This window comes from Caretta caretta, chromosome 5 (genome assembly GCF_965140235.1).
Source record: "Caretta caretta isolate rCarCar2 chromosome 5, rCarCar1.hap1, whole genome shotgun sequence".
Lineage (NCBI taxonomy): Eukaryota > Metazoa > Chordata > Testudines > Cheloniidae > Caretta > Caretta caretta.
Genome location: NC_134210.1, coordinates 129191150 through 129335328, shown reverse-complemented (window position 1 = coordinate 129335328; position 144179 = coordinate 129191150). Strand labels below are relative to the sequence as shown.

Here is a 144179-nt window from a genome sequence, read left to right as displayed (position 1 = left end):
AAATGATGGCATTATGAAACTCTGCCTTACGTATATTGGAAAAAGCCTGCCCCTCATAGACAAATAACAAAACATCTTTGTGCAAGAAACATGATGCAGAAGATCTCCTTCCAAGCACTGTAACCATCTTAGTTACAGTAGAACATTTCAAAACTGGTGGGTTGGAAATAACCATCTTGCCAACCCCAAGCATTTAAAACAAACCCTTTCTTCCACTCACTCCCCCCCAAAAATCACAAGATTAGCTTAAAAATCATGATATTGTAAAGAACTATAAAATATGGTTGATTTCATAATTGCCTTGTGGTGTCTAAGCTTTTAGGGTGCACTTGGTTCACATTTTCAAGTTTTTCTCTGTAACCAGGAGGGCTAGAAACTTCCCTTTTATTTTTTTAATTGAAAGCTTGAGATTCTCACGTAATCACTAGATTCTGTGATCTTCAGCTAAAACGTCACTATTGTGGGACTTGTGATAAAACTGTGAGAGCTGACCATACTGTGATCACTTCCCATTTGTTTGGCTTTCTGATGCCCTGGGCTGTGTCACTTTCCAGGCTTTACCTTCTGGGGTTTTTGACCCTGGAATGAAACTTTCCAAATTGGGTCTCGCCGTCCCCACACACAACTCTGCAGGATGCTCTGTATTTAGGAATCATGGCGCTTGTTTTTCTTTTAGCTGGCTCAGCGTTAAGCTATCTGTGTTCAATTTATGTCCAGTAGGGGTGATTTGTTATACCAATATTTTAGTTTGTGTGGTCTTGAACAAACTGTGCAGAGAGCAGGAACCCACCCGGCCTGTCATTGTGCTCTTTCAGGTCAGTAGCCCAAATTAAAACATCAGTCATTAGAAGGTCAAGGCCATGTGATCTGTTAAATACCTCAGGAGTAGAACTAAACACACTAAGGATTTGCTTATCTTAATAATGTCCAAATGGGGCCAGTGAAAGTCACCAGTTGAGAGCCTGACTTGTGCAAACTTCCCTTGCCAAACTGTATGTCCTTTGTCTAAACAGACATAGTTTTGCTGCTGGTAGTTTTCCTGCTGCTGGTTCAACAGCCTGCATCAGATACAGTTGATGTTGGGGGCTTTGTTTGAATCACCCCTTTGGCCTCTGTCTGTCCTTCCCCTTCTCCCACCTGCTGCAGAAGTGGCCTTTGGTATGGGGGGTGAGAGAAAGGGGGACGGAGGTGGCATGTTTTACATGGGGGGTAATATAATGTGATATAATGGGGGCACGGGAATAGCAAAGGTCGAAGCAAGTGAAGCAGAAAACCCAACAAAAGAGGGATGCAAAGATAGGAGTAGAGCAGGGCCACAGCAAGTTTATGGACTGGCACCACATTGCATGGGGCAACCGAGGGGGCGTGTGATTCCTGGATGTAGTTTACATATGCCACCTTATCCATACTTCCCGCAAGTCTGCTCTTTATCCGTTGGGAGAAATGGCTGTGTTCTTTGTGCATGGATCATTAGAGTTGATCTAGGCCTTGATTCAGCTAAGCACTTAAGCACATTAAATCATCTACTCATACTCCTTCCAGACATCCTAGGCCTTCAAAGACATATGAGCATTGACAGGAGTATGTTGTCTCCTCTATTGGTAATTCTGTGGCTTTTATAGCAAACATCCTAACATCATGGCTAGACAGATTTTCTGTCCTAAGAGGTGATAGATCTGCATTTACTAGTCAGAAAGTTAAGCAATGCTGGTTTTTAAGACTAGTTGTAATAGTTACTCACGCTTGACTTCTAAATAAGAAATGAACTTGGCTTCTAAATGTCGATCATTACCTTGTGTACAGTATTTATTTCCTTTTTCTTACTCTGTACTGCAATTTATTAGAATCATAGACTCATAAAATATTTGGGTTGGAAGAGACCTCAGGAGGTCATCTAGTCCAATCCCCTGCTCAAAGCAGGACCAACCTGAACTAAATCATCCCAGCCAGGGCTTTGTCAACCCAGGCCTTAAAAACCTCTAAGGTTGGAGATTCCACTGCCTCCCTAGGTAACAAATTCCAGTGCTTCACCACCTGCCTAGTGAAATAGTTTTTCCTGATATCCAACCTAGACCTCCCACACTGCAACTTGAGACCATTACTTCTTGTTCTGTCATCTGCCACCACTGAGAACAGCCGAGCTCTATCCTCTTTGGAACCCCCTTTAGGTAGTTGAAGGCTGCTATCAAATCCCCCCTCACTCTTCTCTTCTGCAGACTAAATAACCCCAGTTCCCTCAGCCTCTCCTCGTAAGTCATGTGCCCCAGCCCCCTGATTATTTTTGTTGCCTTTTTCTGGACTCTCTCCAATTTGTCCACATCCCTTCTGTTTTGGGGAGGACCAAAACTGGACACAATACTCCAGGTGTGGCATGGGACCAAATTCCACTGGTTGAACTCAGGCTCAGCTTGGTGGAATTGGGCCTGTTTACCCCAGGGCTGCTAGTAGGGTTGTTTTGAGTGTTTACATTTGAATCCTCCTTGCACCACTTAAATCACAGGTGTAAATGCTTGTTTTTTAAATGAAACTAGCAATAAATTTGTTGAGCCTTGTTGAGCCTGAAGTTTAAGATTTTATTTTATTACATTTTAAATTAAATCTCAGCCTGCTTCTTGAGAGAAGCTTTAAAGATGGTTTTAGATGCATCTTTTGGAGTCCTGAAAATAGCTATTGTTGGAATGAAATGTGCCAGGCTCTTAAGCCAGGATGTGGAGTTCAGCCTAGGCTCTTTAAAAATAAGTCTTTTGGAAAAGTGAGTTGCGGTTATAAGTCCCTTTTTAAGAAGCTATTTAAAAAATTACACTTCCTGTAGAACCATATAAATTAGAGATATAAAAGAGCTATTATGGCAGGTGTCACCATGTATTCCCAAGTACTTTTTTTTAGTGTACGAGCAAATCTTCAGTCTTCAGAACACATGTTATGCAGTGGGGGTAGTTAGCTTCTGTGTAGAGGCTGTGGTGAAGAAGTGGGAGCTGCATGACCACAGGAGAGTTTGCTCTGTCTTGGGCTCTCTCTGATTGGAGTCAGTTCTTACAGCAGAGTTGCTGCTTGGGAGCCATGGATTGGTGCTGGGCTGAGGTTCCTGAAAGGACAATTGCCCCACATGCTGTCAGTCCTCCTCTGTTTCAGAATGGGCAGATACGTGTCAGTAAAATAGGTCACACTTAGAATATACCCAGACTCCATGTGCTGATTTCCCCTGCACCGGAAAAGCAGCATGCAAGACTGCAGACAGCTGCTACCACTTGGCCAACAGAGCGCTTTTCCACTGGAAAATGCTGAGTTGATGGAGTCAAAATGTTCTGTGGGAGCATGTTGATTCCCTTGAAACTTCCAGTAGAAATCAGGCAGACCAGAGTGCCAGTCTGGGCTCCTCTGGCTGCCCATCTCCCTGAGCAGCTACTTCCCTGGGCTGGAGGTCTGGGGAGTCAAGCAGCTGCCCACTGAGTTGGGCAATTGGGAGCAGCTAAAAAATTCCATTTCCTCCTGTGCAAAAATCAAACTTTTGACTCGTTGTCTTGATTCAGGATGAAAATGTTTATATATCTATAAAATCCTTAACCTCTGAGGATAGGAGAAGACACAATGGCCTTAAATTGCAGCAAGGGTGGTTTAGGTTGGACTTTAGGAAAAAATTCCTAACTGTCAGGGTGGTTAAGCACTAGAATAAATGGCCCAGAGAGGTTGTGGAATCTCCATCATTGAATATTTTTAAGAGCAGGTTAGACAAACACCTGTCACAGATGGTCTAGATAATACTTAGTCCTGCCTCGAGTGCAGGGGACTGGACTAGATGACCTCTCGGGGTCCCTTCCAGTCCTATGATTCTGTACATTAGGGGAGAAATGCCATTTTCCGCCCACTTCTAGTCAGCACAAGGTCAGCATCTGAGGAGAAACAACACATTGGAAAAGCAAGTACCACCTTTGGGCACAAGCTGGAGCCAGCCTATAAAGACTGAGGGCTTCCTAGCAAAGACAAAGACTTTGATTGCACTTAGGATGCTCTGCTTGGATCTTATGGGGGCAAATGGGACTAAAAGTAAGTTGGTGCAAATGCACTGGTACCTATTTTACCAACACCTTTTTCAAGAACTGCTCCATCTCTGGCTTCCTTTCCTCCCATCCTGTTTCTGTTGTGGCTGGGTCATCCTGGCCCACCGGGGAATACTTGGTGATTGTCACGCTTACCACTGCTTCTGCTGGGCAGCTTTCTGCCTCTCACACAAGCTGCAAACCCAATATCCTAGCTTGCAGGCTGCGATACCCCTAACCTAGCCCCTGCATTTGCAATCACCCACATGGCTGAGCTCTGATCTGCCATGCGTCCTGGGCAGTCCTTCTGTTGTCTGTAGCTGTTGTCTATAGGAAGAGACCTAATTGCTCCTTTTTTTTTGAGCCTGAAAGAGAGCTTTGGTGCACCCATTGACTTCAGTGAGGTCTGGGATTGTCTTTGGATCAAAGACTCACTTGATGGCAAGCCATTAGCCCCTTTCATTGTTCTAGTCTATATCCTGCACTGCATTTAATCACCATGGTTATGAACTTTCACACTAGCGATCCAGGTGCATTTTTCAGTGTACATAACATTTTTGGTTTTCAAATTTTGTATCTTAATTTAAACTTGCACTGAAATGAGGTCTCTGAGGTATCATGCTGCATTAATCCCTGTCAGGCTACAGTATCCACTGTATAGGTTACACCCACGGATGAGACTGGGACCCAATGATTCTGCACTCGTCAGCTTCCCACCAGATTGTTACACCTGGTGGGCAGAGTGCTTCCTTTCACTCCCTGCACTTAGCATGAGCTGGACTTTTAGCCCCAGAGATCTGCAACCAGAGGTAAAAGTAAGCTGGTCTGGTCCGGTCCGGCGTACTGACAAGAGCTGATACACCGCCGACCGTACTGGCTTCCCCAGGCTGGCAATTTAAAGGGCCGGTGGCTTTAAAGGCCCTGCCTCTTCCAATTGAGGCCCCGCCCCCTGCTCAGAACTCCAGCATACTGGTAAATCCTTTAAGTTACTTTCACCCCTGTCTGCAAGAGCCCAGGACATCTGCGGAGGCCCCATGCCAGTAACATATTTATGTAGCCTGCAGCTCCTCCCCCATTTGCATGGCAATATGGCAGGTGCTGTCAATGGGGATTCCACGCTGGAAAAAGAGAGTGGCTGAGTTACTCCTGACAGGGTTAATGCACACTGACTCACTGCAGTCTTGTGGGGTTGGAGGGAGGAGAATAAAGCAGGGGACAGATGTGCCTGTGCCCTTCCATGGATCTCAGTTGTTGTGGAGCTCACGCAGTGGGCTTTTCGTATGATCGAGTGATCCAGATAAACAGGTATCTTCCCCCTTCAAAAGGAAATAAAACAACACAAACAGACTTCTCAGAATGTCTGATAAATCCACAAGGGGAACAGAGGAGGAGACTTCCAGGGAAAAAGGTTGTCACAATGTTTTCTTTTTATGCTTCTGTAGGTGTCAGTGGCAGCTCAGAGTAATGTCATCCTGTTTACCCACAGAAGAGGGACCAGGGGCAGCAACCTTCTCCCCTCCTCTGTCTGCTAAGCAGCCTCTCCCTAAGCACCTGTATAAGGAAAGGGGAAGATGAGCTGGACCTGGCAGAATTCCTTCACTCCTAACTATTATCTGACTCCAACCAATGCTTTCATGTCTGAATGTGTCTGCAGTTTTAAGCTACTAAAATGGTTAGTAGCAGAATTCCCTGTCTTCAGAAAGAAACACCAAGTGGTGCTTTGTTCTTGTAATGGTTCCATTATTTTCAAAGTGTTCACTCGCTGTCAACAGAGCTGGTAATATTATTGACAATAAAAATATCTGATTAATAGCTTATTACTCCACTTAGTGATTTGATATTTGCATAGTTTAGCCTTTATAGAATTTGGTCACTGCCATAAATACATCCACTAAACTATTTTATAGTATGTGAGGATTAAATGCAAACATTCCCAATTAACTGTCTGATTCTCCAGGTGGATTTCATAAACCATGGAATGAGCATGGCTTGTTTAACAGCTTCTGATACTACTCAAGATAGTTAAGTCCCAGGCAGAATGCGAAGAGCTACAAAAGGATCTCTCAAAATTGGGTGACTGGGAAACAAAATGGCGGATGAAATTCAATGTTAATTCATGCAAAGTAATGCACATTGGAAAACATAAACCTGACTATACATATAAAATGATGGGGTCTAAATTAGCTGATACCACTGAAGAAAGAGATCTTGGAGTCATTGTGGATAGTTCTCTGAAAACATCCACTCAGTGTGCAGCAGCAGTCAAAAAAGTGAACAGAATGTTGGGCATCATTACGCAAGGAACAGATAATAAGACAGAAGATATCATATTGCGTCTATATAAATCCATGGTACGCCCACATCTTGAATACTGCGTGCAGATGTGGTTGCCCCATCTCAAAAAATATAAAATGGAATTGGAAAAGGTTCCGAAAAGGGCAACAAAAAATATTAGAGGTATGAAACGGCTTCTGTATGAGAAGAGTTTAATAAGACTGGGACTGTTCAGCTTGGAAAAGAGATGACTAAGAGGGGATATGATTGAGGTCCATAAAATCATGACTGGTGTGGAGAAAGTAAATAAGGAAGTGTTATTTACTCCTTCTCATGACACAAGAACTAGGGGTCACCAAATGAAATCAGTAGGTAGCAGGTATAAAACAAAGAGAAGGAAGTATTTCTTTATACAACGCACAGTGAGTCTGTGGAACTCTTTGCCAGAGGATGGTGTGAAGGCCAAGACTACAACAGAGTTAAAAAAAGAACTAGATAAGTTCATGGAGGATAGGTCCATCACTAGCTATTAGCCAGGATGGGCAGGGATGGTGTCCCTAGCCTCTGTTTGCCAGAAGCTGGGAATAGGTGACAGGGGATGGATCACTTGATGATTCCCTGTTCTGTTCATTCCCTCTGGGGCACCTGGCATTGGCCACTGTTGGAAGACAGGATACTGGGCTAGATGGACTTTTGGTCTGACCCGATATGGCTGCTTTTATGTTCTTATGTGTAGTTAGCTAGTCTACAAATGTTCAGTGCCACTAGATCTCACTAAAGAGAAGCATATTTAGAATGGAATTTGTTCATTTTGGCATTCAAATATATGGGTGTGGATTAACCATTAGAGATTCCTCTTCAGGTATCGCTTTAATTCTACTTTGCAGTATTAAATGGCAAAGAATCTTCTTTGCAACAGATTTGGGCTGTATTGTATATTTTTTTTCAGGGTACCAGTTGTAAAAGATGCTCATTTCAGAATCTGCCATGGGTGAACAGCAGAGAGGCTAACAGAGGGAGTTTGCCTGGGAGTTCGTCTGGGGAGAGCTCACTGAGGCTTACATCTTGCAGGCTTCTCTGAGTAGTTACTACAACTCCTGAGGAAGCTCGTAGAAGGAAGGTAATATGGATGGTGAGCTTTCAGCTGTTGTGACCTGCACAGGATGTGCCATGTTTGTCTTTCTTCCACAGGACAGAAGTGACTCTGTCTGTACAAAGTGTAAGCTGGTCTCCATATTGGAAGAGAAGGTTCAAGGTCTGGAGGAACAAGTATCGACCCTGTGTTGCATAAGAGAAACTGAAGATTTCCTGGACAGACATCAGGATATACTTCTACCGAAATAATGTTCTGAAGATTCAGAGCAGGCCGCGCAGCGGGGACAGAAGGACGATGAAGAAATTTGGCAGCATGTGACCTCCAGAGGAAGAAAGGGGAGCGTCCATGTAACAGAAATGCAGATCCAGGTAATCTACTGTTTTCATGTTCTCTCCACAGGTACTAATGCGGAGAGTGGACAAGATGATACATCTGAGGGAAGGGAAAAGAAGGAGACTCTGCTGATTGGAAGGCATGAGATGCACTTTCCTAGGGATGGGGGTTCCACGACCACCGCGACCAAGGGTGATGTTGTGGTGGGAGTCTGCTATAGACCACCGGACCAGGGGGATGAGGTGGACGAGGCTTTCTTCCAGCAACTAACGGAAGTTACTAGATCGCAGGCCCTGGTTCTCATGGGAGACTTCATTCACCCTGCTATCTGCTGGGAGAGCAATACAGCGGTGCACAGACAATCCAGGAAGTTTTTGGAAAGGGTAGGGGACAATTTCCTGGTGCAAGTGCTGGAGGAACCAACTAGGGGCAGAGCTCTTCTTGACCTGCTGCTCACAAACCGGGAAGAATTAGTAGGGGAAGCTAAAGTGGATGGGAACCTGGGAGGCAGTGACCATGAGATGATCGAGTTCAGGATCTTGACACAAGGAAGAAAGGAGAGCAGCAGAATACGGACCCCTGACTTCAGAAAAGCAGACTTTGACTCCCTCAAGGAACTGATGGGCAGGATCCCCTGGGAGAATAACATGAGGGGGAAAGGAGTCCAGGAGAGCTGGCTGTATTTTAAAGAATCCTTATGGAGGTTACAGGGACAAACCATCCCGATGAGTAGAAAGAATAGTAAGTATGGCAGGCGACCAGCTTGGCTTAACAGTGAAATCCTTGCTGCTCTTGAACACAAAAAAGAAGCTTACAAGAAGTGGAAGATTGGACAAATGACCAGGGAAGAGTGTAAAAATATTGCTTGGGCATGCAGGAGTGAAATCAGGAAGGCCAAATCACACCTGGAGTTGCAGCAAGCAGGAGATGTTAAGAGTAACAAGAAGGGCTTCTTCAGGTATGTTAGCAACAAGAAGAAAGTCAAGGAAAGTGTGGGCCCCTTACTGAATGGGGGAGGCTACCTAGTGACAGAGGAGGTGGAAAAAGCTAATGTACTCAATGCTTTTTTTGCCTCTGTCTTCACGAACAAGGTCAGCTCCCAGACTACTGCACTGGGCAGCGCAGCATGGGGAGGAGGTGACCAGCCCCTGTGGAGAAAGAAGTCGTTTGGGACTATTTAAAAAGCTAGACCAGCACAAGTCCATGGGGCCGGATGCACTGCATCTGAGAGTGCTAAAGGAGTTGGCGGATGTGATTGAAAACTCATGGCGATCGGGGGAAGTCCCGGACGACTGGAAAAAGGCTAATGTAGTGCCCATCTTTAAAAAAGGGAAGAAGGAGGATCTTGGGAACGACAGGCCAGTCAGCCTCACCTCAGTCCCTGGAAAAATCATGGAGCAGTTCCTCAAGGAATCAATTCTGAAGCACTTAGAGGAGAGGAAAGTGATCAGGAACAGTCAGCATGGATTCACCAAGGGCAAGTCATGCCTGACTAATCTAATTGCCTTCTAGGATGAGATACCTGGCTCTGTGGATGAGGGGAAAACGGTGGACGTGTTGTTCCTTGACTTTAGCAAAGCTTTTGACACAGTCTCCCACAGTATTCTTGCAAGCAAGTTAAAGAAGTATGGGCTGGATGAATGGACTATAAGGTGGATAGAAAGCTGGCTAGATTGTCGGGCTCAACGGGTAGTGATCAATGGCTCCATGTCTAGTTGGCAGCTGGTATCAAGCCGAGTGCCCGAAGGGTCGGTCCTGGGGCCAGTTTTGTTCAATATCTTCATTAATGATCTGGAGGATGGCGTGGATTGCATCCTCAGCAAGTTTGTAGATGACATTAAACTGGGAGGAGAGGTAGATACGCTGGAGGGTAGGGATAGGATACAGAGGGCCCTAGACAAATTGGAGGATTGGGCCAAAAGAAATCTGATGAGGTTCAACAAGGACAAGTGCAGAGTCCTGCACTTTGGACGGAAGAATCCCATTCACTGCTACAGACTAGGGGCCGAATGGCTAGGCAGCAGTTCTGCAGAAAAGGACCTAGGGGTTACAGTGGACAAGAAGCTGGATATGAGTCAACAGTGTGCCATTGTTGCCAAGAAGGCCAATGACATTTTGGGATGTATAAGTAGGGGCATTGCCAGCAGATTGAGGGATGTGATCGTTCCCCTCTATTTGACATTGATGAGGCCTCATCTGGAGTACTGTGTCCAGTTTTGGGCCCCACGCTACAAGAAGGATGTGGAAAAATTGGAAAGCATCCAGCGGAGGGCAACAAAAATGGTTAGGGGACTGGAACACATGACTTATGAGGAGAGGCTGAGGGAACTGGGATTGTTTATTCTGCGGAAGAGAAGAATGAGGGGGGATTTGATAGCTGCTTTCAACTACCTGAAAGGGGGTTCCAAAGAGGATAGATCTAGACTGTTCTCAATGGTAGCAGATGACAGAACAAGGAGTAATGGTCTCAAGATTCAGTGGGGGAGGTCTAGGTTGGATATTAGGAAAAACTTCTTCACTAGGAGGGTGGTGAAACACTGGAATGTGTTACTAGGGAGGTGGTGGAATCTCCTTCCTTTGAAGTTTTTAAGGTCAGGCTTGACAAAGTCCTGGCTGGGATGATTTAGTTGGGGATTGGTCCTGCTTTGGGCAGGGGGTTGGAGTGGATGACCTCCTGAGGTCCCTTCCAACCCTGATATTCTATGATTAGCTAGCTAAGAATTTAGAATTCTTGGGTGAGCTAATCATGTGAATCAAAGATTAAGATAAAACCTCCAGCCCACAACTGCATGGGAGTAATTTGAGTAAACTGTTCGATCAGTAAGTTGTGTATTTTTAGAGGTAGAGTCTTGACAATCTTTCAAGATAATATCTTAAGTATGGATTTAAATGTTTAATTTAGGCACTCAAGCTCGAGTATTTTGCTATAATGGCTGAACCTACTCCCATCAAATCAACGGCAAAAAGCTCTCATTGAACTCAATGGGTGCTCAGCTGAGCCCAAACTATACCCCCAAATCCTTTAGCTTAGCTTAACTTCAACCTACTTTCTTCCAATATAGTCAGTACGTGAGTTCTTCAGGGGGTGTAACTATGTGGGAAGTCTGAATTGGTGATAACAAGACCTTTTTTGAGTTACAGGGAGACATAGAAATAGAAGACAAAAATCAATGGTTCAAAGCAGGGTACTTTTCAATGACCTCTAACAAAAGTCTTTTCAATTTTCTTCAAGCCTCACAAACCTTTTGCTTGGCTTCCAGAGAAATGTGACAAAGTTCCACTCAAAGCAAGCTTATAAGCAATGCTTTTGGGGGCTGCTAAACCAGGGTTTCAGCATGAAAGCAGATTGTTACTTTAATTATGGAGAGGACATTGCCTTTCCAAAATGTTTAAAAATAATTAAAGGCCAGCATGTTTCGAGTGACTAATTTTGAATTCCCAGCTTGACACCTTTACAGGTGTCCTGACTTTCTGAAGGTGCGTGTTCAGGTGGTCTCTTCAGGGCTCTCAAGTGAGGCACCCAACTTGCTAGTCACTTTTGAAAATCTCAGGCTCCGTTGTTAGGAAGGATAAAGTATGCCTCTGTCACAATTGGATGCCTCAGTGGACTGAGATTCATTATGCAGAAGTGCCTTTTCTGCAAGGAAGTGATGTGCACATTTAATTTTCAGATGTGTGGCTGGCTCTCATACTGTGTGGGTGATTTGGCTGACTCACTGATCCTTAGGAGAAACTGTTAATCATTGGGTGACTAGTTTGCACGCCAGAAAGCGATGCATCAGACTAGCTCCCTTTTGGGAGTGTCTTCTTAAAATAAGGTGTATATTGTTTAATAGAAACCCATGTGCTAATTGTTATGTACTGTTCTAGTTAGAGATAGGTTGCTCATCTACCTTACATTTCATGCTAATGGCAGGTGCTGTGCACTGCCTAATCTCTGTTAGAGGAGGATTTCTGGAAAGGCAGTTCTGAGCTTCCAGACTGATAGTCCTCTACTGCCTCCATTACGGGGGAGCTGCACAACTCCAATGCAATTTGTTTTATTATTTGTTTCCATTCAAACACTACATTGCTCTGTGTTTCTGCAAATGTTTCTTCTAGGCCCAGGCTTGCAGCTAGCCCATGGGGGAGGCTGGAGGGAACTGATGGGAGGCAGTTAAAAAAAAAATTTGGGGGAGTTTCTTGGAATTCTCTCCCAAAAATAAATTAAAAGTAATATAACATCTTTGCAAGACAATTCAACCTAATCTGGGGTCTGTGACAGGGTCGGGCCAGATGGCTATAGGAGAGTAATAGAAGGCAGATATATTAGCCCCAGGTTAAGTAGGTCCCTTTTCCCTGGGTAAGGTAACAGGGAAGGTTCCAGAACAATCAGGAACCTTCTGGAGACAATTAAGACAGACAGGCTGATTAGAACACCTGCAGCCAATCAAGAAGCTGCTAGAATCAATTAAGGCAGGCTAATCAGGGCACCAGGGTTTAAAAAGGAGCTCACTTCAGTTTGTGGTGTGCGTGTGAGGAGCTGGGAGCAAGAGGAACTAGGAGCTGAGAGTGAGAATGCATGCTGTTGGAGGACTGAGGAGTACAAGCATTATCAGACACCAGGAGGAAGGTCCTATGGTGTGGATAAAGAAGGTGTTGGGAGGAGGCCATGGGGAAGTAGCCCAGGGAGTTGTAGCTGTCGCACAGCTGTTCCAGGAGGCACTCTAGACAGCTGCATTCCACAGGGCCCTGGGCTGGAACCCGGAGTAGAGGGCAGGCCCGGGTTCCCCCCAAATCCTCCCAACTCCTGGTCAGACACAGGAGGAGTCGACCTGGACTGTGAATACAGAAAAACGGCCAAACTGAGGGCTGTTGTGAAGCTCCAAGGCAAGCAAATCCGCCAATAAGCGCAAGACCCACCAAGGTAGAGCAGGAACTTTGTCACAGGTCACAAACAGAAATGCCTTAATCAGATAGTTATTGTATGATGTGGCTACAGGGCAGGAGGAGGGTTGTTTGGATGTCTAAATGGGCATTTCCATACCTAAATGTATCTGGATTTCTATTAAATGAAACCTTAACTCAGAATTGTCTGGGTCTGTCATGCTTGACTTTGGGATAATTACACCACTCCGGCAACGTATGTAATCCCAAATTATTAATAGGTATTCTCAACTCCACCTTCATGTAGTTTTTACTGTGACTGTCAAGGGATAAACCAATGTAATATAAAGTAATATATATTTATATTTACAGCATAAAATATCAAGTGATAAGCCAACATTGCAAAGTTGCAAAAATAATAAAAACCAACAAGCTAGATGACGCTTTGTCTTTGCACAGAAACTTCACCATGAGATCCTCTACACTCCACAGATCCTACCAACTGGAAAGAGAAATTAGAAGGCCCACTGTAAACTCAGGGTCTGGTCTGCAGTACAAATACAGCCGTGTCAGCAGATCTGCTCACCACATGATCATCTCTGGCAAAGATAGAACCTTGTGGTGTAGATGGGAACCAACTATTAACCTTGTCCCTCAGCTATGTGAAAGCTCTCTAGTGGGGCTTTCAATATGAGTATGTTTGTAACGTGTATGGACCCAAATGATAGATGAAGAAACAATTTACATACACAGGCAGTGAATTTTCTATAAAGTAAACAAACAAAACCCAACTTCAATTGCTTTAGCTTTTCCTTCCCTTTCCATCTGTTACAGTTTTCCTTCCAGCACACGTTGGGATTAACCCATTTCCTTTGTCTTTCCCAGAATGTTTTCAGTTCAGTGTTTATTAGTTGTTCACTCTTTCTCTCTCTCAGTTCTCTTCCTTGCCCATTCTGGTCTCCTGTTTGGGCTTCCCCCACCCTCTCCTCTTCCTCCGGTCTCCTCCTTTCTCCCTTGTCTTCACCTTTCCTCTATGGCTTATCATCCACCCCTCCTTTCATTATGTTCGCTCACTCGCTCCCCACAATCCACTGTGACAGGGTTGGGCCAGATGGCTACAGGAGAGTAATAGAAGGCAGATATATTAGCCCCAGGTTAAGTAGGTCCCTTTTCCCTGGGTAAGGTAACAGGGAAGGTTCCAGAACAATCAGGAACCTTCTGGAGACAATTAAGACAGACAGGCTGATTAGAACACCTGCAGCCAATCAAGAAGCTGCTAGAATCAATTAAGGCAGGCTAATCAGGGCACCAGGGTTTTAAAAGGAGCTCACTTCAGTTTGTCATGTGCGTGTGAGGAGCTGGGAGTAAGAAGCACTAGGAGCTGAGAGTGAGAATGCATGCTGTTGGAGGACTGAGGAGTACAAGCATTATCAGACACCAGGAGGAAGGTCCTATGGTGTGGATAAAGAAGGTGTTGGGAGGAGGCCATGGGGAAGTAGCCCAGGGAGTTGTAGCTGTTGCACAGCTGTTCCAGGAGGCACTCTAGACAGCTGCATTCCACAGGGCCCTGGGCTGGAACCCGGAGTAGAGGGCAGGCCCGGGTTCCCCCCAAACCTCCCAACTCCTGGTCAGACACAGGAGGAGTTGACCTGGACTGTGGGTTCATGAAAACGGCCAAACTGAGGGCTGTTGTGAAGCTCCAAGGTGAGCAAATCTGCCAATAAGCGCAAGACCCACCAAGGTAGAGGAGGAACTTTGTCACACCACCCATTCATTCCTCATTGATCTCAAAGCCCCCCTCTCCTTCAGCCCACCCTCCACCAAATTCCAGCAGCAGCCCCTGCTCAGTCACTCTTTACTAGGTACCCGCTATCCAGCCTTCCCTTCCATTCCATTAGCCTCCCTTGTTTTCTCCTGCTCAGTTTCTCTCCTGTCTGCATTTGTCCATCTCTTCCCCTTCTTCGCACCCCAGTCTCCAACTTGCTCCTTGTGCCGGTAGCAGCCAGTCACTTCCTCATTCTGCTCCATGACCCCGAGCAATTCTGCTTCCATCACTTCCTAACTTCCTGTCACACCCATCCAGCTGCCCCCAGGAACCCTCCTCTGCCCCTGCCTCTGCCTACCCTGCTGCGGCACTCCCAGGGAGTAGCTGTCTCTCCCTCTCCTATACCCCGAAAAACCACCCCTCTGCCTCCTGCTCAGAATTAAGTCCTGGCCCCTGCTTTCCCTCCATAAACCCTCAGTACCCAGCCAGTGCCTCTGCGCCTCTCTGCACCAGCCCCTATCTGCTTCTCCTTTCTTCCCACTAGGAACCATGCTCTGCTCCCCCTTTGAACCCAGCCCCAACTTAGCGGAGCTGGGTGGATGGCTGTCTCCTGAGGCACTGATAGTTGGGAGCAGCTAGCCAGCATGGGGAGAGGCACAGAAGCGGCTGCTGCCGGCTACAGGCAGGAAGAGCCAGATGATCACAGCCCTGTCTGGCAGGCAGGGGCGGGGACTGCAGGACTCTGCAGAAGAATCTTACTGCTGGGAGCTCTCTGGCCAGACAGTGTCATGGAGATGGTGTTACCCTGTGGTGACACATCAGCTTATAGCTATGAAGGGGCTTGTCTGCATTGGAAAAACCTCTACATCTGTGTGACCACTGCCTCCTCCCTAGGGAGCAGGCATCGCAGTCCCTCTTTCCCTCCATTGAGCTGGTCGAAGTGGGGAGCCTAGGGCCACCTTAATCTGCTCAAGCTAAGAGGTGTTCCAACACACCAACACTGGGGAAAAGGTCACAGATGGTATTGGTAAACCCACAAAAAGCTTTGTCAAAGGTGAGTGAACAAGGGAATGTCTCTTTAAACGGCTCTTTAGGGAACTTCAAACAAGTGATTTTGGTCTGGCAAAACTTTGGAGCCAGGGCATTACATTGCATAAAGTGATCTTCATGATCCAGAATGACTTAAGGGATAACAAAATGTTCCTTAGACTGTCTCCCAGCTGAGGATAGATATTCTAAATCACACAGTTCCTAATTCAAGCCACAAAGGACTTTAAATTGTAGTTAATGTGAGAGGACCTCTCTAATTTAAGAGTAAAAACCAAGTTCATTTTGATTTGGGTCTCTGGTTTATTTGGATGATAGGTACTATGGAGAGGGGTGGTCTAGTCCTGCTGGAGAGAGAAACCAAGCAAGGAAATGGCTGTATTCCTATGGCAAATAGGTGAGATCCTGCCACAAACCCCTAGTGTCTTTCAGCCAGTGGTCTCAAAGTACTTGATATGTACACTGATATAGTACTTGATATACACAGGCTGATTCTCTGAGAACATCATGCTGGCTGGATTCCTGCTCCCAGGTCTTGGGTTGCAGCATGAGACCAGTAAGAACTGCCCCAACTCTCAGATTTTGTTGGCCCTTTGAGCCACTAGCTGCACAGCTTCTTTTTGCCAGGGCCTCAGCACCCACCTCTTGAACATTCTGTGAGTTACTTTCTGTCCACACTCAGCTAAGGGGCTCCCCACTGGAACTGAATCCTTTTAGCTTGGTCCCAGCCACTGCTGCCCCATGGACTTCAGCTTTGGTTTGGATGGTATTTGTGTGGCCTCTAACTGGTTTGTCCTGTTCCCCTTTAGTTCCCCATGGCATCTCCTCACTCTCTAGTTTCCGCTGACACTTAGCTGTAAAAATTGGGTTACTTGAGTTGCATCAGAAGCAGCATGTTTCTGGGCTGCAGCAGTTTATCTGGGTTGATTGTGGCTCTCTGTGGCCAGATTTTCCTGGCAGGGTGATACTTTGAACATCCTGCATATTGATGGCCCTTGGCTCTTGACCATCAGCTTTGGATCTTCTGAGCGCATGGAGATTGTTTCTGTGTTTGTCTTCTCCTAGACTGGCCTGAAATCGTGTTCATGAATTCAGTCCTTTGGGATTGTTAGGGTCTTTCCCTGTCCTGAAGGCATTAACCCAAGCTGTCCAGAGAGAGCAGAGCACCTGAGATCTCCTAAGGCCTCTGAATGTGACTCTGTTTAGTCAAAAGCTTTCTCTGCTTGAAGTCCTTTAAAGTCCAATCACTGGTCTTCGCCTGGCAGAGATATTGACCCAGGAAAGCATAGAGGTTTGGGATACTGGCAAGAACTGTCATTTGAACCTGAAATCCATGCATCAAAGCAGATCTGATCTTAGATGCGCAGGACATGTGGAGACAATGGAGCTTAAAGAAAGTGGTATCTCTTGAAGTAATACAGTTTACTAAGGAATGTGGTATGGTGTCTTGTAATGGACCTGACCCTAATGAACCCTGTTATACTGCACTCTACTTTCAGCTTTCTCTGTAAGGTGGGACCTAATTAGTATCCTTGGTGTTCCCTATCTAGAGTGGGATAAGTCATCTTAAAGAGTGAGTTGCATGTTAGGGCTATGGTACCCTGACAAGGGTTGATAGGCATATCCCTCCAGATAGGAAAAAGCATCACAGCCTATGGCATGGAGACGAGTTAGGAGCTTGTGTCTAAAGCTTCAGTCGGGATGTACAGTGTTGTTAGCACTCAGTGTACAAGAGGAGACTGCGGTCAGCACACGTTATGCCAGCACAGTGTCCGCAAGGGAATATTGTGCCTCTCTAGAATGCATTGAAAAAACTAAACAAGAACTTTTGGCAGAGTTCCTCAAAAAGTCATAAGGAAAATAAATAATGAATACAATAAACAGGGTAACACACAAGCTTGGTTGTGAAATAACTGGTTATTAATACAAGAGTCATATGACCAAATCTAGCCTTAGAATCAGCAAATGCAACTCAGTTGAAGTCAGTAGAGCTTTACACCAGGCTGTTTCTGGCCAGTAGTAAATTGCTGTTTCTTAGGGCAGAGAGGTTGATGCCTGGACTCTCCAGGGATTGGTCTTGGGACCAGAGCTGCAGATCCATAGAAACCATTGAGGGAGGAAGTGGACAGGGAGCTGATGAAATCTTCAGAGTCCTAAATCCATTGTTCTGGGTAGTAAAATATGTGGAAGACTGAAGGAGGATAGCTGCCGGCTGATCATGCTGTGTAATAAACATGACTGATGAAATTTCTGTAGGTATAAGTTAGTACACAATGGCAAAATACACTGCTGGCATAAGTGGGTATAAATCCATTAGCTTCAGTGGAGTTCAACGCACGTAGTCAATTTGGCTCCTCAGACTCTCAGGCCAAGCTCCGAACTGTTAGGAAGAAGATTCAGGAGCAACAGTGGTGGGTAGCTGAACAGACGTCAGCCCAGTGGGAGAGATCAGTTTGTACAGTCACATCGGATACTTTGGTGCATTAAAAAGAACTTGAAAATGTTATGCTATATTTGACCAGGAGTTGCATGTCCAGCCTTGAGAGTCATCTTAGAAACATAACTTAGATGCAAAAGTTCTAGAAAAGGACAATGAAGATGGTTAGAAATAAGGTGGTACTTGGAGTGTTTTCCACACATTGAGGAGTGCTATGATCTTGCAGTTAAAAATCTTTCCCCCTGTTAAATATATGCAAAGTCTGATACATCAGTTGATGAATCATTCGTGATTGTGACAGTGCAGATTCTCTAGCTGAATTATACCAGGCAGGAAGTTATCTCCCTTCTTAGGTCTAACACAATATCTAGAGCAAATAAGAAAGCAGGACTGGTGGGTAGAAGGGCCAATAGGTTCAGATGACTAATATTGGAAGCTAAGGATGGCTATTCTCTAAGTAGGGGGACTAAAGTCTCTGTGAAAGGAGTGTTCCACACCCAGGATATATTTACAGAAGTTAATTAAGTGTCATTTCCCAGTAGGGATTCTACCACTAGCATAGATTCTAGCAGGATTCAGGAGTTTTTACTACACCAGTGAATCATAAACTCCTGGATGGCTCCTTGCTGAATTAACCGATCCACTATACCAGCTAACAGTGGCTAATAAGCCAACCCAGTAATTTTGATCTCTCACTAGTGGGGATATTTCCAGGAATATGATTATTTCACATGTTGTCATACTTGCTAAAATAATGTTCATATTGCATTTTTTCCAGTGATCTGAACTAGGTTCATCTCATTAAATGCAGCTTAATGGATTTTGTTACAAAGTGTAAAGAAACCAATGGGTTATTTGAATTTGGCAATAGAGAGAAAACAGAAGGTTTTTTGATGGGGAATGTAGCTATATCTGAGGAAAATGAAAGTGGGGAATGAAGAGCTCAGCTGGGTTGTTAGGACTGAAGGTACAGCTAAATACCAGTCTTTTAGGTTTAAATTGCCTGAGGTATTGTGTTTGTTATCCTTTAAGAAAATAAAAAACACTGCAGATCAGAGCAGTGCTAAAGTTGTTCAGTTAGAGGCTGAGACACCAGACCTTGTCAGCTGTGTAGCAGGGGCAATGAGGGGAAAAATAGAAACATCTGGCTAGTCAAAGAGACTGCTTCTTGGAGCAGCTGGTCCTGGTACCCACAAGAGGAGAGGTAGTTCTTGATTTAGTCCTAAGTAACGCACAGGATTTGGTACAACAAGTGACAATAGCTGAACTGCTCAGTAATAGCAGCCATAAATTTGACATCCTTGGCGGGTGGTGGGAATGCCAAAGAAGCCCACCACAGTAGCATTTAATCTAGGAAAGGGCAACTACATAAAAATGAGGAAGCTAGTTCAATGAAAATTAAAAGGTACAGTCACAAAAGTGAATTGCCCAAAAGCTGCATGGAAACTTATTAAAACCACTATAATAGAGGCTCAAATTAAATGTATACCCAAATTAAAAAACACGGTGAGGACAAAAAAGTGCCACCGTAGCTAAACAAGAAAGTAAAAGAAGCAATTAGAAGCAAAAAGGCATCCTTTAAAAAGTTGGACATTAAATCCCACTGAGGAAAATAAAAAGGAGCATAGACTCTGGCAAGTCAAGTGTAAACCTATAATTAGGGAGTCCAAAAAAGAATGTGAAGAACAACTGGCAAAAAGCTCAAATTAACAACAAAAACTTATTAAAGTACATCAGAAGCAGGAAGCCTGCCAAACAATCAGTTGAGTCACTGGATCATCGAGGTGCTAAAAGAGCACTCAAGGACGATAAGGCCATTGCTGAGAAACTAAATGAATTCTTTGCACTGATCTTCACTTTAAGGGATGTAAGGGAGATCCCCACACCTAAGCCATTCTTTTTAAGGAACCAATCTGAGGAACTGTCCCAGATTGAGGTGTCAATAGTTGAGGTTTTGGAAAACATTGAAAAATTAAACAGTAATAAGTCATCAGGCCAGATGATATTCACCCAAGAATTCTGAAGGAACTAAGATATGAAACTACAGAACTACTAACGGTGGTATGTAATGTATCACTTAAATTAGGTTCTGTACCAGATGACTGGAAGATAGCTAATGTGACATTTTTTTAAAAAAGGGCTCCAGAGGTGATCCTGCCAATTACAGGTTGGTAAGCCTAACTTCAGCACCAGGCAAATTGGTTGAAACTATAGTAAAAAACAGAATTATCAGACACATAGATGAACACACTTTGTTGGAGATAGGAGTCAAAACAGCTTTTGTAAAGGGAAATTATGCCTCACCAATCTATTAGAATTCTTTGAGAGGGTCAATAAACAGGTAGACAAGGGTGATCCAGTGGATATAGTGTACTTGGACTTTCAGAAAGTCTTTGACAAGGTCCCTCACCAAAGGCACTTAAGCAAAGTAAGCAGTCATGGGATAAGAAGGAAGATCCTCTCATGGATCAGTAACAGGTTAAAAGACAGGAAACAAAGGGTAGCAATAAATGGTCAGTTTTCAGAATGGAGAGAGGTAAGTAGTGGTGTCCCACTGGGATGAGTGCTGTTTAACGTATTCATAAATGATCTGGAAAAAGGGGTAAAGAGTGAGGTGGCAAAATTTGCAGACAATACAAAATTACTCAAGATAGTTAAGTACAAAGCAGATTGTGAAGAGTTACAAAGGGATCTCACAAAACTGAGTGACTGGGCAACAAAATGGCACATGAAAATCAGTGTTGATAAATGCAAAGTAATGCACATTGGAAAACATAATCCCAACTATACATCAAAATGATGGGTCTAAATTAGCTGTTATCACTCAAGAAAGAGATCTTGGCGTTATTGTGGATGTTCTCTGAGAACATTTGCTCAATGTGCAGAAGCAGTCAAAAAAGTGAACAATGTTAGGAACCATTAGGAAAGGGATAGATAATAAGGCAGTAAATATCATAATGCCACTACATAAATCTATTGTACAGCATCACCTTGAAAATTGCATGCAGTTCTAGTTGCCCCATCTCAAAAAAGATATATTAGAATTGGAAAAGGTACAGAGAAGGGTAACAAAAATGATTAAAGATATGTAAGAGTTTCCACATGAGGAGAGATTAAAAACACTGGGACTCTTCAGCTTGGAAAAGAGATGACCAAGAGGGGATATGATAGAGGTCTATAAAATCATGAATGGTGTGGAGAAAATGAATAAGGAAACGTTATTTACTCCTCCACATAACACAAGAACCAGGTGTCACCCAATGAAATTAATATGCAGCAGGTTTAAAAGGAACAAAAGGAAGTACTTTCTTCACACAACACACAGTCAATTTTTGCCATGCCAGTGGATGTTCTGAAGGCCAGAAGTATAACTGGATTCAAAAAAGAATTTGCAAATGTCCATCAATGGTTAATCACCAGGGATGCGACCCCATGGTCTGGGTGTCCCTAACCGCTGACTGCCAGAAGCTGAGAGTGGATGATGGGGGATGGATCACTTGATAATTTCCATGTTCTGTTCATTCCCTCTGAAACACTTGGCATTGGCCACTGCCAGAAGACAGGATACTGGACTAAATGGACCATTGGTCTGATCTAGCATGGCCATTGTGATGTGCTGGTGATCCTGTGGATGCTATAGGAAGTTTAAGACTTAGTGGATGAAGCTGGTATTGTAGTAAAGCTTGTTCTAACTGTATGCTATGTGTCTAGGCATGGAGAAGACACACAGAGAATCCAGAATGAACAAACAGAAATTGATTGGGCTTTGGGTGAAAAGGACTGGGTCCTTCACTTCCACTCTCTCACTGCTTTGAGAAGCAGCACCACCTACCAGTTGAATGGCATAATTTTGGTGTGCTGGTCCAGCTGTGCTGGAGCCTCTTGTCAACATCCCACTCTTGCTCTGCCTTGCACAGTGGAGAGGAAAAGATTTCATTTTGTCCAGAACCACCTTTTGCTTTCTTAGCTCAGATTTTGCCAATCTAGACAGGCCTTCAAATTCATGGGATGTTAAAATAGCCAAGAAGGTGGAGAAGACTGTGAATTCATGTTCATTGTTTGATTTATTTATTGGTGAGGCACTGCACTTTAGCCTCGCTGTTGCTGTCATACCAGACTGTCTGCCAGATCTTTAACTGACGAGGAACCAGAGTAGCAGAACAGGAGTCATGAAAAGGCATCATGCTTCATTGTTGGGCACAAATTCTGCCCTCCTGAGAGCCAAGCTTGTACATTGGGGAACTTGTTGGGAGCTGGAACTGAATCCTCTCCTGCCCAAATAGCCAGCTTCTAGGATGCCATGTCACCTTAAAGATGTATTTGAGAGCATTATTCTCCAAGAAGGATGTTGATAAATCGGACAGGGTTCAGAGAAGAGTCTTGAGAATGATTAAAGGGTTAGAAAACCTGCCTTCTAGTGATAGACTCAAGGTGCTCAATCTATGTAGTTTCACAAAGAGAAGGTTAAGGGGTGACTTGATTACAAACATATGTAAGTACCAATATGGGGAACAAATATTTGATAATGGGCTCTTCAGTCTGGGAGAGAAAGGTATAACACCATCTAATGGCTGGAAGTTGAAGCTAGACAAATTCAGACTGGAAATAGAACATATGTTTTTATCAGTGAGGGTAATTAACCACTGGAACAATTTACCACGGGTGGTGGTGGATTCTCCATCACTGACAATTTATCAACACTGGATGTTTTTCTAAAAGACATGTTCTAGGAAGTATTTTGGGAAAGTTCTATGGTCTGTGCTATGCAGGAGATTAGACTAGATGATCACAGTGGTCCTTGCTGGCTTCAGAATCTATGACTTTAAAGGTTCATGAGACCATCTGTTTCCTGTTTTACAGAATTTTGAGCAAGTTGTCATTCTGGTCTGACACATCCATTTAGATACAACAAATCCTGTTGGGGGTTAGACTAGATGACCCTTGCAGTCCCTTCTAACCCTATGGTTCTATGATTAAGCTCAAGGACCCCATCAACAAGACCGTGGGTTTCTTTTATCAGAGTTTTGATGCAAGCTTGGCTATCAGGAAGCATTCAAGGGGGTCTCATACGTCAATGTCCTCTTTCAAATGTTCCCTTTAGAGCTATAGTGAGAATTAAGGATTTCCATGGAGACAGATTCCTGTGCTACATCTTCTCTGTATCAATACTTATGAACATTGCTTTGTTTCTCTGAAATATTTAACTCTTAAGTAGGTTCTTCTAAAAGCCATTATATTGGTGTGCCCAGTGTATAAACTATTGTCTCTGGCTCATTAAACCTTCATTACTGGTGTTTCCAAAGATAAGGTTGCCCTGTGTGTTATCCCTTCCTCCATTCATATGTGCTTCTCCAGTTCCCATGAGGAAATTGTGCTCTGTTTCAATTTCCCTTAAACTTCAGTGAGGCTGAGATGCTAATATTACTAGCCCAAATGTTTAAAAATCCATGAGTCCAGCCCAAAAAATTATGAGATCGGCTTAAAACTGAGTAAATCTTACATAATTTGGAGTTATTTAATATCCATTTTTGAAACTTTGAGTGCACTCAAGTCATGTTTTCAAGCTTTTTCTCTAGCTCTCAAAGTTGCACCAACTTTTTAACTTCAAGCTGAGACACTTGCCTAAGTGTTTATCTCCAGGAACTGGGGCTTTAAGGAAGTACAACACAAAATATCGTGAGACTCATGATGAAATTGCAGGAGTTGGCAATACTGAATGCTGTCATAGTCCAGATGTCAAAGGTCAATTGTTAAGGCTTACTCTTCTAGAATAGTATTTTTCACCTCATGAGCTGAACGGTAATGCTCCCTTAGAGCAGATCAGTAAAGGTGTGGTTTTGTCTTCCATGCATTCTTTTATTAGCCATTCTGGACACTTATGCTTGTACAAATGGAGCCTTTTGCTGAGCCATTCTGGCTTCTGTACTTGAGAAGTAATCCCTTCTTGTTACTTTTGTGGGACTGCAGCTTAGATCTCTGCAAGTTAGGGTGACTTTGTCTACTTCAAGCTTTGGTTGCTTGTAAATGATATCTCCAAAAATAATTCTTGGACCATCCTGTACTTTAGCTGGTATCTCTAAAATGTTGTATAGTTTGCTGTGTTTTGACATGGCCCAGAAATGTATTGCTTGGATATATTGTCATATTTCTCTGCAACCAAAAAGCGAAAACTATTTCCCCCCTCAGTTTTAGCTAGGATTTTTGCTCTTTAATCTTTATTCAGCCTGGAGTATTTCCAGTACTGAGCACTGACACTGATTCCCCTTGTAATCTTCTGCAAGTTTCTTAACCTCAGCTTCATTTATAATTGTAACACTTTGATTTCACAGGGACGTTGAGGATTAAAGTTTGTCAAACATATCAAGGAGAAATTCTTTAACTGCTAATTCTTGTTGTTCCATCCAGATCTCTTTCTCTCTTCTTGTTGCTTTCCCCTTAGTGCAATACTGTTGATGATTGAGATGCTAACAGGAAGTTCCAGCTCAGCATTTGTTCCAAATGCTACAGTTCCTATGACTGCTTGTACCTGTTCAATCACAATGTAAGTAGAACTGTATTTAGTTACAGGCTGACCTTGCCTGTCAGAAATGTTATTTACAGGTTAAATCACTGTTCAATGGGTAGCAGCAGCAGCAGAACTAATGTTAGGGCAAAGAGGTTACAGTGAGAAAAAACTATGGCCTCAGCTCTCACTGAAGGGTCAGGACAGTCACTTCACACGTTTGCTCTCAAGGGTATTTTTAAAGTAAATTAATTCCTTGAGCAGACATGGTCTTGTCATCTCTCTCTGATGTAGACATCCCAAGGAAGCAGACTCTTACAAAATATTTGTAACTAGAGATGGAGCTGCAGAGTTCAGACCTTATCTTTCCCCAGCTCTTGGGTGGGATGTAGGCCCTTCAGTAATACAAAACGTCATATAAACTTTTAAAAGAACTGATAGAAGGTAATGGAACCTTAATATCCTGGAGCCTTTGACATACGTACTGGGGAGGTGCTGATGGATTTGTCTTGCAGCCTTTACTTGATTAGTTAAGTGTCTCTGTAACCCACACACCTCCTGGGTGTGGTGTTCTGTCCCATCTTGGGGCACCGATACCACTTAAAGAGAGAGATTAATGAGTCTGCTCTACAGCCTTAGCTAATAGCCATATGGCTTTTAGGTCATGCAGAGGCTCACACACTAAGCTCCAGAGCTGACAGGTTTGATCCCGCCCACCGCCGACTGGGGTCAGTTGGTGTTGCATCTCCTCTTGTGACACTTGCACATTTGTTAGCTCCGCCATGCTTGCCCAGAGACCTTTCCCCACCAAAAAGATAATTTGGCCTAAGAGAAGACACACTGGGCTGGAAAAACCCAGGAGACTATGGGTTCTAGTTTCACTTCTGTTAAGTGCTGTTAATATTTCTGTGCAGTTCACTACCTTTTTTACTCATCAGTGTCTCATATCCCAACCCCAGGAGGCAGGCAACCATCAGTTTTCATGTTTTAAATAAGGTAACAGAAGAACTGCATAAGGTCATTTGAGGCAAAACTGGGAATAGGACCCAGGTCTCTTCCAGACAAGTCTCCTCCACTTGGTCATACTGCCTTTGAAGCTAAATGTGCCAAATCATAGAATATCAGGGTTGGAAGGGACCTCAGGAGGTCATCCACTCCAACCCCCTGCTCAAAGCAGGACCAATCCCCAACTAAATCATCCCAGCCAGGGCTTTGTCAAGCCTGACCTTAAAAACTTCAAAGGAAGGAGATTCCACCACCTCCCTAGGTAACGCATTCCAGTGTTTCACCACCCTCCTAGTGAAAAAGTTTTTCTTAATATCCAACCTAAACCTCCCCCACTGCAACTTGAGACCATTACTCCTTGTTCTGTCATCTGCTACAACTGAGAACAGTCTTAGATCCATCCTCTTTGGAACCCCCTTTCAGGTAGTTGAAAGCAGCTATCAAATCCCCCCTCATTCTTCTCTTCCACAGACTAAACAATCTCAGTTCCCTCAGCCTCTCCTCATAAGTCATGTGTTCCAGTCCCCTAATCATTTTTGTTGCCCTCCGCTGGACGCTTTCCAATTTTTCCACATCCTTCTTGTAGTGTGGGGCCCAAAACTGGACACAGTACTCCAGATGAGGCCTCACCAATGTCAAATAGAGGGGAATGATCACATCCCTTGATCTGCTGGCAATGCCCCTACTTATACATCCCAAAATGCCATTGGCCTTCTTGGCAACAATGGCACACTGTTGACTCATATCCAGCTTCTATAGGTTTGGCTTACTGTATGTACCCACTGATCTAGCCACTAGATATCACTTTGCTCTTAGAACCAGGAATAGACCTCAGGAGTAGATACATAAATGCTTAAGACAATAGTGGAATATTGGGTAACAAATGGGCAAAGTGCTATGTCCCCTCTAGGGACTGTACCACACAGGACAGCCTACCTGTGCTACCAGTTGCTCTTCTAGTTGAAGTGGAAGCCACCTATCCTTTGGCTCTGAAAGTCCTGGGTTAAAATACTGCTGAACAACTATGTGGGAAAATAGTGTGTGAGCATGTAACTAAAGAGTACCATGAACATATGGGAAGATACAGGTTTGCACTGGTAATTTTAATTTCGGAAAGTCTTAATTTTGGAGTACTTGTCTTTGCAATCTTAACGTTCTTTTACATGGTTTTTGTGTATGTATGTGTCCTCCCCCACCCCAAATGTGATCATGGAATAGTTCTAATGGGAAACAGTATTATATTGCAGAAACAATCTGTGGAGAAGAGAATTTGGCTGTTGTGTTAATATTGTATTAGAACTGCATTTAATAAATTTATATTTCAAGAAAACAAGCCTAATTTTTGACGGTGTGTTATTAGCATTTTTGTGAGGGATTGGATGCCTCAGGGCACTACTAATGAGCTACAGAGCCTTTCATCTATAGGTCACCAGTTTGACCCCAGTCCAGCTCAGTAGAGTTTATAATTTTCCGTCTAAGGGATGATGATTAGTATCCCCTATTTGGGATGAGTTTGGTCCTCAGTTACAGATCCCACATCACAAACTCACCATGATGCTTGCATGAATTGACAGACTTGATAGAGAGACAAGGTGGAGGAGGAAGAGACATGCTTTTGAGCTACACAGAGCTCTTCTTCAGATCTGAATGACCTGATAGAATGTAATAACTGCATAGAGTTGAACTACCCCCTCCTTTTACTCCTAGAGGAAGCTCCTCCCCCAGATCAGTATTCACACAGAATATGAGGGTTGGAAGGGACCTCAGAAGGTCATCTAGTCCAACCCCCTTCTCAAAGTAGGACCAATTGCCAATTTTTGGCCCAGATCTCTAAATGGCCCCCTCAAGGATTGAATTCACAACTCTGGGTTTAGCAAAGTGCTCGAACCACTGAGCTATCCTTCTTCTTATTGCCTCTTGCTCTAATGGCAATGCAGGAAGCTTGTCCACTAAATGCAGAGGACTTCAGGTACGCTTGTCAAGTCAATGCTTTTCACCAGCACTAAATCCACCTACTTTCATAAACTGCAGTGTATGGTCTATCTGCAAATTAGCTCATTAGGTAATTTGCATATAATTCAGTTTTGCCAGCTCTTGTGAGTCTCTCAGTAACTAGTGTATTTCTTAAACCTCAGCTCATGGAGGTATATGATTGAATGTATCAGCTTTCTTCTTTTTCTTTTTTTATTTAAAAAGTTAGGTTTCTAGCCCTCAAAGTTGTAGGAAAAAACCCTTAAAAAGATGTGTAACCTGAGACTCAAACTGGAAAGCAAGTAAATAGCACCCCAAAATTGTCTTTAAATGGTCAGGATTTTTAAGCGAATTGAGTGTTTTGGCAATGCTCTGTGGGGGTTTCAGTAGATGTTTTTCTGGTGCCTTTAGCAGCGCGTGGGGGATTGGTGCTGTGTGTTTTGGAGTGGGCACCAGCAGATATTTCTGGAGCCTTTTGCTTGTGGTGGTGTTCATGCATGCCTGGGTGTTATGGTGAGCTGGCAGTAGGGGGTGTTTAGCCTTGTCTGTGACGAGATTGTTGGGGTGTGTTGTCAAGGAGTCTTTAGTGCTAGGGTGGAGGGTTGGGGGTATCTGACTGTCTCATATGGGGGTGTGTGTGTAAGTGGTTTGTCTCAGAGCTTTTTGTATTGCATTGAGGGTGTTGGTGAGAGTTCGGGGGTATCTGGCTGTGTGTGTGTGTGTGTGGGGCTGGGGGGAGTCTGGCCTGGTGGGATGTGGGTGTGCAGCCCTGTGTGAGGGTGTGTGTGGGGGAGCGGTTATTCTAGAGCCTTTAGTGGAGGTTAGGGGGTTGTCTGGCAGTGGGAATTGGGTTGTCCAACCTTGTGTGAGGGGGTGTTTGTATGTGGGGGGAGGGGTTGTCCTAGAGCCTTTAGTGGAGGGTTGGGGGGGGTTGGCAGTGGGGATGGGGGTGTCCAGCCCTGTGTGATGTATGTGTGTGTGTGGGAAGGGGATTAGTGGAGAGTTGGGGAGAGGGTGTCTGGCAGAAGGTATTAGGGTCTCCAGCCCTGTGTGATGCGGGTGTGTGTGTGGGGTGGAAAGGGGTTTAGTGGAGAGTTGGGGAGAGGGTGTCTGGCAGTGAGGATGAGGGTGTGGGGGGAAAGGGGTTTAGTGGAGAGTTGGGGGAGGGGTCTGGCAGTGAGGATGGGGGTGTCCAGCCCTGTGTGATGAAGGTGGATGTGGGGGAAGGGGTTTAGTGGAGAGTTGGGGGAGGGGTCTGGCAGTGAGGATGGGGGTGTCCAGCCCTGTGTGATGAGGGTGTGTGTGTGTGGGGAAAAGGGGTTTAGTGGAGAGTTGGGGGAGGGGTCTGGCAGTGAGGATGGGGGTGTCCAGCTCTGTGTGATGGGGTGTGTGTGTGGGTAGGGGTTAGTGGAGGGTTGGGGGTGTCTGGCGGCGGGGGGCGCAGGCTGCTACTAGGTGCTTCTTAAGCCCGCACCCCCTGTCGGTGGGCGGGGCGTTCCCAGCCCCCCCGCACTAGTGGAGGCACGGGGCAGGTTCCCATGGGGATTCCCTGAGGGGGGAGGTAGGGCTCCCCGCACGGGAGGAGGGGGCACACGGCTGCTCTAATGCTCCCCGCGCGCGCACGTCACCTCCCCTCCCGCGGTCGGCGACACGAGCGCAGCCCCCTTCCCTCCGCGCGTGTGGGAGGCGGGCGCGGGCAGTGCGCATGCTCCCGGTGCGCGGCGCCCCCGCTCGGCCGCCCTCGGCGCCGCTCGGCTATTTCCGCCTCTTTGTTTTAAACTCCGGCCGGAATTTTTTCCTTCTTTTGGGGGGAGAGTCGGAGGGAGTGGAGGCCCCCCCCGCGGGCGGACACGGCGCCCCGGCCCCTGCGCCGCCAGGTCAGTGCCGGGCCCCCTTCCCCCCGCGGCGGCCCTGCGGGGCTGCCCCCGCTCCAGCGGGCCGCGCCATGGCAAGCTGCCGAGGAGCAGCCCCGAGACCCCCGGCGCGGGGCGGGGGAGGGTCCGGCGCCCGCTCCCCCGGGAGTCGCCGCCGCCGCCGCCGCCTCCCCCGTCTCCCCCAGCCTTTCGCCAGGGAGGGGGCGCCGGGAGGGGATCAGGGCCGGCCCCTCCGTCCCCCTAGCCTGGGGAGGGGGCGCTTTAACTTTCTGCGTCGGCGGCAGCAGCGGGGTTTGTCAAGGACGTCTGCACCCCTCCCCCCCGGCTGTGTCTGTCTGTTTGTCCGCTTCCCTGTCCCCCCCCGTGTGTGTCCATTCGTCCGTCCCCGCTGTGCCTGTCTGTCCGTCCCTTCCTCTGTCTGTCCGCTTCTACCAGCCCGCCCCCTCCCCCCCTTGGGCTGCGGTGTGGGTGTCTGTCTGTGCTTCTATCCCCCCCCCCCCCGCTGTCTGTCCGTCCGTCCCTCTCCTGGCTTTGTATGGCAAGGGCTCTCCTCTCTGCAGCCCCCTTCTCCCAGGGTGCAGAGCCGCCTGGCATGTGGGGGAGCCCGCTCGGCCTGCCCTGGTAGTGCCTGGCCCCAGCTCCGTGTGTCCCACAAGCTTGGCAGAGACGCCCCTGCTGTGCAGTATCTCAGATGTGTCTGGGTCTGGTGTGGGGTGGGGGCTGGCGGAGTCTCCTTCTGAACCCCCCCCCATCAAGGGTTGGTTTACGTTGCTAAGAAACCCCCCATCTTTTGAAAAATGTCTGTCCCTGCGTCCATCGAGAGAAGTAGGGTTAAACTGCGTGAGAAGTGACCTGAGCTATGGATAGCTATGGCTCTTAGTGGCATGAGGTGTGTGTAGCAATCTGGAATAGCTTATAGGTTTTAGGCTTGTGAAAAGCATCACCCGAAGGTGGTACCAATTGGTAAAATAATGGATCGGTTTTTTGCCAAAATTTTCTCACGGTCCTGATGTTACACAGTGAAGTTTGGTTGTTTTCAGCTGTGATGTTGTGTCTTCTCAGCAAGGTGCAATTTAATAGGAGCACTGCAGTGTCTTTTAGTCCACAAGTGATTAGTGTCACCTCAAACTGGCCTGTGAAGAAATGTAGTGTATCATGAACTTGATGCTATCGTGGTTAAAGGTCTTGGTACTTCCACCATATTACTATTTGAATGCCCTTTTACTAGTGCAAGTGGAACTCACTCTGAAAAAATTAAATACTTCTAATTTAACATAACTTTAATCCAGAGTTAGTGTAACTGTTTTTCTACACTCAGGGCCCTGGTTATCAATGTATCAAATCCAGTCTTTATAGAGTTTGCTTAATTATCACATTGTGCTCTGGAATTTTCCTTTTGAAAACTTTGATGTTCTCCAGGTTTATTACTGCTAAACTGTCCTACTTGTTGTTAGAAAAACAAATATCCTTTTAGAAAAATGCTTCACATCTATAGGCATGTAAACCTCAAGATGTAATGTATACTACAACTTACTTACATTGTTTGTTTTACACTGTAAAACAATCTAAAGTTTCAGATTATTAATTGGAATTCTGTGTAGTTCGAGGACTTAAGTACAACTTTTCTTAGTGCTAAGTGTTGTGTATGTTCCATATTGATGAGTATTGGGTCTTTTAACAATGAGAACTTCTCATTCCCTCAGTGACTGATTTAAATAAAAAGCTGTTTTAGCTAGTGATGTGCCTTGTAAAGGTTTGTTTGTAATTCATAAGATTTATTTGATAGGTTAGAAGTTTCCTTTCTAGTAATGGATGACTTTTATGCTTCATAGAAAGGCCTTGTTTAAATTTCTTAGCTGCCCACTAAAACATATTAATTAAAAGTGTATGTAAGGGAATACATTCTGTGTGGAACTGGAAGAAGTCAGTGATCATTTACTACAGTAGGATGGGGGACACCAATCTTTTTAAAGAGTGCCCTTCAGAAGCTACAGCAGAAAAGACTTATTGATTTAAATTTGGGTGCTGGTATAAAGATTGCATTTTTTTTCAAAGCCCTTATCAGACCAAAAATCTGTCATATTTTTTATTCATATGGACTGATCTAGCCAAATCTTATCATGTGAGTCTTGGTTGAATACTTGTTAAATTTTGTGTTGTCTTGAAGTTGATTGAGATTCGATAGCAATGCTAGCACAGTATAAATGCCTATCTAGATAAAACTAAACACCATTGTATGAAGGTTTTTTACTACTAGATAAACTCTGAACCAGAACCTCAAGGTACAGTACTATAATCATTAGTTCTGATCAACTTAATCCTGCATTTTCGTAGACTCATCCGACTAAGGCTATGTCTACACTACTGCGGTACGTCGACCTATGTTATGCAACTCCATCTATGTGAATAACATATCTGGAGTCGACATACCTTAGGTTGAGTTACCGGGGGGGTCTGTGGGAGAAAATCTCCCGTTGATTTACCTTACTCTGCTCTCTAGTCCACCACTGTACTCCACCCCCGATGAGAAATCTGCAGTCGATTTGGCGGGTCTTTACTAGACCCTCTAAATAGACCGCTGGTGGATTGATCTCAAAGCATCGATCCCCGCTGTTGTGTAGACCTGCCCAAACTGTGTCCACTAGATGTGAAACAGACTTATATTGTAAACAGGTAACCTTACTAAATATTACTTCTCCACTAACATACTTGAGTATTACATTTCTGCTTTAATGGACTTCAATATTGTGTTCCCAAATGGCTCCTTAAGCTAGGTGGTCTTTAGTTAACTGGAAAAAATGAACAAAATTGGTGGTCACTAAGAGCTGAAAAACTAGAATCTTTTTGAAAATTGGACTCTACAGTAAACCACCCATGGAATACATTAAAATAAATGTTTGCATGGAAACTCCAACTGGCTTATTGATGTTAGGAAGAAGTCACCTGTTGAATTGATGTGAACCTGTGTTTTGAAAACCATTCAAGTCTATAATCATCTGCTTCCCATCAACTGCATCTTTGAAGCTATAATATCTTAAAAACATGAAGTGGAGCAAGATGTCTTGCAGGAATTTGAGCACCAGCATTTTCTGGTGTTCTTTCATATTGGGCAGGGGGCCCAGTTGGTACATAGTTTGAAACATAAATGCTTTTAAGTATTTCTTAATAATTTGGAGCACATTGTGCTTGGTGATATAAGACTAACTTTAGCTCTTCCACCTCCGGGTGCTCTTGAATGTTTACTACTTTTTGACATCACTAAAAAAATGGTTGAATGTCATCTAGGACTATGCAGTAGTGTTGGTATAAGTACACTGTCAATTTTGTCTTGTGCTAGTTTGCTCTAGCTTGGCTGTCCTTCAGTCTGATCAAAATAAGTTCAGATCTGGGCAGATGCTGTCAATGTCCAGAATCTGCTAGTTATGTGTTGCATTTTTATTAACAAAAGTTCTGTCTAAACTAAATTCATAGTAAAACTAAAGGCAAATGTTAAGCAATTAAATAAGGGTCAGGCTGATTGGTTTAAAGACTCTCTACTTGCTGCATTCATGTAGACTAGAGAGGATAAAAGAAAGTTGCTTTGCACCAAAAGCAATCCCAGCCGTTGTGAAATGCCACTGGCTTTTTGTTAAAGATGATGCCACTAGTCTGGTAGAAGAGATCCATACACTACACTCTTGTACTGCAGTGAAACAGTACAAATATTCAGCAGTTTAGGAACATTGCCATACTTAGATTCTCTCAAGAAAATATAATTCATATATTTCCTAATTAATATTCTACCTGTGTGTGTCAAGTTCACAGCATATATAGTAACAAGGGGGAAAACAAACTGGAGAAAAGTTTAACAAAACCCCTCATCTCAGAGGTTTAGAATTCTTCCAGGTATGTTACAGGGCTAAGTTTGTGGGGAGGAGGGAGTGGAACAGAACCAAACAATGGCTTGATAATTCAGACACTTTTTTTACTCTTAGAAAGGCTGTTGTTTGGTTGAGAGTGAGAGTTCTCTAACCTTTCTGAAGCAACTACAGAGACAGAACTATGTACTGTGCAAAATAGTGAAAATTCTCTTCAGAGGAAAATCAGAAAATTGTCAGTTCCTGAAGTGACTTGTCAGCCCTTGCCAGACAAAATAGGTTACTGTATTTGCTTTTTGAAAAAGGCCACCTCCTACTATAACCAAATCAGTTGTAGTGTTGCCGTGTATACCTGAACTAGTGCTAATGGTGCTTTTCCCCAGAGGTGCTTCTGATCAGGAACTGTGCTGATGTATGCAAACTCTGGAAATGTATCTACCTATGTATGTACTGCAATTAACTTGATTATGAAAAATGTTAAATCATATAGTAAGACCCCTTGTACTGTCAGTACAGTGCATTTGTATTGTTTTGATGAGGGTATGAAGCATTTGACAATGGAATGCAGCCTTCCCATTTGTTTTCTGAGAGTTTTATTAATGAAGATATTCTCAAATACATAATTTTTAAACATTTATAGAAGATTAATTTGAAAAGTGGATTTGCCGCAAGAGAATAGTTTACTTTAAGGAAACCCCAAGTAGCAGTTCCACATCTTTGTACTTTTCATCATTATAGTCTGTGTGTGTTTTAAAAGCCCTCTCAGCTGAAAGTTCCTTCCATATTTCTTTCAACTACCTCAAAATCATTATTTTTCATCTCGCTCTAGAGTGACAGGAAGTGAATTTATGATATCCCCATGGACATGCATTTGAGCCGCTTTTGACAGATAACTTTATGATCCTTTCATATTCTAACCTTGTGACTGACAGTAACTTAAAATGTCCCAAAGTTTTAAGATTAAAACTTGTAATTCAGTGGCAATAACTTCCAGTAGTATCAAATGAACTTGGGGATAATTGTCTACACTTCACAAATAGCATAGCTTTGTTTTGGCTTCTGTTAAGATGGGAAACATTTATTCCTTAATACACACCTGATGCTGATATGCAGTAGCTGATTAATTATGAAAACAAGTTTTTTCAGCTAGCTAAAAGTGAATATCATTGAATTGCTGGCTTGCAAATGATTATCTTGTCGACAAACCTCTCAATTTAACCTACACATGAATAATTTTTCACCCCTTATTCTTATATCCAGATAGTCAATGTGTGACACTTCTTCTGTATCTTCAATAGAACATATATCCATTGAAGTAGTAGTGGATGTATTATAAATCTTAGGTGAATTATGACTGTAATTCAAAATGAAAAAAGACCTAGCCCAATAGACTCTCTCTGAGAGATTCTCTAACAGCGTGCACTCAAAAACATAATCTACCCATGTACAAATATAAACCTCAACCTATTTAGAACAATATGTAAACCCAGCCGGTGTCCCCAGATTGCACAGCTTTCGTATGAAATGTACATTCTTGTACAATGCTGTTTTCATTTTGTCAACTGAAGGAACAACTTGAAGTTAGCTAGTTCTCTTGTACTTTCAAGTATTTTATCTAGAAAGCTATGGTTCACTTCTGCTGATAGTGTTTTCTAATATGTGGGAGTCATTTATTGGTTTAAGTACATAGATTGTCATAATTGAAGCTATTAGTAAATTGATTACTAAGTTGAAGTGCATTGTATTGCCAAAATAATTCTATATGTGTTAATGTATTAGACAAGGCATTTTTTGTGGTGTAATCTGTGTGGATTTGATTTAAATCAAATTGATTTAAATCACTAGTCAGGAAGACTTGATTTAATCATAGATTTCTACATAAAAGTGCATTCTTGTTGGTTGTTATAACCTTAAAACATATTCTTCACAACTCAGAAATAGATGTAGGTTTCATTTTTAGAAGGTACACACTATATATTTTTAAAGTGATTTATTTTGAAAACTTTTCAGATTAGTTTTACAGCTATATCAGAAAATGAATGATTGTTTGATTACATCATTTACCAAGGGTAATTGAAGCAGATATTTATGAAGTAATTGGGAGGTGAACTCTCTCCAATATTTGGAGGATTTTCTTGCCGTGCTGTACTAGGAGGAGAACATCACCAGACAGACATTTAAATTGTTTTAGTTAACTAAAACAACAATGTTATGTATTCTGGATCTTTTTCTTCAACAGCAAACGTATAATTTTTTTAACAAAACAGGCATACGAATTTTTGAATTTAGTTAAACATTCAAGTTTTTTAAAATCAGGTTTGTTTGTGTTTAAAATTGATTTTAACTAAAATAGTTAAATGAAATCTTAAAAAAAAAAAATTAAATTGACTATATCAGCCAGGTCAACATGAGAAACTTAAAATATTGGCTCCTGCAACTAACTCAGTTGTCTTCACCTTCATTTTCCTTTTTGTTCATAATCTGGAAAAGAAAAACAAGCTTTCCTGCTTTTTCAGGTCCCAAACAATTTCTCAATTTGGAATGAATTAGTCCAAAGGAAGAAAATGTTCTTTCTACACCGGTGGAAGAAGCTACTGTTAAAAGTGAGTTTATCACTTCAATAGTCTCTGAATCCAAGTGCTTAAGTGACTTCCACCAGTTCACTGGTGTGACTTTCTTTAAAACATCATCAGCAAACCTATATTTCTTGAACGGTTCACCCTTAGCTCTGAAGTTTATTATAGTTGGCATTATGAAGGGATGATTGCTGGATGTCCATGTCCTAGCCAACTCCTCTTCAGCAGTTAAGGTTTGACCCTGGTACCAAGTATTGAGAATATTTGCAAGAAAATGAGCTGGAGATAGTGCTTGTCCCATTCGGTTTTTTTAATGCTTGTAATTTAACTCTGTCATTGCATATTTCTCTTTTTAAGATCTCACTCAGTTCCTTCAAAATTTCAACAGTGTCAGCAATAAAACAGCTATTTCCGTGCTTTTTGTTCAAGGCTACAGAAATAGGCTTCAGGGTACTCAGCATGTGTTCTACATTTCTCTTAAGCCCAATGTTGAGATCTTTGGCTATGACAGTGCCATCTATTTTTTCACGATTTTGTTCACAAACTGTCATGAGATTAGGCCAGTTCTTGATATAGTGCTCAAAACTGTCCACTACTGAGTTCATTGCACGTCTTGTGGGAGAGTTGGCTTGGTTCCTCCCACTTTTTTCAGAGCAGCTGCTGCAAAGTGGTTGTTACGGGAAGTACTTTGCAGTTTCAACAACATTAGCCTTTATTTCTGGAACACTGAAGTCTGTGGCTAGGAGGTGCATCAAATGAGCACTGCGACCATATATTATTAGCTTGGGACTCTCTTCACTCTCCTAAATAATTTCTTCTCTGATACATTTGCAGAATTGTCTGTGACCAAGCGGCGTACTAGACATTTGAATTTTTTTTCAGTTTGTTATAGCTTTTACTGCTGCTACTTGTAAATATTCTGCTGTGTGTGCATTTCCTGATGTATCAGTTGTTTCTGTAAGGAAGACATTCCCTTCTTCTGTTGTCACACAAGCACATACAACAGGATCATTGTGGACATTGCTCCACCCATCAAGACTCAGGTTAACAATTTCATCCTCTAGACCTTTTGCACACTGCTCAGTTTCTCTTTCATACACTTTATCCAGCAATTTGCCTGCAATATCTGCTCTGTTGGGTGGACTGTATCCTGGTCTTAATGACTGAACCATGTTAATGAAGTGTGGGTTCTCAATCATACAAAAAGGAGAGTTTATTGCATAAACAAACCGGGCAATTTTTTCATCAATTAACTCTTTTTGTAATCTGCTGGGTTCTTATCACAAACTTATCTATGGTTGTTTTTGGATGATGGAGTTTTTTTTTCGTCTTTGCTACAGGTGATATATTGTGGCTATGTGACATACATGATGTGACTGAAACATTATCCCTGTCAGATAACTCTGAAACTATAGAAAATGATGGTGATCTTGAAGGTGGATAGTCTTCAGAATCCTGTATGTTGAGGATCGATTCTCCTAAACAAAATAAGTCAATGCAGTTATTTAATTATTATTACCATACTGCTCATTTAGTATTACTTATTGCATTCACTAACACTCAGTACTACTTCAAAGGTGAAATTGTGCAAGGAAGATCTGCCTATTTCAGCTGTTTGTTTTTTTTATCACAACTGCATCTAAAATTGATAGTACCATAGAGTAACAACTATATTTTTTGCTCAAACATGAGAATTCAAGAATAGTTCAGAAGGAAGACAGGCAGTCCTTAAGAAAGAAGTATGAAATAAAAAAAAAGTTTACAAACCTGAAGATTCTGCATGTTCAGACTTGTTCCTTTCATCATCTTCAATGCAGCTTCCTCTTGAGAAGGAACATGTCTCATGAATTGGAATTAATTTGCAGATTGGATACAATTAATTTAGGCGTGAATAGAGAGTGGGAATGGTTGAGTTATTATAAAAAGTAACCTATTTCCCCTTGTTTCTTCTCCCGCCCCCCCCCACCCCCCCGTTCCTCAGACGTTCTTGTTAAACCCTGGATTTGTGCTGGAAATGGCCCACCTTGATTATCATACACATTGTAAGGAGAGTGATCACTTTAGATAAGCTATTACCAGCAGGAGAGTGGGGTGGGGGGAGAGAAAACCTTTTGTAGTGATAAACACCCATTTTTTCATGGTTTGTGTGTATAAAAACATCTTCTGTATTTTCCACAGTCTGCATCCGATGAAGTGAACTGTAGCTCACAAAAGCTTATGCTCAGATAAATTGGTTAGTCTCTAAGGTGCCACAAGTACTCCTTTTCTTTTTGCGAATACAGACTAACACGGCTGTTAACCTTTTGTAGTGATAGGTTTCAGAGTAACAGTAAGAAACTACAGCATTTGCTCAAGAAACTCCCTGAAAAAGCACAAGATCAAATCCGCACAGACACACCCCTGAAACCCTGACCCGAGATATTCTGTCTACTACCCAAGATCCATAAACCTGGAAATCCTGGGCGCCCCATCATCTCAGGCATTGGCACCCTGACAGCAGGATTGTCTGGCTATGTAGACTCCCTCCTCAGGCCCTAGGCTACCAGCACTCCCAGCTACCTTCAAGACACCACTGACTTCCTGAGGAAACTACAATCCATCGGTGATCTTCCTGATAACACCATCCTGGCCACTATGGATGTAGAAGCCCTCTACACCAACATTCCACACAAAGATGGACTACAAGCCGTCAAGAACACTATCCCCGATAATGTCACGGCTAACCTAGTGGCTGAACTTTGTGACTTTGTCCTTACCCATAACTATTTTACATTTGGGGACAATGTATACCTTCAGATCAGCAGCACTGCTATGGGTACCCTCATGGCCCCACAGTATGCCAACATTTTTATGGCTGACTTAGAACAACACTTCCTCAGCTCTCGTCCCCTAACGCCCCTACTCTACTTGCGCTATATTGATGACATCTTCATCATCTGGACCCATGGAAAAGAAGCCCTTGAGGAATTCCACCATGATTTCAACAATTTCCATCCCACAATCAACCTCAGCCTGGTCCAGCCCACACAAGAGATCCACTTCTTGGACACTACAGTGCTAATAAACGATGATCACATAAACACCACCCTATACCGGAAACCTACTGACCGCTATTCCTACCTACATGCCTCCAGCTTTCATCCAGACCACACAACATGATCCATTGTCTACAGCCAAGTTCTGCGATACAGCCGCATTTGCTCCAACCCCTCAGACAGAGACAAACACCTACAAGATCTCTATCAAGCATTCTTACAACTATAATACCCACCTGCGGAAGTGAAGAAACAGATTGATAGAGCCAGAAGAGTTCCCAGAAGTTACCTACTACAGGACAGGCCTAACAAAGAAAATAACAGAATGCCACTAGCTGTCACCTTCAGCCCCCAACTAAAACCCCTTCGACCCATTATCAAGGATCTACAACCTATCCTGAAGGATGACCCAACACTCTCACAAATCTTGGGAGACAGGCCAGTCCTTGCTTACAGACAGCCCCCCAACCTGAAGCGAATACTCACCAGCAACCACATACCACACAACAGAACCACTAACCCAGGAACCTATCCTTGCAACAAAGCCCGTTGCCAACTGTGCCCACATATCTATTCAGGGGACACCATCATAGGGCCTAATCACATCAGCTACACTATCAGAGGCTCGTTCACCTGCACATCTACCAATGTGATATATGCCATCATGTGCCAGCAATGCCTCTCTGCCATGTACATTGGTCAAACTGGACAGTCTCTACGTAAAAGAATAAATGGACACAAATCCGATGTCAAGAATGATAACATTCATAAACCAGTCGGAGAACACTTCAATCTCTCTGGTCACGCGATTACAGACATGAAAGTTGCGATATTACAACAGAAAAACTTCAAAACCAGACTCCAACGAGAGACTGCTGAATTGGAATTAATTTGCAAATTGGATACAATTAACTTAGGTTACCTTGCATAATGACTTAGCCACTCCCAGTCTCTACTCAAGCCTATTTCCCCTTGTTTTTTCCTACCTTTCCCCCCCCCCCCCCATTCCTCAGACGTTCTTGTTAAACCCTGGATTTGTGCTGGAAGTGGCCCACCTTCCTTATCGTGCACATTGTAAGGAGAGTGATCACTTTAGATAAGCTATTACCAGCAGGAGAGTGGGGTGGGGAGAGAGAAAACCTTTTGTAGTGATAAACACCCATTTTTTCATGGTTTGTGTGTATAAAAACATCTTCTGTATTTTCCACAGTATGCATCCGATGAAGTGAGCTGTAGCTCACGAAAGCTTATGCTCAAATAAATTGGTTAGTCTCTAAGGTGCCACAAGTACTCCTTTTCTTTTTGCGAATACAGACTAACACGGCTGTTACTCTGAAAGTTCCCATGATGTTGTTTCATTAGGGCAACCAGGCCTTGCATTCCTTTGTTGCACTGTTTGCATTTTGCACGCATGCCTGTCTTACCCACAGGTAGAGGAACTTCATTAAAATATTCCCAAACGGGGCCTCTTTTACAGCCTGCTGCCCTTATAGGTTTTTCCTTCCAGTGAGAGAATGGTATGGTAGATCTCTGATCAATGAAGGCTACACTCAGAAAGACCTCAAGACTTCTGGAATATGCTGCTCAAACAGTTTCACTTTTGTTTCTACTACCTGTACCTCCCTTCTCACATTTATTTATCTCCAGACTTCTTCTCCTTGTCCAGATCTATTTCACTCCCAACAATCTTCTATTCATTGAACTTTTTGAAACTTTGCACCTTTAGAGAGAGAGGTAAGGGGTTGACTCTGTGTACACACATTTGCAGAGGGACAATAGGGTTGAGGTCTGTTATTTCTCACCTCTATCTATCCTATCTATCTATCTATCTATCTATTAACATTTGTGCTGTTAACAAGCATATTATCTCTGGAGACACAAATCCATCGTTTGAGAACTGCAAAACTAAGCATCTCTGATAGTATCTTTTAGACTGAGCACTGAGTCCCATTGGGTAGATAGAAAGATTAACCTAAATAATCTATACTGAAGCCCTTGGAACCCCATAAGATTGGGTCCCTAATCCATGAACTATTGAAATTCATTTACAAAACTGTTCTTAAACATTACATGAATATATTGTCTCATACTATAGAATTAGAATTTGTAATCCCTATTCCATGATGAGAGAGGTTTTTTTCCTCAAAAAGCATTTTATCCAAAAAAATCCAATTTAAATAAAAAACATCTGAGTTTTTTTTTATTTATTTTTTTAAATCATTGATCTTTATCCACCCTGGGTGTTATATACTAAGTTTGTGTTCTACCAGTTAACAGTGGCTATGAATAGGCTAGATTTGTTGGAGTGGGGTGGTGTAAATGATGGCATGCTTCCTTCCTTCTGAATGACTTGTCCAAACCCCAGAATATCTCGGGCCATTTGAAGTGAGGCTTCTAATGATAGAGTTTAATGCCAGAAGGTGCCATTAGATCATCTAGTCTGACCTTCTGTATAGCACAGGCCATTAAATTTAATGCAGCTGCCCCTGTCTTGAGACGCATAACTTGTGTTCCAGAACTTTTGATTTGAAGACATCGCTTCCCTTGATAGTTTGTGCCAATGATTAATCATGTACTCCGTTGAAAATTTGTGCCTAATTTCTAATTTGACTTTGTTTGGCTTTCACTTCTGGCCATTTGTTGGTATGCCTTTCTCTGCTAGATTAAAGACCTGTTAGTAACTGGTATTTTCTTCTTGTGAAGGTACTTCTACACCATAATCTATCTTTTTGATAAAATAAACAGATTGAGCTGTTTAAATCTCACTGTAAGGCACTTACACTAGCTTGTGCATTTTTGTGGCTCTTTCCTGCAACCTCTCCAGCTTTTCAGCATCCTTTTAAAAATACGGACACCAGAACTGGATACAGTGTTTCATTACTGGTTTCACAAATGCTGTAAACGGAGGTAAAACCACCTTCCTAAGCCTGCTCATAACTCCTGCTCCTGTTTAGATATTCAAAGATTACATTAGCCCTTTTTGCTAAAGCATTGCACTTGGATGTTGTGATGAGTTACTTGTCCGCTGTGAACCCTGAATTGTTTCCATATGCACAGTGTTTCACAAGCCCTTGCTATATAATCCTCCTTCAGGAAAAATAAATAAAATGTGCACCCATGCCATTTGTTAAAAGCCTACCCATCTTACAAAATACTTCCACATGTCCCAGTTGGTGGTTTGCTTTCCCCAAGCGTTGTGTCCCACAGTTGGAGTAAGGCTGCCTCTGAAAGGACAACCTGGTGGTGATAAAGTTGGCAAAGTATATTTTAACTCTCAAAATCAAATCCAATAGGTGCTCTAACTTGCTGTATTGTAATGAATTGAGAATACAGGAACTCCTTGCTTAAAGTTGTCCCGGTTAACGTTGATTCGTTGTTACGTTGCTGATCAATTAGGGAACACACTTGTTTAAAGTTGAGCAATGCTCCACTCTTACGTTGTTTTGGATGCCTGCTTTCTCCACAGCAGGCAGCCTCCCTATGCTCTCCCCCCCAGCAGCTGTGGATCAGCACCTTTCCCCTCCTGCCCCCCCACCCCCGCCTCCTGCTTCTGGCAATCGGGGGTAGGAGCGTGGAAGTAGTCTGCAAAGCAAAGGGGGATGGGGGGGGGAGGAGAAGAGGCAGGTCAAGGGTGGGGACTTGGGGGAAGGGCTGGAGTGGGCGGGCTGAGGGTTGAGCCCCTGGTGCTTGCAGAGTAGGGGAAGCTGCCACTGCTGCTGCACAACATGCTTCTCCTAGGCTACGGCACCGTCAGCCTCCTTGTCTGCCTCATTGTCTCCAGTGACTTAATAGGATTTAACGATGTTGTCCCCGCTGTGAAGATGTTGTCCCCGGCTTGGCCACGAAAGCAGGTTTTGATGAGGTGGAAGAAGCCGATGTTACACAACTTCTTGCAATCACATGGAGTAGAGCTAACCAATGAAGATCTGATGCAACTAGAGGTGACGAGAGCAATGGAAGAAGAGGGCCAAGAAGTAGAAGAAGAACCAACCCATCAAAATTTGACTGCCAAACGTCTTTCTGAAGCTTTCCAAACGATTGAAGCTGGCTTGCAAATCCTGAGTGATGACGATCCTGACTGGGAACGCAGCTCCAAAGTGATTAGGGGAGTTGGTCATCTAATGACTTGCTATAAAGAAATTTACCAAGGAAAAAAAAAAGAAGTAAAACAACAATCTCTAGATGTGTTTTTTCGAGCTCAGAAAGTTCAGCAAGAGGAGCAGCTGGACAATCCACCCTCTTCCACTTTCTGACTCCACCACCTCAACCAAGCTTCATACTCAGCAGTGATTGTAGTATTAAATTGCTTGTTTAAAATGTGTATAATGCCTTTTGTCTGGCAACATTTTTTTCCTGGAACCTAACCCCCCCATTTACATTAATTCTTATGGGGAAATTGGATTCGCTTAACATCCTTTCACTTAAAGTCGCATTTTTCAGGAACATAACTACAACGTTAAGTGAGGAGTTTCTGTAATTAATCTCAGTAGGCTAGGATCTGTTGAATGTGAGACACTTCTCCTAAACTGCTCTATAGTAGTTTTCACAGAAAGCGATGGCCAGTCCACAGTCTGGAATAGTCTTCAGTCTGATGACATCCCAGCTAAAGTTGTCAATTTCATGAAGGCCAGGAACAGAGATGCAAAGTACTCTGTAAGGATGAACCACCAGACAACAGAGTGGTTCAATGTGGACACTGGCGTGAAACATGACTGCATTTTACTTCTGTTATTTGGCATTTCCATATACTGTATAATGAAGTGAATTGAGTGGAACAGGTGCAGAGAAGGGCTCCTATGATGATCAGAGGAATGGAGAATCTACCTTATGAGTGGAGACTTAAGGAGCTTGGCTTGTTTAGCCTAACCAAATGAAGGCTGAGGGGAGGTATGATTGCTCTCTGTAATTACATCAGAGTGATAAACATGAGGGAGGGAGAGGGAAGATGTAAGCTAGGGACTATGCTAACAAGTCCAAATGGATATAAACTGGCCCTCACAAGTTTAGGCTTGAAATTAGATGTTTCTAACCAACAGAGGAGGGAAGTTCTGGAACATCCTCCCAAGGGGAGCAGTGGGGGCAAAAAACCTAACTTGTTTCAAGACTGAGCTTGATAAGATTATGGAGAAGATGGTATAATGAAGTTGCCAACAATGGCATATGGCCGATCTGCGACTGCTAGTAGCAAATATCTCCAATGGCCAGAGATGGGACACTAGATGAGGAGGGCTCTATCTACAGTGAATTGTTTTCAAGGTGTCTGGATGATAGGTCTTGCTCGCGTGCACAGACTCTAACTGATCACTATATTTGCGGTCGGGAAGGAATTTTTCTACAGGTCAGATTGGCAGAGATCCTCTGGCGTTTTCGCCTTCTTCTGCACTTGTTGGCTTAATTAGAATAAATGGTGAAGTCTCTGTAACTCAGTCTTTATATCATGATTTGAGGACTTGAGTAACTCAGCCAAAGTTTGAGCATAAGCTTTCGTGAGGTACAGCTCACATCCGATGAAGTGAGCTGTAGCTCACGAAAGCTTATGCTCAAATAAATTGGTTAGTCTCTAAGGTGCCACAAGTACTCCTTTTCTTTTTGTGAATACAGACTAACACGGCTGTTACTCTGAAATCAGCCAAAGTTGTGGGTCTAGTATAGGAGCAGGTGGGTGAGGTTCTGTGGCCTTCAGTGTGCAGAAGGTTGGACTAGGTGATCATGATGGTGCCTTCTGGCCTTAAAGTCTGAGTCAATGGGCTTGTCTACAGTTGCAGTGCTGCAACAGCATAGTTGCAGCACTTAGTGAAGATGCTGCTTACGCCGATGGGAGAGCTTCTCATGTTGGCATAGGTACTCCACCTCCCCAAGAGGCACTGCCTACACTTGGGGTTAGGTTGGTATAATTATGTTGCAGAGGGGTATGGATTTACTGATTATAAGTTGGTAGTGTAGTCCTAGCCTACGTGTATTAGCAGCACAAACACTGGTATGTCATGGGCAGATGGTAAATGCCCAGAAGACCTAGACTTTGCTGATGATTTTGTGTTCCTGAGTGACACCCCCGAAAAGTTACAGCCAAAGACAGACAAGCTGGCAAAAACTGCAGGTCAACCAGGTTCAATATTTGTTATGCTAAAACAAACATCCTTGAAACCCAGGCATCAAGCAGTAACCTCACATTAGAAGGCAAAAATATCAGGAAAGTAGAACAGTTCTTGTACCTAAGGAGCAACATACTAGTCAACAGATCTTAAGAAGAAAGTGACATCGAAGATAGGAAAGGCATCCACAGCATTTACTAAACTTAATATATGGGAAGGGGGGAGAGCATCAGAACAAAACTGAGAATTTGCAATTCAAACGTAATCTCAGTGCTGACATATGGCTGCAAAAGCTGGAGATCTGCCAAAGTGATAGAAAACTAGAAGCTTTGAAAATAAGTTCCTACGTTGGTTGGAAAGACTTCATTACCTGTGGAGAGATCAGAGAAATCACCAACCAGCCCGCTTGTTTCTACCAGAATCAGAAGGAAGTGCTGGATGTATCTGGGACATGTACTCCGGATGCCAGCATACAGACTCTCACCTGAAGCTGTCAGGTGGAAACCAACTGCTGTGAAAAAACAAGGGCACCCAAGAGAAACCGTTAAGAACTACTCCTAGCAGGGAGGACAGAACAATCTATCTTAACGGAATAGAGCAGATGGAAGCAGCAGCAAATGACAGAGAAGAATGGAAAGAAACTCATTTGTGTCCTGTGTGCCAACATTAGTTTGGGAAGGATGTAATAGAAAGTAAAACAATGGATATACCTTTCTCTGACTTAGAGGTGACTGGTGCCAACTGGCTCTGCTGTTTGACCCAACCTATGACTCTGATATTAGACTGCCAAGATAAGAACTATAAATTCACAAAAGCTCAGCTTTCTTTAAAAATGAGTTTAAAATTTAGAAGTCTTTGTCCAAAGCACATATCAAGCTATTTACATTTTTGTAGGGTTTTCAAACTTTGGGTTAGGGTGGCTACCAAAATTTGAGTGTTTCAGATAATCTGAGTGTGAAGCATTTCCCTCTTTTTCCCTCCTTTTCTCTCCCTCCCAAAGATCTATAAATTTAGTGAACTGTCATTGTGTCTGGAATTTGTGTCACTCCTGGTTACTGATGTAACCCACCTGTATAATGTCTGGGAAGTCCTTTTCTTAACTGAAGTTGTGGATGATAGCATCGTTGTGTACCCTGTCAAAAAGTTTGGATTTAACCATCATTGTACAAGAGCAGCCTAACTGAAAAATGCTTTATAATCAAACTTAGTTTTGTATTTATATTGCTGTATGCTTATAGGGCCCACCTCACAAATCCTCATCCTTCAGGCCACTAACTACCTGGAGTTGGGAAGAAATTTCTACTCTGGGTGGGTTATTGCTTAATTGTCCCTTTATGAGATGATTTACAGCTTCATTGAAGCATCTTATGTTGGCCATCATCAGACAAGGATACAGGACTGTGGCTCACTGGTCTAGACCAACATGGGAGTCTTCCTATGGCAGTACACACTATGCAGTGGTCAACTGGAAAGACTTTTAGCCAGCCAAAGTGAGTGAATTTTCATGTATCTACACTCCTGTGTGCTACTAAGGTTAGTTTACCACTTGATTTCAAGAAGACTCATGAAGGCCAGGAAAGTTATGCTGGTGTATTTTTAAATGAAAGGCTTGCATTTTGAAGCTTTCATTGACTAAATATGTTTGACTATCACTGTGATATACACAAAATTTAAAAAGTAGCCTACTGGTCGTAATCCGTTACTAATGTAGTAACTTTTTAGCCACTAAATCTTAATTGTTGCTACATTTAAGAATAATGATTTCTATAATCTGGAATGTATTTGCTATAGGGAACTAAAAATGTTACTCAAATCTCTTAAAGGGAGCATTTGTAAATGCTATCTCATGAATTGTTTACTTGAGACTTTTCAGAAAATTAGACTATACTTGGAGTAAATGCTGTAAGCATGTAGAGGATAATACTGTGTTACCAATATTCAAACTGGGTATTCATTTATCCCAGTAAAATCAGCAACTCTTAATGAGACACCATATTGTGTTTGGAGTTACTCTATACTTATGACCCCCAAAATGTAATGTCTGAGAGCCTTGCAGTGTGTTTATCCTCGCAACATTCCGGTGAGGTTGGGTAGTACCATTCCCATTTTGCAGATGGAGAACTGAGGCACATAGCTTAAGTGATTTACCCAAGATTGTTGAGGGACTTGAAGTAGGTCTCCTAAATCCTAGGCTACTGCCTTAACCACTGCATAATTCTTCCTCTCATATCACGCAAACATAAAACCAGATTAAATTTAAGTGTAAATTTAAATACAGCCCTAACTATGGAGCCACTATGATGCTTCCATAATATGAGCGAATTTGAACTGAATACATTACAGTGACCAAAAAGGCATCATGCAAATATGTTTATACTCTTTAAAGTGTGGATATGCAATCTTTTTAAAGTGGTTAAGAGGAAAGTTTCAGAGTAACAGCCGTGTTAGTCTGTATTCGCAAAAAGAAAAGGAGTACTTGTGGCACCTTAGAGACTAACCAATTTATTTGAGCATAAGCTTTCCGATTCATCAGATGAAGTGAGCTGTAGCTCACGAAAGCTTATGCTCAAATAAATTGGTTAGTCTCTAAGGTGCCACAAGTACTCCTTTTCTTTTTAAGAGGAAAGTGTTTTTCCATTTTAGCCTTAATCAGTTGGCCTTGGCATGTTCTGTGACCCTTTAATTCTATAAATGTTCTGTAAATGTTCTGTGACCCTTTAATTGGAGCAAAATAAGTGAGGGTGAGCTGCTCTGTGAGTTCTCTCACAACTGTCTTAATCACTCAAAGCTCCCCATATTAACGAACCACTTCCCTAGCTAATCACCAGTATGGCCATTAACAAATATTAAAGATTTTTTTTGAAAAGGAAATAATTGTCAAAAACATTCCCTGGATTTTCTCTAAACCTAAAAGCAAAAAGAGACCAAATGTTTCTGAAAAGAGTTTCTTAGATCAGGTTTCAGAGTAACAGCCGTGTTAGTCTGTATTCGCAAAAAGAAAAGGAGTACTTGTGGCACCTTAGAGACTAACCAATTTATTTGAGCATGAGCTGAGCTGTAGCTCACGAAAGCTCATGCTCAAATAAATTGGTTAGTCTCTAAGGTGCCACAAGTACTCCTTTTCTTTCTTAGATCAGTGGCTCTCAGCCTCTCCAGACTTCTGTACCCCTTTCAGGAAGGAGTGTGATTTGTCTTGCATACCGCCAAGTTTCAGCTCAGTTTAAAAACTACTTGTTTACAAAATCAGACATAAAAATACACAAGTGTCACAGCACGCTGTCACTTAATTGCTTACTTTCTCATTTTTACCATATACTTATAAATCAATTGGAATATAAATGTCGTACTTACATTTCAGTGTATAGTATATAGAGCAGTATAAACAAGTCATTGTCTGTATGAAATTTTAGTTTGTACTGACTTCGCTAGTGCTTTCTGTGTAGCCTGTTGTAAAACTAGGCAAATATCTAGGTAAGTTGATGTACCCTGGGAAGAACTCTGAGTACCCCCAGGGGTACACATGCCCCTTGCTGAGAATCACTCTTAGATTATCTGGGTGTATTGTGTGCAGAGCTGTTCATGTGGCTTCCCAAGTGGGATCCTCTCTCCTATCAGCAATCCAAACTTTTCGCTTTTAACACTTCAGCTTATAACAAAATGGTCCAAAAGGTTATCAAACAAAGAGTAAGGAAAAAATCTGGCTGTAGTGGCAGTGTTGGATAACTATAAATTTCTGATTGTCACAATGTGCAAGTCCTATTTTAAGAGATACTTTCAACCTAAAACAAATAATAAAAAAATCCCTCATACAGATCTATCTTATAGATTCATAGAAGGTTAGGATTGGAAGGGACCTTAGGAGGTCATCTAGTCCAACCCCCTGCTTGAAGCAGGACCAATCCCCAATTTTTGCCCCAGATCCCTAAATGGCCCCCTCAAGGATTGAACTCACAACCCTGGGTTTAGCAGGCCAATGGTCAAACCACTGAGCTATCCCTCCCCCCCACTGAGCTATCCCTCCAAAAGTTGCTTATATTTTAATAGGTTTTTTCTGTCTGGTTTATATTTCTATTTGATCTCTCAGTTAAATCATAATCCTCCTCCTTCTGACATTTGTTACCATAGAAATTTTGTTATTCAGTGTTGTTATTTCACTGTAGATTCAAATAGAAAAAGGGAAAATGTTTGTATTAAAACAATTTAAACAGCAAAGATAGTAAAAATAAAATGAAGCGTGGATAGATGTAGGTTTAAATCTGATAACATTTATAATTTTTTCCCCTCAATATTAAAATATTTTTGAATTGATTTGAAAGGTTTGTTTGTTTTTATTTTTAAATGATTGATAGTGTCTGGGCAAAGCAGGAAAAAGTTACTAGGCTCCAGCTAGCCAGTGGGAATAACATCCTAGTCAGAGGCCAGTAGAGTTCTGAGAAGCCACAGCTTTTCCCAAAAAGGGTGGGTGGAAAAAGGAGGAGTTGGGCAGTGTTGGGCAGTGTGCACCAAAATGTAGGGGGTACTTCATTGGTGCAAGAACAACAACTTTTTGGACCAGAAACTCGTGACCTGTTGGGACTGGTGCATCTCTGCTACTCTAGCATTCTTTTTTTGGAAATCTTTCTTTGAACAACCCCCAGTGCCTACTTTAGGTGCTTGCAGCTTCTTCACATAGCAGCTAAGCAAGACTGGAATGAATATTGTTAGTTTCACAGTTTGCCCACAGCATTCTGAATAGCAGCTGAGAATATGACTGGTGTTTTTGTTAACTTTTTGCTCTGCCTCTGTTTAGGGCAGAGGTGGGCAAACTATGGCCCGCAGGACCCTCCTGCCTGGCCCCTGAGCTCCTGTCCCAGGAGGCTTGCCCCCAGCTCCTGCCCCGCTGTTCCCCCTCAGCATGCTGTACCACTGGCACAATGCTCTGGGTGGCGTGGGGGGCGGGGGCGAGCTCCTAGGGCAGCGCAGCTGCAGAGCCTGGCCTGACCCGGTGCTCTGTGCTGCGCGGTGCATGGCTGGTTCCAGCCAGGTGGCGCAGCTGTAGCACCTCCAGCCACTGTTGCTCCAGGCAGCGCGGTAAGGGGACAGGGAGCGGGAGGGTTGCATAGAAGGCAGGGGTGTTTGGAGTGGTGGTCAAGGGGTGGGGATGTGGATAAGGGTCGGGGCGGTCAGAGAGTGGGGAACAGAAGGGTTGAATGGGGGCAGTCAGGAAGGAGCGGGGGTTGGATCGGGCGGCAGAGGGCAGTCAGGGACAGGGGTCCCGGGGGGCAGTCAGGGAGAAGGGATGGTTGGATGGGGCAGGGGTCCCTGGGGGCAGTCAGGAATGAGGGGAGGGGTTGGATGGAGCAGTCGGGGCAGGGGTTTCAGGGGGGCAGTCGGGACAGGGAGGGTGGGGTGGATGGGGCAGGGGTCCCAGGGAACAGGGGGGTTTGGATGGGGCAGGAGTCGGGGGTGGGGAGGGTGGGAGCAGGCCACGCCCCCCTTCCCTATCCGGCCCTCCATACAATTTCCAAAACCCGATGTGGCCCTCAGGCCAAAAAGTTTGTCCGCCCCTGGCTTAGGGAAAGCAGTAGATGCACTGGAGCTGTTTGTCTCCAGACTGAGGAAGGTGACATCAGCGCCTAGATATGGTGGTGAGCAGTGCTATATTGGTATGAAAGCAAATTAAAAACAGACAATTAACATACGGATAGGTTTCAGAGTAGCAGCCGTGTTAGTCTGTATTCACAAAAAGAAAAGGAGTACTTGTGGCACCTTAGAGACTAACCAATTTATTTGAGCATAAGCTTTCGTGAGCTACAGCTCACTTCATCGGATGCATTTTCCACTGAATGCATCCGATGAAGTGAGCTGTAGCTCACGAAAGCTTATGCTCAAATAAATTGGTTAGTCTCTAAGGTGCCACAAGTACTCCTTTTCTTTTAACGTATGGATAGTTACCTTTGCAGCTAGAAACTATTTAAGTTCTGCAGGAGCAGTTTAGGCCCACCTCACTTACAAGGAAAACATGTGTTTTACCACTTGTGCCTGGTCAAGTGGATTTCTCAACATAAAGCACGCAATACGCTGCTTCTTTTTAATAATTTAAGGGGAACATGTTGATAAAAGATGTCTTCCTGCCCCTAAAACCAGCAATGCAACTTGCAGCTCTGGAGCATCTGTGATCTTTTCTGGTCACCTTGGAGGATCATCAACTGTAACAGATTGTAGAACTCTAGGTTTATAGTAGTTGCACTTTCTGACTTTATGAGAGAAAACATTTGCTTCATTAAATAACGTCATATTTTTTATAAGCTCCAAGGATAGACATAAATTATACTTAGTCTAAATAAGTTATTAAATGGGCTGTTCTATATAACAATTGGTCTTCTGTATGTATAGCCATAGAATGAAAGGAAAACCTATCTCAGCTTGAAAAGGCTAGACTGATGCAGTAAAGTGAGATCCCACTAGATGAATAATATAACTTGGCTATACGTAGGTAAGTAAACTGTTTCTGCGAGTTAGGATTATTCTGTCTGTTTAAGCTGAGCATAATGATAGATATTTCAAATTTTGCTTTATGGCACAAATTGATCAGCCAGAGTGGTACTTGATGACTTACAGCCAGGATCCAAATTCTACCATTGGAGTACCACTGAAGGGACTGCATTAGTTTTTTGGCATCTTTACATTTAAAAATCACCATCTCCCCTCTCATGTCTACCACCTTCATTTTTCATCCAGTGTTTGAAACTGGATAGTTTCAAGTAGTAGTAGTACTCAAAACTGAGTAGTTTTGAGGTGGGGAAGGAATGAAGGACAGTAGGGAGGCTTCAGGGTTAATTTCCCTAAGAATGCTTTTAGAAAGTACCTGTCATCAAATAATAGGATACTATACTACAAAGGCAAACAATTGGATTTTAGAGGGGTCTTGTTGCTAAGAATATGTTAACTATATGGTATGGAGTGTCAGTTTCTTTGCAGAGGGATGAACTACATCCGACATTTAGTTCAAATACTAGGTCTGTATACAGTATACGCAGAACCTTGCTAACTGGCACACTGAAAATGGTGGCTTTTATCTACTTATCAACAAGGCTGTTATAGTAGTGTCAAAAGTTCTCAAATTGATTTCATATCTCCAATTGTATTACATATATAAGAAAGGAACACAACCAAGCTGAACTATTTATCAAATATACTTTTAGATAGATCACTTTGCTCTTTTCTTTACTTGCTAGCTTCAATAGGCTTCTCAATCACTCTTGTGAATTAGTGAGGTTCTGTGCTGTACATGCAATTACCTTATGTCTCCATGTAATGTTTATGTGACACTGGCAAATTAATACATTAAAATATTTCTATTTGTATATGAAGGGGCTGTACAAGCCTAATTGCACCATTGCTTATCTAACTTCATTCTTTCTTTCCCATGTATTTTAAAGTTGTCTTTAGAGTCTGTGTTTTGTCCCTTCAAACAGTTACTCACATTATTCACTTTCGCTCTTCACTTCATCATCATCTTCCCCATCTGTTCAATTTTTATCGGATGGAACAAAGGGTCAGCAACATGTTAGCAGTCAGCTCTCTGCAGATCTCGAATTGGGAACCTCTACTCCATCTGTTTTCTTTCCTGTATCTACTCCATCCTCATTCTTCCCCAATGATGCTTCCTCAGGTTGGGTAAAAACTAGCGTCTTCTGTGCTTTTTTTCTAGGGATTTTCTTGGTGGTTTTGAATATCATTATGGAGGAATTACAGGAAAACAACATTTATTGAAGTTTGAGAATGGGCATATTAGACAAAACATTTCCATTAATTGACTGAAGCTAAACTATCCTAAAAGTTAAAAGGGAAGGGATGACAACGTTCAGGTTCTTGTTAGGCCTATTAGAAAACAGTAAATGTTGTCTGAAACCGGGAGTAGTTGAGTGTTGCTAATTAGAAGTGGGCTAGAGGGTGGAATCTACTGTCATTGGCTCTTTAAGAGGGCAGTGGGCTGATTTTGTGAATAGTAGGATGGGCTGGCTTGGTTGCTAGAATCTCTTAACTTTCTAGAATACTAGTGAGCATGGCATGTGGTTATATGGTTGTATGTAAAACTGGCACAGCTTTTAGTCTCGTGTTCACTTCATGAGGTGCTCATTTCTCATCCTAACTAGAAAAGGAGTACTTGTGGCACCTTAGAGACTAACCAATTTATTTGAGCATAAGCTTTCGTGAGCTACAGCTCACTTCATCGGATGCATACTATGGAAAGTACAGAAGATCTTTTTATACACACAAAGCAAGAAAAAATGGGTGTTTATCACTACAAAAGGTTTTCTCTCCCCCCACCCCACTCTCCTGCTGGTAATAGCTTATCTAAAGTGATCACTCTCCTTACAATGTGTATGATAATCAAGTTGGACCATTTCCAGCACAAATCCAGGTTTTCTCCTCCCCCACAAACCCACTCTCCCTCGCCCCCCCCAGACGTTCTTGTTAAACCCTGGATTTGTGCTGGAAATGGCCCACCTTGATTATCATCACTCATACACATTGTAAGGAGAGTGATCACTTTAGATAAGCTATTACCAACAGGAGAGTGGGGTGGGGGGAGAGAAAACCTTTTGTAGTGATAAACACCCATTTTTTCATGCTTTGTGTGTATGAAAAGATCTTCTGTACTTTCCACAGTATGCATCCGATGAAGTGAGCTGTAGCTCACGAAAGCTTATGCTCAAATAAATTGGTTAGTCTCTAAGGTGCCACAAGTACTCCTTTTCTTTTTGCGAATACAGACTAACATGGCTGTTACTCTGAAACCTGTCATTCTAACTAGTAAATGTGAAAGCTGCTGATCAATAGTGAAATTAGTGTTGGATACATTCACACATAGATAACTGGTAATCAGTTTCCTTCCCTGAAGGTGAATGAAGTGATTGGCAACAAGCAATTAAAAATTATTTTTGGAACTTCAGTCCATTGGAAGTAAAATATAAAGATTTCACCATTGCAAGCATTGATCAGTCAGTTTAGCGGCATCTGCACTGGGGTTCAGTCAGCATAGCTATGGCACTTGGGGTGTTGATTTTTTCACATAGACTAGCCCAAAATGTGCACCTCGTGTGTGTCAGGGAATGGAATGTGGTTGTGGTCGTGTGGGGAAAAAGGAGCACATAGAATATCAGGGTTGGAAGGGACCTCAGAAGGTCATCTAGTCCAACCCCCTGCTCAAAGCAGGACCAATCCCCAATTTTTGCCCCAAATCCCTAAATGGCCCCCTCAAGGATTGAACTCACAACCCTGGGTTTAGCAGGCCAATGCTCAAACCACTGAGCTATCCCTCCCCCGTTCTGATTGTGCTTTGTGTTGGTAGCTCTTTCCTTTCTGTGGAAGGCTGACAGGTGTATTGGTATCTTTGCAGTGTTCCTTAGCTCTGAAGAGGAGAGAGAATCAACCTGTGATGTTGTCCTGCCATGAAAAAGGCGTTCCTTGTAAATAGACACAATGGTTGTGGGGGTTTTACAATTATTCTACATCTGGGGCAGGGCAGTGAAAATGGTGTTTTGACTCCCAGGAGTTGTAACCTACAGTCTATACAAGTTTCAGAGGAACAGCCGTGTTAGTCTGTATTCGCAAAAAGAAAAGGAGTACTTGTGGCACCTTAGAGACTAACCAATTTATTTGAGCATGAGCTTTCGTGAGCCACAGCTCACTTCATCAGATGTCACGAAAGCTCATGCTCAAATAAATTGGTTAGTCTCTAAGGTGCCACAAGTACTCCTTTTCTTTTAGTCTATACAAGGAGAGTTTTAAAATTTTGCAGTGCTTGGTATCTGCGTGGTATCGTTGACCACAAGAAATCAGAGGCTACAAATGGCCTTGGGGCTCACAATAAGTGTTAATGTCTGCAAGAATAAGAGAGGGCATACTGTACTTGTCATTAAACAATCTGTAGGTCTAAAATGAATGATCGTTTCCTGCTTGTCCATGTAAAGCAGTTGTTGCTTAAATAATAGTGGAAGGCCTGCAGTGCACTTTGGCTTACAGAGTTGGGCGGCATAATTAAGGTTAAGAATTTTCATGGTAAAATTTGAAAAATTTCATGACATTGTTGTGATCAAAATAATATTTCATTTTTTGTGACAGTGCTTTGAATTTATAATGCATTCCCCTCTATTCGACATTGGTGAGGCCTCATCTGGAGTACTGTGTCCAGTTTTGGGCCCCACACTACAAGAAGGATGTGGAAAAATTGGAAAACGTCCAGCAGAGGGCAACAACAGTGATTAGGGGACTGGAACACATGACTTATGAGGAGAGGCTGAGGGAACTGGGATTGTTTTTGTCTATGGAAGAGAAGAATGAGGGGGGATTTGATAGCTGCTTTCAACTACCTGAAAGCGGGTTCCAAAGAGGATGAATCTAGACTGTTCTCAGTGGTAGCAGATGACAGAACAAGGAGTAATGGTCTCAAGTTGCAGTGGGGGAGGTTTAGGTTAGATAATAGGAAAAACTTTTTCACTAGGAGAGTGGTGAAACACTGGAATGCGTTACCTACGGAGGTGGTGGAATCTCTTTCCTTAGAAGTTTTTAAGGTCAGGCTTGACAAAGCCCTGGCTGGGATGATTTAGTTCAGGACTGGTCCTGCTTTGAGCAGGGGGTTGGACTAGATGACCTCCTGAGGTCCCTTCCAACCCTGATATTCTAGGATTCTATTATTAGAATTGTAATTGAAATCTGACTGCAGTATTGCAGGTTATTCCCTCAAAGCAGATTATGTACACTGAACTGATACTTCAAATGTTGTCTTTTGGTGCCATTTACTTTTGTAGTTAATATTGCACTAATAAAAATGATACCAACAGGATCTTGTAAGAGGGACAAGGCAAATTGCCACGTTTATTGTAAATACAACAAAATATTCCTATATGCATTTTCTATATAGATCCATTCACACACACAGACATTCACACACAGGTTCTACAAAAAGGTTGTTATAGTTACCAGTCTAGTCGTTGCTCGTGCCAAGTCACTGGCCAGGTGGCCTGGACACGAGAGTGGAGCCGAGTTGTTGTCAGATGCGCATCCGATGCTCCTGGAGGGTGGTCGAAGAACCAGACTCAAAGAACACAGTCCCTGGACCCAAGTTTTATAGGTCTCTGGTTCAATACAAGTCTATGGAAGTTGCTTCATCATGCTGAATTTACAATTGAGATTACCATCAATCAGCAGGTGGTACATCCATGACGGCTCCATGATGGCTAGGTGTTATCTTCTTGTTCTTCCTTGATGGGTTTTGGGTGGATTTCGGTTTGCACTCCGTGGGTCATCCGGTTATCTCCACTTTGTATATTCTTCGGCCCATCGATACCAAGGTTGAAATTCTTAGGATTAGGCTGGCACCATTTACTAACCAATTATTTTCCTGCTTCAGGCTCTCAATTCCATGCACTCATCATTCATTCTTTTACTTAACAACACAATTTATGACTCTTGATTTGTTTAACAAGTTTTATCCCACTATCTATTTTTCCCTCTTTGGATACCAAGATTTACATAGGCATGACAAGGGGCCCCGCTGGGGAAGAGCATCAGAGTGTTGTTTTAAAGAACAGCATTGTTTTCTCAAAATTCTTACCACTTTCCAGCACAGACTCTGTCCCTTACCAGCCTGAAATAATTAGTACTTTGGCCTTGCATTTGTTACAGAGTGAAATTCAACAGCATGGAACTGATGTTCATACCTTTTTACAATACCTATATACTCTTTTGTCTGTCTTTATTTCTACTACTACATAATTAGAATTCTATCATACTCCTATAACTGTGAGGGCGACGACCCAACAGTTAATGAATGAGTATATTAATGAGAAATCTTAAATAACTGCAGTAATGCACATCTAACGCCTACAAAAGTGAAGGTGAAGTAATATTTATTGTCTAGAAACTGATTATTAGATTCCCAGGTAAGATTACTGTGTGAGCTGTAGCTCACGAAAGCTCATGCTCAAATAAATTGGTTAGTCTCTAAGGTGCCACTAGTACTCCTTTTCTTTTTGCGAATACAGACTAACACGGCTGTTCCTCTGAAACCTGTCCCAAGTAAACTCAAAGGGCTTTACTTAGGTCCATTTTTTTTTTATTGGTCAGTGGGATCTGTGTGCATAGTACCTCTGAAAATAAGGCTTTTTTTTAATTTGAGTGTTTAACTGTAGGTACTCGGTACTGAAAACTTCATCTTTAGTCTATGCTGGCTGTTTTTCTAGTGAGTGAAGATTTGGAGGTGAATTTTTTTTAGTAGCTTTACAAAACTCAAGTTATTTCAAATTATCTCTTTTTAAGGGAGTAGAATGTTTTCCCCCCTGCCTTGATACAGAGGACAGACAAATGTGTGTAGACTACTAAACACATGAATTCTGTAAGGCTGTAACAGATCTGGGAAGCGGGGGATGGGAGGAGGGAAGAAACAAGTGTTTTTCAAACCTGTTCCACTGGTAAGGCATTGCCAGATTTAACAGGTGAAGTTCAACAGATATGGGCTGTTTTGACTTCAGTGAGAAGTAAAATCCATTGGTTTGATTTTACCCAGTTGCACTTACTGGGGCTTTTGGTGTATTTGGGAACTTTAGGGAAATATTGGTAGATTGAATCTATGACCTTCATAGCTAAAATGAGATCAATCCATTGGTGATGTGAACTGTTAATACATCTGTTCATAAAGGCAATGTACAGTCATGTTTTAATTGTGTTTAAGCTATTGCTGAAATAAACATTTTGGGAATTTAATAACCTCGCTAATTACTATGGTCTCTAAGCTCCCTGTAGATTTTACATAAAGCTATTGAGAAGGTGGTATTGGGCCAACTCAGCAATTCAAAGATTTGTCAGATTTTTCTTAATCTTTGTCAGTTTGTGTTCAGACTTTGATATGGAATACAGCCTAATATCGTTGTTGATTGAACTTCTAGTGAAGTAGAAGCTTCAAAGAGTCCTGTAGCACCTTATAGACTAACAGACGTATTGGAGCATAAGCTTATGCTCCAATACGTCTGTTAGTCTATAAGGTGCTACAGGACTCTTTGACGCTTTTACAGATCCAGACTAACACAGCTACCCCTCTGATAGTGAAGTAGAGGGGTTCATGCTGATTGTACTGTGCCTGCCAGCAATTCTCTATACCAGGGTTGGCAGCCTTTCAGAAGTGGTGTGCCGAGTCTTTATTTGTTCACTTTAATTTTAGGTTTCGCCTGCCAGTAATACATTTTAACATTTTTTAGAAGGTCTCTCTCTATAAGTCTATATATTATATAACTAAAATATTGTCATATGTGAAGTAAACAAGGTTTTCAAAATGTTTAAGAAGCTTCATTTAAAATTAAATTTAAAATGCTGATCTTATGCTGCCGGCCTGCTCAGCCTGTTGCGAGCCTGGGGGTCCGTTCACTTAGGCCGGCAGGAGGCTGAGCGGGGCCTGTGGCCAGGACCCCGGCTGGCAAGGGGCCAGCAGCCAGAATCCCCGACCGGCAGTGGGCTGAGCGGGGCCGGCAGCCCGCTGCCAGTCTGGGGTTCCATCCACCGGCTCCTGCCAGCCAGGGTCCTGGCTGCTGGCCCCGCTCAGCCCGCTCTGGGATCCCGGCCCTGCCCACATAGAGCGGATACCTAGCTTCTCCCTGGTTCTAGCCCATTCTCTTCCTCTCTGCACTGAGCTGAGGGTGGGAGTGCACTGAGCACAGAGCTGGGGGTGAAGGATCAGGCTGGGGGTTGGGGTGTAGGGTCTGGCCAGGAGCTAGAATGAGGGAGGGGGCTCAGGGTTGGGGCAGGAGTTTTGGGTGTGGAGTGCTTACCAAGGCAGCTCCCATTTGGTGCGAGGGAAGTGTGGGGGGTGCAGGAGCTCCTGTTTGGTGCTCAGGGTGGGAATGTGGGGGGCTGCAAGAGTCAGGGCATAGGGTGTGGGGGGACTGAGTATGTGTGAGGGGGTGCAGGAGTCAGGGCTGGGGGCGTGTGAGGGGTGCAGAGTATGTGTGGGGAGGAGGGTATGTGTGGGAGGAGCTGGGTATGTGTGGGGGGTGCTGGGGTTGTGGGAGGAGGCTGGGGTGTGTGAGGGGTGCAGGGGTCAGGGCTGGGTGTGTGTGAGGGGTGCTCGAGTCAGGGCTGGGGTCGTGGGGGTCAGGGCAGGAGGCTGGGGTGTGTGGGGGTGCAGGGGTCAGGGCAGAGGGCTAGGGGTGTGTGTGGGGGGGGGATGTAGGGGTCAGGGCAGGGGGTTGGGGGCATGGGCTAGGGTCCTGGGGGTGCTCCCAGCCCCCTGTCCAGAGCGGCTCATGGCAGGGGGCTGGAGGGGGATATGCCCTGATTCCACCCCCTGCCCCCGCCCCTTCTCCGCCTCCCGCCCCCGCCCCTTCTCTGCCTCCTCCCCAGAGCAGCAAGTGCGCTGCAGCTCTGCTTCTCCCCCTCTCTCGCAAGTGTCATCAGCTGATCCACGGCAGGGAGGGAGAGGAGGAGTGGCCGGGACCCAGCACTCTTGGGGAAAAGTCGGGGTCGGGGGGACCTTTCCTGCCCTGCAACAGTAGCTGGCAGGACCAAGCTTCTTCACCCTGCCCCCGCAGGGGAGTAGGGGGTGGAGAAGAGCAGGCTGGGGGGGGGCAGAGGGCTGAGCGGGGCTGGCGGCTGGGACCCGGTAGGCAACAGCGTGCCATTAAAAATCGGCTCGTGTGCCGTCTTTGGCACGCATGCCATAGGTTGCCGACCCCTGCTCTATACCCTTAACCACAAGGTCCTCTTAATTTGCTTGTTGGGTGCTGCTCTGTTCTCTCCTACACGACCCAACTGGGTTTGCTGCTTATCTCCCAAAAGTTTTGAGGGTAGTGTTTGGATTCCACAGCATCCTCTTTTGCTCAATGTATGTGTGAGAGAAATATGATTTTCTGGGCTGCAGTGTCCTCAGTATGCTGATACTTAGCTGTAGATACCCTTGATTTGTATTCTGGTAATGCCTAGAAGCCTGAATCTGGACCCCATTGTGCTAAGCTTTGTATAAAAACATAGAATCTTTCAAACCAAGATTCTACAGGCTTTATTAGTCCTCTAGCATCTGAGCTCTGGATCGAAGTGAACTGAAGCAGGGCATGAAGGGATTTTCTAGTTTGTTGGCCCGTCTTCACCTTCTGCCAAAATGGTTTACAACCTTAGAGTTCAGATATCTGTCTCTGTTCCTAGGTTTTATGGATTGTAGTGCCTTATGATCTACGGCTGGTTGGAAAGCTGTGACATTTCTCTCGAAAGCAGACTTTGCAGTGGTTCTCCCTGACCTGGACATCTCAGAGATAAACTAGTAAAAGAAGAAAAGGAGTATTTGTAGCACCTTAGAGACTAACCAATTTATTTGAGCATGAGCTTTTGTGAGCTACAGCTCACTTCATCAGATGTATACCGTGGAAACTGCAGCAGACTTTATATACACACAGAGATCATGAAACAATACCTCCTCCCACCCCACTGTCCTGCTGGTAATAGCTTATCTAAAGTGATCATCAGGTGGGCCATTTCCAGCACAAATCCAGGTTTTCTCACCCTCCACCCCCCCACACAAATTCACTCTCCTGCTGGTGCTAGCCCATCCAAAGTGACAACTCTTTACATAATCAAGTCGGGCTATTTCCTGCATAAATCCAGGTTTTCTCACATCCCCCCCACCCCCATACACACACAAACTCACTCTCCTGCTGGTAATAGCTCATCTAAACTGACCACTCTCCAAGTTTAAATCCAAGTTAAACCAGAACATCTGGGGGGGGGGGGGGGTAGGAAAAAACAAGAGGAAACAGGCTACCTTGCATAATGACTTAGCCACTCCCAGTCTCTATTTAAGCCTAAATTAATAGTATCCAATTTGCAAATGAATTCCAATTCAGCAGTTTCTCGCTGGAGTCTGGATTTGAAGTTTTTTTGTTTTAAGATAGCGACCTTCATGTCTGTGATTGCGTGACCAGAGAGATTGAAGTGTTCTCCGACTGGTTTATGAATGTTATAATTCTTGACATCTGATTTGTGTCCATTTATTCTTTTACGTAGAGACTGTCCAGTTTGACCAATGTACATGGCAGAGGGGCATTGCTGGCACATGATGGCATATATCACATTGGTGGATGTGCAGGTGAACGAGCCTCTGATAGTGTGGCTGTTGTTATTAGGCCCTGTGATGGTGTCCCCTGAATAGATATGTGGGCACAATTGGCAACGGGCTTTGTTGCAAGGATAAGTTCCTGGGTTAGTGGTTCTGTTGTGTGGTATGTGGTTGTTGGTGAGTATTTGCTTCAGGTTGCGGGGCTGTCTGTAGGCAAGGACTGGCCTGTCTCCCAAGACTTGTGAGAGTGTTGGGTCATCCTTTAGGATAGGTTGTAGATCCTTAATAATGCGTTGGAGGGGTTTTAGTTTGGGGCTGAAGGTGACGGCTAGTGGCGTTCTGTTATTTTCTTTGTTAGGCCTGTCCTGTTCCGACCTATTCATATGAATATGAACAAGAGGCTGCTCGGCAGCTCTCCAACACGAGTTTCTACAAGCCATTACCCTATGATCCCACTGAGAGTTACCAAAAGCAACTACAGCATTTGCTCAAGAAACTTCCTGAAAAAGCACAAGATCAAATCCGCACAGACACACCCCTGGAACCCCGACCTGGGATATTCTATCTACTACCCAAGATCCATAAACCTGGAAATCCTGGGCGCCCTGACAGCAGGATTGTCTGGCTATGTAGACTCCCTCCTCAGACCCTACGCTACCAGCACTCCCAGCTACCTTCGAGACACCACTGACTTCCTGAGGAAACTTCAATCCATCGGTGATCTTCCTGATAACACCATCCTGGCTACTATGGATGTAGAAGCCCTCTACACCAACATTCCACACAAAGATGGACTACAAGCCGTCAAGAACACTATCCCCGATAATGTCACGGCTAACCTGGTGGCTGAACTTTGTGACTTTGTCCTTACCCATAACTATTTTACATTTGGGGACAATGTATACCTTCAGATCAGCGGCACTGCTATGGGTACCCGCATGGCCCCACAGTATGCCAACATTTTTATGGCTGATTTAGAACAACGCTTCCTCAGCTCTCGTCCCCTAAAGCCCCTACTCTACTTGCGCTATATTGATGACATCTTCATCATCTGGACCCATGGAAAAGAAGCCCTTGAGGAATTCCACCATGATTTCAACAATTTCCATCCCACCACCAACCTCAGCCTGGTCCAGTCCACACAAGAGATCCACTTCCTGGACACTACAGTGCTAATAAACAATGGCCACATAAACACCACCCTATACCGGAAACCTACTGACCGCTATTCCTACCTGCATGCCTCCAGCTTTCACCCTGACCACACCACACGATCCATCGTCTACAGCCAAGCTCTGCGATACAACTGCATTTGCTCCAACCCCTCAGACAGAGACAAACACCTACAAGATCTCTGTCAAGCTTTCTTACAACTACAATACCCACCTGCAGAAGTAAAGAAACAGATTGATAGAGTCAGAAGAGTTCCCAGAAGTTACCTACTACAGGACAGGCCTAACAAAGAAAATAACAGAACGCCACTAGCGGTCACCTTCAGCCCCCAACTAAAACCCCTTCAACGCATTATTAAGGATCTACAACCTATCCTAAAGGATGACCCAACACTCTCACAAGTCTTGGGAGACAGGCCAGTCCTTGCCTACAGACAGCCCCGCAACCTGAAGCAAATACTCACCAACAACCACATACCACACAACAGAACCACTAACCCAGGAACTTATCCTTGCAACAAAGCCCGTTGCCAATTGTGCCCACATATCTATTCAGGGGACACCATCACAGGGCCTAATAACATCAGCCACACTATCAGAGGCTCGTTCACCTGCACATCCACCAATGTGATATATGCCATCATGTGCCAGCAATGCCCCTCTGCCATGTACATTGGTCAAACTGGACAGTCTCTACGTAAAAGAATAAATGGACACAAATCAGATGTCAAGAATTATAACATTCATAAACCAGTCGGAGAACACTTCAATCTCTCTGGTCACGCAATCACAGACATGAAGGTCGCTATCTTAAAACAAAAAAACTTCAAATCCAGACTCCAGCGAGAAACTGCTGAATTGGAATTCATTTGCAAATTGGATACTATTAATTTAGGCTTAAATAGAGACTGGGAGTGGCTAAGTCATTATGCAAGGTAGCCTGTTTCCTCTTGTTTTTTCCTACCCCCCCCCCCCCCCAGATGTTCTGGTTTAACTTGGATTTAAACTTGGAGAGTGGTCAGTTTAGATGAGCTATTACCAGCAGGAGAGTGAGTTTGTGTGTGTATGGGGGTGGGGGGGATGTGAGAAAACCTGGATTTATGCAGGAAATAGCCCGACTTGATTATGTAAAGAGTTGTCACTTTGGATGGGCTAGCACCAGCAGGAGAGTGAATTTGTGTGGGGGGGTGGAGGGTGAGAAAACCTGGATTTGTGCTGGAAATGGCCCACCTGATGATCACTTTAGATAAGCTATTACCAGCAGGACAGTGGGGTGGGAGGAGGTATTGTTTCATGATCTCTGTGTGTATATAAAGTCTGCTGCAGTTTCCACGGTATACATCCGATGAAGTGAGCTGTAGCTCACGAAAGCTCATGCTCAAATAAATTGGTTAGTCTCTAAGGTGCTACAAGTACTCCTTTTCTTTTTGCGAATACAGACTAACACGGCTGTTACTCTGAAACCTAGTAAAAGAAGCTATGCTTAGGGTCATGCTTGAAGTGAAACTAGAATGTGTAAGCCATATTTTCAAGAGGGTCTGAAACTGTCTTGAAAATTTACAACTTGTCCTTGTTCACACATTTCTGTGTGGATTGCCCACCTTTGTATGTGACAGTTAAGTCACCAGGGAGCTACCAAAACGTGTCTGCCAAGGAGGGTTTGTTGCCTATTAGTTTGTGTGGAGTTTGGATTCTCAAATATTTGGGCTGTATAGCTAATGTACAGTATCGTTGCCCACCACCTATGTAGGGCAAGCAGCTCTGAGTGCAACATCTGTGCTCAAGTCTTTGTATTAGCTACCCATTTAATTTTCTTTTGACACCCTTTGTAGGCCAGAATGTTTGATGGTGCAAGAGACTGTGACTGTAGATTCTTCATCCCCAGGAGGCAACTGTTGGCTGCTTCCTGATTGGTCAACCCATTGAAAGGCTGTGCTCTCGGTTTTCCCTCTTGATGTGAGATCAGTAATGAGAGGCAGAGGGAGACCTTGATTTTTTTTTTTTTTTGGTGTTTTGAAGAGCAGGGAGAAGAAAAGATTTCAGAAAACAAGGCTATTAAGTTTTTTTTAACCCACTTTACCAAAATTTTACACTACTTATTACTATTTTCTACAGAAATTAACTTGAGAAATCCACTGCACTAAATATATAGTGCTATAGAACATTATACCAAATGTCATTAACTAGAAGTAGTTACGTTATTTCCCTGACATATCACTAGAAGTGTACTATGCTTGGGACTTGTCTACACTAGGCAGTTTACTTTCCTTGAGTTAATTGATTGCCAAAGTCATCTAGTGTAAGTATAACCTGTGACTTTTCATTAGGAAAAAGATGGATCAATCTCATGGTAATGAATACCTGGTAAAATCCTAGTGTGGACAAGGCAGCTTGTAATTTTTACATATATTAGCAGACCTAGATAAATACAAGCGGCATCCTACAGTTTTTGACCTGCTAATGTGTGAAAACTACAAGTTGCACTGTTTATACTAGGATGCTAATATGAGGTAAACCACCAATTATGTGAATTAAAACAACTTACTTAATGCAGTGGGTGTAAATGTGGTTTATAGTTTAGGCCATGTCTGCACCATGGAACTACAGCAGCATAGCTATGGTGCCATAACTATGCCAGTATAAGCTCATAGTGTAGAAGCAGCTACCCTTTAAATTGTAAAGGGTTTTTCAGTCACTGTAGGAACACCACCTCTGCGAGCAATAGTAGCTAGGTCCAGCAAAATCTCCCAGGGGAGATGGAGTTTATATTGACAAGAGGGTAGCTCTCTGAATAAAATCAGCTATTCCTGCAAAATAACTCTTTGCCTGCATCTGCACTAGATCTTTTACTTGCATGGCTAGGCTGGTCACAAATGTGGGTGTGCTCCTCCCCTGTTCCATGCTAACATACATGGGTTATGCTGACAAAATTTGTGTAGACCGGGCCTAGCTGGTGGTTCTGCTTTAACTATATCTGTTTTGAAACAAGGCAAGCCCAACAGATTAGTGAAAGTTACATTTCATACTAGACTGCTCAGTGCTGTGTGTGCTCTTATGTGTTCTGATTTGACTAATAATGATAAGAACACTTTCTTGCTATATGTGGAATAAATAGTAACTTCAGATGGTAACCTGTTGTACACTTATCTGAAGGTAAAACCCATATGTTTTCAACTGAAGGTGTTTAAATTGATTTGAAATGTCTTATGTTCACATCGACATTCATGATTTCTTGGAAACTGTTACTGTGAAACTTTTTCTTAGTTTACAAAGGGGAATTCTCTTAACACTAATGTTATGACAGTGACAAAGTAAATTAAGAATATAAACTTCTACTCTATCTAGATTAACCTGTAGCTATGTCATAGTTTCTAAGCATATGGTATCTCTGCAGACTTGGTAATGTTTAATAAATAGCTTGATTTCTGAATTTATGGGCAGTGTTTAAATGCTTTCATGTAATAAAGTTTAGAAGTCAAATTTAATTGGAAATTAGAGACTATGCATAGGCTGAAAGATGTCTGTTACTCACTGAATTTTATAGTCTCCTTTGCTAGGAATGCAAAATCCTTCTGTATCAGCAAAGTAGAAAGTCCTCATATGAAGAATTGTTACTCTGGATACATTTTCAAACTTCTTACTGGGTAGCCAAGTAAAGCAAGTGATTAGTTTTCTGCTGATGAATCTAAGCTGTTTGCAATGTTTGTTCAATCTTTTAAGGTGGAGAAGAGAGGTGGTAGATGGCAACTGGAGGCAGCTTTGGAGTGTGGGACATTCTTCTGCTTCCAGTGGCTGACAGGTCTGGTTCCGCCCCTGAGCTGCAAACAGGCTGAAGTACTCATTGTAACGCATCTCTGGATCTAATTACATGAAGACAGGAAACTTACAGGTCAACAGATCAATTTGCCTATTGTCTCTGAAAAGCTGAATTTCTGTTGGACAAAGAGAAAGTTTTGTATCTTGGGTGCAATACCACATTTAAATGCACATTCTGTAATTCTGTTTTGGCTATATCTGCAGCAGTACCAGAAGCCCCAGTTGAGAAGAAAGTCCCATTGTTAAAAGCTGTGCATTCATATAGTAAGAGAATTTCTGCATCAGTGCTTACAATCTAACAATTAATCTGTTTTGGCTCTTCAGCTACATAGTTCTTTAAAGTTTAGGAAAGTTAAAGGCTAATCTTTCAAAATTTGTTTCATGGCCCCAAGTTGAACGCATGTATGAAACTGTAGAAGACTTAAATATGGAGAATGCTTAAAGAATAACTGAAAATCAATTATTGGGGGCCTGTTAATACTTTCATGATTAAAGATAATCTTGGGTTTTAAAAAAAGTTGTGTAAGTAAACAAAGCAGAACAGCAGGTTCTAACCTTTCTTTTTTGTTGGAGTTTGACAATGTCGTTGGAGGACCAGGATAGTTAAATCACAGAAACCTGAACTGCAGCTTTCCAAGCCCCCAGATATAAGATGTTAAATGAGGTCAACAAACTGTACAATCTATATTCTCATGGCTGCTTCAGTTTATCTCTGAAAGACCAAAATACTGGGGAGAGTAGGTGGCAAGATGAGAGCATAGTACTTCTGTATGTTGTTGCAGGCACCATCCTGTGGGTTTCAAGAGCTGCTGACCAGAGGAGTTTATGGAAGGCTCATTTTGCATTGAACTCTGTAAGGCTCTTGGATGACTTCACTTCATGCAAGTCTGAATGACGGTATCCCTTGACTCAAATGTCTAAATATTAAGCCTAGGAAGGGATTGGGGGGGATTTTCTTGCAGTTACAAGGATTTTTATGGAGCATTTCAGCAGAATGACCTTTTTCACCTTCTGATTTGCCAATTAATAGGAGACAGTTGTCCCTGGGTCAGAAAGATCAAGGAATGTGAAGATGTTGATCATTGTTTGAGACTTTTGGTGACACACAAATATACAGATATTCAGATTTTCCGTTGAACCCTGAATTTTAGTTAGTTGAATGACTGTAATGCTCTAATTCAGGCTTTGTTTAATAAAACTTTTAACATCCCAGTAAAAATGAGAAGTTACAAATAAAATAGGTGCAATCAATTAAATTCCAGCACCGCTCTGCTTTTAGCAGCTAGTAGTGGTTGGTGTCTCACCACAGCATTGCCTTCTGTTGACATCTTGATGATTTTGAAGGGACTTTGTCCTTCATGACATAATAGTATAAGGGTTCTTTAAACAATTCTTTAATAACTAGAAGTTAAGAATCTTCATCTCCTTTTAATACATGTTTTTACACAAGAGTGTGATCTAAATTGAATCCAAGTGCCTTTTTAATGACTGGTAATTTGTGGCTTTTAATTCCCAACAAAAAAATCCATTGTAACATTTTCTCCTAGTATATTACAAATTCTTTCTGTAACTTTTGCTAGTATACCTAATTTGGGATAGCCCATGAAAATGAATAGCTTTTCTCCCCAAAAGCCTGATGCCTCCAGCAGTGATTTTGATCACTTATTAATGAGCTAGACTGAATTCAGAGAAGAATACAATGGGATTGGTTTAAAAAAAAAAAAAAAAAAAAGGTTGCACCTGTAACAGTTCTTTATTTGGATAGGATTACTACAGGTTTAGAAAGGTTTGAGGCATTAAATTATGGGTCTAAATTAGCTGTTAGCACTCAAGAAAAGATCTTGAAGTCATCATGAATAGTTATCTGAAAACATCTGCTCAATGTGAAGCAGCAGTCACAAAAGCTAACAATGTTAGGAACCTTAGGAAAAGGGATAGGTAATAAGACCGTAAATATCATAATGCCACTATATACATCTGCTCACACCTTGGATACCGCATGCAGTTCTGGTCTCCCATCTCAGAAAATAAATTAGAAATGGAAAAGGTACAGAGAAAGGCAACAAAAATGATTAGGGGTATGGAACAGCTTCCATATGAAGAGAGATTAAAAAACGTGGCACTGTTGAGTTTAGAAAAGACACAACTAAGGGGCTGTGACAGAGTGTATCAGGCCCTTTGGGGTCCCCTGCAGGAAGCCTTGCTATCGTACCATGCAGAGCTTATTGTATTAGTGTCATGTATGATGGGACTATGATTCCATCCTCATGAGCCCTGTGAACAGTAAAACTGTTCTAATTCTGGTCTTTGTTCTCAAAATGTATCGTTATTTTCTTTAGAGTATAAATTTTTGAAGGTGTTACTGTTCTACAAAGCTTGTAAGAGGGGTGTTGATTGCACTTCCTGATTTACTGAATAACTTGTCTGGGGATACCTTTTTGTATGTAAAGGGTAATGGTGCGCTGCAAACTATTCTTAATAATTTGGAGGAGGCTGGGCCTATGAACACTGATAGAATTGCTAAAAATAAAACAGATGAAAAGAAGAATGGAGAAGTGATAAATAAGCAGATCATGACTCTGTAGTGGTGTCATAAATATAAAGGGAAGGCTAACCACCTTTAAATCCCTCCTGGCCAGGGGAAAAACCCTTTTACCGGTAAAGGGTTAAGAAGCTAAGATAACCTCACTGGCACCTGACCAAAATGACTAATGAGGAGACAAGATACTTTCAAAGCTGGAGGGGGGAGAAACAAAGGTTCTCTCTGTCTGCGTGATGTTTCTTGCCGGGACTAGAGCAGGATTGCAGGTCAGAACTCCTGTAAAGCGTTAGTAAGCAATCTAGTTAGATGCGCATTAGATTCTGTTTTGTTTAAAAGGCTCATAAAATAAGTTGTGCTGAATGGAATGTATATTCCTGTTTTTGTGTCTTTTTGTAACTTAAGGGATTTTGCCTAGAGGGATTCTCTGTTTTGAATCTGATTACCCTGTAAGGTATTTACCAGCCTGATTTTACAGAGGTGATTCTTTTACTTTAATTAATATTCTTCTTTTAAGAACCTGATTGCTTTTTTCATTGTTCTTAAGATCCAAGGGTTTGGGTCTGTGTTCACCTATGCAAATTGGTGAGGATTTTTATCAAGCCTTCCCCAGGAAAGGGAGTGTAGTGCTTGGGGGGATATTTTTTTGGCGGGGCGGGGGGGGAAAGACTTTTCCAAGTGGGCACTTCCCCTGTCCTTTGTGTAACACTTTGGTGGTGGCAGCTTTTAACCTAAGCTGGTAAGAATAAGCTTAGGGGGTCTTTCATGCAGGTCCCCACATCTGTACCCTAGAGCTCAGAGTGGGGAAGCAACCTTGACAAGTGGTAAGACTGAGTAACTTGTCTTTCAGTGAAGGAGTTATGTACTAATAAGCAACTTGTAAAAGCAAGTGTGTTTGACTCCACTTTATACTGACAGTATAAATTTATTTACAAAGAGCTAGCTATGCTCTGACCAGTTAAACTGTGAAAAGCTGCTGACATCACTTGTGGAAAGTAACATAACTTCAAAAGTGGTTTCTAACTCTGCTTTGGAAAGTTGGGGGTATTTGAGTTAACTTGACATAGCCAGTTTGCATGTGTGGTAGAATTGACATTGCACTTTGGACAGCAAATATTATAGTCGTGTGTGTCAAGTTATAACCCACAAACATAAATATATGGTTCTTGAAAATCACAAGCCACAAGTTTATAACACATTGGCAAGCTTAAATATATTTCTAAGATTTAAGTGTGCATTTTGTGAAAATGTATAAAAACTACATTGGCTCTGTATCCACAAAAGCCAATTGTTGTGATTCAGTCTGAAGGTGACAAAGGCATGAATAACTCTGGTGAGGTCCTCATTAGAATGAGGAGGTGGTCACCTTGCTGAGCTCAGTGCGAAATCACGTAAGGCAGCTTCTCCTATTTGGATATCAGAGTAGCAGAAAACAAGATTTTAGGTTGCCAACCTCACTAATAAATGACAATCGTACTACCTTGGTGAAGGGAGCTGAAATAACTTCTGTTTGACTTTCTGCTTGTTCCACCTAATTTCAGAATCAAATGGGCAGAAATGAAGTATGGTCATTCCAAAAGATTATGAAACTTTTAAACCATCAGACTGTGAAGTCACACTTCACTTAAGTTTTGTAGAGTTTTTTATTTTTATTTTTTTTAAAAGATACTCTTAACATCCTTCTTCCTGAGGAGCCAGATGACTCTAGTACTATGAACACAACTATACATGCAGAGGGAGGACGAACTTAGTAATAGTATAGACTTTAAATAGCTTTAGAAGACACCTCCCCCTGCCCCTAAAATACTCCTTTCCCTGCCTCCCATCCAAGATTGAATGGTCCTAAGGTCTGATGTCTAGTGCTGTATTTAACTGGAAAGCTATGAAGCTCAGGTCTCCAGTGATGAATGTTTCTAGATGTTGAGGTAATAGATCTTAAATTGGTCAGTAATGCAGGATTGAATAATGTAAATCTTGGACATCAGACCTGTGATCTCTGAAGGCTGAGATTTTCAAAGGAGCCTAAGGGATTTAATACCAAGATCCCATTTACATTTGATAATGGGTGCCAAACTCCCTTAGGTTTCTTTGAAAAGCCTATCTGTGATTTTTAAGGCTGTCCCCCCCCCCCCCCCCCATATTTGTGAAAGAAATCTCTTTTATCGCAGACTCTTCAAAGAAAAAGGACTATTGGCAAATTCCTCCTAAATTTGGAGTTAGAAGTAGTCCTGCTTTGAGTGGTTTAGTGGGCATTGTGCAGATGAGAAGGTCAAAGGTACGCAATAGTATGCCTTCATATGTCAATCTACAGTTGATTGCATGAGAAGGAAAGATGGTCTTGAACTAAAGATATGGAACAGGGAGTCAGGAGACATGGCTCTTGCTCCTGGATTTGCCTCAGGTTTTGTGTGTAGCCTTGAGCAATTTGCTCTGCATCACCTTTAAAATAGGGGTAATACTAGCCTATCTCATGGGTGATGTAACAGGTTTCTTTTTAAGGTGCTATGAGAGCCTCAGATGGAAGGTCTTATCACAAATTTCATGATTCTGCAGCTTACTCCATGGTTGTCACAAATTCAGATATAAGCAGCCTAATATTTCCTTTCTTGTAAATGTTCATTATTACCCTAGGCTGTAACTTCAATACTGCACTAGATCAAATGAAAAAATGTATTAGTTGTACCTAAGCACACGTGTAAATGGGTCGAGTTCTTAGTGTTTTATGATTCCCATTTACTCTTTCGGCCTTCCTCTGTCACTGATAAACCAAACACTTTTTTACTTCATCATTGGGAAAAGCTGTTACTTGACAATAACTTTGATTCACTTGTTACCAAGATCTTTTATTTCCAGAAAACCTAGGTTAAAGTTTTTAAGCTTGCAAAGTCAAGCTCAAAAAAGTTAAATGTTTGAAATAATTTTGATTATACATAATTTGGCTTCCTGCTTATGCATTATAGGCTTCAGCTACATGATTGCAGTATTGCCAATCCCAAGTGTTGGAAAAAATCATGATTGGGTGAAAAAAGTTTTGGGCTTTTATTTACGTTTGGGTTTTGAGTTTTTAAGGTACAATTGGGTCATGTGTTCAAGCTTTTCTCTGCAAACCTGAGAGCTAGAAACTTTAAATGAGAGCTGAAAACCTACATGTAGTTGCAGGATTCCAGGATCTGGGGCTTTAAGAAACACCAAATATCATGCAACTTGTCATAAAACGAATTGGTAGCGCTGTGGTTATACACTGTTTTTTTCATGGGATTCCCTCAGCACACTTCTAGATATGGAGGGCTTTCATATACTGGGAACTGAGGCCCTCAGACCAAAACTTGCAAGTCTCTGCTAATCTTGTGTGCCTACTGATTGGTTGCCAAACTTGAGGCCTCAGAGATCAATTTTTCAAAGTTCTTAATGTGACCAATAGGGCAATTTCCTGCAATTTCCTTGAAAGACCATATAGTATTAAGTTTATGTATTATTGTGTGCCAGGATTGCATGTAATATCAATAGTGGGGAGATGTAACAGATGGAAGACCTGAGAGTTCAAAAGACTGTATTGAAAATGTCTCAGATGAATATGGAATTTTTGGACAATAAGTGGGTTCCCTGGGGAATCTTTAGGGAGAGAATAATGGAAATTATCCAATTCCAGTTATGAAAAACCCCCAGCTTTTACTATCTATGCCCTGAGACGAGGGTCTTTGTCTGCGGATTATCTGTTACAGAAGGCCAAGTTCGAAGGCCCAAGCTTTATAAAGAAACAGCTGATTTGCCCAGCCTTTGTTCTTGTTCTGGATCTAAATTGAATATGAACTCGTAACCTTGGGGAAGACTCATCTGTGGGTTTTGAAGGACTAAAACCTACCTGAGCCCTAGGCTGGGGTTGGGGGTCACTTCTGGTAAGATTTTTAGTATGTGTGTAGGAACTCTTACTGGTGGTTTTTTGTTTTTGTTTTTCTCATGCTTTTATCTTCAGAATAAATGTGCTTACTTGGAAGGAATTGTGTCGTAATTTATAACTGTAGGCAATACAGTGGTTATAGCCTTATGAGAGAAAGCAAAGCGCAGGTGCTGGCCTGTTTTAGGCAGTCTGCCTTGCTGGGGATATCACAGTGTAAGGCAGGGAGTTGTGCAGTCTGAAAATCCCTGGTCAGGAGGGTGAGAGACACTAGTCTGCACCCACGAGAAGTGGCTGGTGGGAGCTGGAAGCCTTAAGTGAGTGCCCTTGCTGGAACATGCCAGGGGAAAACAGGTTCATTTGCCCTGAAACTATGACACTTAACATATATTTTCATAGTACTTTACTGATGGGAAACTGAAACAAAGGTAAAGTGCATTGCCCAGCATCATGTAAAAGGGCTATGAGAGAAACAGAGGTAGGACCTAGTTGTTCTGAGTGATATTCTATTTCTGGGGGAATTCTGTGTCTCTGCACATACGCAGAATTCATGTTCCCTGCAGATTTCTTTGCTTCCCTGTAGAAAAATGACTTCTGATGGGAAAGCAAAGAGAAGCTGCGGGAGAGGTCATGTGCCCCTCCCTGGCAGCACAGGCAGGTTGGCTCGGGTGCTGGAGCAGCCGGCAGAGGCGTAAATCACTGCCTGGGGGTGTGTATGTGGGGGGGGAGTCGTGAGAGAGAGAGAGACTCTGTCCCTCTCACTCGCTATTGCAGCACAGTCAACATGGAGGGGCAGGGCTTCCGGGTGTTTCTGAGGAGGTAGGCATGGGGCAGGCCCTGTCCCTTCTGTTCTGGCTGCTTAGTGAATTGTTCCCATTGTCTTTGTGAATTCCCACAGGAGTATAAAACAGGTATAAAAATTTTAGGGCTCCTTCACATTGGCAGAGGGGTGTAAAGGACAGTATGGCCTTATAAATGCTTACAGTGGTTTCGTGATTAGAACTGGTCTACATTTTTGGACTGAAAAAATTTCCTATCAAAATGTGCTCCGTGAACTGTTTGCTACTGATCTTTCTGGAGATGGTCAGTAGCCAGTATAAATTGTGAGTTTGATTCTCCAGCCCTCACTTGCTCTTCAGTTACCTATGATGTAGCACTGAGCGTATGGCTGCATACATTTGTTGACTAATAACCTAGAAATAAAGGGTCAAACCTAGTACATTACTGTTTGGGAATTTCCTCCATTGCTTCCTATTCTCCATCCATTGTATTGTAGTTTAAATAAGTTACCAAAATAATTGAAACCAGAGTGATTATATTGTGTTGTTTTGATAAAATATGCAGAATTTTGTAGAATTTTAAAATATTTTGCACAGAAACTTGATTTTTTTTTGGTGCAGAATTCCCTGAGGTGTAGGTATTCAACTGCTTTAACCCTATGACCATCCTTTCTCTTTTTGCAGTCCTCTGTCTCATTCGATATACTAGTTTCAACTTCTACAACAGATGAGACAGAAGTTCAACAGACAACAGCCTGCTTCCCTACACAACACTGATTTATTCCCTGAGCAGCATCCATCCTGTCCACTGAATGAAGCAAGGGTCCTGTGGAAAAAATAGTATGTGCTCTGTAATTACAGACTCTCATAATTCATAGCAAGTGGTGGGGGGCTGGTGGTTAGTGAATTGAAGTTAAACAAGTAAGCTTTATTCTAGTTGTCCTAATGTATTTGATTTTTCAATCCTTAACTTTTTTTACACTTTCTATATGTAATTTACTTGGTTTTTTTTAAAGGTAAAATAAAGAGAATTATGTGCAAATACCCCTCCAGAATCAGCAGCGTTGGAACTCTGGGCTTCCAACATTGCAGCACAGATTACTAGCACCTGTGCTAAGATATTAATTACAAATGCTGACAGAAGGAATAACCTGTTACCATTTGTGCATCACCCACTAAGAGATGCTGTTGCATAATACGCCATAACAGTAGGTTTTATATGCCTGAATAGCCCCATTTTAAACAGCATAGCAGATAATTAAAGTTGGGGCAACTTTTTTCCATTGGGACATTGGGTATGTCTATTCAGCATTCCAGAGCGAGCGGGAGTGAGCCTCCTCGCTCAGGTTGGCAGACTCGGACTAGAGGGGCTTGTGCTAGTTCTCTGAAAATAGCTCTATAGACGAGCTCTGAAGTTGTGCTCCAGATGTTGAAGCCCACCCTACTCTGGGGATTGCAGAGCCTGAGCTGCAACTTCAAAGTGCTGACTCTATAGTTCTTTTTAGAGCACTAGAGTGAGCCGTGCTACACAGTCTGTCAATGTGGGCTGGGAGGCTTGCTCCTGCTCGCTCCAAAACGCTGAGTAGACATACCCATTGTATCTGAAGTGACTGGGACTTAGGTCTGTCATATTAGAGAGTTGTTCTATTCCCAGTTGTATAACCTCTCAGTGGGATAGGAGGCTTTGTTCAGTTAGTAGTGAGGTAGGTAGGACAATCACAAGTTGGTAAACATTAAATTCGAACACATGATTTCTGGGTTCCCAGTCTATTGTACCTTAGCCTAGTACAAAGCCTATTTTGATAAATCAGTTGCACATTTTTTTTCTTATTTGGAGCCGTGGTTTGGCTGGAATAAGACACGGTGCTGGCAGAATTATAGAGGTTTTTGGCAGCAAACTGGGAGCAAGCTGTACAGGTCAAATCATTGGTGGAAAATTACCATCTTAATTTAGCTCCAAAACTTGCCCAAAGCTGGATTGGTTTTATGCTGCCAGCAAGTTTCAAGCTATTGCTGCAGTGCATGGAGGAAATAGAAGTCTCTCCCCCGCCTGCAAATTGGTTGGAGGAATTATTAAAAGTGTTACGAGCTGTAACTCACGAAAGCGTATGCTCAAATAAATTTGTTAGTCTCTAAGATGGCACAAGTACTCCTTTTCTTTTTGTGAATACAGACTAACACGGCTGCTACTCTGAAATCACCATAGTTGCTGCTGCTTTAAAATACATATATGTATGTTAAAGATGCAGTTGCCTAATAGAGTGCCTTATTGTGAGGATTTAGAGGAACAGCTGTGTTAGTCTGTATTCGCAAAAAGAAAAGGAGTACTTGTGGCACCTTAGAGACTAACCAATTTATTTGAGCATGAGCTTTCGTGAGCTACAGCTCACTTCATCAGATGTATACCGTGGAAACTGCAGCAGACTTTATATACACACAGAGAATATGAAACAATACCTCCTCCCACCCCACTGTCCTGCTGGTAATAGCTTATCTAAAGTGATCAACAGGTGGGCCATTTCTAGCACAAAGCCAGGTTTTCTCACCCTCCACCCCCCCACACAAATTCACTCTCCTGCTGGTGCTAGCCCATCCAAAGTGACAACTCTTTACATAATCAAGTCGGGCTATTTCCTGCATAGATCCAGGTTTTCTTTATTGTGAGGAGTTGTGCTCAGTTTAATACAGTGTCTGTAACTCTAGCATTAAGGCTATATCCTCAGTGGGGAAAAAAGGGTGTGTTTTATAAATGGTGATAGTTAACACACCATATTTTGCTGTGAAGACATCGGAAGTACTTAGGTCAAGTGTCTGGCCAAGAATTTGAATTTTGTCTTATTTCTCAACCTACAAATAAATTCTTTGTAGGTGATACACTACAAAACTTGTCAAGTCCATTCATGTTCTGTCGCGATCGTTTCTTCTTTGTTCATCACCATGTCATTTTTATTTCTTTGTCACGTTGAATGTCACTAAATCTAATTATGACTTTCTTTAAACAGTGTTACCAGCCAGGATCATAGGAGTAAACTAAAATATCCCTTAACCTAAGAATCATAAAAGTCTATTCAAAGTAGATGTAAATGCATCCTGCACTAGATCTGGCCCCTTGAGCTTGCTAAGCCACAGTATTGAGTAAAACCTGGTGTTGACTTAGTAGTAGATAGAAATTTAATAAAATCTATGTATCTGATCACACAGTGAGTCTCACAGGAGATTTACAGAGAAGTGATATGCTCCTACCATCTGTTTGTTCTTTGTTTTGTCTTACCTGACTGCTGATGTTACTACTAAGGTCTGTCAGGTTTTTTTTTTTTTTTTTTTTTAAAACCTGTGTTTAAGGGTTTAATACCTTAACCATTTCAAATAGCCTGTGGCTGAAGATTAGGCCTGTTTATACGTATTTTGTTTTACTTAACAAAAGTTACATTGGTTCAACTGTTTGAAGAATCCGATAAAAATTTACCTCCCTGAGGGTTTCTGATGTTTGACTGTTTATGTTCTGTTGCCAATTCAGAGAGTAGCATGAAGTGCGCTAGATAAACTTACAGAGGATAGGTCCATCAGTGGCTATTAGCCAGGATGGGCAGGGATGGAAAACCATGCTCTGAAGTGTCCCTAGCCTCTGTTTGCCAGAAGCTGGGAATGGGCAACAAGGGATGGATCACTTGATGATTACTATTCTGTTCATTCCCTCTGGGGCACCTGGCACTGGTCAGTGTCAGAAGACAGGATACTGGGCTAGATGGACCTTTGGTCTGACCCAGTATGGCCAGTATTATGTAAGTTGGATGTTTTAACTTGCATAAAATAGTAAATATTGCCCATATTTCAAACTGGGCTTGTCTGAAACATGGCATGGAAGCAGTTACTCAGGAAGCCATATTAAGACTTAGTTACATGGCAGTGACTACTTATCAACCATTTTACTACAAAATTATTGAAGTCAACAGGAGCTGTTGAGTTCTCAGCACCCATAACAAATCAGGCCACTTAAGAGCTGTCTAATGGGCCTTTGCTTGGGATATTCAAAGGAGCTTAGGTACCCAACTGCCTGAGGCCCCTTAAAAATACTAGCCTAGGAGCCTAACTTTACCAGTTTTCTAAAATCTTGGCCATCGTGTAACAGTACTGTTGAGATATTAGTGAAAAGTTTTTACCTACTATCTTAATGATTTTATTCTGCTGTCCATCAAACAAGAAATGTGTGTAAGTTAATGATGGTGTCTCTCTTAAAAAAGAAAACCCTGCAGTATTGAGTGAAGAACTGAGAGAGTCCCAAGAGTGAAGAACACTCTAAGGTCTGAAGCTTTGAATACAAATTTATTTTCCAGATGCTTTCATATTCACACCTTCTGCTTGCCTCTTAAGTTTACGTTAAGAGTTGTGCTGCTGTGCAAGTTATTTCTGGTCTCATTAGGAAATTGACAAAGTACGTTTATGTCAATAGAGTGCACCTAAGCTGTGAACTTCATCTAATATACAATACTAGGAAGAAATCAGTAGTCTACCTCAGGCACTTAAGTCCTCCCTAAAGTAATTGTGAAAAGCATCTTTGTTACAGTTTTAAACATGCTTCTTCAGGCAACAAGTGTGGTCTGCTTTTGCACCAGATTAAAAATTAATTGTGTTTTATGGGAGAATATTCTTCGTTTCCACCACACTTGAAAAATACTTGTCTCTCTTTGTGCATGTGAAGGCACGTTAATTAAACTTAGAGGGGTCCTGGGACTTCATGTTCTGGCCTTTCTATGATGTGGTAAGAGGTGTATGTTGATGTTAACGGTTATATGTGGAGATTTAAACGTTTTGTATGTCATATCCTGTCCTCTTTTCCCTTTTAGTGAAGAGAACTTGAGACCGATTTTTGGAATACTGTTTGTAAATTTTTTCAGATGAGGAGACCCAGCGCTTAAATTGGATGGAAACTCAAATACTGGAGAAACTAGGGTAGGTTTATTCATCCTTTTAGGGTATAGCTTGTTGGACTTGATTCACATTACTGTACAGATGACTGGCAATCCCTGAGACATTTCAGGGGAATCAGTTTAGCTCAGTGTTAATGAACAGTTATTTCTGCTTAATTGGAATAGTATTAGCTAAGGGTAAGTTTAGACAGCAATAAAAGATCCGCGACAGCTGATCTGGGTCAGCTGACTCACGCTGGAGCTGCGGGGCTATGAAATTGCAGTGCAGACTTCAGGGTCAGGCTGGACCCCAGGCTCTGAGACCCTCCCCTCCTTGCAAGGTTTCGGAGCCTGGGGTCTAGCCTGATCTCAAACTTCTACACTGTAGTTTTATAACAGCCCTAGCCCTGTGAATCCGAGTCAGCTCTGAGACATGGTGGCATGGTTTTTTTTAAATCGCAATGTAGTCATACTCTAAAGTTCTAAATAGGGATTTGTTTAGTCAATATGAAGTGTTTAAATGATTACCCAGTCTAAACTGCAGGTTTCTGATCGCTTAAGGTTCAGTTGTGGCTGTAAGTGCAGACCATTAACTCCAATCACCAAGTTTAAATCCGTGGCTGACTTCCCTTAAGCTTTCCAGAAAAATCCTGTATTAAAGGAACTCTTCATGCTTATTATCAGGTGTATTCATTAGGTTTTCCTGAAGGTTTTTGTTTTTTGCAGGGAGCAATTAGGTTTTCTGATGGAATGAATTAAAATGGATTTGTCTTGTGTTTTTATTAATTTAGTATATTTTAAGGATTTTCAGTTTTATAAAAATGGCATCTTCTCTTAATTGGGAAAAGATATGTAATAGGATGTCTTAATTAAGAGGATTTTATGGAATGAGCATTTATTTTAAATCTTGGTGGAGCACCTTGATCCTGTTCACAAACCCCAAACTATCTTAATCCTGTTCACTTAAGTCTATTGTGTGAGAACCGCCAGACCATTTACTTTGTGCTACAAACGTCATACTTATTGGAAGAAAGCTCTTTAAAATAAGGCTAGTGTGTATTTCCTCATTTCTGCTGTCCTCTGACTTGTAGGTGAATTATGTACCCACTTGCCTGTACTCTACACTAACACCCTTCCTGTATCGTAGGGTATGAGGCTCAAGGTGGTAGAGAGTAAATACTTGTATTCTGATGGTGCCTGAAGTCCCAGGGACCTATTTTGCTGGGGAAACACAGCGAATAAGACAGTCCCTGCCCCAAAGACTGCCCTGAAACACTTGAGAAGAATGTAGCTTTCTAGAGAGAGAGCGAGCGAGTGAGCCCTACTGAATGTTTTAGGGCTGCATTCAATGACCTATATCCTGGTGTTCTTTCAGTCTTGGCCAGAGAAGACAGGTGGATTTGCTTTGAAATGGTTTGTGTTAAAGTAAGGTATCTACTCTTTTAACCTCAGATCACTTAGTAGTCACCTGAGGAACATTCCTTATATGATCAGCTTTTCAGCTTAATTATTTAGCTAATAATTTATCAGTGCTCAGGAGAGAAGTAGGTACTCTGACCAACAAAACAGATGGTGGACTGTTACTGTGGCATAGAAATGAGAGCAGCTCAGATTTTTAAATCTTGAAAATCATTACAATACTGATCTTCCCAAGAACCGGTGAGAACTGAACTGCTAATGATCTCGTTTCTGTGTCCGAGATCACAACCAATTAATCAACTGGAATGCAATGGGCTTGGAATTGAAATGGATTCCTTACAACTTTGTTTTGTACAGAAAGTCTTTGTAGCTCTGATTACTGAGGATTTTGATTGGGTCATAATTGTTTCAAGTACTGTCAAAATACAGCACAGCGTACGTCTTTTAAAAAGTGTATGTTGCTATTGTGTTCGGCACCTCTCAGGTTCAGGTGCCTGGTATGAAGCTGGTTTTGACTGCATTAGAAGAGCATGCATGTGGGCTTGCATGACTGGGCTTTTAGTCTCTTCTTTCCCCAGATCTGCAGAAAATGAATCTATTAGCAGCTTATATGCTTGCTTTATAAAGTTGGTGGTTTGGTGCCCTCCACTGGAGCTATTATTTTTCTGTTGAGTTGTTAAGAGTACTACTTAAATTTTTGAGAATTTAAAAAATAAGGCTAGCATAATATATATTTCTGTACATATATATGAAGCTTGTACACCATACCCAACAACTTTATGCAGAATTACATGAGTCACATTTCAGAGGGGTAGCCGTCTTAGTCTGTATCAGCAAAAACAACAAGGAGTCCTTGTGGCATCTTAGTGTAAGTCTACACTACGAAATTAGGTCGAATTTATAGAATTTGGTTTTGTAGAAAGCGTTTTTATACATTCGATTATGTGTGTCCCAACACAAATGCTCTAAGTGCATTTAGTCGGCGGAGTGCGTACACAGTACCTAGGTAACGGTTGACTATCCCACAGTTCCTGCAGTCGTCTCTGCCCATTTGAATTCTGGGTAGAAATCCTAATGCCTGATGGGGTAAAAACATTGTCGCAGGTGGTTCTGGGTACATATCGTCAGGCACGCCCTTCCCTCCCTCCTTCCGTGAAAGCAACGGCAGACAATCGTTTCATGCCTTTTTTCCTGGGTTACCCGTGCAGATGCTGTACGCTGCTCAGCTCACCGTCACCGTATGGCTCCTGGGTGCTGGCAGACACGGTACTGCATTGCAACACAGCAGCAGCTCATTGCCTTTTGGCAGTGGACAGTGCAGTATGACTGGTAGCCATTGTCGCCATACTCCAGGGTGCTCTTTTAGCCGACCTCGGTGTAGTCGGTCAGCAACGCCTGGGAAAACATGGGAGTGACTCAGCCAGGTCTTTTCCCTTTTAAGTTTCGTCTCATGGTGATTCAGTCCTGCCAGCAGTCATACTGCACCGTCTTCTGCCGAGAACCCAGGAGATGATGATGGCCAGCAGTCGTACTGCACCATCTGCTGCCAACAAGATCTATACAGTTAGATGAAGTGGATCAAAATAAGAAATAGACCAGATTTGTTTTGTATTCATGTTCTCCTTCCTCCCTCCCTCCCTCTGTGAAATCAACGACCTGCTAAACCCAGGATTTTGAGTTCTATCCTTGAGGGGGCCATTCTGTTTCTCCTTGATGCAAAGCCACCCCATTTGTTGATTTTTAGTTCCCTGTAAGCCAACCCTGTAAGCCATGTTGTCAGTTGCCCCTCCCTCCGTCAGAGCAACAGCAGACAATCATTTCGCGCCTTTTTTCAGTGCAGATGTCATAGCACTGGGAACATGGATCCCGCTCAGATCACCTAGGCAATTATGAGCACTATAAACACCGTGCGCGTTATCCAGCAGGATATGCAGAACCATAACCTGCAAGAAAAGCAAAACCAGGCGAGGAGGAGGCAACTGCAGTGCAGTGACGAGAGTGATGGGAACATGGACATAGACTTCTCACAAAGTACGGGCCCCTGCAGTGTTCACATCATGGTGTCAGTTGGGCAGGTTCATGGCATGGAATGCTGATTCTGGGCCCGGGAAACAAGCACAGAGTGGTGGGACCGCATAGTGTTGCAGGTCTGGGACGATTCCCAGTGGCTGCGAAACTTTTGCATGCGTAAGGGCACTTTCATGGAACTTTGTGACTTGTTTTCCCCTGCCCTGAGGTGCAAGAATACCAAGATGAGAGCAGCCCTCACAGTTGAGAAGCGAGTGGCAATAGCCCTCTGGAAGCTTGCAACGCCGGACAGCTACTGGTCAGTCGGGAATCAATTTGGAGCAGGCAAATCTACTGTGGGGGCTGCTGTGATCCAAGTAGCCAACGCAATCACTGAGCTGCTGATATCAAGGGTAGTGACTCTGGGAAATGTGCAGGTCATAGTGGATGGCTTTGCTGCAATGGGATTCCCTAACTGTGGTGGGGTGATAAACGGAACCCATATCCCTATCTTGGCACCTGAGTACCAAGGCAGCAAGTACATAAACTGAAAGGGGTACTTTTCAATGGTGCTGCAAGCACTGGTGGATCACAAGGGACGTTTCACCAACATCAATGTGGGATGACCAGGAAAGGTACGTGACGCTCGCATCTTCAGGAACTCTGGTCTGTTTCAACAGCTGCAGCAAGGGACTTACTTTCCAGACCAGAAAATAACCTTTGGGGATGTTGAAATGCCTATAGTTATGCTTGGGGACCCAGCCTACCCCTTAATGCCATGGATCATGAAGCCATACACAGACACCCTGGACAGTAGTCAGGAGCTGTTCAACTACAGGCTGAGCAAGTGCAGAATGGTGGTAGAGTGTGTATTTGGGTGTTTAAAAGTGCGCTGGCGCAGTTTACTGACTTGCTTAGACCTCAACGAAACCAATATTCCCATTGTTATTACTGCTTGCTGTGTTCTCCACAATCTCTGTGAGAGTAAGGAGGAGACGTTTATGGCTGGGTGGGAGGTTGAGGCAAATCACCTGACCGCTGATTACGCACAGCCAGACACCAGGGCGGTTAGACACCAGGGAAGAGTACAGGAGGGTGTGGTGCACATCAGAGAAGCTTTGAAAACCAGTTTCAGGAATGGCCAGGCTATGGTGTGAAAGTTCTGTTTTTCTCCTTGATGGAACCCCCCTGGTTTCACTCTACTTTCTTGTAAGCTAAGTACCTTCCCCTCCCCACTTCGATCACCGCTTGCAGAGGCAATAAAGTCATTGTTGCTTCACATTCATGCATTCTTTATTTATTCATTACACAAATAGGGGGATAACTGCCAAGGTAGCCTGGGAGGGATGTTGAGGAGCGAAGCACCGGGTGGGGTGGTGGAGGAGGGAAGGACAAGGCCACACAGCACTTTAAAACTTATTGAATGCCAGCCTTCTGTTGCTTGGCCAATCCTCTGGGGTGGAGTGGCTGGGTGACCGGAGGCCCCCTCACTGCATTCTTGGGCATCTGGGTGAGGAGGCTATGGAACTTGGGGAGGAGGGCAGTTGGTTACACAGGGGCTGTAGAGGCGGTCTGTGCTCCTGCTGCCTTTCCTGCTGCTCAACTATATGCTGGAGCATATTAATTCGATCCTCCAGCAGCCTGAGCATTGACTCCTGCTTTCTTTCAGCAAGCTGACGCCACCTACCATCTTCAGCCTGCCACCTCTCTTTGCGGTCATATTGTGTTTTCCTGCACTCTGAGATTGTCTGCCTCCACGTATTTTGCTGTGCTCTGTCAGTGTGGGAGGACAGTATGAGGTCAGAGAACATTTCATCAAGAGTGCTTTTTTTTTCGCTTTCTAATCTTTGCTAGCCTCTGGGAAGGAGAAACATATGCAGCTGGTGGAGGAGGAAAAAGGGAGAGTGGTAGTTAAAGACACATTTTATAGAACAATGTGTACACTTTTTCACGGTAAACCTTGCTGTTAACATTCCATAGCACATGTGCTTTCATTACAAGGTCGCATTTTGCCTCTTTTTGAGGGTATGTCAGTTTGGTGTGAGAGATCAGTCACGCAGAGCCGGGCAGCAGAATTTGGGTTGCAGGGAGTCATGGTAAGCCAGTCTTTTGAATAATAGAATCATAGAATATCAGGGTTGGAAGGGACCTCAGGAGGTCATCTAGTCCAACCCCCTGCTCAAAGCAGGACCAATCCCCAATTAAATCATCCCAGCGAGGGCTTTGTCAAGCCTGACCTTAAAAAAATCTAAGGAAGGAGATTCTACCACCTCCCTAGGTAACACATTCCAGTGTTTCACCACCCTCCTAGTGAAAAAGTTTTTCCTAATATCCAACCTAAGCCTCCCCCACTGCAACTTGAGACCATTACTCCTTATCCTGTCCTCTTCTACCACTGAGAATAGTCTAGAACCATCCTCTTTGGAACCCCCTTTCAGGTAGTTGAAAGCAGCTATCAAATCCCCCCTCATTCTTCTCTTCCACAGACTATACAATCCCAGTTCCCTCAGCCTCTCCTCATAAGTCATGTGTTCCAGACCCCTAATCATTTCTGTTGCCTTTCGCTGGACTCTCTCCAATTTATCCACATCCTTCTTGTAGTGCGGGGCCCAAAGCTGGACACAGTACTCCAGATGAGGCCTCACCAATGTCGAATAGAGGGGAACGATCACGTCCCTCGATCTGCTGGCTATGTCCCTACTTATACATCCCAAAATGCCATTGGCCTTCTTGGCAACAAGGGCACACTGTTGACTCGTATCCAGCTTCTCGTCCACTGTCACCCCTTGGTCCTTTTCCTCAGAACTGCTGCCTAGCCATTCGGTCCCTAGTCTGTAGCGTGCATTGGGTTCTTCCGTCCTAAGTGCAGGACTCTGCACTTATCCTTGTTGAATGTCATCAGATTTCTTTTGGCCCAATCCTCTAATTTGTCTAGGTCCCTCTGTATCCTATCCCTGCCCTCCAGCGTATCTACTACTTCTCCTGGTTTAGTATCATCTGCAAATTTGCTGAGGGTGCAATCCACACCATCCTCCAGATCATTTATGAAGATATTGAACAAAACCGGCCCCAGGACCAACCCTTGGGGCACTCCACTTAATACCGGCTGCCAACTAGACATGGAGCCATTGATCACTACCCGTTGAGCCCGACAATCTAGCCAACTTTCTATCCACCTTATAGTGCATTCATCCAGCCCATACTTCTTTAACTTGCTGACAAGAATACTGTGGGAGACCGTGTCAAAAGCTTTGCTAAAGTCAAGAAACAATACATCCACTGCTTTTCTTTCATCCACAGAACCAGTAATCTCATCATAGAAGGCGATTAGATTAGTCAGGCATGACCTTCCCTTGGTGAATCCATGCTGACTGTTCCTGATCACTTTCCTCTCATGTAAGTGCTTCAGGATTGATTCCTTGAGGACCTGCTCCATGATTTTTCCGGGGACTGAGGTGAGGCTGACCGGCCTGTAGTTCCCAGGATCATCCTCCTTCCCTTTTTTAAAGATTGGCACTACTTTAGCCTTTTTCCAGTCATCCGGGACTTCCCCCGTTCGCCATGAGTTTTCAAAGATAATGGCCAATGGCTCTGCAATCACAGCCGCCAATTCCTTTGGCACTCTCGGATGCAATGCGTCCGGCCCCATGGACTTGTGCATGTCCAGCTTTTCTAAATAGTCCCTAACTACCTCTTTCTCCACAGAGGGCTGGCCACGTACTCCCCATGCTGTGATGCCCAGCGCAGCAGTCTGGGAGCTGACCTTCTTCGTGAAGACAGAGGCAAAAAAAGCATTGAGTACATTTAGCTTTTTTCACCTCCTCTGTCACTAGGTTGCCTCCCTCATTCAGTAAGGGGCCCACACTTTCCTTGGCTTTCTCCTTATTGCCAACATACCTGAAGAAACCCTTCTTGTTACTCTTAATATCTCTTGCTAGCTGCGGCTCCAGGTGTGATTTGGCCTTCCTGATTTCATTCCTACATGCCCGAGCAATATTTTTATACTCTTCCCTGGTCATTTGTCCAATCTTCCACTTCTTGTAAGCTTCTTTTTTATGTTTAAGATCAGCAAGGATTTCACTGTTAAGCCAAGTTGGTCGCCTGCCATATTTACTTTCTTTCGACACATTGGGATGGTTTGTCCCTGTAACCTCAATAGGGATTCCTTGAAATACAGCCATATCTCCTGGACTCCTTTCCCCTTTTGGCTTCTTTAACCTTCATAACATGTAGGAATGGTTTCAAACAGCAGTGCCCTCATTTCCCATACGAAGTAGCCATTGGGTTGACCATTAAAAATGGGTTGGCAGTTTAAAAGAAGGGGCTGTGGTTTCCGGGTTCATATGCAGTAGAAACCCAACTAACCCCCCCCCCCCCCCCAATTCTCTGGGATGATGGCTTCACCCCTCCCCCCACCGCGTGGCTAACAGTGGGGAAGATTTTTGTTCAGCCACAGGCAAACAATCCAGCAGGAACAGGCACCTATGAATGTCTGCTTACTAAAACCACCCTATTTCAACCAGGTGACCATGAATGATATCACTCTCCTGAGGGAAACACAGAGAGATAAAGAATGGACGTTGTTTGAATGCCAGCAAACACCGGGACCATACCCTGCAATGCATTGTTCTGCAATGATTCCCAACTATGTGCTACTGGCCTGGCGTGGTAAAGTGTCCTACCATGGAGGACGGAATAAGGCTGCCCTCCCCAGAAACCTTTTGCAAAGGCTTTGGGAGTACATCCAGGAGAGCTTTATGGAGATGTCCCTGGAGGATTTCCTCTCCATCCCCAGACACGTTAACAGACTTTTCCAGTAGCTGTACTGGCCATGAATGCCAGGGCAAATTAATCATTAAAAACGCTTGCTTTTAAACCATGTACAATGTTTACAAAGGTACACTCACCAGAGGTCCCTTCTCCGCCTTCAGGGTCTGGGAGCCCGCCTTGGGTGGGTTCGGGGGATACTGGCTCCAGGTCCAGGGTGAGAAACCGATCCTGGCTGTTGGGGAAACCGGTTTCTCCGCTTCCTTCCTGTGAGCTATCTACAACCACCACCTCCTCCTCCTCCTCATCTTCCTCACCCCCAAAATCCTCTTCCGTGTTGCCTGCCACTCCTTGGATGGAGACAAAGCACAGGGTTGGGGTAGTGGTGGCTGCACCCCATAGAATGGCATGCAGCTCATCATAGAAGCGGCATGTCTGGGACTCTGAACCGGAGCGGCTGTTTTCCTCTCTGGTTTTCTGGTAGGCTTGCCTGAGCTCCTTAATTTTCACGCGGCACTGCTGCGGGTCCCTGTTATAGCCTCTGTGCTTCATGCCATTGGAGATTTTTTGAAATATTTTGGCATTTCTTCTTTTCAAACGGAGTTCTGCCAGCATGGATTCGTCTCCCCATACAGCGATCGGATCCAGTACCTCCCCTTCGGTCCATGCTGGAGCTCTTCGGCGATTCTGGGACTGCATGGTCTTTTGTGATGATGAGCTCTGCATGGTGACCTGTACAGGTGAGCTCGCCACGCTGGCCAAACAGGAAATGAGATTCAAAAGTTCGCGGGCCTTTTCCTGTCTACCTGGCCAGTGCATCTGAGTTGAGAGCGCTGTCCAGAGTGGTCACAACTGAGCACTCTGGGATAGCTCCTGGAGGCCAATGCCGTTGAATTGTGTCCACAGTACCCCAAATTTGACCCGGCGATGCCGATTTCAGCGCTAATCCCCTCGTCAGGGGTGGAGTAAAGAAATCTATTTTAAGAGCCCTTTAAGTAAAAAAAAAAAAAAGGGCTTCATCGTGTGGACGGGTGCAGGGTCAAATCAAGATAACGCTGCTAAATTCAACCTAAACTTGAAGTGTAGACCAGGCCTTAGAGACTAACTAATTTATTTAGGCATAAGCTTTTGTGGGCTAAAAACCACTTCATCAGATGCATTGAGTGAAAAATACAGTAGGCAGGTATATATATTACAGCACATGAAAAGATAGGAGTTACCTTACCAAGTCGGGGGTCAGTGCTAACGAGGCCAATTCAAAGAGGGTGGGTGCAGCCTATTCCCAACAGATGACAAGAAGGGGTGTATATCAACAGAGGAAAAATTACTTTTTGTAGTGACCCAGCAACTCCCAGACTTTATTGAGGCCTAATTTCATGTTGTCAAGTTTGCAAATTAGTTCCAGTTCTGCAGTTTCTCGTTGAAGTCTGTTTTTGAAGTTTTTTTGTTGAAGAATGGCCACTTTTAAGTCTCTTACTGAGTGTCCAGGGAGATTGAAGAGCTGGTAGGAGAGCACTTCGATCTCCCTGGACACTCAATAACAGACTTAAGCATGTCCTCCTGGTTAGCAAAAAGAAGCACCACATTTAGTGTAAAGGGTATAATTAGTTACAAATCACATGTTTTAATGGTTACCAACCAATGAAATCAACCTTTAAGAAAATAACTAACTAAAAAGTATAAATACAAACATCATTAAAATTGATTATTTAAATTAAGGTTTCCTGCCTGGTGATTTAACTCTTGATTTAAAATAAGTGATTTAAATCACTTTGATTAAAATTGGTTCACCCTGCTGTATAGAAAGTGATGATCAACAAAATAGGGGATATCATCCCCAGGTGTATTGGAGGTCAACTAGTGATATACTTGGATGGAAAGGTTTTGCATGGTGCCAAGTATTAGCATTTATCTGGTTGCAATGTAATTCATTAAACTGATCCTTGATTTTTGGCCTGTAGCAGCTGGGCGTGAGACTGCCCTTTGAAATTCCTTCAGTGGTTCGCAGAGTGAGGAAGTGGGGCAGGGCTTGACCTGATGATGCACAACCTGTTTTGTTCATCCTTTACAATCTAGGTTTAAATCTTCTTTTTTTTAACCATAGATGACAGTGTCCAAAGGAAGAAAATTATGCAAAATAGATATAAATACTATGAAAATGTCATCAGAACATCAAGGAGTATGCATGTGTGCTATGTGGGGCTTTTTAAAGTGTGTTGGTAAAAAAGGACATCCATTTTGATTTAAACTTTGATATCAAGACTGTGGAAAATAGTGGTAGTATTGTGGTGGCTGAACTTGATCAATCATGATATCGTTGTCTTGTTCACTTGTATACTGCAGTCCTGGTGCTTGAAATAAGGTTAAGGTTCTGGGTTTTAATACTTCATGTCTATGACCGCATGGCAATGCAATACTACCATCCAATTACATCATGCTTTAAGTCTTGATTATGATCTCTTCAGCAGTGATCTTACACTTCAGTTAAACTGAAATGTATGTTTATAGTGAGAAAGGATTCAGGATAGCCTCTTCTTACTGGAATCAGAATTTTGAAGGTATCTCCTGTCTAGCTAGCATGAGCTGGTAATTGTTGAACCAGATGAAAAGAGCTGTGAAATCTGAAGAGAGCTAGTTTTTGAACTGAAAACTGTTGGTAGTCAATAGGAGTAATAAAGCTGGTCACCAGGGCAGGCAATGTCTGTTTCTAAACCTTGCCCTAGGTTTGGCCACTTCGGTTCATCTGATCGGTGCATCCAAGCAGAAACAGGATGTCGGATAGAGCTACAGGTCAGGTGTGTGTTAGGCAGGATTTATTCTCTTGATTCGAACCCTCCACACATTACAAGATGTCTGGTTGACTCATGGGAATGTGTAATGTGATGATTGTTCTTGAAGGTGGCATTTTCACTTTCTTTTAATGCCAACCGTTATGAAATAGAGCATACATATTCTATTCTATAAAAGTTTTGACACTGTAATCTCTCATCACTGTAATATCTGAGCACCTTCCAGTAGTTCACTGAGCACCGTGATGAACATCAGTTACGTGGGGTTCCCCCTTTTCCCTTACCCTCTCTCCAAGAGGAGAATTTGTGTGTGCACTGTAGTTTTGTTGGCATTGGTTTATAAAAAAAACTGTATACTGCACTGTATTTATATTGGTAAAAGCAAGGTCAGAGTATGCTTTGCATGTGGAAAGTGAGGTGATGACTTTTGTGGTGGTTCATAGTTCCTGAGGGAATTCAGCCCAATCCTGTGCTAGCCCCTGAGAAAGCTGTGACTATTAATATGGATATTGTTTGACTTAAATTTTTAGGACCAAGTCGCTGTGTTCGTATTTTAAGTTATTGTACATGTTCAAAAACACACTTGCCTGTTCACCAGCAGCCAGTCTTAATAGTGATCAATTTCACTCTTCTCTCTCCATGGCCCTGTCTACACGAGAAAAGTTTTGCTGGTATAGCACTACCAGCAAAACTGTACTGGCAAACCTTCCTAGTGTAGCTGCAGTTTATAATGGCATAAAACTGCTTCTGCTGTCGTAGCTTACAACAGTTCAAAGAGAAACATAAGACATTCCAGCAAAAGTACTTTATACCAGCATAAAAGTACATCTGTACTAGGGCTTATACTAGCGTAGCTGTGTTGGTAAAAATATTGCACCCCTAACAGACATAGCTATGCCAGTATAAGTTTTAAGGTAGACCAGGCACATCACTGATGAGTCATGCCCAGAGCATGAAGGTCCTATGCCACCAGGCCCTGTTAAATGCTTTGATCGTGAAGATTAGTCCCAGTCATAGGGTATTCTAGTCTCTTGTATGGCTTTGAGCATAGTGAGGACACGTGATCCTTCAGGATGTCTCTGGACACTACTATTGCCTAAATATTTAACAATAATAATAATGGAATACCCATATGCTGCTACTAGTGAAAGAGCAGGCAGAAATAGTGAGAAATAGAGAGAGAAATGCATTTACGCTGATGAGCAGCTATCAGCTTTCCCCAGTGTGTGTATATGCACTCTTGCACTTTCACATCACAGTCCAACCTGAGCCATATCAGATACATGTGTATTGGAAAGTCCAAAGGCATGCTTATGATCAATCCTGACTTTGCCTCAATAGCAGAGAATTGGAATGTGCCACCCATCCAAACACACACAACAAAAACAAAACCCAAAAACACAATAGAGGAAAGTCACACACCCTCCTCCCATGGGTCACGTGAGTGGGGAGTACCACAGGGGTGCTCTACATCCCCTCCAGGCAGCCAGGAAGCGGTAAGGGAGAGAAGGTTAGTGATCCTTTACAGACACCTGGATTGACTTTTGCTTATTAGGCTTGGGTTGTAAAGAGATAAGCGATGTATTCTTAAAACACACATAACACTTCGAAAATGCTCTATTTGTAAAATTGACTCTATTTTTATAGTTACAATATTGTAATGTTATTGCCAGCATTAATGTTGGTGGTTTTGGTTTTTTTGCTGGGGTGTCAAATGATACCTTTTAGAATCCTACTCTTATATACATGAGTGTCCAGGAACTTCCTCAGTTTAAAACCCAGAGTTATCGATTTCAGCACAGAGACATTTCATGTCATTTACTCCAAAGAATCTAAGCTGCTTTTAATACAGCAGTGGTGAATTCATTTCTGAATGCAGTCAGCAGAAATGTTCCCACACAGGTTGCCGGTAGATTTTTCTGTTGCATGTTATCCCAATTCTGGTCTAATGCAAGGGTGGTTGTGAATTGTACCTTGCTGTGTTAGGATGTATAATTAATTTTGCTGGGTCTAAACTAATTAAGGTATTGGGATATGATTGGTTAGCTAATCATGTTACAATATGTTAGGATTGGTTAGGTAAATTTCAGTAAAATGATTGGTTAAGGTATAGCTGAGAATATTACTATATAAATTAGGGGCAAACAGGAAGTAAATTGGGATTTGGGAAAAAAGAACTTGGATTTAAGCTTGCTGAAAATTCACTCCAATAAACATCGAATTATTTGCACCTTCGGACTTCGGGTATTGTTGCTCTCTGTTCATGCGAGAAGGACCAGGGAAGTGGGAGGGTGAAGAAATAAGTCCTTTAACATACTGTTCGCTATTTCTTCAATTCCTAAAGGCTGGTCTACGCTAAAAAATTAGATCGACCCAGCTTGGTCACTCAGGGTGTGAAAAATCCACACCCCTGAGCAACATAGCTTAGCCAACCCAAGTCTATGTGTAGACAGCACTAGCTCAACAGAAGAATTCTTCTGTTAATCTAACTCTGTGCTTCTCAGGGAGGTGGATTTACTAGAGCAATGGGAGAACCCCTCCTATTGCTATAGTAAGTGTCCACACTGAAGTGCTACAGCAGCATGCCGTAGCATTTTAAGTGTAGACATACCCTAAGGAAAGAGACTGAAGAGGGAGTTCTAATTGTTTTCTTTATAATACCTGAGTATTTCCTGTGTAAAGTTACTGTAATAAAAAACTTGCTTCTTGCTTTTGTCAAACTAAAACCATTAACATGCGATGACTTTATCCCCAAAAATAATGGAGACGATTTCCTTTTATGACCCTTAAGTTGTAAAAGTGTTCGTGTGTGTGTGTATAAATGGAATAGGAAGTTTTTCATTTTGGAAATATTTGTGCAAACTAATAGAAATAGATAGCAGATAAGGCTATATCTACACCAGCACTTTTGTCAGTCGGGTGTGAAAAAACACACCCCTGACCAACATAAGTTTCACTGACAGTGAACAGGTGTGGACAGCGTTATGTTGGCGGGAGATGCTCTCCCGCCGACATAGTTACCAGCCGTCTTTGGGGGTGGCTTCCTTATGCCAACAGGAGAGCTCTTGTCCCATCGGCATACAGCAGCTATACGGGAGACCTTACAGCGGCGCAGCTGCAGTAGTACAGCTGAGCTGCTGTAAGATCTGTAGTGTAGACAGAGCCTAAGCTTTTAAAAATAAACTTGAAAATTGAAATACTGAAATTCACTTTGGAGGTTGTTAAACTGTCTCTCGTCCAAAATCTTTTGACCTCAGATGGGAAATGATTGGTCTATTAAATTAAGCATGTAATTTTTGGTCCCGCTGAGTTTTTTGTCATTGTTTTATTTGTGCAGATGAATGGATATTGGTCTTCCTTGCCACTGTATGGTGACAGAAACACTTGAGTTTTAAGTAATTTCCCATGATATGATGAGCCATGTTAAGGAACATCATATGAGAGCTTCCCGGAATTCCTTTTTCTACTACTATGTCAGGGTTTTTCCTTCCTTTTCTCTACAAAAAGTAACACATTTTGCTGCTGACTGTTACTAGCTAATTTAGATTAGTATTAGGTAAATTGGTCAGCTAAATCTTATTAGTGGTGGTTGGATTTCTGGCCGCTTTAGTGTTTAACTTTCAGATTATTTTTCTGTCTTTTCAGGTCTCTGGATGGCAGACTCTGAAAAGAAATGCAGTTTTAAGAGGTATGCCTCATATAGCCAAAAATATTCCTGACTAGCATGTACGCTATTGGGGACAAGGCCATTCTTTCAAGGGATGTCCATTTGCTTGTCCTGTACTCAAGTCCCAGAAAATATGAAGAGGCTCCAAACTGAACTTCCACTAGACCAAAATGGGTTCTCAAAATCTGTGGGCAGTACTTCTATAGTCCACACTAAAAAGTAAAATTCTATTTTCAGCGCCGGAGTTTCTTCGCATATCTGAACAGAAGGCTTTCAATTTCACCAGAAAGAATGTCTCATCACTGTTGCCACTTAAAATCTTCAGTTTTCTATAAGAGGTTCAGAATAAACTGCTTAACCTTCTGTTTGATGATCTTGACCTCTTTATTGTTGACAGAACAATACTCTGGGAAACCACAAGGTGACTAGGACTGTGACTTAACACCCAGCCAATCCCTCCCAGTCAAAGATTTTTCTTCCTTTAAGATGGGACTGTACTCCAAATACCCTTGTTAGTCACCCCCACTGGCTTACTCGGGGTATCAGATGCAAAAAGCACTGTAAAACAGTCCCAGTGATCCAGCAATAAAATCATATCTTCACCAGTACTCTTTTCAACTGCCTTGGTTCCAGCCACAGCTTCTATCAAAGCAATAACTTAGGTATGTTGAGAAGGAGCTTGGTATTGCTCTTTGATTCCTGTTTGGCCTCCATGTTGCATCTCTTAGGGGACTGCTTTCCTTTCCCTCCCAAGATTTGGTACATTTATCACTTCTAAATTTAGTTTTACAGATGCTAGAGATGGCAATCCTCTACAATTTAAATCTATGCTGCTACCTCACCCTACTGTTTTCCTATCCATTTCAAGGATGACTCTCAAACAGGAAAAGTGTTCTTTCTACAATTCGAAGCAATAGAACCAGGTTTTGGAGAACTTCACAAGAATAGGGGTTTTTTTCCCCTTATGCACAAAAAGAAAACAGAGTCAACCAATTTCAGTGCAGTGAGAGCTCAGCAACTTTTTCAAAGTAACAGCTATAATCTTTCCCTTTTTTTGTCAGGATTAGTTCAGAACTCTCAAACTTCGGGAGGTTTCACATTTCTCCACCGTGGCCACAAGTATTACCTTTAGTTCAGACTGAACAATGACCATTCCCAGTATAAACTGCTTCTGTTTGGGTTAGCAGTGACTCTCCATCTGTTAACTAAGAGTCTGGCATCACTTGCTATTAAGTTCCATTGTCAAGGTCTTCAAGAACCTCCCAATTGAAAGGCTGGCTCACCAGAGCTCAGTTTTGCCAAGGGCTGACCTATGTTTCAGGCGTCCTGTTCCCTCTTTGAACAACTTGGACTCAGATTAATTTCAGGTCTGTCCTAGAGTTTACAAAGGTTTTATGATTATCAGAGTTAGAAAGAGTTACTGTAAAGTCCAGAGTGTCTTATTTTTATCGTCCATGAACCTAGATTACAATACTAACATATGTTAACTCTCATGACCTTGGGCACTTGCGCCTTTGCTAGGTTAAGAATACAAGTTTTCAAGTCCAACCCTCAGTAGTCACTAGATCATAAAAATCTTTGGCAAAATGTTACATATTGTTTGGTCTGTCTGGGAATCTCTGCTGTTTTGGACTATTGCTAAAACACCTTAAATGGGGGGTAGAGACGCAGGGTAAGTTTCTCCCATACAGATCCCTACAATGACAATTAAAATATCTCAGATGCAGTCTAGTTTGCTTGCAGTTCAGCTCCAGACCCTGAAAGCCTGAATTTACATCCTCATTTTACTTCAAGTTCTTGCCAAAGCTAGTGTTTGACTTCCATTTGAATCATATGCTGCCAGTCTTCTAACACAACAGTGTACCTAGTGTGGCCACGCTACATTAATTGATCATAGAGAGTTGTTAATTTATACTTTGATTTGGCAAAGGAACTTAGATTCTCCTAGGTATTCACTGCAGTTGGAGAGAAGTCCAAATGGTAAGAAAATTCAGTTCAAATATTGCCTAAATAGGCTAATATGATGCCTTAGTATTTGATTTGCTGCTGCTAGGTAGGTGTGAATTATTTTTATTGTGCTTTGTATTCATAATTTTAAATAATTGGCAGGGTGCTTAGTCTCTGTTTGGATACTTTTTATTTATTAAAAACAGAATATATATAACTGCATTTAAACTTCAGTCCAGGTAAGGCTCCAGGTGGTACTTGTGAGCACTATAATAACTTGTCTTAGAATGTTACAATACTCAGAAATTGTGAGATGGCTGTATGATGTTGAATGTATACGTATTATTCAGCACTCCTTTTTCAGTGCCAAAGCTAGATTGGATTGCTTGCATTGGCTGAGCAATCCTCTACCAGCTCCTTAGCCTCCCTCCTTTGAAAATTGTTGCTGCTTGCTGATCGCCCACAACTAAGATGCTGTGGAGGTAGGAAGATTGGGTTTGTGGAAACCGTATGTTATAAAAACCCCAGGTCTATCTGAACAGACTGACTGGGTCATTAAAAAGACTGGCAGGCAGACCCATATCAGTGGAAAATCTGAGGAGACAATGGAAAACCCTAGAAACAATGACCCAGAAGCTGAGCAGAGTCACCAGCTTGAGAGCAAAAGACTAAGGTTTCAGGTGGGGGTGAATTTCTGGAAGAAGCAGGCTGCTGTCTACTGGGACTGAATAAGAAAATCAGAGAGACAGAGCCTGAAAATGGAGTTCACTACTGCTTGGCTGGTGAATTGATCTGGCTTGACTATGCATTAACCTTTATTTCTCTGTGCTAACCTAAGGATTTCCAGTGCTGTGTTCCAGTTGACTAACAAATCCTACGCTGTTTTGAAAACACTGCTTGGATGCCACTATGGATACTTGCAGAGGTGAAGGGGTTCCTCCAAGAGACAGTTTATAAACTGGGGACTTATCATGGAGCCTGTTGAACTGTGAGCAGCACCATTGGGGACTTGCCCTTTGATGAAACCAATATCTTTAATGAGAAAGCAGTCTTTGCACTCATTAAATGACTCCAGGACAGCCCTCTGGTCTCTGGGCATTTATATCCTGTCCCTGAAGAGGAAGGTAACACAAACAGGCATACATAAGCCAAGGCCTCTTCCCCAGCCTTTCTATCACCAGCAACCATACGATTCACCACGCAACCATCGAAGGGTGCAGGTCAAGGTATGCAGTTACATCCACCTCAATGACAGTCACCCAATCTCATTCACTTCTAAAGATCCCTTTTGACAGGACTCTTGAGAGATGCAACCTGACAGTGACGCCATCGCCACCTGTTTCCAAACTCCCCTTTTGGCATCCACCTGCCTTACTTTGCCCACAACTGTAATGCTGTAACAAAGGACACGTGGGTACCAAATATCATCCACTTAGAAACTCAGAACTGTAGCCATTCTCTACCTCCTCCAAAACCTGCTCCAGGCCCATCTTCAGGGACCACTCTCCCAAGGAGATCCTCCAGCAGGAGGTGGAGACTCTCCTTGAGTGAGGAGCTGTACAGTAAGTGCCACCTCAGTATCAAGGGAGAGGGTTCTACTCAACTATTTCATAGTTCTCAAGAAAAAATTCCACATGGTTATGTTGGTATCAATAATTCCATGCACCTGCCCTCAATACTATTCCTAATACATAATCAACTTGGGTAACTGATTGCTACAAGATAATTCCTTTTGTTCTTTTAAAAATTTGTTGTCTTTATATTATATGAACCTTTGTATATTAATTAATTAATTAATCCTATATTATTTGTTTTTATATTATTGAACCTTCTCTTGCATTCTGAAGCACTTAGAGGAGAGGAAAGTGATCAGGAACAGTCAGCATGGATTCACCAAGGGCAAGTCATGCCTGACTAGTCTAATTGCCTTCTATGATGAGATAACTGGCTCTGTGGATGAGGGGAAAGCGGTGGACGTGTTGTTCCTTGACTTTAGCAAATCTTTTGACACGGTCTCCCACAGTATTTTTGCCAGCAAGTTAAAGTAGTATGGGCTGGATGAATGGACTATAAGGTGGATAGAAAGTTGGCTAGATTGTCGGGCTCAATGGGTAGTGATCAATGGTTCCATGTCTAGTTGGCAGCCGGTATCAAGTGGAGTGCCCCAAGGGTCGGTCCTTGGGTCGGTTTTGTTCAATATCTTCATAAATGATCTGGAGGATGGCGTGGATTGCACCCTTGGCAAGATTGCAGATGACACTAAACTGGGAGGAGAGGTAGATATGCTGGAGGGTAGGGATAGGATACAGAGGGCCCTAGACAAATTAGAGGATTGGGCCAAAAGAAATCTGATGAGGTTCACCAAGGACAAGTGCAGAGTCCTGCACTTAGGATGGAAGAATCCCATGCACCGCTACAGACTAGGGACCAAATGGCTCAGCAGCAGTTCTGCGGAAAAGGACCTAGGGGTTACAGTGGACGAGAAGCTGGATATGAGTCAACAGTGTGCCATTGTTGCCAAGAAGGCCAATGGCATTTTGGGATGTATACGTAGGGGCATTCCCAGCAGATTTAGAGACGTGATTGTTCCCCTCAGTTCGACATTGGTGAGGCCTCATCTGGAGTACTGTGTCCAGTTTTGGGCCCCACACTACAAGAAGGATGTGGAAAAATTGGAAAGAGTCCAGCGGAGAGCAACAAAAATGATTAGGGGACTGGAACATACGACTTATGAGGAGAGGCTGAGGGAACTGGGATTGTTTATTCTGCGGAAGAGAAGAATGAGGGGGGATTTGATAGCTGCTTTCAACTACCTGAAAGGGGGTTCCAAAGAGGATGGATCTAGACTGTTCTCAGTGGTAGCTGATGACAGAACAAGGAGTAATGGTCTCAAGTTGCAGTTGGGGAGGTTTAGGTTGGCTATTGGGAAAAACTTTTTCACTAGGAGGGTGGTGAAACACTGGAATGCGTTACCTAGGGAGGTGATGGAATCTCCTTCCTTAGAAGTTTTTAAGGTCAGGCTTGACAAAGCCCTGGCTGGGATGATTTAGTTGGGGATTGGTCCTGCTTTGAGCAGTGGGTTGGACTAGATGACCTCCTGAGGTCCCTTCCAACCCTGATATTCTATGATTCTATGAGGGAGGATGAATAAGATTCAAATTACTTTTTGTATATCAGTAATTGCTGTACCTCTTCATGTCTTCCTTATTCATTTCCCCTCTAAATGAAACCGTGTCGGGCCTTTCTAGTGCAAATCTTGTAGAAGTCACTCTTTAACTGGCTCAGAACCCCTCTGTCTGCTGTATAGTTTTTGAGACAGTGTGACGATAATTGAAAACAGCATTTGAGATGTTAAATCAATGATACGGTATTCTTTCTGTATACTAACACTTCATTCCTTTATTTGACTGCCAATGTGGAGCCATCCACAGTAAGGGCCAGGTCTTAAAGACCAGATTTTTAAAGTATTTAGGCATTGTTCAGCTCAACATTACAAGGCTTAAGTCTTCTCTTCAAAAGTGACTTAAGCATTTAGGAATTTAATTCTCACTGAAACTTAATGGGACATAAAGCTTGGTCTACACTACAAAGTTAGGCTGATGTGTCTCTCTACATGTATGGTCTAACACTCAATTTGTCTCTGGCCCATGTAAGTGCCTTTTCACAAAGACACAGTAAAACCACCTCCCTGAAGGGCACAGAGGCGCGAGTCGGCATACTGAGGTCTACGTAGTGTGAGTGTAGACACTGCATGACCTCTGGCAACCCCAACAGCCCTCCAGGCTATCCCACAGTGCCCCATTCTCTGTAACAGTGTACAGGAACTCCTCACTTAAAGTTGTCCCGGTTAATGTTAGGTTGCTGATCAATTAGGGAACATGCTCGTTTAAAGTTGTGCAGTGCTCCCTTCTAACATCATTTGGCAGCCACCTGCTTTGTCCACAGCTTGCAGGAAGAGCAGCCCGTTGCAGCTAGCTGGTGGATGGTTGGAACCAGGGTGGACCAGCAGCTCCCTGCTCCCCTAAATTCCCTGTGCAGCAGCTGCTCAGCAGGCTATCAATTGCCGTCTGTTCAGCTGTCCCTCTTCCCACTGCCATGTACTGCTCCTGCCCTCTGTCTTGGAGCTGCTCCCTGAGACTTACTGCTTACTGTGTGAGGGAGGGGAAGAAAAGGGGGGCTAATTTCAGGGTGTCCCCCTGCTCCTGCACCCCGCTTACGCCATCTTCCATAGAGCAGGGGACACACATGGAGGGAGGGAGGTGCGGTCTGGTCTCAGCTTGCTGATCTAATTAGCAAGGCAGTGTACTTCTGACCCCACTCTTCATACTTAAAGGGGAAATGCGCATCTCTGTCTCTCAAACACACACAGGGTGTGTCTTTCTGTCTCTGTTTGCTCTCCCTCCTTTCTTGCTGCCTTGTAGAGTGGGAGAGTTAACCCTTGAGGGCTCAGCCAATTGCTAGTTCATCATTTAGCAGTAAGGTATTCCCTGGAAATATCCCACCCCCTGACTCCTCCACCTCAGCCAAGCTTCACAATCATCATCGTGTACCAGTATTAAATTATTTGTTTAAAACTTGTGTGTGTGTATAAAATATAGTCTTTTGTCTGGTGAAAAAAATTTCCCTGTAACCTAACCCCCTCATTTACGTTAAGACTTATGGGGAAATTGGATTCGCTTAACATGGTTTTGCTTAAAGTCGCATTTTTCAGGAATATAACTGCAATGTTAAGTGAGGAGTTCCTGTACACTGTTGCGTGCTTGATTTTAATAATTTGATTGTTAAACAACAGGTTTAAATGGTATTTGTCAAGGCTAATTCCCCACCCTGGCACTTTGAGTGCAGAAGGTGGGGGCCCGCAAGGATTCTAAAAAATAATACTGGCCACTCCAGGCTTGTATTAAACTCCCAAGGTTACAGCTTTTCTCTGACCTTGGATTGGTAGATGTTGCCAGCACCCAAGTGCAGAACCCCTTTGAGAGCCCAGGAAGGTGCACTTGGGAATTCCTTCCTGTGGGGTACTCTCAAGCCCTCTCACCCCCCCATCCAGGGAAGAGCTGAGAAAAAGGGGAGGGGGGGAGGGAAGGCTAAGGCTGTTGCCACCGGCTAATTAAACAACATGTGCATAAACCTCTTAAGACACACACATCCAATTCTGTTCTTAAAAAAGGTAAATCTTATTAATAAAAAGAAAGAAAGAAAATACATCTGGGAACTCAGGCTACGGCTAGATTTTAAAAGAGCAACTACAAGGATTAAGCACCAAGCATAGCTTTCTTGAGGTCCAGTTTAAAGGTTGCAAGCAAAACAAAAGCACTTGGGGTTAGCACAGAGGAATCCACAAGCCATAATGAAATAAAAGGGATAAACCTAATCGCGTCTTCCTAGACATTTCCTGATCTAGTTACATATCTGGGGTTTTAAATGAGTAGTTTCTAGGTATGATACTGATGATTTTTTCATACCTGGCCCAAGCTTCTTACAGCATAGCTGTTGCCCTGTCTGCCTCTCCCCGGGAGAACGACAACAGACAGACAAAAGGGGAGTCTTCCTTCAATTTTAAAAAGTTCTGGCCTTCCCATTGGCTCTTTTGGCCAGGTGCCCATTCATTTCCTTTTACCTATGTGTAGCAGTGAGACTTTTTAACCCTTTACAGGTAGAGCAATTACAGAACAGCTACGAAGAGGGATTTTATAGCTGTTGGCTAGCTGGGTGTCCATAAAAGGGAGCTACTTTTCTCCCCCCTTCCCACCCACCCCACCCCCGCATTGATCACAGTATTATTTAGTCAAAGATTATCAATCCGAGATTAGTACAACATTATACAGAAATAATAGATACATTATTGTGGGGTGTGAGGGAAGGAGCTGGCCTCTGTGTCTCTCACCTCTGTAACTGGTGGGATGCTGACAGTTTTGCACTCCCCACCTAATTTCCAAACCCCCCCCCTCTCTCTCTTTTTTTTTTTTTTTTAAAATAGGGTCTGAGACACAGAAACCCCTTTTTTGGAGGGGAAAAATGCTTTCCCACAATTAATTTCCACTGTATCCTATTTTGATGTTTTCTTTTTACCTGATTACTTCTGGAATTTCCTTTATCTTTGGGTTACATGATTTGATAAAATAAAGGGAATTTATAATCCAGTCATAATTACTGACAGCTGTGACAACCATTAATTCTTACTGAGTTAACCTAAACATCTTTCATTTGATCCTTATTTTATCCATAACAGAAAATATCTGCAATAAAAAGATCCTACTTAATCAAAGAGCATAACTAAATCTTAGGCACCCCTTATCAATCACTCAGTGTTGTTTTTACAGTAGCACCTCAGAGTTACGAACACTTTGGGAATGGAGGTTGTTTGTAACTCTGAACAAAACGTTATCGGTGTTCTTTCAAAAGTTTACAACTGAACATTGACTTAATTCAGCTTTGAAACTTTATTGTGGAGAAGAAAAATGCTTTTGACCATCGTAATTTAAATGAAATAAGCACAAAGAGTTTCCTTACCTTGTGAAATCTTTTTTTTAACCTTGTCAAATCTTTCCCTTTATTTTTTTAGTAGTTTACATTAAACAAAGTACTGTACTGTATTTGCCTTTTTTTTGTTTGTTGGTCTCCTTTTGCTTGATTGTATACTTCTGGTTCTAAATGAGGTGTGTGGTTGACTGGTCAGTTTGTAACTCTGGTGTTCGTAACTCTGAGGTTCTATGGTATTATATTTCTGTAGTTTGGGGGGGGTCTTTCCCTACACATCTATTTTTCCCACAGACTTGGCGATGCCAGTCATCATAAAGTACAGCCCAATATTTGGTCACATGAAATTCCTGAATACAGGTTCCTCCCAGATTAAACAGCAAAACCTTGGCCTTAAAATTCAAACACGCTCTTTGGTAATATCATGAAGAATAGTTAATATGCAAATGAATATAATCTATAAAAAGGAAAAGAGGACTAAAAGGGTTAATATTTACTAACTGGTATGAACGCTCTGGTCACAATTTTAAACTCCATTGCACAGGGGCATAGAGACTGGAAGCCACCCCCCTTTAAAAGCCCCTGAAGAGGCATTTTAAAAATATTCCAGTTGGCCAACTTGGTGAGCACACTTAGCAATTGTGTGCAATTGCCCAACTCATGTGGGCTGCATGCACCAGATGCACCCCTGCCTGGAGTAAACATGAAGTTTTGGCTCTCCTGGGCTTGTGGGGAGAAGAGGCAGTGCAAATACAGCTGTAGAAATGTGGACACCTATGAGCAGAGATTGCAGAGATGATGCAGGCAAGTGGTGTAGGAAGCAGCAGCAGTACTGGGTGAAAGTGAATGAACTTTTCCAGGGATACCCCAGGCCTGAGAGTGCAAGTATAGGTCTGGTGTTGCGCTGCAGACCTGCCGCCTCTACAAGGAATTGGATACCATATTTGGTGGAGACCCCACCAGCACTGCATAAATGACTGTGGATACCTCAGAGGAGTCCAAGACACAGACCCCTGACTTGAACAGTGAGGAGGAGGGGGAGATGTGTGGGGGGCTCCAGCCATGCCATGAGCCAGGATCTGTTTTGAGACTAAACAGGCAAGAAGCATTACAGGCCATGACAGCTTCGGGATGCCAGTAGCAGCTGTGCCTTTGTGATGCTCAGGAGTGAGATATCAGGTGAAATCACCACCACCTGTGGAAAATAGTGCCAATACTCAATGCCATTGTCCTATATTCCTACCCATGGAATAAGGACTGAAATGTTATAGCTTCATGCAAGAGAAAATATTTTCCCACTCTTGCTCTTCGTGGGCCATGCTCACTGTGGCTGGGGCAGGAGATTGATGCTGTGCCGATGCATTTTGAAGCTGAAGTGTCAATAAGAATTTCTTATTAAAAAGTATTTATGGGAATAAGGGAAGGGAGTTTGGAAAATTCTTTCCCTTTCCATTGTGACTGGCACCACTGGATTTAGTCTGTCTGTTTTTATCAGCAGCTTCTGGCATGGTGGACTTGAGGGATGTCCCTTCCACACACTCAGAACGGCTGACCCTGATGAAAAGAAGAGGACTAAGGAGGACATGTGCTGTGAGATCTTTCAAGCCAGTGCTGCATCAGACTGAACAAAGGGCTTGAAGGGCCAATATGACTGACAGCATGGAGAAAGGCAGAGAGGATAGGAAAAGACCCAGGAGTCCTAGCAGGACAAAAAGAGGGAAAAGCACCTGGACATAATGGGTTTTCTCAGGCTGCATACCCAAATGCTGCAGACCCTGGTTGACCTACAAGTCCAAAAATGCTGGACTCTACCCTTTGCAGTCCTTGGAGAACTCCTTGGTCGCTACTCCCTCTCCCCCCAGATATCATGTGTCATCACAGATGGTATCCTTACTCCTATCACTCCACGTCAGGGGACAGTAAGGAAAACCACGCTTTCACATACACTAATCTGTGGCTGACACAGCTCAATATATCTGTAGCCATAACAGACTACATTTGTGCATTCAAATAGACAAAATTATTTGTTCTTCTAATTTTAAATTTTTATCTCTTTGTTTTATGTTAGAAATTTGTTTAACATTGTGTGTGTGTGTGGGGTGGGGACGAGGTTGGTTTATGTTTTTGGCACATTGGTTTTCTACACTACCCTATCTCCTCCTTCAGTAAAGTTCTATTTTGGGGTAATTTTTTTATCTATATTAGTTCACAACAAAGATTGCAGAATGCCAAGTCAGTCAAAGCATACAGTACTTATAAATACACAGCAAAGAATTCATAGCTTCAGGAAAAACCCTGTCATCTATATGAATGTACAACAAGCACTACACAATTGAAACAGCGTCCCAAGCTCCAGGCACAAAAAACACTCCACTGAATTTTCCAGCTTCAAAATGATTTCCTGCTGACCGGTAGCAGTCCCATGTTGCAAGTTTCCAGAGTGAGATTGCTACCTGCTTGTCCACTGTCAATGCAGCTCTCATTCTGGTGTCCATGTGCTGGAGGGCTGAGGCAAGCTCTGCACACAGATCCTGGAATGTGGCCTTTTGCATCCTAAAGTGCTGCAGCCGCTGCTGCTTGTTGTCCCATACCGGTGGTACAGTCGGTGCTTGTTTCTCAGGCCCAGAAGCAGTGCTGCACAGTCTGCAACTGCTTTTTGAATGCCACCAGCAATCCTGAATTTTCTTTCTCTGTGTCTCTCAGCAAGCTGTCCTTGGAGAGATCCTCCTGTCCCTCATTGCTGCAGTACTACTTGCAGGTCTGCAAATACAGAAGAATCGTTTATTGGGTATATGCAGTGTTCATGAGAAGAGTGCAGAGCTCTGCAAACTCCATGCATGTCACAGATAGCAAGCACCAAAAAGTGACTCGTGGGTTTGTTGGATTTTTAAAAAGTGGTGTCAAAATTACGGGATATGGATGCCATTGTGGGATGGAGAAAGTTGCATGCTGGGAATTCGACCCCTAGCTCCAAGAGATCCCTGGGCAAGCCATTTCTATCCCACAATATGTTGCAAAAATTTCCCAAAAGGTATTGTGCTGGACAGTGACAGGTGGCACAGTGAGAGTGGCAGATCATAGAATCATAGAATAACAGAGTTGGAAGGGACCTCTGGAGGCCATCTAGTCCAACCCCCTGCCCAGAGCAGGACCAATCCCAACTAAATCATCCCAGCAAGGGCTTTGTCAATCCTGACCTTAAAAACTTCTAAGGAAGGGGATTCCACCACCTCCCTAGGTAACGCGTTCCAGTGTTTCACCACCCTCCTAGTGAAAAAGTTTTTCCTAATATCCAACCTAAATCTCCCCCACTGCAACTTGAGACCATTACTCCTTGTCCTGTCATCTGCTATCACTGAGAATAGTCTAGATCCATTCTCTTTTGGATCCACCTTTCAGGTAGTTAAAAGCAGCTATCAAATCCCCCCTCATTCTTCTCTTCCGTAGACTAAACATCCCAGTTCCCTCAGCCTCTCCTCATAAGTCATGTGTTCCAGTCCCCTAATCATTTTTGTTGCCCTCCGCTGGACTCTCTCCAATTTTTCCACATCCTTCTTGTAGTGTGGGGCCCAAAACTGGACACAGTACTCCAGGTGAGGCCTCACCAATGTCGAATAGAGGGGAACGATCACGTCCCTCAATCTGCTGGCAATGTCCCTACGTATACGTCCCAAAATGCCATTGGCCTTCTTGGCAACAAGGGCACACTGTTGACTCATATCCAGCTTCTTGTCCACTGTCACCCCTAGGTCCTTCTCTGCAGAACTGCTGCCTAGCCATTCGGTCCCTAGTCTGTAGCAGTGCATTGGATTCTTCCGTCCTAAGTGCAGGACTCTGCACTTGTCCTTGTTGAACCTCATCAGATTTCTTCTGGTCCAATCCTCTAATTTGTCTAGGTCCCTCTGTATCCTGTCCCTACCCTCCAGCGTATCTACCACTCCTCCCAGTTTAGTGTCATCCGCAAACTTGCTGAGGGTGCAATCCACACCATCCTCCAGATCATTAATGAAGATATTGAACAAAACCGGCCCCAGGACCGACCCTTGGGGCACTCCGCTAGATACCAGCTGCCAACTAGACATGGAGCCATGGGTCACTACCCGTTGAGCCCGACAATCTAGCCAACTTTCTACCCACCTTGTAGTGCACCTATCCAGCCCATACTTCTTTAACTTATTGACAAGAATACTGTGGGGGACCGTGTGAAAAGCTTTGCTAAAGTCGAGGAATAACACGTCCACTTACTTTCCCTTCATCCACAGAAGCAGTTATCTCATCATAGAAGGCAATTAGATTAGCCAGGCATGACTTGCCCTTGGTGAATCCATGCTGACTGTTCCTGATCACTTTCGTCTCGTCTAAGTGCTTCAGAATTGATTCCTTGAGGACATGCTCCATGATTTTTCCGGGGACTGAGTTGAGGCTGACCGGCCTGTAGTTCCTAGGATCCTCCTCCTTCGCTTTTTTAAAGATTGGCACTACATTAGCCTTTTTCCAGTCGTCCGGGACTTCCCCCGATCGCCATGAGTTTTCAAAGATAATGGCCAATGGCTCTGCAATCACATCCGCCAATTCCTTTAGTACTCTCGGATGCAACACATCTGGCCCCATGGACTTGTGCACGTCCAGTTTTTCTAAATAGTCCTGAACCACTTCTTCCTTCACAGAGGGCTGGTCATCTCCTCTCCATGCTGTGCTGCCCAGTGCAGTAGTCTGGGAGCTGACCTTGTTCGTGAAGACAGAGGCAAAAAAAGCATTGAGTACATTAGCTTTTTCCACATCCTCTGTCACTAGGTAGCCTCCCTCATTCAGTAAGGGGCCCACACTTCCCTTGGCTTTCTCCTTATTGCCAACATACCTGAAGAAACCCTTCTTGTTACTCTTAACATCCCTCGGTAGCTGCAACTCCAGGTGTGATTTAGCCTTCCTGATTTCATTCCTACATGCCCGAACAATATTTATATACTCCTCCCTGGTCATTTGTCCAATCTTCCACTTCTTGTAAGCCTCTTTTTTGTGTTTAAGATCAGCAAGCATTTCACTGTTAAGCCAAGCTGGTCGCCTGCCATATTTACTATTCTTTCTACACATCGGGATGGTTTGTTCCTGTAACCTCAACAGGGATTCCTTGAAATACAGTTAGCTCTCCTGGACTCCTTTCCCCCTCATGTTATTCTCCCAGGGGATCTTGCCCATCAGTTCCCTGAGGGAGTCAAAGTCTGCTTTTCTGAAGTCCAGGGTCCGTATTCTGCTGCTTTCCTTTCTTCCTTGTGTCAGGATCCTGAACTCGACCATCTCATGGTCACTGCCTCCCAGGTTCCCATCCACTTTTGCTTCCCCTGCTAATTCTTCCCTGTTTGTGAGCAGCAGGTCAAGAAGAGCTCCGCCCCAGTTGGTTCCTTCAGGACTTGCACCAGGAAGTTGTCCCCTACAGTTTCCAAAAACTTCCTGGATTGTCTGTGCACCGCTGTATTGCTCTCCCAGCAGATATCAGGATGATTGAAGTCTCCCATGAGAACCAGGGTCTGCGATCTAGTAACTTCTGTGAGTTGCCAGAAGAAAGCCTTGTCCACCTCATCCCCCTGGTCCGGTGGTCTATAGCAGACTCCCACCACGACATCACCCTTGTTGCTCACGCTTCTAAACTTAATCCAGAGACTCTCAGGTTTTTCTGCAGTTTCATATCGGAGCTCTGAGCAGTCATACTACTCCCTTACATACAGTGCAACTCCCCCACCTTTTTTGGCCTTCCTGTCCTTCCTGAACAGTTTATATCCATGACAGTACTGCAGTCATGCAAGTTATCCCACCAAGTCTCTGTTAGTCCAATCACATCATAATTCCCTACCTGCATTTACATGCTCGTCAGGAATGCGTGTCTGTGTGCAGTGCTGCTACAAGCAGCCAAGTATCCACATGCCTAAGCAATATGCGAAGTTTTGCGGCTGTATGCTGTTTTGGCTTGCGTCAACTGCAGTTTGTAGTATAGACATATCCTTAGGCTCCTAAGTCAGGCACTGTGATGCTGAGCTGAGCAATGCCTAAATAGTTATAAAAAATAGGGCCTAAGTGCCTAAGAGTATTGTAATCACAGGCTTTAACGTGGGCTGTAGAACCCTGCCCAGAAAACTGGGTAAGGACTCACGTTGCTCATCTGTGCTGGGGTCTGTGTTGCTGCATTTTCACTGCTATTTTTAGTAGCAGTAGCTAGATTAAGTTTAGTGTGGATATGCCTGCCTAAACTGCAGTTGTGCCTCGTGATTGTGGTGCAGACACCTCCTAAGTGACTCAAGCCTTGTGATGCTGAGTGGAGTAAAATCTGGGCTTAAGTGCTTACAGGTGATACTGAACCCAGTAATATGAGTGGTTGGAATTATTCCTTCCAATGTGCATTAATATGCATTTATTAACGTTGAATCTACCATTATGTCCCCATTTATCTACCTTCCCTCTGTACTACCCCAGTCTTAGGTTTGACTAAGTAATTGGGAACTTCATAATTTGACATCTTGCTGCTCACCACTTTTCCAAATATTTACAAATATATCTGGCACTGGTTGTAATACAGAACTTTGAGGAACACCACTGTTAACAGCTACAGTATGTTGAAAACTGAACAACCATGTCTACTCTTTTTATTCTCTAGCCAATTTTTAATTTCACAGTACTTGATTGCTTTAAATCTCTTTTGTGAGTTATCCAGACTCCTTGAAAGTTCTAAGAAAGTTTGTCAACCAGTGTTTTGTAGTTTGTTAATATGCTCAAGGAATTTTAATAGATTGGAGATGTGTAGTTTTCCTTTACAGAAACCATGCTGGTTTGTTCTGCTTTCCTGTTCATTCAGGGGCTTATTAATTAAGACTTCCCCTACCAGTTAGTTAAACTATTAATTCATTCCCAGGTTTGCCCCTATGGCATTTTTCTAGATATAGGTGTACGACGTTTGGTACCTCTGGTTTTCTGGTATAATAGCTGATTTTAATGAGGTTGCGTATTTTTGTTAGTATCTCAGCTGCTTCATTCTTTAGCTCTTTCAGACCTGGTAGATGTATAATACTTGGTCCTGGTAGCCTTTTGCTAACTAACTGCTCAGATTGTTCTGGCACCACTTGTGTTGATCCTTCAGTGTTTGATAGTAGCTCATCTTTACAATGTGAAGAATTCCCCCATCATTCTCTAGAGAAGTAAATGTTCACCAGTATTTTTATCCTTATTAATTACTCTGTTTACTCCTTGCTGTTTCTGTGGACTCATCAGTTCTTTGGCTGGATTCCTACTAAAATACTTAGTCATATTTGTTTTTATGGCTTTGGCTATTTGCCCTTCAAATATCTTCTTAGCCTTCCTAACTAACATGTTATCTATTCTAATTTATACTTTCTATGAGCTTCTAGTGTTGAATTTCCATTTTCTGAGTGACTCTCCTATTTGGCGTGATCAACTTCTTGAAACTTGCCATTTCACCAGACTTTTTTACTTTGTTTAGTGATATGTGTGCCTTTGATTATTGTATGGCTAAGTGTAAGTTTACTTACACTGGTTTTATTTGGCTAGCTTAATCATTTTTAAAATGCCCTTTTCTAAAGTTTGGCTGTCACCATGACAGTATGATTCTTTCCCTTCCCCCCCACAAAGATGTGGAACCTAATTCTGTTGTGATCACCATTATCTAGTGGTTTAACAGTAGCTACTACTTATACCAACTACCGTACATCATTTTAAGAATAAGTCACAAATAGTCTCTCCTGTTTGGGTTCTGTAAACATAGCTGTCTTCTATGCAACAATCTTTTTAACGAGACTCCTACTATCTATGAACTGCTAAATCTTTCAGTTGCTTGGAAACTAAGCTAGAAAATGAATATTGAAAAAGGATTAATTTATGCTACAGAATTAGGTTCTGACCTATCTGTTATACAGCACAAGTTAAATGCACTTTTAGTGTGTCCTTAGCAGCTACTCACTACTTCATTTAATTATGAAACCTTAGAATTCCATACAACACTTCTTTTTACATTTACTTGTCTTCTCAGCCTTAAGAATTTGAAGTACTTCAAGTTTTTTCTCATGTCACATGCTATGTTTTTACAGAGGTGAAATGCTAGAGGTGAAATGCATTTTAGTGGCTTAAATAGAGGGTAATGTACTTTTTTCAGTCCCATTACTCCTCCTATTGGTTCAAAAGCTTGGTTTCCGCTGGCCCATCATGTTTAATTACATACTTGAATTAAACAGAGGGAAAGAATAAAAAAGCAAAGAGTGCAAGGTAAAGGTTGAACACTATCTTCTTGCTGTATCCAAATAGGAAAGCTTGCGTGCTCTGAAGAACTTCATTCAGATTATGAAATGTATTCAAAAATAAACTAAAATTTGTAGTTCTGAACCAAACACTGTCAATCATTTTACTGAAAAGCAGTTTGGTGACACCTGCAGTGTGGGAGCTGAATGTAACTCATTGTAAAACCAGTTTTTCTTCCTGCTTTAATGTTAGTTCTATCATTTTATTCTACCAATATATGTTCCTTTACAGCAAGAATGTGTAAGCGGTGGCTTCTTTACCGTGCTTAAAATTACACAGATTTTAGCAGGTCATAGCTTGGCCCTTTCTGGGTCTGCTGTTTAAATAAAAGGAACTAAAATGATGCACAGAATTTGGTTTAATTTAGCAGAATTTAGCGTTTTCCTCAGACTTGGTTGCTTCCCATATTCTGGTTTGTGGGCTGCTCAGTTCACACCATGGGTCCTTTCTACAGAGCCAATCCTTGCTCCTTAATATTTGGCTGGGGCTAACAAACTACCTGCATCAATCGGGTCAGCAACGAAGTCACATTTTTCCAGGAGGATCAGCTAACAGCAACAGAGGAGATAAATTATACACTAAGTGCTCATGTATTGACATTTTGGAAAAGATTAGTGTGTTAAAATATTCTAGGGGCCAGCATTTAAATCTAAATCCATATATGTTGCTTGTTTACTGTATGCTTATGGAAGTAAAGGGATATGGAAGCTATATAGCATTGCGTGCTGTAGTCTAATTTCTAGCTATGATAAATATCTGTCATCCTAAAATGGTTTTAAGGGTGAAGTACAAAGTTCTTAAAATTTCAAGCAGACTTTCTTGCAATTCCAGAAGAGGAAAAAGTACATACCTATTTCTTAGTTAAAATACACCACTACCCAGTTTACAATCAGAGGCATGTACCATCCCCTAAAAAGGCTTTTGCAGATTTCTCTTTGCTCTGCCAGCGATATCAGAAATGCTGTGAAAAATGGTTTGAAAAGAGCTATTCTGTTTTAGAATCCCTGTCTTCCTTTTCTTTCATTATGGTATTTGTAATCTCCTTCACCTTGGAAGGAAAGACACATGCAGTTCAGATTTCTTAGTTTCATAGGAGGTAACTTTGTCGGTATAGAGCTAATTTTATGTTTGAAGTCATCTTTTTTTCTTCCTGAGAACCTAGTTTTAGCTTTTAGGAAAACCATTTCTGTTTACTTTACAGCCACTTTATTCAAATACAACTTTTCTTCAATTTCGAAGTGAAGTTTTAACTATAGGGAAAATAGGCTATAAATACAAAGTACAACTTGATAAATTTTACCCAGCCAGACCTACTCCTTTTGATATTGTGCTCTGATGAACTTTCTTCAGGGTCCACTCTTCTCACTTTCATATACTTTAATTATTGGCTTGAATGGGATTACTTACATGAGTAAAACAAGCAGGATTTGGCCCTAAAATTTAGTCTTTTTCATCAGTAAAGGAGCTCTGTTATGCCACATGCTGGCATAACTTAGAAGAAAAACTGTTAAGATCAGAATATCAAACTCCTTCTAGCTGCTTACAGAATCTGAGCTATATTAATGTAGTAATTACCAATCCTTCTCATTTACATTATTCAAACCTCAAAATACTGTAGGTCTTACATTGTTTCACTGCCCATTTTTATCCGGTAAATCCTTTAAAATTATATAATACCCTTATTCCATACATAAAATGCCTGGGAGCCTGAAGTTGCATATTGATATCCTTAATACAAATTATTGTAATTAGGTTACTCCAAGACTTGCTACATAATCAGTACACCTGACATGCTAACAATTGTGTGTTTCTTCTATAGACACCAAAGATGCTGACTAGAAAGATTAAACTCTGGGATATTAATGCCCATATAACCTGTCGTCTCTGCAATGGATACCTTATTGATGCCACCACTGTAACAGAATGCCTACATACCTGTGAGTATGACTATGATTCTATAAAGTGTTAAAGAAAATTAATGTTTTTTTTACTTCACATACTAGATACTTCAGTTTTCAGTTGACGTTTAAAAATCTATTGTGGCTCTGCCAAAACAATGCAAATTTTGCTATATACTTCACGTTGTAAGCAAAAATTATATTCTCATGAAGAGAACAAGAGAAGGAAAACCATGAGCCCTAGATGTGTTGCACAGAGCTGACACCATATATAATAAATGGAAGTGGTTTTAAAAAGTATCTTGCACTGATTTAAAAAAGTAGTCGTTATCTCAACAGCAATAATCAGACTGATTTTTCACATACGCAATATTGGTAGTTAAAAAAAATTATCATACTAAATACTTGTTAGAAAATTTGTACGTCAAAATATGAAGACAAATACTAGAAGGACTTTGAATTGTAACTAAGTTGATTTGGAAAAAAAACAAACCTTATTTTCTGGTTATTGTGTCTGTTCAGAACTCACCCTGGAGTGAGATGGGCAGAGCTCTGAAATTCTAGAGTACACTATAGGCAGTAGCAGCCATGAGTGCTAGTCCCTTCTCCCCAAACTGGTTGTCATACCCTACCCTTACAGTAACCTTATTACTTGCCTTTAAACCACCTGGTCAACTTCTTCTTCAATTACCACTCTAGCTCTTCATCCCCTCCAGCTTTGGGGTGGTGCAGTGTCTCTTTCTAGTGGTTTTTCTCTGCTTTCTATCTATTCTGATTATGTTGATAAGGGCCATCAGAGAGAGGTACTAGGATTAAACACCATCCAGTCTTGCCACCCTATCCTATACCAGTTTTTACTTCTCCCACCCCAATGCAAGAACTTGGTTGTACAGGTGGCCTGGGCTGTACTGTGCCCCATAACCCTGAAATGTTATGATCCAAGGCTGGGATCTGCTCTGATGAAGAGGTTGCCAGTACGTGGCTGCTACTCTTTGCTTCGTGAATTACCAGTCTAGTTTTGGAATGATTCCTCCCTGGTGGAATGAGTTGAAGGGGTTTTTTTTGCTGATCCACCTAGTACCAAACTTTAGCAATGCTGTCATTAAAGGGACTATGTTTAAATGGCTGATAGAAACGATCTGCCAGACCTAAGGCTAGAAAGTCATGTCAAGGCTCATTCGATCTGAAGCAGGAAAGTCTTTGCTTGCCTGTAGCTGAGAAATGTGCATGGCAGGCAAGCATGTTCCGTTCATGTAGGCAAGGCATAAATATGGTCATTGCTACATATGCTTGCCAAGCACTATTTCTTGGATTGGGACTCGAGAAGAATACTGTTTTGGGGTGACAATTATGCAGAACCTGTATCTGAAATAAGAAAGCTCAAATCTCCAGCCCCTCGAGCTTTTATATTTTCAGGTATGTCGTTCATTTGTGTTGTCCGTGCTTTTGGAAAGTTTTGTTACTTCTGGATCCATCCTTTAGTCTTATGTTAAGCTGGACAGGTGACAGGAGGTATGTTACCTTACTATAATTGAAAAACTACAACAAATCTTGTTGGTATTGGCATTGTTCAAATTGCATGTGCTGTTGGATAAGTACTATGTTTGTCTTTTGGGATATTCCTTGACACTCTATGCAGGACACACTGCTGTAAAGTATCTTTAGAGGAAGGAAAATTGTCTTTTTTATTTTCCCTTTTGGGAAATATTATCTTGGAGGAGTCTGTTTTAGATGTTGGATTATTTGCAACATTTACATATATTACGTGCTTTCAAGGCACTGACTTCTCTCAATCAATGCTATTTTTGTGTCTGGCTTTAATTTTGTTTTCTACTAACTGAGAACCAAACTGGAAGATTCCAAGGTACTATATGGGCACTGGTGGGGTGGCTCACATGTCTGGTTGCTACTTATTGGTTTCGGGGATACTCAAACCTTCAGAATTTCAGGGATTCCATCTGTCATGCTAGGTACTTAAAACTAGAGTGAGAATCCCTGCAAGGTGCCCTCCAGAGGAGGAGAATTATGGGGAAAGTAAATTTCCTCCATCTCTTCCCATGCTCTCTTCCTTCACATGTATCTTGGTAATTATAACTTTCCAGTCTTATGACATGGTTAGGACAAACTCCAACAGATACTGTGCTTTGGTAGCTATTAACAGTCTTCTCCTATTCATGCCTTTTTATTAACAATGGCAATAACAAAATGCAGCTTCTGTTAAAATTGTTTTAATACTTCATCTTCTACCTTGATACTTGGACGGCAGGATGTATATGAAAGCTGTCTTAATGTGTCATGAAAAGTTATGCTCCAAATATAGATTTTTATTTTCGTCATTCAAAGGGATAATAAAAGATGAGGAAAGATAGATTTCTTGGTTATAAACAACCAAAAAAAAAAAAAAGCTGACAGGAATGAAAATGTAAGAAAGGTAGTGTAGGAGATTGCAACGGATAGTGACTGCTATTTTCTAGTGGATGCTTTTTAAAATAAACATTCTAAATTATAGTTTAAAATAAGAAAAAAAACTTACAATTGAGTTTAAAGCTATAAATGATGGGTTTGATTCTGCTTTCATTGACTCATTGAGAGCAGGATTTGGGTTTCCTGGTTGCCTTCCTGGGCTTCCGCTCTGCATGAGAATCTGCTAGTCTGGACCCCTTCACCTGTGTAGAGTCCCACTGAGGCAGATTCTTCTGCAGGATCTGGGCTTCAGTGAGCAGTGCTACTAGACTTGGTTTATGGTTCAGGATAAGAATGCTGTCCTACTAGTTAAGTCATTGACAGCAGCTGCTAACAATGTTATCTTAAATGTAATGACTGAAAATACTGTAATCCGTTCATACATTACACCTTTGCTGACTTTTGGCTTTTGATTTGTAATTATTCTTCAAACATACATCAACTTGTGTGAGAGGTAGATGGCACTGTTTAACTGCAGAAAGTATACCTCTGTAACTTAGTCTTTAGAACTCTTATAGCACTGTTGGGTAAAAATAATGAATCAGCCTGAGTTATTAGAAAGATGCTCACTTACCCAAATTTCCCACTTTATATTTGCACAGAAATTTCAGTAACTCAAAAATCATTAGAAAAAAGAAAAATCTTTAGCTGGAATTCATTTATCACATAAGTAATTACTGTTTGCAGTGTTGTACTTGTGTTGGTCCTGGGATTTTAGGGAGACAAGGTGGGTGAAGTAATATCTTTTATTGGACCAACTTCTGTTGGAGAAAGACAAGTTTTGAGCTACACAGTCCAGAAGAAGAGCTCTTTGTAGATCAAAATCTTGTCTCTTTCACCTATCTTGTCTCTATAAGCAATTACTGTCCAAGTAAATAATTTTGTATGATTTTCTTTTAAACAGTTAATAGTATTTGGTTAAAATGAGTAACTTGTTTGTAAATTTATGTAAAATGAAATGAATACAATTATGTATATAGACTTTGAAACAGGTCCAAAAGCAAACTATTGTGCAGTGCTCTATTATGATTGTTTTAATATTTGTAATTATAACGTACGTTGTATTTGGTCTGAGGTGAAATAGCACCTGAATGCACTTTTTCAGCTAGGAGCTGCATGTTCACTAAACAGCAACTTCTCGGAAGGAAATATTTTCTTTGCCCAAAGTTTATTTCCTTGGCTAAGTTTCCTTTCGTTTACAACCACAGCTCTAACTTTCTTTCTAGCATATGGTATTTTGGGTTGTGTATTATGTATTCTAATAGTTTTGAAGTAAGCTTTACCTGTTCAGGAACAGGACAATAACATAATATGTCCTTCATACGTTGATTGTCATCTACCATTGTTCTGTTTTAAGAACTCCCATGAAAGATAATAGAGATTGTGTGTTATCCAGTGGTATATTAGAACTTATTTATATGAAGTATAAGGGACAAAATCTGAATTGTGTGTGAGTTCTGTTTCTATTTCTATGCAATTTGCGTTTTTGTGAACATTTGAAAAGAAATTAAATGTGAACTTGTTTTAGTAGGTGTTTTTTCTTCCTAATTATAAATGTGTCTGCAGTCTGTAGAAGTTGCCTGGTGAAGTATTTGGAGGAAAATAACACCTGTCCAACATGTAGAATTGTTATACATCAGAGCCATCCACTACAGTATATCGGGTAAGTGTGCAGCATGAAATGAAAATCACAGATAATTAAAATCATTAAAGGTCATGTGTAGATATCTCCGATTATGGCACGATTCTTTACCAGATTTTCTTACTTCCCTGCTATTCTTTCTTAAATACTTAAAAGCGAGGCGCTTGATTTGAAATTAAAATAATGATTCTGTGTAAGCAAAGTGGGAGATTGAACTTTGAAGTGATCTTTGAAACTTAATGTGTTTGGTCAAATTTAAGAACAAGCAAAATATTTGTCTAGTTTTTACCAATTTCTACTGAAGTTTAGTTGGATTTAGTAATTTCTGGTTAGACTTTATCTGGCTCTCATAGGTTGTATATAATCTATTTCTGATTGTGCGAATTACATGTTTATCTAATATTTCATTATATTCACATGACTGGTAGTTCAAATGTATTTTTTGTTATGGCAGATGCACTGTGGTTTTAATCTTTTATTTGAGGTACTATTCAAAGACTGAAATCTGAAGGTGGCAGCATTGTCATTGTTTAGTCTTCTGAGTGACAGTTAATTTGCAGGATAATCTAATTACACATAAGAGGTAGAGCAGCAGAAAGGTTAGACCGACCTCTTTTGGTTGGAGCCAATGCTGAAGGATTTGTACCTGCCCTCTTTCTAAGCCCACAGCCACTCAATGTCCATTCACAACATGCCCTAGCATGTTTGTGGTATCCTGCTTGTATTGTCCTCTCTTTCTGTGTCTCTACTGTATAATATATTTTTGCAGGTTGTGCTTTCCCTTACTTTTTCTCCTACAGTTTCCTCTCAACTTAAATATTTCTAAGGCATCGGTCACCATGATAATCAACTGCTGCTATTGCCTCACCTGGCTTGGTCCACACTAAAGAACTGTACTACTGCAGATTTCACTGCTGAAAATGCAGCGCTGTAAGTTGGATCGGGGCAGTGCATCCACACCAGCTATTCTTTTAAGGTGCACTTCTGCCCTGCCTCCAAGCAAAGTATTTGATGAAATTGTTAGTTGCACTACTTTGAATATGTATCCCACAGGCCCTGGCACAGATGCTGAAAGCAGTGGATTTTGAAAAGTGTAGTCAACCCCCTGCCTTCCTTCCCCCCATTTTCTAGTTGATGACACAAATTTGGGAAGTAGTAAATAACGAAGAAGATAGGTCACTGATTCAGAGCGATCTGGATCACTTGATGAGCTGGGTGCAAGCTAACAATGTAACAAACAATGGCAAATGTAACTGTGTACATCTAGGAACTAAGAATGTAGGCCATGCTTACAGGATGGGGGATTCTATTCTGGAATCAGTGACTCAGAAAAAGATTGGGGGATCCTGATGAATAATCAGTTGAACATGAACTCCTGTGTGACAGTGTCCAAAAGGATTAGTGCAGTCGTGGGATGCATAAAAATGGAAAACTTGAGTTTCCCAGAGAGGTTATTTTACCTCTGTATTTGGCACTGGTGCCACCACTGCTGGACTACTGTATCCAGAGCTCTGGTGTCTGTTGATAAATTGGAGACCGTTCAAAGAGGAGGCATGAGAATGAGTAAAGGATTAGAAAACTTGGCTTAGGGTGATAGTTTCAAGAAGCTCTATTTATTTAGCTTAACAAAGAGAAGGTTAAGGGGTGACTTGATTACAGTCTGTAAGTACCTACCTATATGGGAACAAATATTTGATAATGAGCTCTTCAGTCTAGCAGAGAAAGGCTTAACATAATTCAGTGGCTGGAAGTTGAATCTAGACAAATTCAGACTGGAAATAAGGTGTAAATTTTTCACAGTGAGAGAGAGAGTGACCATTGGAAAAATTTGCTAAGGGTCGTGGAGGATTTTTCATCCCTAGTAACTTTTAAATCAAAATTGCATGTCATCCTAAGAGATTCTCTAGGAATTATTTTGGGAAAATTGTCTGGCCTGTGTTATACAGAAGTCCGACTAGATGGTCACAGTGGTTCCTTTGTTCAAGCTGCTGTTGAAGATATACGATTTTTCGACTAGAGAATGTGTACAGGAAGGAAATTGTTTTATATAAATCTTAATTCTGTTAACCACTTGTTATGCAGACCCATAGCTTGACTTCTTCCCCTCCACAGCCCCCGGTCCAGCTGGGAAATAGGTAACCTAAGCACCTTTTGTGATTCAGAAGTGAGAAGGCAGTTAAGTTTTTATACCTGCTTGCTGCTATGTATTGGTTACTGTAGTTTGACTGACTGCTTGACTGTGGTTCATTTATATTGAAATGCTCTTGGTGAAGCGTCTGCAATCTGGAAATAGACCCCTCACACTCATGTTAGAGACTTAGCTAAAATGGGGATGTTCCATTAGTTCATTTAAACCTAATTGTTCTCCTCATGCTCTTAAAATATTGTTTAAAAGGTTGAAGTAACTAGTAAACTGCTACTAACTCTGTTACTGCTGTTTCTGTCTGAGTGGTCTCCGCTGTTGTGGAGTACTGCTGAGAACTGACCTCTGTTACGAGCATACACTCCTGCCTTGGAGTCAGAGCCAGTGCTCAACATGGTACATTTTTCCAGGGTAATGCCAGCTGTCAGCTGGGATGGGTGTATTTTTAAAATTATTGCACTATTTTTGCTTAATATTAGAACTTGGTAGTATCATTTCAGAGGTCTGGTAACATTCTGGCCCTTTCAAATGGTACTTTTCTAGATAGAATTGCCCTTTCTTGATTTTTCTTTGTTTGAATTTCTGTTGAAAGCGAATCAGTAGATTAGCTTCTCCAAGGAGGTTGAGGGCTAGAGGTTTAGGGTCTTGACCAATTTTGCTTTTTTCCCCCTCCATGCCTAGTGTCAGGCCACCTTACCTTTCTGCTTAAGAATCACTGGACAACACAGCTTTGTGAGCTGCTCATTGCTGCTCTTAAATTTGAATGGAAGTGGTTGGATTAAGAGCAATTTACTGTCTTTGCCTATAAACAGCCGAATATATGGGCTTAACTCCTTTTTCTTGATTTATATGCTTTTCCTGTGCATGCTTTTCTCTAGCTGTTCGTTAGAAAAGGAACATAGTATGGATAATTTCGCCAAACATCCCCAAATGTGGGATTGAAGGACCTGGGGATGTTAACATCTCCTAGTGTATCTGTGCATTCTCATAACAAAAGGGTCTATCCCTATCTATTTATATAGGAATGTTGGTCTAATCCCATATGGGCAAATTCATTGCTGGTGGAAATAGGTAAATATCTGTTGAAGTTGTTGTAGGTGCACCAGTTTATCACCAGCAAAGAATGTGGTATGTAACTTCATGAAACAGCTGTGTATGGAGGAAAACAAAATCTTCTAGACTCTATTTAAAATAGCTGTAAGAGAAATAAGACTTTTGTAACAGAATAGGGACCCTGTAATTTAGATAGTCAAGCTGCATAGCAGCAGAAATAGCTGGGACCAGATTCTCTGGTGCAGTGCACTATAACTAATGAAAATTTGATTTAAGTATTGTTCCACATGTATGAGAAATGTACAGTTATTCATAAAGATGTTTGTACCATTGCAAACCTTCAGTAATATCCTTTGCCTGATACCGTGCTGAATAGGAAGGCCGTGTTAAAGTGTATTTTTCCTCATCTTGAGCCAAAAATTGCCTGCCTTAGGTCAAACTTCTATCGAGGTATAGTAAAATGTGCATTACCAACATGTGTACCTTGATGCAGTTGGGCGCAATTCCACATTCTGCTCTAGACGGATCATTCATGTTCTTCTGTGTTCTGTTAAGGGTGGACTTCAGAAAATTCACACAGCCTGTTAACATTCTAGTATGTCATTCTCCACATCACACGGGCTACTTTATTACCTTCTGCCTTGACGGTTGGGGCCTTATCAGGCTTCCTTTCTCATCTTGCTCCTTCCAGTCCACTAAAATCATTTTCTCATATTACATCTTTCTGATGTTCAATTACCATTTATAAATCTGAATATTCTCTACTGTGATGTTTAAAAGTCTATATTCCTGTCTGCATAATCTATTTAATATTGGAGTCTTTCTCTTTAAGTGAGATGACATTTAGAATAGAGATGATTGATTAAAAAACAGGAAGTTTTCAAATTCTAATTGTTTTGTTCTTTTTGCCAGTCATGACAGAACAATGCAAGATATTGTTTACAAACTTGTGCCAGGCCTTCAAGATGGTAAGTCTTGGTATGTCTTCTTTTAGCTGTAAATGTTAGATTTACAAAGAGCTACTGTGCATGTTTAAGGGATAGCAAAGGTTTTCACCTGCTTGCTGCTTTTAGACAAAGATAGTGGTGAAAAATATACAGTGGAAGCATTTCTGCACTTATTCAAATTCTAGCACTGATTTCACTTTATCCTTCAATATGTGCTTTCTGTTAATGTTAGACACCCAGTACTGGAAAATGTTCCAGTCATGAAAATTGTGGGGATGTTTCAGGAAAATTAAAACATTGTATAATGTTGTGTAACACTTTAAAGCAAACTTTTGTGTGTTGGCATTATATTTTGTATGTACATTTTGTTTTGAATTCTACGTTTATTCAATCATTTGGTTGCTGCTTTCCCAAGTTGTCAAAAGTGAAACATTTAATGCAGAGAAAATGTTTGGTTTCAGCATAATTTTCTTCCTTTTGTACTTTAGGCCTTTGCTAACAGGTAACTTCTAATTTGTGTGCTTCTTCTCATAACAGTAATAGTTTGACAATATTGGGTGTCTTGAGCTGAAGGAATATTCTGTACCAACTACTGGACCATTCTCATTTTTTTTCAGTAGTGTTTTACTACCTGTTTAGGTGGAAAATTTTCATTGAAACTAAGTTGTCAAGTCAAGAGGACATTCTCTCACTTTTAAATATGCAAGTTTAAGTAAAGAGACTATATATAAATGAAATTCTTTCAGGCTAAAAATTAGAAGTAGGGAGAAAAAAGGAAATTCAGAATCTCTTACATGTGTAACTAAACAGGCATGTATCACGTACTTCAACTGAGAGATTTGTAGAAGGATACATGGAAAAATATGGAGTAGCTTTAAAATCCATATGATCTGAAATCACAGAAATGATGTAATAGCAGCCTGGGAAGATGAAGTGGTTATTCTACAGCTGAATGACAAGATATGTGGTGTAACTTGATAAAATGGCAATTAGGAAAAGCAGAGATGCAGCCAAAAGTGAAGGGATAGTGTTGTTCACACTCCGATAAGTGCCTCTTCTTGCTGGGAAGTTTCTTCTATGAGGAAGTGGGAGAGGTTTGAAACAATTTTATAAATGTTACATTGACACTTATTAGTAAAAAGAAAAGGAGTACTTGTGGCACCTTAGAGACTAACCAATTTATTTGAGCATGAGCTTTCGTGAGCTACAGCTCACTTCATCAGCTCAAATAAATTGGTTAGTCTCTAAGGTGCCACAAGTACTCCTTTTCTTTTTGCGAATACAGACTAACACGGCTGTTCCTCTGACACTTATTAGTGAAACTGTTTAAATTTTTAAACAGCGGAAATGAGAAAACAGAGAGAATTCTATCATAAACTAGGCATGGAAGTACCAGGGGACATCAAAGGGGAGACCTGCTCTGCTAAGCAACATTTAGATTCGCATCGGAATGGTAATTTATTTTTGTTTGCTCTCTTTGGAAAAATGCCATTATGCTAATAAGATTATTCTAAACACCAATCATAATTATAGAAATTGTTATGTAGTATTGTACGTTCTGAATGTGACTGCATTAAACATCTAATGGTGTTAAGTTGTACTACTCCTGGAGAAATTCTGCGTCACTATGCACACACAGAATTCATGTCCCCCACGGATTTCTTTGCTTCCCCTCAGAAAAATGACTTTCTGACAGGGGAAGCAAAGGGAAGTTACAAGAGCGGTCACGCACCTCTCCCTAGCAGCTCAGGCACATAGTTTCATGCACCTGGAGCAGCTGGCAGAGAGGCAAATCACTATGGTGGCTCCTACCCTGCACTGGGATCAGCTGCTAGACCCACCCCCAGAAACCTCCCCTGGCTGCAGGAAGCTCAGCATCCTCCCTTGCTTCCAGCCCTCATCACACCTCAGCTGCAGGGAAGGGGTCACTGTATGGGGAGCTGCTCCCCTGTCCGCCCAACCCCCTGCATCCGGACCCCCCCATACTCGGACCCATCCTGCCAAGCCTTATCCCAGAATCTGCCCCCCACACCCCTCCATACCTGAATCCTACCCTGCTGAACCTCAACCCCTACATCTGGAGACCCCCTTGCACCCAGACCCCCTGTCTCCAGACCTCCACCTCTGCACCCAGACCACCCCCTGCACCTGGACCACCCCAATGAGCTCCCTCACACCCAGATCCCCCACCCCACTGAGCCCTAGCTAGCTGCACCCAGACCCCCAAGCCCCACTCCCCCAGCACCTAGCGCCCCACCTTGCCGCTGAGCCCCTCATACTCAGACCCTCCCCTGCAGAGTCCCATTGCCCCTGCACCTGAAACCCCAGAACAAGCCTCTGTGCATCCAGATTACCTCCACACCTGGATCCCTCACTGAGCTGTCTGCACCCAGATTGTCCCACACAGAACCCTCTCACTCCACACCTGGATCCCCACACACTGAGCCCCTCCACACTTGGTTCCTGCCTGGTTGAGCCTGCCTACCCCACACCTGGTGCATTTGGCATGGAGGGGCAGGGCCCTGCAGTGTTTCTGGGGCAGGCTCAGCCCTTGCGCTACGTAAAGTTGGGTGCAGCCTCAGGACCAAGTCAGTGTCCTGGGATGGGGGAGGGAGGCTGCAGGGTGATCTCCCACCTCTGTGTAGCCAGTGGCCTGTGCTCCTTGCTGCCATGCTGGAACCTCCACATTTATTCCTTGATAAATAAAACTTGCAGAATTTTTAATTTTTTGGCGCAGAATTCCCTCAGGAGTACTATATGCTCACCTCCTAGGGTGTGGTGAGTCCGCTTTGCATCACACTACCTCTACCCTTAAACCATCTTAACTGGCCATAGCAAGACCACCCCCGCCTGGGATATCTTTTGGAATAGTGCTGGTGTAGGGGCTCCTACACTACCATGATACTGGCTGCTAGCAGAGTTGGCCATGATGAGGGTTATGGTCTGCTGATACCCAGTTGCCACCATGGACCCGTGGGGCTGTTGACAGTCGCTTAAAGTAGCAAGCCCAAGATTTGGTGGAGAGCAAAGGTCACATTCCTGAGCTGTGATTTCCCCTCTTGCTATATCCAGGGATTTGGACCATAATTTTGTTTGTCGGTAGAGATTGATTGTGCATGCATAATTCAACCCCCCCGCCCACTCCCAAATTTCCTATTAAATATAGTTTTTAGTGACCAAAAAAAAAAAAAGTATCACACAACAGTTTTCAGAGTTTACTTAAAATTTGAGTGAACAGCACATCAATGCATAAAGCTAGGGATATCACACTCTAATACTAGGAAATTTGAACAGTTAGGGCTGGAATTATATTTTACTAATAAATGTAATACCTTAAGGCTTCTTTTTGAGAGGAAAAAGAATAGAAATTACTGCGTATATAATACTTAGCAGAGTTGACATTTCTTTGGCAGCCTGAAGTTTTTGAACTTCCTGACTTTTGAATACAATCTTGGGACAGTAATGGTGCATTGATAATCTTTTTTTAAGGAGAAAATTATTTTTCGACATGGTGACTGTCCAGCTTGTAAGTCCTTCAAAGCAACAAATGCGTTCTTCCTTAGCTGTGCATTTATGTCCTGCTTTAAAGCTCAGTGTCAGTCTTTCCATTGTCCTCAGTGGGTTTTGGATTAGGGCCCTTGAAACATAGGTGCACTGCCTGTGAATCTACACCTAGCTAAGTATGCATCCAGAAAATCCCAAAGATGGTTAAGCTCCTTTTTAACTTTTATAAAATGAGCTCACCCCCAGTCTGACGCATTCAGAAACTTATAAAACCCCATTTGCTTTGTCTTGATTTTATTTTTGTTACTATCGATTGAGATTACCTACAGTTTAACATCTTTTAATTTCATGATTATAATGCTTTCCTTTTTTATTTAAGGTGAAACTAAAGCTGATGAGAGTTCAAACAAAGAAACATCAGAAGAAAAACAGGAAGAAGATAATGACTATCACAGAAGTGATGAACAGGTAGAATATCTTTCAGGCAACTTTTACTTAGTTTTAGGTTGCCATTTAACTTTATTTTCATTATGTGCTATGAAGGACGAATAATCTTTTATATCCATACTTTCATCAGTTGATGGAAGCAAGGTACTGTTTTTCCATGCTTTTTAGTAGAATGTATAAAGTTGAACCAAGTGCCTTTATGTGTAGGGAAGGAGTGGCGTTTGTTTTTCAAGAAAATCTCATTAAGGATCAGTGGCCGTTATAATTGTGATTGATTGTCCTCTAGCCTGAAGTGAATTAAAAAATGTGCCTCAAAACTGGTATGTGAGGTCTGTGGCTGAGAAAATTACTCTCTAAAAATGCAAAGTAATTTAAATCTAGAACTTTATCTAACACCTTAAAATATATTTAATACAGATGATGATTTGTTTTTGCTACTTTGTAGCAAAAACAGCAAGGAAGGAAGAGAACTAATGGCGTCTTTTTATACTCCAGATCAGGACCAAAATAGCTGTCATAGGACCAGCTCCATAGTCCCTTACCTAGGCAAAGCAATTGATTGCTTAGCCTGCTGTTTGGATGAGAGCCAGATGGCTGAGGCAAAATCCATAGAAGTTGGAGTTGTGATGTTAGTTGGGAAAAAACAGGAAAAAATGGCAGAGATACCACCTCTGCTGAGGGTGTTCAGTTGCCGTTTGTGGCGCAGGTGTGCATTTTATCAATCTGTCTGGACTTTCATCTGCTAGTAAAGTAGGTCAGTTTTTTCACCTTTTCGTATGGCCAGGAGATTGTAGTTGTTAACTGCACTACAGCTTAAACAACTCTTCAGATAAAAAAAACGTGTAGAATAAACTAGCTCATCTGTTATGGAATCCATCCATTCCCCCTCCCTCCCCTCTCCCCCCAGTAAAGCATAGGAAACCGTGCTTTTAAATCTACACTGGCTTCCCATCCCCCAAGTACTGGCTACAATTGAAGGTGTTGGCCTTTTACCTATAAAGGCATAAATGGCCTGGGACCTACTTTTCTGAAAGATGACCTCTCTCCCTCTGCCATCCTGCCACATTGAGATCCATGGGGATGCCACCCAGATACAGGGCTGCTGGCAAAGCATTTTCTGAAGGCTCCTTTAGGTTTGGGATACTCGCTCCCTGTCTGAAGCTGCTCTCATTAATCCACCTCGTGGCACACTGCAAGTCCCATTTGTGTTTTCCCAAGCTATGACGGGTTGGAAGGATGCTAGTAGGAGATGATTATACACCTTTTCCATGTCTACCCCTGCTGGGTGGGGATTTAGTGCTTTTTACTGGGCAAAGTGGGAGTCCATAAAGTCCAAAGTGGGAGCAGTCTGTAACTATACTTTTATCATGTGGCCAGGAGCATTCCAAGCAAAGGATCTCCACACTTCCAGTGCTTGCATGCGTGTGGGTGTGTAAACAAGAGATGCTAGTTGGGTAGTCTAATTTTAAGGTTATTAACACATTAAACAGGAGCTTCAGAATAGAATGTCAGGAGCTGCTGAGCTTGCTTTGACTTGCTGCAAGTTCCGGAGACAGGCCTGGAGAGGCAAAAGAAAGCAAAAAGGGAGGGGTTGTCTGTTTGTCAGTTCTCCTGTGCAGAGCCCAGTGAGGAGATGGAGAGTTACCCTCTCCTGCATACCTAAAGTTTGGAGGTTGCAAGAGGGCTTTGTGAGAGAATTTCAGGGGGATTTTCCCCTTCCTAATACACTGGCTCAGGACTGTGTGAGGGGACACTGTACCTCTTGTGACCCACAGCCAACTCCCCTGCAAGCCTTAGGAGGTTCATGTAGGGCTCAACGCCATGAAGCTCGGTAAGCTTTGCCAGCCCCCGGTGAGCATTAATAACTTCATGCAGGAATATGTGGTACCTAAGGGTCATTTGTAGGGCCCTACCAAATTCATGGTCCATTTTGGTCAATTTCATGGTTGTAGGATTTTAAAAATAGTAAATTTCATGTTTTCAGCTATTTAAATCTGAAATTTCAAGGTGTTGTAATTTTAGGAGTCCTGTCCCAAAAAGGAGGAAGGGGTGTGGGTGTGTGTGTGTGTGTGGTGGTGGGGGAGGTTGTGTGCGGGTGTGTCTTTGTGGTACTGCTACTCTTACCCAACAGCAACGCTGCCTTCAGAGCTGGGCAACTGGACAGCGGCGGCTGCTGGCCGGGAGCCCAGCTCTGAAGGCAGAGCTGCTGTCAGCAGCAGCACAGAAGTAAGGAAGGCACGGTATGGTATTGCCACCCATACTTCTGCGCTGCTGCTGGCGGGGCGCTGCCTTCAGAGCTGGGAACCTGGCCAACAGCCGTCACTCTCCGGCCACCCAGCTCTGAAGGCAGTGCAGAAATAAGCGTGGCAATACTGCGATTTCTTCCCCCTCCACCCTCCCCAATAACCCTGTGATCCTTCCTGCAACTCCCTTTTGGGACCCCCAATTTGAGAAACGCTGGTCTCCCCTGTGAAATCTGTATAGTATAGGGTAAAAGCACACAAGTCCAGATTTCCCGGTGGGAGACCAGATTCCATGGTCTGTGATGCATTTTTCATGGCCATGAATTTGGTAAGGCCCTACTCATTTGGGATGGGGACCCTGATGAGTTGCCTAAGGTGGTGGGGTTTGGTGACAAACCACTAAGATTTTGGGGGGGCTGATGGCACTTTGCTAAGTGGGGCTCTGTTGCCATGCACCACCTATGGCAAAACCTTCTCTGCTCCTGGAAGTCATGAAGATTGCCCTCTGTTCTGCTTTTCATGCTTCCCACAATGCAGTTCTTCACAGTCTTAGGTTAGGATTAGTTAAAAATTAAACGGTAATATAAAAGTACCTTGTTACGGTTGAGTACCTGTTAGTAAGGCTATGATTTTGGGACAGCTGTCAGTGTTCATGGTAATTGTAAATTTGAATAAAGTTAGTCAACCCTTCCTTCCCTTCCAAATATTGCAATCTGGCCCACGTGGTTGCAGGACCACTCAGGTTTGGTGCGTCCACCCCGTGTAGATGGTGACAGGGTGCCGGACCAAAAAATTCGGCTTAGCCTTGTGGGAGAGGAGCTGCCACTGTGGGGGGAGTGTGGAGAGAGCTTGCTGTCCAAGCCACCTCACATCCCCATGGGTCATCTGCTTTTCCCCATTTCTGTGACATAAGCCTTTTTTCCCGCACCTCTGTCATGACCTTTATTAAAATTTCCATGAAAAAATCATAGCCTAGCCTATCAGTAATTTGAGTAAAAATCTTTTGGTGTTTTACTAGCTTCTTTTTGAAAAATTTTTACTTGTTTTCTTGTAACACCTTTAAATCTCAGACAAAATAACTTTCAAGTTGATGATCCTTTTTAAAACATGCATATAATCTGAATGTACGTTAACATAGCCTTTAAAATTATGTAAAGATGACACTCTAAACAGTCATTGAAAAAGTGAAGGTGGTTTTCACACTGTACATACCACACAGACTATGCTGACAGCTTGTGCCACACGCTCTCAAAGAAACTGCGGAACCACCTGATCAACATCTTTTACAGCAAATGGAAAGATTAAGAATGAGCTCTCAAAACTGGATATTCTCATCAAAAACCAACCTTTCACACACACTTCCTCGTGGCTGGACTTTACAAAAACTAGACAAGCCATTTACAACACACACTTTGCTTCTCTACAAAAGAAAAAGGACACTAAACTATCTAAACTACTACATGCCACAAGGGGCCACAACAGTGGTTCCCTTAACCCACCCAGCAATATTGTTAATCTATCCAAGTATGGTCTTAGCCCAGCAGAAGAATCTGTCCTATCTCAGGGCCTCTCCTTCTGCCCCTCCACCCCCACAAACATGATACAGTTGTGTGGTGACCTAGAATCCTATTTTCAACCTCTGAACAACACACCTCTGAACAACACACCTCTGAACAACATACTAACCCACAGAGACCTTCCTACCAAGACTACAAAAAGAAGGATTCTAGGTGGACTCCTCCTGAAGGTCGAAACAACAGACTGGACTTCTACATAGAGTGCTTCTGTCGACGTGCACGGGCTGAAATTGTGGAAAAGCAGCATCACTTGCCCCATAACCTCAGCTGTGCAGAACACAATGCCATCCACAGCCTCGGAAACAGCTCTGACATCATAATCAAAAAGGCTGACAAAGGAGGTGCTGTCGTCAACATGAATAGATCGGAATATGAACAAGAGGCTGCTAGGCAGCTCTCCAGCACCACTTTCTACAAGCCATTACCCTCTGATCCCACTGAGGGATACCAAAAGAAACTACACCATTTGCTCAAGAAACTCCCTGAAAAAGCACAAGAACAAATCCGCACAGACACACCCCTGGAACCCTGACCTGGGGTATTCTGTCTGCTACCCAAGATCCATAAAACCTGGAAATCCTGGACGCCCCATCATCTCAGGCATTGACACCCTGACAGCAGGATTGTCTGGCTATGTAGACTCCCTCCTCAGGCCCTATGCTACCAGCACTCCTAGCTATCTTTGCAATACCACTGACTTTCTGAGGAAACTACAATGCATTGGTGATCTTCCTGAAAACGCCATCCTGGCCACTATGGATGTAGAAGCCCTCTACACCAACATTCCACACGAAGATGGACTACAAGCTGTCAGGAACAGTATCCCCGATAATGTCATAGCAAACCTGGTGGCTGAACTTTGTGACTTTGTCCTCACTCATAACTATTTCACATTTGGGGACAGTGTATACCTTCAAATCAGCAGCACACTATGGGTAACCCACATGGCACCACAGTATGCCAACATTTTTATGGCTGACTTAGAACAACGCTTCCTCAACTCTCGTCCCCTAATGCCCCTACTCTACTTGTGCTACATTGATGACATTGTCATCATCTGGACCCATGGAAAAGAAGCCCTTGAGGAATTCCACCATGATTTCAACAATTTCTATCCTACCATCAACCGGACCAGTCCACACAAGAGATCACTTCCAGCATACTACAGTGCTAATAAGCGATGGTCACATAAACACCACCCTATACCGGAAACCTACTGACCACTATTCCTACCTACATGCCTCCAGCTTTCATCCAGACCACACAACATGATCCATTGTCTACAGCCAAGCTCTGCGATACAACCGCATTTGCTCCAACCCCTCAGACAGAGACAAACACCTACAAGATCTCTATCAAGCATTCTTACAACTACGATACCCACCTGCAGAAGTGAAGAAACAGATTGACAGAGCCAGAAGAGTACCCAGAAGTCACCTACTACAGGACAGGCCCAACAAAGAAAATAACAGAATGCCAGTAGCCATCACCTTCAGCCCTCAACTAAAACCTCTCCAACGCATTATCAAGGATCTACAACCTATCCTGAAGGACGACGACCCATCACTCTCACAGATCTTGAGAGACAGGCCAGTCCTTGCTTACAGACAGCCCCCCAACCTGAAGCAAATACTCACCAGCAACCACATACCACACAACAGAACCACTAACCCAGGAACCTATTCTTGCAACAAAGCCCGTTGCCAGCTGTGTCCACATATCTGTTCAGGGGACACCATCATAGGGCCTAATCACATCAGCCACACTATCAGAGGCTCGTTCACCTGCACATCTACCAATGTGATATATGCCATCATGTGCCAGCAGTGCCCCTCTTCCATGTACATTGGTCAAACTGGACAGTCTCTATGTAAAAGAATAAATGGACACAAATCAGACGTCAAGAATTAGAACATTCAAAAACCAGTTGGAGAACACTTCAATCTCTTTGGTCACTCGATTACAGATTTAAAAGTCGCAATATTACAACAAAAAAAACCTTCAAAAACAGACTCCACCGAGAGACTGCTGAATTGGAATTAGTTTGCAAAGTGGACACAATTAACTTAGACTGGGATGGGTCATTACACAAAGTAAAACTATTTCCCAATGTTTATTCCCCCCCCCCCCCCCGTACCTCAGACGTTCTTGTCAACTACTGGAAACGGCCCACCTTGATTATCACTACAAAAGGTCCCCCGTTCCCCCCCCCCCCCGCTGGTAATAGCTCACCTTAAGTGATCACTCTCGTTACAGTGTGTATGGTAACACCCATTGTTTCATGTTCTCTGTGTATATATAAATCTCCCCACTGTATTTTCCACTGAATGCATTCGATGAAGTGAGCTGTAGCTCACGAAAGCTTGTGCTCAAATAAATTTTAGTCTCTAAGGTGCCACCAGTACTCCTTTTCTTTTTATTGTACACTTGTTAGTGTTTACACCTTTTGGTTTGTGGTTTGACCTTGACAACTCCTGAGTTAGTCAGAATGACCCCTAAAATGTACAGATTAGCTGCTGCCAACTTCTGTCCAGACATTTTTAAGAGGTAAATGAAGTGTAACTATAAGCTGACAAGTTATAGACAACTCGTTTGCTTTAAGTAAGGTGACGGTGAACATTTGACTTCAAAGGTGTTTAATTTTTAAGTTTTGACCTTATTTTGGTAGACCAATGAAGGCTGCCTATAGAATGCATAATCAGGATTGCAGGAAATCCTATTAACCAATTCTGGACTGTTTGCTTTTCCCTGAAGGTAAGCATCTGCTTGGAATGCAATAGCAGCAAATTGCGTGGATTGAAACGAAAATGGATCCGCTGCTCAGCACAAGCAACAGTCTTACATCTAAAGAAGTTCATTGCCAAAAAACTTAATCTTTCTTCTTTTAATGAGGTAACGTTTTAGCATAAGAGAAAATCGCACTGTAAATAAAAAGCTTGTAGCAAGTGTATGAAGCTCATTTTTTAAAAGCAAAGCTTTTCCTTGTAATCTTGTTCTTAGAGAGAACTGAACAAACCACTTTAAGATAAAATGTGATTATTGTAGTAGGACTAAAATAGCTTTTTCATCTGAGCTGGATCAAGGCAAATCTGTAGCCTTTTTATAAAAATATAAAGGCAAAATATGAATGTTGAAGCACTTACCTCCTTCCTTCCCCAACTTAATCCCCTTGGGTTTCAGCCCTTGTTGGTACTTGGGCTAGTAATATAAGCCACATGGCTTGTCTAATACTTTAACACCTTTTTCCACATCCAGTTTTAAATCATTGTCATTAAGGTAAGCTTTGGCATAGGCTTCCACTAGTGTTATATGTTTATATGATCATGCGTGTAAGAGAAAATGGAGAATTTCACCCCAGTGCATAGGGCCAGTGCCAGGCCTATCCACCACTGAAGTCTTTTTTAAGCCATATAGCTTAAGTGGTCCATAGCCCTTGTGTTGCTCTTATGCACAAGGATGAATTTCACCCAAAGTATAGGGTCAGCATGTATCCAACATAAACTGGGGGGACTGCTGGCCATGCTCCTACGTTTCCTCGCAGGTTGATCATGCTTCCAAAGTGGAAAAACTAGGAGACTGTGGGTCACTGGGAAGCCATTTGGTGGGGGGGGAGAGAAAGAGAGGTGAATGAAGAAGTAGGAAGAAAAAGGGGGTCATCATCTTCCCTCTGATCTGCCCCATTTCAGATTGTAAAACTAGGACACATTATTATGAAGGGCAGCAGCCATATAAACAGTCCCATCCTCTCCTCGCACAATCTAGTACTTACTCTACCATGTCCTAGCCCAAAGGACATACCACCAGTTCATTCACGGCCTCATTCCCAATTGAGTGTTGCGTTGGTATTCAGCCCTGCCAACTCCTTGTCTGTTTCCCAGCTCAGAACCGCCTTCCTGCTCAGAAATACCCCTGTCCCCACTTATGCACACCTCTCTCCTCTTCCTACCTAACCTCTCCACAGCTCTGAAACATCCTCTCCCATGCTCAGAATACAACCTACAAAAACAGCCAGCCTTTCAGACTCTGAACCCTTCCCCTTCCTACCTGACCACAGCCACTCTCACCTGGCTCAGAAGTCACCCACTCCTTGCACCCCCCAGTGTGTAATCTATCTACCTACCTCTATTCAAAATTATTGTGAAGGCTACTTTTACTTAAAATAGAAATTGTCAACTGAAACAGCTTCACTTGTTCATGTATATAACAAGAGAAGACCACCTGTACTCTTGTTATGATCACCAATTAAAAAACTTATTTGGGTAGTGTGAAGGAAGGAACATGCTTAATTTTATTGGCTCTTAATTGTATTTATAAGTGGTCTTTTCCCCTGTGTGGTCGCATGGAGTTCTCACAAAGGGAAGTTGCATTCCTGTACCAAGTGAAGAATAGACTTAAGGACTGAAGTAATTGCACACTTAAATTATCACAGAGACACTTACTAGTTCTTACATCTTTTTACTAAGATGTTAGTTTTCAAATCTGCAAAAAGGTACTGTAGCCAATGTTAATTTATATAAAACGTAGTCCCTGTGTGGAAGAGACCAGCCATTAAAAATACAGCTTCCAACCCAGGTTGTCATCTGCCATATGATGCCTAGAGAGACAAGGCGGGTGAGGGAATATCTTTTATTGGACCAGCTTCTGTTGGTGAGAGAGACAAGCTTTTGACCTCACACAGAGCTCTTCTTCAGGTCTGGGAAATGTATTTAGCTGTGCCACTCTGAGTACAATGTGGAACAGATTGTTTAGCATGAGTAGTTAACACACATTTCAAGGGTCCATTCAAGGTGAAAGCCACTTCAAGGTAAAAGCTCGTCTCTCTCACCAATAGAAGTTGGTTCAATAAAAGCTATTCCCTCACCCACCTTGTCTCTGTAACGTCCTAGGACCAACAACACTGCATATGACAATATGATGCTAAACAGTTTTCGTAGCATGTCAAACAGGATAAGCTGTCTTCACATGAGACTTGGAAGGAAGTAAAGTTTGCACAGGTTTTTTAAAAGTCCTGATGATGGTTTGGAGTTAGGGGAAGGTGTCAATATCACATAAAGAGTCAGTGGATCAAAAAGTTAGGGTCTACATTATGAAACATTCCCATGGTGGACTTTCATGGGTTGAGGATGTCTTTCAACATCCAGAAATCAGAGAAGAGACCTAGGTGCTCTCTCCATTAGGACTGAAAGTTTTGTTTCACACAGTGTGGGAAGCGTTAGGATTTTTCTGTTGTCTTCAGAGGATTTTGGACATGTTTAACATGACTTTTATCCATCTGCATTGTCTTGTCACAGAAGTGTGTTCTATGTGTCTCTTAATGAATTTAAGTCTCTCTTCCTTTTCAATCAGCTGGATATATTATGCAATGAAGAAATTCTTGGCAAGGACCATACGCTCAAATTTGTAGTTGTCACTAGGTGGAGATTTAAGGTACGACACAACTGCTTTTTCATAAATTCACTCATATTTAGAATGAAAATTAAGTCATTAACCTGGTTATAGAACAGAGTTCATAAAGTATCTATTGTACACAGTTTTATACCTGCAGTAACTTTAAAACTGGCTAAAAAATTGGTTAAAAGTCCATCCTGGTTTAGGGGCAAAGTGAGGGCAACAACTCGAAATAAAGAACAATATATAACAACTGGGGAAAAAGGGGGAAGTAGATAGCTATCAATATAAATTAGAAATTATGAAATGTAGAAAATTGGAGAGGGAAAACTAAAGACAACAGGAAAAAAATCCATGGCTGGCGAGGCTAAGGACAGTAGGTTTTTCAGATAAATCAGGAAAAAGAGAAATTCTAACAGTGGTATAGGCTCTTTACTATATGGAGATGGTGCAAATGTTAATAATGCAGAAAAGGTAAAAGCGATCAATTTATAGTTCTGTATTTGGAAAGAAGCAAGATGATACACTTGTGTTACGTGACGATGATGAACTACTTTTCGGTCCATTGGGAATTGAGGGCATTAAGGATGCTAGGGATGATGATGGTAATAATTAGCTCTTATATAGTACTTTTTATCAGTAGATCTCAGTGTTTTACAAAGCAGATAAGAAACATTGTCCCCATTTTACAGATGGGAAAACTGAGGCACATGGAAATGAAGTGACTTACCCAAAGGTCATCCAGCAGGCCCAGATAGTGTGAACCAACTAAGAGGGTTGGTTCAGGACATCTCTGGGTTGCTGGTGCTGTTTATTATTTATATTACCATAGCACCTAGGAGCCCTTGGAATAATGGGGAAATTCTGGGAGATGAGACGAGTTTCTCCACAACTGGAGATGGGACACTTGGTGGGGTTGGCCATCGCTCTGAGGTGGTTCCAACAATCCTCTTTCTCAGTGCCCAGCTGGTGTCTTGCTCACATACTCGGAGTCACACTGATTGCTAGATTTGGGGATGGGAAGGAATATTGCCCTAAGTCAGATTGGCTGGGACTTTGGGGTTTTTTTTGCCTTCCTCTGCAGCATGGGATGTGGATGCCTGCTGGGCATGACTCACCAGATCCATTCCCTGCCATTGCAGGGGCTTCAGGCATTGGTGGCACCTTGGTCTCTCATGTTCTCTCCCTGTGGCACACAATAGTTTAGTTTCCTGAGGTCTGGAATGCTTTGGTCTAACTAAAGTCTTCAGCCTTAATAGAAAAAGACGAAAACTAATGGCCTGTGGTATGCAGGAGGTCAGACTAAAAGATCTCATGTTCCCTTCTCGCCTGAAACTATGCATATTGGCAAAACATCAGCAAAGGACAAGCAGGATGACGTGGGTAAATAGCCTGACATCAATCCCAGGCAAAATAACGGAGAAGCTGATACAGGATTCAAACAATATAGAATTGAAGGATGGGAAAATAATTAATGCTAGCCAACATGGTTTTATGGAAAATGTCTTTAAGCCTGATTTTGTTTTTTGACCATTACAAATTTGGTTAATAAAGGTAGTTGCGTAGGTGTAATATTCTTACACTTTTGTAAGAGGTTCAACTTAGTACTACACAGCATTCTAGTTTTAAAAATTTGAACCTATACAATATCAACAAAACACACCTTAAATAGATTAGTTGACTGACAGATCTCAAAGTAATGGTCAATAGGGAATAATCATTGAGTGGGATGTTTTTAGTGGGGTCCCCCAGTGATCAGTACTAGACCTATGCTATTTGGTATTTTTATCAAAGATCTGAAAGTGAGTATAAAATTATTGCTGATAAAATTTGCAGATGACACAGATTGGCCAGGTAGTAAATAAAGATGAGGCCAGAGCAGTCATACAGAGCTATCTGGATCGCTTACTAAGCTGGGCCCATTCAAACAAATTATATTTTTCAAAACCAAAGTGACACATCTAGGAAGAATGAATACAGGCCATACCTACAGAATGGGGGACTGTATCTTAGGCTGCAATGACTCTGAAAATGATTATGGGGTCGTAGTGGTGGACAAGCAGCTCAGTGTGTGCTCCAAGTACGATACTGTGGATGTGATCCTTGACCACATAAACCGGGGAGTAATGAACTGGAATAGGAAAGTGATTTTATTTCTATATGTGGCATCAGTGTTGAAAAATTGGAAAGGGTGAAGAGAAAAGCTATTAAAATGATCTGTAGGTTGGAAAAAATACCTGATGGTGAGACTTAGAGCTCAATCTGTTTAGCTTATCAAAAATAATATTGAGAGGTAACTTGCTTATAGTGTAAAAGTACCTTCATGGGTAGAAACTGCTGAGTACTAAAGGGCTTTCGAAGCTAGCAGAGAATGACATAACAAGAACTAGTGGCTGGAAGTTGGTCAGACACATTCAAATTAGAAATAAGACACATTTTTAGCAGTGAAGGTAGTTACCTTTGTAGTTTGTTCTAAAGATTAAGTGGTGGATTCTCCATCTCTTCTCTTCAAAGCACACTGGATGTTCTAGTTAGGCTCAATATACAGCTAACTGGGTGAAATTCTGTGATCTGTTATACATAAAGTCAAACTAGATGATACGTGGTCAGTCCCTTCTGGCCTTAAAATATTAATCGATAACATATTTTGATGAGTTGATTGCCTATCACATAGGAGGATTCATTTTGCTTTTGCTTTTTAAATTAGCTCATTATTTTATCTTGCAGAAAGCACCTCTCCTGCTACATTACAGACCCAAAATGGACTTGCTGTAAGAGACCTTTATTGTCCTTCTGGACAGCGTTTTTTGCAGAGACTATCATCAGGCACCTTCTTAGTGCATCACTTAACTCACATGTGACACGAACCAGCAGAATTGTTTTGGAAGACTGTAGTGCTCTCACAGCCAACCAACCTTCTGAATATTCTTCTGGAGATGTGTTGCCCAGGTTTCTGGACAGAAAATATTTATACTTTTTTTGTACGAAAGAAATAAATCACAAGAGGACACTACCAGCACTAAGTTTACAGATCCTGAAAACACTTCACAGTTCCATGTAGCTCAACTTCATTCATCTCTTTGCTGCAGTTCCACAAAAATAAGTTAAAACGTAGGGGTTTAAAGGTTGTCTTTGACACCAAAATTACCTTTAGTTACTTTCCATCTTTTGAAACTTCTAAAGCCTATTTTGAGATATTCTGCAAGGTGTTCCCGTCTTACATAGTATGCCTCAGTTACTTTGGCTTTCATTGAGCCCTTTGAAGAGCATTGAACGTACCTTATGATTATAGAGACTGGTGATATTTATGCTGCATTAAAAACTTCCTAAAAAACTAGGCATCTGAAAACTTCATGAGTTTCACACAGTGCTTGATCTCATTTTATATTTCATTAATGTTTTGGCATCCTCTGCATGTTTTGATGAGGCTAATGAAAATGAGTTTACTTTTTTAACATGGCCCAATATTTTGCTGTGGCATAAATTGCATCCGATCATAACACACAAGTACTCAAAGTGCTAAATTTGTGAATTTTAAGGTAGACTTGTCTTATACAGTAAGGGCTTGCAGAAATTTATTTTTTCTTTACGGAGAATGTTTTTTCGCTAAATTTGTGGTTAAATAGTGGTTAAAGCATTTTTATTTTGAGAAACACCCCATAGAAACATTACACAAGTTTCCATTTCACTGGTTTAAAAATTCAGCTGTTAATTACTGACCAGTTCTAGATTTCCTTTAATGGTTTCCTTAAAAAGCCATTGTTTTCTTTAGTGTCATCATTAGCTATCTTGGAGGTCAGACTAGATCGTAGCAGTACCTTCTGGCCTTAAATCTATTAATCTAGATTTTGTGTTCAGCCTCGAGAGATGCAGGACACTATGTATGTCATCAAGTCCACGCTCAGATAATGCTTAGAGGGGTGTTAACTAAAAAAAAAAAAAAATCTTGAAAGGCTTTTAAAAATAGGTGACTTAAAAAAAACTGTTAATATTGGTTGAAAGTGATTTCTGCAGGCGATATACTGTATAACATAATAAAAATATTAAATGTTAAAATGTTTGACTGGCATGGGGGATTGTAAGATACTGAAAAGAGGGTGTGCAGTATGACACACTGGCAGCTGGAGGTTATTACTTTCTTTTTAAATGCTCAGGAGGGAAAGTTCCCCTGTCAGCTGAAAACCAGTTTTGTATACATATTATTAAACCCTTTTATTCCTCCATAAGGCAAATCTCACTGGCTAACATAAGCATTATGCCTGTTGGCACCACCCTACTCCATCCAGTTGTGCTCCTCTGCCCTGCAAGAAATCATTATTTAAAATTAGATTTAACATCAGGAAGTAAATCCTGAGAAATACTGGCTTATCCAAACATGTACACTCGCTTTTCTCCTGGGTCTGAAAGAAATCCACCGCCTCCCCAAAACAGCATGTTCCTGTGTGCCTCCTTACACGTACTTGCCTGGAGTCTGCTGGTCCTCCATTTGACTCCTCTCTTAGTTTTCCTACTGCCACATTTGTGAGAGGGAACACAATCTCACCTGTATATATTTCAAAACAGCGTTATAAAGCTGTGTTCTTTTATTTTTATTCATAATCGTAGAGGTGAATGAGGAGGAAATCAGAATGGGTGCAAATGGAGAAACAAGGGAAATCTACTGGACTAGTAGGAGTGCCATCTCTGCAAATCTAGGGCGGGAGAGATGTAAATGTACTTGGACCAGGCAAGACAACTTCACATCTAGGCCTTGGAGGGTGTGGGGAATAGAGTTTGGCTTTGGTTTGATCTTTCTGTTCCTGTATGCACCTACCTGCAGTTCAGCTTTTATCTATGTATAACATGAAGAAAAAATAGCAGTGTCAGAAGAGGAAAGGAGAGACTTCAGTAGTTTAGTTCTAGCAACTGGCCCTTTGTGAGCTTTTCACAAAATGAACCTAGGCGACGTGACCCTATAAGTCAGTTGATTTACCAGGACTTTGTGGAACTGTTAATCAGTTGTCCGCATTGTGGGGTGTGTCAGGGAACTTCAACCAAATGACCCTATCCTAATCAATCAGATTAATTTGAATCTAAGGGTTTAATAAATATATATACATGATGTGTCTACCTCAGAACACGCACTGCAGCAGCATTTTGTAAAACCAGACGTTACTGTAGTGCCATTGAAGAACATCAGAATTTGAATATTTTCCTGTGTAATTAAACTGAGGAGCAATTAAACAGATGAACGTGCAAATTCAAAAAACCCTCTGCCATTCAGTTCTAACTCTCACTGTAGCAATTTACAGTACAGAATATATATTTGTAAGTTTGTAGCTATCTTTGGAATCACTTGAATTTGCTATGGTGCTATATCAATATATTTAAATATCTGTTGATATCTGTATAGATACATAAATCTGAAGCCTGTATTAACACCAACAGCTGGTTATAGCTCATAATTGTGTGTAACTCTGCTTTTTTTAAATGTATTAACCTGATAAAACCTCAGTGGTAAAAATACCTATTTTTCTAAATTGCATCATGTCAGAATATCTTCACTACAGAAACTATTTCCCATAGGGGTTTACTGCACCATTTGGTTTGATTTTAACTTTGTAGAAAGAGTAGCATACAATTAAATTCAACAGTCAGTGTGAGACCTTAAGGATTCTATTTCTGAAAGTTCTGTTTTACTTCTGTGAAGCTTAAGAGACAGTTGATTTAATGTCAAAACTATATTGGGGAAAAATAACTATTGTTTTTTTAAGTATTGTTTAAGGTCTGAAAGTCAGGCTCAGCTTAGATATCTCTTGGTCCTGCTTGGTCATGTTCAGTTTATTTTGGTTTTAGTGAAGATGGAGTTACTGTGAAGTAGTTTTCACAACTGCTTACGCTGGTAAATAATTGCAGTACAAGTATCTTGTTGCATTATCCTCAGCAGCAATGAGACTAATTACCCAGGCTCATAGTCTCACTAGATATAGTTTTCATTTAAAATAGAGAATTCAGATAGAATATATAATATTGAATTTAAATAAGATTTGGGGGTTTTAAAAAAAATTAACTTTATAAAATTATTTATTCTATTTTAAGCCTTCTATCTTATTTTACCATCCAAGTATTTTGGTTTCTATGGTCCAGCTTTATTTACGGGCATATAAAATGAAATTGTGAGATGTTTTTACAAGCTTCTTCCTTTTACTTTGAGTTTGAGTAGTTTTTATTTGATGTTTTTGTATGGATAAAGAGCATTACTTATGCTTTTGTGCAATAGGTTTGAAACATGCATTTATAAGGCATATGTTTAAATTGTAAATGTAGCATCTACTTACCGCTAAATTGAGAAGGAATGTAGGTGGGATTTTTAAAATGTACATTCAAATGGGTTTTTGTTTGGTTTTTTTAATTTTCATTTTTTATTTTTTTTTATTTTTATTTTGAAGTGAAGTTTGGGGTTTTAAAATTGTGTGTAAGTGCAAGAACTACCTGTCAGCAATATGTTAAAATAAATGATCTGGCAAGAAACCTTAATGTGAATTGTGGAAGCAATCTGCAAGACTTGCAGCCTATCCGAAATTGTTTTTGTGCCATTGTTACGTCTGGTATCTTTGTGTACCATCTAACCTGGGAATATTTATTTTTTATTGGTTGTGCAATACTATACACAACACTATAACCTCTGGGGATATGGGACCATATGAAATATCAGACTCAACTATGATGGTGCTATTTTTTCCAATAGGCTATGAGCCTTTGAAAGCTTATCTGGCTCTATTGTCTTCGTAACAGCATAATTAGTCTTAGGAGAATCTTACCATTGAGATAAATGTAATAGGAAAAAGCCAACCAGTTTTTACATCAACAGATGAATCTTTGATAAATTTATATTGTAATCAATACTTAAGAAATGCATTTAATGCAGACAGCGTAAACTGTACTCTACAGAAAAATTCAGTTTCTGTATTTCCTCAGGTAATCACTTCAGTTCAGATGCTTCACTGGAAGTTTTAAAGCAACCTACTCATTTGTTCCTCTGCTTCAAAGTTAAAGAAAAGAAAAAATCCCATATAGGCTAGAATTTTTGCATAACTTAACTATGCTTAACTATAACGGAGAGGTTCACTTAACATTTCCTTAGGTACCAGGTGCAGAGAGAGCGCTTATTTTAAGGTGCATAATTTAACTTTGAACTGCGTTTTGATGAAAGCAGAGATTAGGTACAGATTTTCTGGAAACTTGCTCCTCATGGTAAGCCCACTCTTTTATTTTTATTTTATACTATTGAGTTTGAATTTGCTCATGTACAAACTTAATATCCAGTCCTGCAATCTGATCCACCTGGCAGATCCTTATGCCCTCGCAGAATCCAGTTGAAGTCAATGTGGCCTGCCCCAGAGCAGATTGTAGGATTGGGGCGTAAATGTCCAATACTGCAAATGCTGACCTTGTAACTTTACTCACATGGATGGTTCTATTTAAATCCAGTGGGATTATTCACAGGAGCAGAGTTACTTAGCAGCATGCCTGCAGAAGTCCTTATGATTTACAACATTGGTTTAATATAATCCTTAACATCCAAATGATTTAACTGGACAAAAGAAAACTTTTTTTTTCTGGAACAAGATTAATTTAGGGTTAAGGGACAATAAGCCAGTGCAACCACTAAGCCTTTATCCTCAATATGTGGTATAATAAAGATACTGAAACTATCACAGTATAAAATCATATTTTTGACTTAGTTTCATTTGAAAGTTTACATTTTTTTTATGCTTTGTGTTGCTGTGTAATTTTTGTACTATTGGTGGCTAGTTTTTGTCTGAATAAGCCTTTTGGGATTATTGCTTAATGTTTTGATTTTATGATAGTGAAGCTTGTATTCAGTGTTTTGCCAATTAATATTATATGCTTGTTAATAAAAGCAAAAAAGCTAACTAAAATTCTGTCAGGCTGAAAGTTTATTGTCCATTTTTTCCCAAGAACCTAAAGGACTAGCTAGTACAATACAACAGTACTATACAATACTGCATAAACCAGAACATTCCCCTTATATAGTTCTATAATGTATCTTCCCCCTGAAATGTATACCGCTTTTTTTTTTTGCTTGAATCCAACACTAGCACTGAACAAAATGTTACACTAACTACAAAACTCCTTAAATTGGTAAAATGTTTGTGCCAAATACATGGCAGTCTATTCATTAGCAAATAAAGTGACTTCTGTTGGATGAAGGAGGTTATTTTAGGTGCTTTGAACTCTTCCTGTATTTGTGTGTATGGATATATTTGCCACACTGTACATGGCGTCAGACTTGCTCCTCTTCTATTAACGTCGCTGTGAGGGTTCATATTGGAGTCCAACGTTCCGTTGGACACAATTGACAAATGTTAAATCAAAAAACCAAACCTGCCAAAATCCTTATTTTGTTTTAATTGTTAAATGATTGACAGATACTGATTGTCTATTTCCTCTCTGGTTGAAAGTTAGAAAAAGGACTTAGAGTAGCTAAAATGCCACTTCAGAGAGCTTTGGCTCATTAACCAGAGGTAAATTTGCCTTCAAAGTGTTGATCTAATTTTTGGTTGCTTTCTGGGTTATTTTAGTAGTTTCTTCCCTAACTGTTTAAGATCATCAAGGATTATGTAGGAACTCCTCAAAAGGATTTACTGTTTTTGGCTTAAACGAAGCTCAAGGTTAATCTAGATACTCTAGTAAACTGCAAAGCATATAAAGCCCTAGGTGAATTTCTTTGCAGTATCTGCATACAGTAATGTGTATTTTCAGAATTGTGTGTGGTGTTTTCTTCTTATTGGGAGAGGCAAAAGGTTTAATGTTTCTGCCATTTTGCTTGGAATTGTAAGGAACTCTGGTTCTAAACCATGTAGCGATCCGTTCCTGCACAGGGTTCTCACTTGCACTAATGGTAGTGATGTGTAATCTTCCTGAGGAGATGAGGCCCACTAGATAGTTTTGCCATTGATTGGCCATTTAAATACCGGTGGGAGAAATCTGTCTCAGAAAGGTCCCTTTGTTCATGTGTGTCACTAAAAAGTGAATAAATAATAAACTTCTAAGTTTAGCACTAATTCTGCTGTGTCAGCAAGCACTATATTTCATCTCCTTATTCTCGTTGTTAGTTGATCTGTCATTTCTCCATGACTTTCCTTTGTTGGTTGCTTGAAATGCACCTACAGACCAGTGATTTATGCATGGGTGTTTCTGTTTAGTTCAGCACACTGCACTATTGGCAAGTATTCCAGGCATCTAGAGAGAAATTAACAGTGCTAGAAACCAGCGGATGTATTTCCCAATAGTGTAATTGTATGTTCGACACTGCCCCTCCTGTAACTTGCTGGAATAGTTAAGTAATAACCAACTTTGCCAGCTGTGACCCTTGAGCCATGCCCTACACAAAAATACATAAGAACACAAATCTGCACTCTAGTCTGTTTTTAATAAACATCTACATGGTGAGAAAGTTGCTCAGGTGTATAGTAAGAATGATGCGCACATATACCTCATTTCAGGAATGGATAAAGGCACCACCATTGGCATCTGTTGTGATTGGGACCTTTTGAAATATGCTCTTGCAACACTTGTTTTATAAGCTAATGTTTTGTATTGCTTTGTGTACAATATATTCGACTTGTAGTTATTCAGATTGTCTTTGGCGTTGATTTTGGACATAAAAATAAATTCTTTGATCATTAATTTTAATTTCCATGATTTTTGTGCTAGTCTGAACTGATGGATCTAAATTAGGTTTGATTGTGCGTCATAGAAAACTAAACAGGAGAAATGTAGGGGGAACAAAACAAAACAAAAAAATTAGCATCCCAAAACACAATTGCTAATCTACAGGACAATAGTAGAATCTACTTGAGTTTGGTTGTGGAATTCCCAGAGCCTCCCAAACATAGCCTAATAGTCATGTTAGTGTGAATATACCCATGTTCCTATAGAGCTCTGAAAGCTATCCACCTGCCAATGCAGCTCTTATTGAGCAACAAACTAAAATTCTCCCAAGAGGTAAGCAAGCCCTGGAAAAGTTCAGAAATCCTAATAATCCTTTGCCTACTGTGACTCTCCCTGGTTGAATATTTCCAATACTCTTCAGTGAGAACAACACTTAAGCTAAAAATTGATTTTAAAAAAAAATTAAATTCAGTAACTTTCGTATATGGAAGTTCTGTTACCTGCATACATCTGAAGTAGTACCCTTTTTAGTGGTGGGTTAATGCTAAGTCAAAGAATTGGTTAATTGTTCTCATAGTTCAGATAATAGAAATTTATATAAAATATTTAGGGCTGGCATCAAAAGTGACAGTCTCATTATTCTGTCTTATAACTTACTCAGTGTCTTCAGGTTTCCAATATGTGGGCCATTTACCTTAAAAACTTTATTTTCCTTTATCTGAGAAATCCCCAGCTGCAGTATATTTGAGCTTAGAGAAAGAACAGTTTGCTTGATTTTGACTTTGAAGTGAGCTGTTTTGCATGCTTTGAAGTTAAACACATTCTTTGACATGTTGTCAACAGTGCTGATGAGGCCTTTATGAATATATAAGATGCTTCAGAGATGTCTGCCGATGAGGTTTGAGTGGCATTTCACATTTGGAGACTGTTCTAAACAGAAGTTTTTCACCTGGTGATTTTTCTTGGATATATTTTGTGGTCTATGCTTTTATGAAGGTTGTTTATATGCCATGCTTGAGGGGGAAAGAAAGACTTATTGGTGCATTTTGTGCAATTGAAGTTACTTTCAGTATCTACGGCAGAGAGAGAGCGAGAGAGAGAGAATTGAGAAGATAGGGCGGTCGACAAACACCGAAAGTGGGGGAAGTACCAAACTTTCTTCTTTGCTTCTGTTATTTCCAGTTGTGACGAATGTGGGGATGCTCAGCAATGAATCTTGTAATGTGGCTTGCGTTAAGGATTTCCGAGATGTTTTCAAATATCTGGGTGTTGCCGGCACCCAGTGCTGAGAGGCTAAACGACAGCTGGGGTTGGTTCGCTACCCGGTGTGCTACACCCAATAATCACAACGGGGTGGAGAAGCAGAAAGGTTTATTTGCAGCTGCAAAAAGGTACAGGGAGAATAAGATCTCAAATCCTGCACCCAGAGCAGGAAGTTACACAGGCTTTTATACATCCTTTTTTCCAGCATACTTATCCAATAGCAAGCTGCCCTAAGTATCCATATAGCCAGCCAATCCAGTTCCCAGCTAGTTCCCTTGTTCTCTGTATCATTTGTTAAACCATACATAAAGCTGCTTTATTCAGCATTGTTCTTCCATATCTGCCCTGTTCGGCCTTGCTTAGTTTCAGGCAGTCTGACTCTGCGACTTATTTTTGCAGATCCTCAGCATAACTGCTGCGAGTGCCTCCAGGCGGGGGGGGGGCCAAGGACACTTGGGCATAGTACGCAGAGCTGCTGTGAGTGCCTCCAGTTGGGGGGGGGGGGGGGGGCAAGGACACTTGGGCCTAGTGCGAGGGGGCTTCATCGACACTCGTGGTCTTCCATGCCTTCGAGTTACCTAGTGGCCATGCCCCAGTGCC

At 42.2% G+C, this 144179-nt stretch overlaps 1 protein-coding gene across 17 annotated transcripts; it reads left to right on the top strand.

Moving 5' to 3' along the window:
- Positions 1-29035: 29035 nt before the first annotated feature.
- PCGF3 (polycomb group ring finger 3) lies at positions 29036-142331 on the top strand. Of its 17 annotated transcripts, XM_048850023.2 has the most exons (16): positions 29036-29210; positions 35581-35667; positions 65744-65912; positions 66622-66736; positions 73737-73892; positions 77897-78002; positions 92587-92629; positions 95394-95781; positions 111153-111270; positions 115261-115357; positions 119445-119500; positions 120822-120932; positions 123363-123451; positions 130005-130142; positions 132597-132677; positions 135366-142331. In XM_048850023.2, the coding sequence occupies exons 8-16, from the start codon at positions 95575-95577 to the stop codon at positions 135411-135413; spliced, it is 945 nt and encodes a 314-aa protein (XP_048705980.1). In that variant the 5' UTR covers positions 29036-29210; positions 35581-35667; positions 65744-65912; positions 66622-66736; positions 73737-73892; positions 77897-78002; positions 92587-92629; positions 95394-95574; the 3' UTR covers positions 135414-142331. The 17 variants fall into 17 exon arrangements, with proteins under 17 accessions (XP_048705980.1, XP_048705979.1, XP_048705981.1 ...); XM_048850022.2 differs by lacking the exon at positions 35581-35667; XM_048850024.2 differs by lacking the exon at positions 66622-66736.
- Positions 142332-144179: the final 1848 nt, after the last annotated feature.

What these genes read in the sequence shown, in the direction of transcription:
- PCGF3 (XM_048850032.2), top strand. Translation starts at nt 95,575, where the DNA reads ATGAAACCAATATCTTTAATGAGAAAGCAGTCTTTGCACTCATTAAAT. An exon ending in ATCACAGAAGTGATGAACAG is followed by an intron (nt 123,452 to 130,004) that starts GTAGAATATCTT and finishes TTTTCCCTGAAG; the next exon opens with GTAAGCATCTGCTTGGAATG. An exon ending in TCACTAGGTGGAGATTTAAG is followed by an intron (nt 132,678 to 135,365) that starts GTACGACACAAC and finishes TTTATCTTGCAG; the next exon opens with AAAGCACCTCTCCTGCTACA.